We start from the raw sequence: 144,179 nt of genomic DNA on the forward strand, positions 1-144,179 counted from the left end.
AATTGCAGTATATCAATATACTTTTTATCCTAGCCGTCCTAGTTTTTCAGAATTTTTGGAGTTACAAAAGTATTCGAAAGCTCCAGATTGCTACATACTGTTCTGTTTTTGACAGATTGTATTTTTCGCGTATTGTTTGCTTGTTTTGATGAATCTATCAGTAGTATCGGGGTGTATGAACCATAGAGAAGTTGGAATAAAGTAGGTTTAACACCAATATAAATAAAGAATGAGTTCATTACAGTACCTTAAAGTGGTGGTTTATTTTCTTATACTAACGGAGCTCATGAGATTTTATGTTGAAATTTTGTGTTGTGAAGTTTTCATGTTTTTTGGTAAAGATTTGAAGGATTTTGGAATAAGGACTGGCAAGGGCCTAAGCTTGGGGATGCCCACGGCACCCCAAGATAAAATTCAAGGATAACCAAAAGCCTAAGCTTGGGGATGCCCCGGAAGGCATCCCCTCTTTCGGCTTCATCTATCGGTTACTCTACTTGAGGCTATATTTTTATTCACCACATGATATGTGTTTTGCTTGGAGCGTCTTGTATGATTTGAGTATTTTCTTTTTATTTTACCACAATCATACTTGATGTACACACCTTTTGGGAGAGACACGCATGAATCCGAATTTATTAGAATACTCTATGTGCTTCACTTATATCTTTTGAGCTAGATAATTTGCTCTAGTGCTTCACTTATATCTTTTTAGAGCAAGGTGGTGGTTTTATTTTGTAGAAATTATTGATCTCTCATGCTTCACTTATATTATTTTGAGAGTCTTTTAGAACAACATGGTAATTTTCTCTGACTATAAAACTAGTCCTAATATGATGGGCATCCAAGATGGGTATAATAAAAACTTTCATGTAAAGTGCGTTGAATACTATGAGAAGTTTGATGCTTGATGACTGTTTTGAGACATGAGATAGTGATATTAGAATCATGCTAGTTGATTATTTGTGAATTTGAGAAATACTTGTGTTGAGGTTTGCAAGTCCCATAGCATGCACGTATGGTAACCGTTGTGTAACAAATTTGAAGCATGATGTGTTTCTTTGATTGTCTTCCTTATAAGTGGCGGTCGGGGATGAGCGATGGTCTTTTACTACCAATCTATCCCCCTAGGAGTGTGCGCGTAGTGCTTGATTTTGAGGACTTGTAGATTTTTGCAGTAACTATGTGAGTTCTTTATGACTAATGTTGAGTCCATGGATTATACGCACTCTCACCCTTCCACCGTTGCTAGTCTCTCTAGTACCGCGCAACTGTCGCCGGTACCATAAACCCACCATTTACCTTCCTCAAAACAACCACCATACCTACCTATTATCACATTTCCATAGCCATTCGGAGATATATTGCCATGCAACTTTCAACCGTTTCGTTTATTATGACATGCTTCATCATTGTCTGCCTTGCATGATCATGTAGTTGACATTGTATTTGTGGCAAAGCAACCATTCATAATTTTTTTCATACATGTCACTTTTGATTCATTGCACATCCGGTACACCGCCGGAGGCACTCATATAGAGTCATATTTTGTTCTAAGTATTGAGTTGTAAATAAATAAAAGTGTGATGAACAGCATTATTAGAGCATTGTCCCTTGTGAGGACATAAAAAAAGAGAGAGGCCAAAGAAGCCTATGAAAAAAAGGAGGCCAAAGAAGCCAAACAAAAAAAGAGAGAAAAAGAGAGAAGGGACAATGCTACTATCCTTTTTCCACACGTGTGCTTCAAAGTAGCACCATGATCGTCATGATAGAGAGTCTCTTATTTTGTCACTTTCATATACTAGTGGGAATTTTCGTTATAGAACTTGGCTGGTATATTCCAAAACATGGGCTTCCTCAAAATGCCCTAGGTCTTCGTGAGCAAGCAAGTTGGATGCACACCCACTTAGTTTCTTTTGTTGAGTTTTCATACATTTATAGCTCTAGTGCGTCCGTTGCATGGGAATCCCTACTCACTCACATTGTTATCTATTGATGGGCATCTCCATAGCCCATTAATATGCCTAGTTGATGTGAGACCATCTTCCTCCTTTTTGTCTTCTCCACAACCACCATTCTATTCCACCTATAGTGATATGTCCATGGCTCACGCTCATGTATTGCGTGAAAGTTGAAAAAGTTTGAGAATAATAAAGTATGAAACAATTGCTTGGCTTGTCATCGTGGTTGTGCATGATTTGAATATTTTGTGTGACGAAGATGGAGCATATCCAACTATATGATTTTGTAGGAATGAACTTTCTTTGGCCTTGTTATTTTGAGAAGACATGATTACTTTGTTAGTATGCTTGAAGTATTATTATTTTTATGTCAATATTAAACTTTTGTCTTGAATCTTTCATATTTGAACATTCATGCCACAATAAAGAAAATTAAATTGATAATTATTTTAGGTAGCATTCCACATCAAAAATTGTATTTTTATCATTTACCTACCCGAGGACGAGCAGGAATTAAGCTTGGGGATGCTTGATACATGTACAATGTATCTATAATTTTTGATTGTTCCATGTTATTATATTTTCTGTTTTGGATGTTTAATGGGCTTTGGTATTCTCTTTTATATTATTTTTGGGACTAACCTATTAACCGGAGGCCTAGTGCCAGTTTCTGTTTTTTTGCCTATTTTAGAGTTTCGCGGAAAAGGAATACCAAACGGAGTCCAAACGGAATGAAACCTTTGTGATGATCTTTCTTGGACCAAAAGCAATCCAGAAGACATGGAGTCGAAGTTTGGAACTCTGCGAGGCGTCCGCGAGGTACTTCATAGCTCCATCGACGTACTTCTTTCGCCTATATATATTCTTATACCCTAGATCGATCGCAAAGAGCCACACAACAACTTCTCCACCACCGCAACCTTCTGTACCTGTGAGATCCCATCTTGGGGCCTTTTCCAGCGATCTGCTGGAGGGGGAATCGATCATGGAGGGTTTCTACATCAACACCATAGCCTCTCCGATGAAGCGTGAGTAGTTTACCACAGACCTTCGGGTCCATAGTTATTAGCTAGATGGCTTCTTCTCTCTATTTGATTCTCAATACAAAGTTCTCCTCGATGTTCTTGGATATCTATTCGATGTAATACTCTTTTGCAGTGTGTATGCCGAGATCAGATGAATTGTGGGTTTATGAACAAGATTACCTATGGATATTATTTGGTTCTTCTCTGAATTCTTATATGCACGATTTGATATCTTTTCTAGTTTGGACTACTAGATTGATCTTTCTTGCAATGGGAGAAGTGCTTAGCTTTGGGATCAATCTTGCGGTGTCCTTTCCCTGTGACAGTAGGGGCAGCAAGTCACATATTGTATTGTTGCCATCGAGGATAAAGATGGATTTATATCATATTGTTTGAGTTTATGCCTCTACATCATGTCATCTTGCTTAATGTGTTACTCTGTTCTTATGAACTTAATACTCTAGATGCATGCTGGATAGCGGTCGATGTGTGGAGTAATAGTAGTAGATGCAGAATCATTTCGACCTACCTGACATGGACATGATGCCTATATTCATGATCATTGCCTTAGATATCTTCATAACTATGCACTTTTCTATCAACTGCTCGGTAGTAATTTGTTCACCCACCGTAATACATGCTATCTTGAGAGAAGCCACTAGTGAAACCTATGGCCCCCGAGTCTCTTTCTTATTATATTGCATCTCTTTTATTTACATCGCATCTCGTTTACTATTTTGTAATCTTTAATTTCCAATCTATACAACAAAAATACCAAAAATGTTTACCTTACTATCTTTATTAGATCTCACTTTTGCAAGTGACCGTGATGGGATTGCCAACCCCTTTATCATGTTGGTTGCAAGGTTCTTGATTGTTTGTGCAGGTACTAGGTGACTTGCGCATTGTCTCCTACTGCATTGATACCTTGGTTCTCAAAAACTGAGGGAACTACTTACGCTATTTTGCTGCATCACCCTTTCCTATTCAAGGGAAAACCAACCCATGCTCAAGAGGTAGCACCCAGTACGGCCCAGCTTCAGCATCGACAGCTCAAGACCCTCGCGAGGGGCCAAGCCTCGCGAGGCGGACGACACCAAGATCTCCCCGGGGGGCAGCCTCCCCAGGTTGGCTCCCGAGGAGCGGAGATATCAATGCAAGGTGCACCTCACAAGGTTCATGTGACATGAGCCATGAAGACCAAGGTCAGGTGGACGCCAGCGGGCGCAGTGTACCAGTTCGCTCTTTGACGCTGAAGAGGGAAGCGCAGGCACGGAGTCCCGAGGCGTCAAGCAAAGGTTTCCATTTTGGTGCAACAATGCCAAGACCGCCAGGATGGTAGGATGGAGGTCATCGCGGAGCCCACCGCGGTGTCATGACCAGGAGCTTTTGCATGCGAAGACTACTTTTGTTAGGATAACTTGTACTTGTTGTCTCCCTTTGAATTTGGCCATTGTGGGATCCCTTCCTGCTTACATTTGGGAAGAGGACCAAGGCCACTATAAATAGGACAAAGCCACCACCATAGGGGGGACGGATCCATTCCACCATGACCACCACACCACCTCATCGAGCCTAAGAACACCTCACCTCCTGAGGTTGTTCATCCATTGTACTAGTTCATCCTCAGCCCGTCGAGGCGAATCCACTACAAAGCAGGAGTAGGGTTTTACACCACAAGGTGGCCCGAACCTGGGTAAATTGCTATGTCTCTTGTTTGCTGGGTTCGTCGAGCTAGGTCATAGGACCAGTGAGCAGGCAGGTTGTGGAGGACGAGTTCTTCGCACGCGCCCCAGTGTCAGCGGAACCCCGAATCCGACAGCCCCCCGTGACCCGCCTAACCTAATTCTTTCACCTATATATTCCTAAATATCCCCAAACCACCAGAGGCATCCAGGAAAAAACTTTGCCACCGCCTTAACCTTCTGTACCCGTGAGATCCCATCTAGGGACCTTTTCTGGCACCCGGCCGGAGGGGGATTCGATCACGGAGGGCTTCTATAACAACTCTATTGCCCTTCCAATGAAGTGTGAGTAGTTTACCACAGACCTACGGGTTCATAGCTAGTAGCTAGATGGCTTCTTCTGTCTCTTTGATTCTCAATACCATGTTCTCCTTGATGTTCTTGGAGATCTAATCCATGTAATACTTTTTTGCGATGTGTTTGCCGAGATCCGATGAATTGTGGATTTATGATCAACTTATCTATGAATATTATTTGGATCTTCTCTGGATTCTTATATGCATGATATGATATCTTTGTATTTCTCTTCGAACTATCTATTTGGTTTGGCCAACTAGATTGGTTTTTCTTGCAATGGGAGAAGTGCTTAGCTTTGGGTTCAATCTTGCGGTGTCCTTTCCCAGTGACAGTAGGGGCAGCAAGGCACGTATTATATAGTTGCCATCAAGGATAAGAAAGATGGGGTTTTCATCATAATTCTTGAGTTAATTCCTCCACATCATGTCATCTTACTTAATGCGTTACTCTGTTCTTCATGAACTTGATACTCTAGATGCAAGCAGGAGTCGGTCAATGTGTGGAGTAATAGTAGTAGATGCAGAATCGTTTCAGTCTACTTAACACAGATGTGATGCCTATATTCATGATCATTGCCTTAGATATCATCATAACTTTGCGCTTTTCTATCAATTGCTCGGCAGTAATTTGTTCACCCACCATATTATTTGCTATATTTAGAGAAGCCTCTACTGAAACCTATGGCCCCCGAGTCTCTTTCTTATTATATTGCATCTCTTTTATTTACATCGCATCTCGTTTACTATTTTGTAATCTTTAATTTCCAATCTATACAACAAAAATACCAAAAATGTTTACCTTACTATCTTTATTAGATCTCACTTTTGCAAGTGACCGTGATGGGATTGCCAACCCCTTTATCATGTTGGTTGCAAGGTTCTTGATTGTTTGTGCAGGTACTAGGTGACTTGCGCGTTGTCTCCTACTGCATTGATACCTTGGTTCTCAAAAACTGAGGGAACTACTTACGCTATTTTGCTGCATCACCCTTTCCTATTCAAGGGAAAACCAACCCATGCTCAAGAGGTAGCACCCAGTACGGCCCAGCTTCAGCATCGACAGCTCAAGACCCTCGCGAGGGGCCAAGCCTCGCGAGGCGGACGACACCAAGATCTCCCCGGGGGGCAGCCTCCCCAGGTTGGCTCCCGAGGAGCGGAGATATCAATGCAAGGTGCACCTCACAAGGTTCATGTGACGTGAGACATGAAGACCAAGGTCAGGTGGACGCCAGCGGGCGCAGTGTACCAGTTCGCTCTTTGACGCTGAAGAGGGAAGCGCAGGCACGGAGTCCCGAGGCGTCAAGCAAAGGTTTCCATTTTGGTGCAACAATGCCAAGACCGCCAGGATGGTAGGATGGAGGTCATCGCGGAGCCCACCGCGGTGTCATGACCAGGAGCTTTTGCATGCGAAGACTACTTTTGTTAGGATAACTTGTACTTGTTGTCTCCCTTTGAATTTGGCCATTGTGGGATCCCTTCCTGCTTACATTTGGGAAGAGGACCAAGGCCACTATAAATAGGACAAAGCCACCACCATAGGGGGGACGGATCCATTCCACCATGACCACCACACCACCTCATCGAGCCTAAGAACACCTCACCTCCTAAGGTTGTTCATCCATTGTACTAGTTCATCCTCAGCCCGTCGAGGCGAATCCACTACAAAGCAGGAGTAGGGTTTTACACCACAAGGTGGCCCGAACCTGGGTAAATTGCTATGTCTCTTGTTTGCTGGGTTCGTCGAGCTAGGTCATAGGACCAGTGAGCAGGCAGGTTGTGGAGGACGAGTTCTTCGCACACGCCCCAGTGTCAGCGGAACCCCGAATCCGACAGCCCCCCGTGACCCGCCTAACCTAATTCTTTCACCTATATATTCCTAAATATCCCCAAACCACCAGAGGCATCCAGGAAAAAACTTTGCCACCGCCTTAACCTTCTGTACCCGTGAGATCCCATCTAGGGACCTTTTCTGGCACCCGGCCGGAGGGGGATTCGATCACGGAGGGCTTCTATAACAACTCTATTGCCCTTCCAATGAAGTGTGAGTAGTTTACCACAGACCTACGGGTTCATAGCTAGTAGCTAGATGGCTTCTTCTGTCTCTTTGATTCTCAATACCATGTTCTCCTTGATGTTCTTGGAGATCTAATCCATGTAATACTTTTTTGCGATGTGTTTGCCGAGATCCGATGAATTGTGGATTTATGATCAACTTATCTATGAATATTATTTGGATCTTCTCTGGATTCTTATATGCATGATATGATATCTTTGTATTTCTCTTCGAACTATCTATTTGGTTTGGCCAACTAGATTGGTTTTTCTTGCAATGGGAGAAGTGCTTAGCTTTGGGTTCAATCTTGCGGTGTCCTTTCCCAGTGACAGTAGGGGCAGCAAGGCACGTATTGTATAGTTGCCATCAAGGATAAGAAAGATGGGGTTTTCATCATAATTCTTGAGTTAATTCCTCCACATCATGTCATCTTACTTAATGCGTTACTCTGTTCTTCATGAACTTGATACTCTAGATGCAAGCAGGAGTCGGTCAATGTGTGGAGTAATAGTAGTAGATGCAGAATCGTTTCAGTCTACTTGACACGGATGTGATGCCTATATTCATGATCATTGCCTTAGATATCATCATAACTTTGCGCTTTTCTATCAATTGCTCGGCAGTAATTTGTTCACCCACCATATTGTTTGCTATCTTTAGAGAAGCCTCTACTGAAACCTATGACCCCGGGGTCTATTTTCCATCATATCAGTTTCCGATCTACAATATTAGTTTCTGATTTACTATCTTTTCAATCTTTTACTTTACGATCTATAAACCAAAAATATTTACTTCATCATTTATCTATCTCTATAAGATCTCACCTTTGCAAATAACCGTGAAGGGATTGACAACCCCTTTATCGCGTTGGGTGCAAGTTGTTTGATTGTTTGTGTAGTTATTCGGTGATTTGTGCATTGTCTCCTACTAGATTGATACCTTGGTTCTCAAAATGAGAGAAATACTTATCTGTAATTTGCTGCATCAGCCTTTCCTCTTCAAGGGAAAAACCAACGCAAACTCAAGACGTGTCATCATGTCCTCCAGTTATTCGTTGTTGTTGCCTTGTCATTGCTTGCGTGTCATGCATTGCATATCATGTCATCATGTGCATTTCATTTGCATACATGTTCGTCTCATGCATCCGAGCTTTTTCCCCGTTGTCCGTTTTGCATTCCGGCGCTCCTATGCCCTCCGGTGGTCCTTTCTACCTCTTTTCGTGTGTGGGGGTTAAAACTTTCCGGATTAGACTGATACTTGCCATGCGGCCTTGGTTTACTACCGGTAGACCGCCTGTCAAGTTTCGTGCCATTTGGACTTCGTTTGATACTCCAACGGTTAACCGAGGGACCGAAAAGGCCTCGTGTGTGTTGCAACACAACACCCCTCCAAAGTGGCCCAAAACCCACCTAAACCTCCTCCATCATCTCACTCGTTCGATCACGATCGCGTTGCCGAGAACCGCACCTCATTTGGACTCTCCTAGCTCTCTCTACTTATAAACATGTGACCCTCCCGGAATTTTCGCGCAGATGAACCCTAAGTTTTCCCCCGCACGCCCCCGGGCAATTTTCCCCGCCGCCGGACGTGTCCGCTGCCTCCGCCCTGGCGAATCCCGACATGCCACGTCGCCTCGCCGCCCTTCTCTCTCCTCCCCGCCCCACGGCCAGGCCCGCGCGGCCCGCGGCCGGCCCTCCCGGCCCAGGGCGAGCGCCGCCTCCCCGCCTCCTCACGCCAGGCCGCCGCCCCCGCGTCTGGCGCCGCTCACCCGCACCGGCTCGCCGCGCTGCCGCAAGTTTCACGCCGGTCGCAGCTCCCTGTCGCCGCCCGGAGACGAGCTCCTCCGCCGCGACCTCCCCTCACCGTCCGGACGCCTCCTCGCCGCCCCGGTGAGTCCACGGCGTGGTCCGGCGACCTCCTCTGGCCAGCCCCTCCTCTCCTCTGGCAAGACTCTGGCCAGCTATAGGAACGGTGACGATCCTCGATTTCCACGGTTGGTTTTATAGTGGTCTCGTTATGTCTTAAAGAGTCCTTGGCTATGCCGACACGGGGACGCTTCGTATGTCATGTGCACTGCCTTGTACATGATGGTGTTGTACGATCGAGCCCGTGTAGGCCCCACCACGAAAAATTCGGACGAAATCTCTATCATATGTTTATTCCGGCTTATTCTGCAAGCCAATCCTTTGTTTTGTTTTGAGTTGTGGTATTCGAGTTGCTTCGAAGTCAAGTGTTGATTCCATACCATTCATAAGCGGTGTTCTCATATTTCTATGTGAATACTAATCCTTCATGATAATCGAGATTGTCATGTCAATCCTTTTCAACCGGCGTATTTCTCTCCAAGTGGATCCGATCAACATCTGCAAGATCAACTCAAGTTTTCTCAATGTTGTTTGTTTCATCCATCTCCAAGTTTCCTTTGTTTTCCCCTCCCTCCCTCCCTTGTTTTTCTCCGAAGACTCATATATCTCAATCAAGTATCATTTTATTGATGTGGAGTCTCTTCTTTCTTTCCTTTCAATGTTATTACCAAGTGATTCTCATGAAGATTCTAACAGAGTTTCAAGTTCATCACTCTTCACTCATTTCAAATCCCTTCTCATGCCGGTGCACCTCATATTCATTCACTTCTTGCTATTTAATTGTTCCGGAGTGCTCAAGATATCTCGAGGCTGTTATCTCATTCAAGTCTTTTAATTCAACCGGTGCAATCTCTCTCTTTAAATCATTTCAACGGTGTTTCTCTTGAGTGGGCCCTAACCCACAGGTCTTTTCCCAGGATCTTACCTGACTCTTCTTATTTTCCTGAAGCTATCCTCAAATTTTATTTTCTAAGTTTGACGTAAGAATGATTATCATCAGTCTTATGTTTTTCTCCAAGATCTTTCAAATTCTTTTCATCGTTGGCTCAACTTTTCCATTCTTCATTCCGGTGTGCCTCAATAATTCACGGTGGTGTTTCTCGTCATCATTCTCGGATTTTGAAGACCGAAGAAGAGTTTTTCCTCCATATCTTATCCGTTCTCTCAAAGATTCGTCATTCTAGCTTGTTGCTATCCTCTCATAGTTGTTTTTGGATTGTGAGAACTCTTTTCACCTATCCGGAGCAGTTCAAGAGCCTTCTCAGTTTGATTATCCAGAGTCCATCATTTCAGGTTATTCATTCATTCTCAGCTTCCAGTTATCATTCTTCAATCTTACTGGCGCGTCGTTCAAGTGATCTCTAATCAGTTCGTGATCCCTTCTTTCTCAGGTATCTGGATTGTCTCAAGTATCTTCGTTCTTTTTATAATTCGTCCCAATGTTTCTTTATCTTTACTTCATTTATTTAAATTCTTACAGTGATTCGTTGAAGAGTTCTCGTCATTGGTTATCATATCAATTCATTTGTTGTTTCAAATCCTACCGGTGGTTCATTGAAGACCTTCTCAAGTTTATGTTATATCTCTCTTAATCTTCTTTACGAGAATAAGTAATATGTCAAATCCGTTGACTGTCATCAATTAAATTGGTGAAGGATACACATAATGTAATTCTTATTCTTGTTTCATCGAGTGAACTCAATTCCGTATCCCGGAGGCTCATCAAGTTCTCGGTTTTCAATTGTTGTCATCTTTTCTTTTCCGGAGTTCCATGCTTTCCCGCTTTATCTCATCATGAAGTTCCATCTTAAATCATTACAAGGTTTCACCTTGTGTTTTCAACTTCCCTTTCTTTTCATCATCCTTTTGTTTACCGGAGTTCTTCATCAAGGTTCTACATGATGGTTCATAAAGGATTTAAATTCCTTCTCGAAGTGTTCATCGAGATTCTTTTCAGAGGAGCTCAAGCATTCTTCTTCTTGCAATCCGGAGTGCAATTCTTTCTTCCGTATCATTGGAGGTGGTATTATGTCAGTTTGGATAATTTGAGTTCATGTTTCATGACTCACAGGTTGTTAAGAATGGGGTATTTTAAATCCATCAATCTCTTTATTGGAGTATCTTGGGTTATATTTCACCTAAAGATTTCCCTAAGGATTGTTGCTATTTATGGTGCTCTTAAAGGACCCAAATTCTTCTTTCATCCTTCCGACGAAATAAGCTTTCTCGTCTCTTTGTTAATACCAATCCAATTCTTTTCCCATGAGTGGCAAGTTGTCACCTCATAATTTTGAGATGTCTTCTATAAGACCATATCAAGCTTATTCTTTTCGTTGTTGGTTTTCCAACAACTCCGTTCTAGCATTTGTGGTAAGCGTGCTTCCTCAAGATCTTGTTTTCCCTTCATTCATTCCTTTCCATTCGTACTTTTGTTACGGAGGCTTGGTGATGTTGCTCTCTTCAACCCATCTTTTCATTTTGTCGGGATCGTGTTCTTTTCATGCATATACTTTTAACCGGAGTGTTGTACCCTTTTTGCACAAGTTCTTTTCGCCTTATCAAGCCTTGCATCTCTTTTCAGCCGGAGTGCTGCCCAAAGTTGTTCTTCCTTGTTCCTCTTTACTAACGGAGGTTTTCCACTTCGTTCATTTCCGTGGTATTTTTTTTCTCGAAATGACTTACCCTTTTCCAGGTTCTTTGGTTTCACTCGTTTGTCAAAGAAGCAACTTAGTTTTACCTCTTCTCTTTCTCTTCCGTTTTCCCTCCGGTGCCATTCTAGATCTCGGGACGAGATCCTCTCGTAGTGGTGGAGTGTTGTAACGCCCCGAGACCGATGTGCCAGGTGTCCTCCAGTTATTCGCTATTGTTGCCTTGTCATTGCTTGCATGTCATGCATTGCATATCATGTCATCATGTGCATTTCATTTGCATACATGTTGGTCTCATGCATCCGAGCTTTTTCCCCGTTGTCCGTTTTGCATTCCGGCGCTCCTATGGCCTCCGGTGGTCCTTTCTACCTCTTTTCGTGTGTGGGGGCTAAACATTTCCGGATTGGACAGAGACTTGCCATGCGGCATTGGTTTACTACCGGGAGACCGCCTGTCAAGTTTCATGCCATTTGGACTTCGTTTGATACTCCAACGGTTAACCGAGGAACCGAAAAGGCCTCGTGCGTGTTGCAGCTCAACACCCCTCCAAAGTGGCCCAAAACCCACCTAAACCTCCTCCATCATCTCGGTCGTTCGATCACGACCGCGTGGCCGAGAACCGCACCTCATTTGGACTCTCCTAGCTCCCTCTACCTATAAATATGTGTCCCTCCCGGAATTTTCGCGCAGATGAACCCTAAGTTTTCCCCCGCACGCCGCCGGACAATTTTCCCCGCCGCCGGACGAGTCCACCACCTCCGCCCCGGCGAATCCCAGCGTGCCACGTCGCCCCGCCACCCTTCTCTCTCCTTCCCGCCCCGCCGCCAGGCCCGTGCGGCCTACGTCCGGCCCTCCCGGCCCAGGGCGAGCGCCGCCTCCCCGCCTCCTCGCGCTAGGCCCCCGCCCCCGCGTCCGGCGCCGCTCGCCCGCACCGGCTCACCGCGCCGCCGCAAGCTTCGCACCGGCTGCATCTCCCCGTCGCCAGCCAGAGACGAGCTCCTCCGCTGCGACCTCCCCTCGCCGTCCGGACGCCTCCTCGCCGCCCCGGCGAGTCCACGGCGTGCTCCGGCGACCTCCTCCGGCCAGCCCCTCCTCTCCTCCGGGAGGACTCCGGCTAGCTACTTTTGCTATAAAGTGATTCCTGGCAGATTGTTGACATGTTTAGCGATTTTGCCGAGGATGTTGCTATTGATCCGTGCATGCTATGTTGTTGTTCCTGCCATGTCTAGCTTCCATGCCATGTTTTCTTGATGGGTGTATGCTTAGTTTGTCATGCCATGCCTTGTAGTGAGTGCATCGAGCTCGTAAATATGCCTACTGGTTAACTGTTTTGCATGCTCCAGTTTTTCACAAAGTCTGAATCTGTTTATATATTTGCTATGTTCACATGCCTACAATTGTATTCTCTGATCCCTTTTGGCTCATGGTAACTAAGGGACTTTTGTTAAGTGCTTTGAGTAGCTTCATTCCATGCCTTGATTTGCCATGATATGTTCCTGTCGCATGTAGTTATCATGCTCTAAAGATTGCTTCCTGATGATAAATTCCTGACATGTTTATTTCACAAAGTCTGAAACCTGTTATCATTTGCACTTTTGCCATGCTTGTTTGAACCTGTTAATGGGTGAATTAGCCGTAGCTCGGTGTCCATGTTTTGTCAAGCATCTTGAGTGGATCCCTGCCATGTATTTTGTTGTCATGTTTGAGTGTTGTAGCATGTTTATCTTGGTGCATTTAGATGGTTACTTGCTGATTATCGCAGACCGGTGCCATATTTGTTTTGCTTGCCATTTCCAAACCGTGCATCCGATTCCGGTGATCTTTATATAAATTTCAACCAAAATCACCTCACCTTTCCAGTGGCACTCTTGGATTTCCATGTTGAGGCTAGGTTCAATCATTCCTTTCCAAATCATGTGTTGGTTGTTTACTGTGTTGTGTTCTTCTTTCCGGTGTTGCTTCTTCGGGTTGGTTCCGATAACATCGCGTTTGCGAGGAACCGTTCGACTACGTCCATTTGTCTTCTTCATGGACTCGTTCTTCTTCCTTGCGAGATTTCAGGCAAGATGACCATACCGTCGAAATCACTTCTATCTTTGCTTGCTAGTTGCTCGCTCTTTTGCTATGCCTATGTTGCGATACATACCACTTGCTTATCATGCCTCCCATATCGTTGAGCCAAGCCTCTAACCCACCTTGTCCTAGCAAACCATTGTTTGGCTATGTTACCGCTTTGCTCAGCCCCTCTTATAGTGTTGTTAGTTGCAGGTGAAGATTGGAGCTTGTTCCATGTTGGAACATGGATATTTTGTTGGAATATGACAATATCTCTTATTTAATTAATGCATCTATATACATGGTAAAGGTTGGAAGGCTCGGCCTTATGCCTGGTGTTTTGTTCCACTCGACAGCTCCTTACACGGTTGGGTTATAATGGGAACCCCTTCACAGTTCGCCTTGAATAAAACTCCTCCAGCAATGCCCAACATTGTTTTATCATTCGCCACCTAGCCTTTTCTTTCCCTTGGGTTCTGCAAACTCAAGGGACATCTTTATTTAAACCCCCCAGGCCAGTGCTCCTCTGAGTGTTGGTCCAAACAGAGCCACTTGTAGCGCCACCTCGGGGAAACTCGAGGGCTGGTTTTAGTTGTACGTAGTGGTCATCTGAGTGTGCCCTGAGAATGAGATATGTGCAGCTCCTATCGGGATTTGTTGGCACATTCGAGCGGTGTTGCTGGACTTGTTTTACCATTGTCGAGGATGTCTTGTAACCGGGATGCCGAGTCTGATCGGATTGTCTTGGGAGAAGGAATATCCTTCGTTGACCGTGAGAGCTTGTGATGGGCTAAGTTGGGACACCCCTGCAGGGATTTGAACTTTCGAAAGCCGTTCCCGCGGTTATGGGCAGATGGGAATTTGTTAATGTCCGGTTGTAGAAAACCTGAAGTTGATCTTAACTAAAATACATCAACCGCGTGTGTAACCGTGATGGTCTCTTCTCGGCGGAGTCCGAGAAGTGAACACGGTGTTGGAGTAAGCTTGACGTAGGTTGTTCTAGGATCACTTATTGATCATAGTTGTTTGATCGTGCTCTGCCTTCTCTTCTCGCTCTTTTTGCGTATGTTAGCCACCATACATGCTAGTCTCTTGCTGCAGCTCCACATCATACCTTTTTACCCTACCTATAAGCTTAAATAGTCTTGATCGCGAGGGTGTGAGATTGCTGAGTCCCCGTGACTCATAGATACTTCGAAAACCAGTTTGCAGGTGCCGATGGTTACCAAGCAGGTGACGCAACCAAGCCCAAGGAGGAGCTCGATGAAGATCTTGTCCTTTGTGTTGTTTCATTCTAGTTGACCAGTAGTGTATCCTAGTTGGGACGATCGGGGATCTGTGTAGCATTTGGGGTAGTCTTCTTTTATTTTGGGTTCCATAGTCGGACCTTGTTTGTATCTGGTTGATGTAATGCTTTATTCATGTATTGTGTGAAGTGGAGATTGTAAGCCAACTATGTATCTCTTTCCCTTATGTATTACATGGGTTGTGTGAAGATTACCTCACTTGCGACATTGTTTTCAATGTGGTTATGCCTCTAAGTCATGCTTCGACACGTGGGAGATATAGCCTCATCGAGGGCGTTACAAGTTGGTATCAGAGCCTTCCCCGACCTTAGGAGCCCCCTTCTTGATCGAATCACTGGCGTTATTGAGTCTAGAAATGTTTTGAGTCATTTAGGAATTATATATATCGAAGAGTTAGGAATTCTTTTTACTCCTCAGTCCCTTTGTCGCTCTGGTGAGGCATCCTGACGTAGAGTTTTGACTCTTCTTTTCTCAAATTTCACTAATTTTTTTAGGATCACGCGGGTATTTTGGAATCGTTCCGATGGTTTTGTGACGAGAACAATGTTCTTGGTGCCTCCTAACATTTAGGGGTTGTGGCAGTGTCCCGGGGAGTTGAGCTCCGATGTGTTGTCGTCACAATTTTATCGTTGCAGTTCTAGAATACCTGAGTTTAGTTTCGTCGACATCGAAAATCTCTTTTATGCAGTTGTTGGTGAGATAACCTCGATGCCACCCAGTACTGGGGCGGGAGTTCAAGAGTATTGCCATAACTTGTATAACGGATGCTTTTCGAAGGTTGAGGTAAATGATTGCCTTCCAAGCAGCGTCAATCGAAGACCCCGACAACAATGCAGCTTGGTATCCACCTAAGGTCGTCCCCAAGAAGAAGAAGAAGCAGCAACTCCGTGTCGGACCTCAGGAGGGCAGCACCGCGAGTGGCGCCTCATTAGGATCAGCACCCACGCCTGGGGCGTCTCCCTCTATCGCATAGGAAGGCGTGCCCAGCGCCCTCCTCAGGCAAGGCTTGGTGGCTCTCTTCTGGAGGGCCTCAGACCTTGCCAACGTCATGAGGGAGGCGCTCGGGCACCACTTCGAGGCGTGTTTCGTGGCACGTCTCCATTAGGAGGACAGCAGGCAAGGAGCCCTCGGCGCTCAGGAGTTCATCACCAAGGTATCTCAGGAGCTTCATGAAGAAAGAGCAATATGGGCGACCGCCGCCCACCTTGCGATGCTCCCCACTTGGGCGAGGGTGGTGAGCTGCGCGTCTGCATCGACATCCGAGGGCTCAACCGAGCCGCATCTCAGGAGCGCTTCTGGCCTTCGCGTGTTGGGCGCTGCGAAGGTCCACCTCACAACTACGTTTGTATGCCGCTCGGCCTGCCGAGCATGGCTGCTCCCTTCCAGTGCAACCTGCGGAGCATCATGGCGGGCCAGGAGGCCAGGCACCACGCAGTCCTGGCGGAGATGGCGACGGTTGTCGGTGTCAAAACCGGCAGATCTCGGGTAGGGGGTCCCGAACTGTGCGTCTAGGATCGATGGTAACAGGAGATAGGGGACGCGATGTTTACCCAGGTTCGGGCCTTCTCTATGGACGTAATACCCTACTTCCCGCTTGATTGATCTTGATGAACATAAGTATTACAAGAGTTGATCTACCACGAGATCGTAATGACTAAACCCTAGAAATCTAGCCTATGAATATGTGGTGTCCTTTCCAGACTATCCCCTTCGGTTTATATAGACAGCGAGGGGATCTATGGTTTACATGGAGTCGGTTATATAAAAAGGAATCTTCGGTCGCCAAGCTTGCCTTCCACGCCAAGTATAGCCCAATCCGGACACGGTGCAATCTTCGGTCTTCATGTCTTCACGGCCCATCAGTCCGACCCATGGATAACAGGTCAGACACCCGAGGACCGCTTAGTCCAGGACTCCCTCAGTAGCCCCTGGACCAGTCTTCAATAGCGAGGTGCTCGGCACACATATTGTCTTCGGCATTGCAAGGCGGGTTCTTCCTTCGATGACCTACAAGTAATATATTCGACATTTATTCCAATATCACCTCCTTGTCTTCTGTGCATTGAATAATCTTTGTCCTCCACTTGTCGAGTGAATGTGGAAAGTCAGGGCATTTTTGCGAATAACACCCCATCCATGCAAGGAAGAGCGGCTATTTAAAGGGATTGGATCCCGGATCCATTCAGCGCTACGCAGAAGAAATCCCTAGAGACTGCTTAGGAGAAACTATTCAAGCATGGCCAGTGTTCCCAGCTCATCCGCTCGTCCCGGCCTAGAGAAAGGCGAGTGGGAGAGGTGTTCCGTGTCTCATAGTCGATTGATAAAGTTGCAAACACAGGGATTCCTTCCCCATGCAGATCTAGTCCCTGTTTGAACGGGGCTAGCTTTCTTCAATGAGGGGACTTAGGCAGAGGACTTCCCCAATCCATCTGAGGGGGAGCGGGTGTGTTTTGTCCCCTACCTGCTAAGTGGTGTCGGATTTCCAATCCATCTGTTCCTTTGAGGGCTTCTGGAATACTACAGCCTCCAGCTGCACAACTTCACTCCGACCTCTATTCTGCATATTGCGGGTTACGTCGCTTTATGTGAAGTTTTCCGGGGCATCGCGGCTCATTTCGAGTTGTTTAGGAAGTTGTTCTGTCTCGTCCCGCGCAATCACGAAGGGTCAATATTTGAAGTGGGCGGAGCCGAAGTATGGCGCGTAGCCGTTACCGGATACCCATCCAGCACACCAAGGAAGGCACCTGATGAATGGCCCTCCGAATGGTTTTATATAGAGGACGTTGTGATTCCTGACCCAATTCGAAAGGGTCTCCATGAATTTGCGCACGTCCCACTGAAGAAACGCCACAGTTGGCATCCCCGGAGTCTTGAAGAGGAAGACGACGCGGAGGTTCGTTAGCTGATGAGCAGGATAAAAGAGCTCACCCAGTCCGGACTCAGAATAATGGAGGTTATGGGGATTTACATAGCGCGAGGGGTTCAGCCACTCCAATATAGAGGGCTTCCCATGTGGCAATACAATGGGGAGGACGCCGCCCTTCGCTGCGGTGGGAAAGGTCCGGATACCCCTGCCGCTTTGGCTAAGATATTAGTCGAACAGTTCAAAGGGGAGGAAAAGGAATTTTTCCACGTCAAATCTAGAGACGGGTACTCTATGTATAACCCTCCCAGCTGGGTAATGTCCGACCCCTCCATTTGTACTTCTTCCATCTCCGAATCGCCTTTGATAAATTTCTAGCTTGTCTGCATATGACAACACTAGCGAAAGGTCACCGAGGGATTTTATAGTCCCGCCCCACAGCCAGAGGACCACAACCGGGAGCTCGATCCCGGGTTCGAAGAGGATCCGGATATATTTGTGGTGCTTGCGGAGGGGGTGTTTTACCAGACGATCTACGACGGCACAGAAGTGGCCATCATCGCCGACTACCACGGTCTTCTCTCGGCTTCACACGTAAGTGATCCGAACACACATTGTTCAAAAGAGATCCCTCCTTCCTTCTTACCCACCGCATTGTCTTCTGCTGAAAAGGGGAAGGGTTCGGCGCACCGTACTACTCCAGGGGTACCTCTGAAGAGAGCGTCCCCCACTCCGGGCGAGCCTTCCAAGAGGAAAACGAACGAAGATATGGCCATGCCCTCATTAAAGAGGTATGAATTCGTCAACCTGCACCTGAGCTGTCACATCCAACTGTGACCCTCCTGTTATTCATGTGTTAGGAGAAAAACGCGCCGGACCGTATCTGGAGGCTCAAGCGGTTGTACTTCCCGTAGCTAGGATTCAAATCCTGCCATGAGGATGGGGGCCGATACGGAGGCAAAGCCGGACTGTCCTCCGGCCGAGGACTCGGATGATGTATCCGTCACCAACTCGGAAGTGGAAAGTGCGATGAATTATCAGCGCCGTCGGGCCATTTTACAAGACCCTAGCTTTTCAGAAGAGTCTTTTAATGCCTTCAACTCGGCTGATGCGTACATCTGAGCTACTCAAGATGGGATTAACAGGGCCACAAAGCAACATTTAAATGATGTGTAGGTAAATTTATTTTGTCTGACTATGATAACCATATGCCAGTAGCCCCCGAGACTTAAAGGAGTTGAAACAACTGATTTAGGGACCATTGTATGACCAGGTGCTTACGGAGAAGAACAACCAGCTAGCTCAGGAGCTGGAAAAGTCTCAGCGCCGGCTGCTTGCTGCCAATGCTGAACTGGACAAATATAAGGCATCTCCCGGTAATGTTTCCTTCTATCGGAAATTCATAATGATACATCGATACTGCGAATCTGGGTGCCAATATTTGTGTTCGGCCGTTTAGACCAAGTACAAGAGCAGCTGGACGCCGGTCAAAGCGAAGAATGCGGAGCCAAAAAGCTAATATCAGCGGGCGAGCGTGTATTGACAAAAGTCGTTCAGGAGAAAAGAAACTCCAGGACTCGAACTCCAAACTAGGCAAAGAACTGAAAGATGTGCAAGCTTAGCTAGTTGACTCCATGAAGGAGACCAAGAAGCTGTGAGGTGGCATATTCAGTATGTAGGCACTTTTGTTTTTATAACAGTTTTGGAGGTAACGGTAGCTGATATAGTTGTAATTGCAGGTGTTTTGACGAACCGCTCCTAAGAGGAGGTGTCCGGATCATCGAGTGATGTTTTACAAGGTTTTGTCGCAGTTGCACGAGCAAGCTCGGCAGGCGATGCGGTGTGTAGCCAAGGCCTTATGGCCATCCGACCCCCTCCAGGAAGCATGGAGCAGCTGGTAGAGTTGTTCAAGGGAGCGCGGTGGCGTATCCGGCGGTGGAAGATATTGGCATGCCGAGAGGGTGCGCGAGAGGCCTGGGCCATGGTGAAGACGCGCTATACCAAGCTGGATCCTAATCACATGGCTCGAGTCGGACCGGGAGGGTCGAATGGGGAAGAAATTCCCGTTAGTTTACTATATGACCAAGTAGAGGTGGCCGCCAAATATTCCCAACAAGATTGTAAGTTAGACTGCCTATTGGAAGGTGTAGAGGAGGAGGTTTTCGAGTCCAAGTGACTGTGTGCTTTCCTCATCTAGCTGAATTGTATATCATTTGTCATGGCAGACCTTTTCGCTTCAGCCTCCGATCCCGAAGGTGCGGAGTGTTTCCGAATACCATCGTAGCCGAATAGGCTGGGGTGTGCCTGGAAAACTAGGTGTAGGGGTCATAATTGCTTGAACATACAAGTTGTATCTGGCTAGCTATGTTATATTACATTGATATCGTAAGAAACATCTTCCAGAGAGAACATTTCCGTTAAGGGTTCCTTTCCCTGGGTGTGCATGCATTTAATGTGGATGTCCGACTTGTGATGTGAGCACCACGGTTTGTATAACTTCTTGGGGTGCATGATGGAGTGAGCTTGAAAACATCTTTAATTTGCCGACTGAATATGCCCTTAAGAAGCTAGCTTTCGGCTTCACCCAGTCTAAGGTACACATCCATATGACCCGGCGGTAACAATCGCAGAGGTGCTCCCTTTATGCCCTAGCCGAACTAACGCGAACATAGGGCATAAGCACAGGAGCCAGGCAACCTAGCTTGGCCAAAACTTAAGTCATATCAATGCATATAATGGCAAAGAAAAGGTACATACGGAAAAACTCATATGTGAGGAGCTTGATGCTCAAGGAATGACAAGAACTTCTATCCGAGAAGCCCCCATGTACAAGTGGCGTACATGTTTGAAGATGTATGTGCCAATGGTGTGCAGTCTAGCCGCACTAAAGCTTTAAAGAGAGAAAGAAGAAAGTAATCGGAGAAGAGAGAAAACAATTATAGGGGAGGAGGAGGCGAACAAGGGGTTGAGCACTGGGCGTAGAATCTCCGAAGTCTGGTCGCGTTCCAGGGGTTCGGCTCGAGGCGATTGTCTGATGCATTGTGAAGACAGTACGCTCCTCCGGTGAGAACTTCGTCAATTATGAAGGGACCCTCCCATTTGGGCTTGAGTTTGTCCTTTTTCTTCTCCGGGAGCCGTAGAACGAGTTCGCCAACATTGTAAGTCTTGGCCCGTACTTCTCTGCTTTGATATCTTCGAGCCTGCTGTTGGTAAACTGCTGAACAGGCTTTTGCAACATCGCATTCCTCCTCCAGGGCATCTAGGCTATCCTGCCGATCGAGCTCGGCTTCTCTCTCTTCGTACGTATGCACTCTAGGTGAGTCGTGGATAATATTGCAGGGCAATACGGCCTCTACACCATACATGATGAAGAAAGGTGTGTACCTGGTAGTACGGTTGGGCGTGGTCCGCATCCCCCAGAGTACAGAGTCGAGATCCTCAACCCAGTGCTTGTCTGATTCTTTTAAAGACCGCACTAGTCTGGACATGATGCCGCTCATAATAAGACAGTTGGCGCGTTCTACTTGACCGTTGGTTTGTAGGTGGTAGACAGAGGCATAATCAAGTTTAATACCTAGATTAGTACACCAGGTTTTTACCTCATCGGCTGTGAAATTGGAGCCGTTGTCAGTGATGATGCTATGTGGGACACCATAACGGTGCACAACATCGGATATGAAGTCTATCACCGGGCCGGACTCAGCCATTTGACCAGTTTAGCCTCTATCCACTTAGTAAATTTGTCCACCATAACCAACATATATTTTTTTCTTATGGCTTCCCCCTTTAAGGTGTCCGACCATGTCAAGTCCCCAGACCGCAAAAGGCCAAGTGATGGGGATTGTTTGTAGGGCAGTCTGGGGCATATGGCTTTGATTGGCAAAGAGTTGGCATCCGACGCAATGTTGGACAAGGTCCTGTGCATCCGATCGGTCCATAGGCCAATGAAACCCTGTACGGAAAGCCTTGCTAACAAGGGCCCGAGCTGCGGCATGGTGCCCGCCGAGTCCGGCATGAATTTCAGCCAAGAGCTGCCGCCCCTCTTCCTTGGATATACATCCTTGAAGGACTCCGGTGGCGCTTTTCTGTAGAGCTCTCCATCATGAACCTTGTAGGCCTTCGAGTGCCGGACAATGCAGCGGGCCTCATTCTGGTCCTCAAGAAGCTCCTTCCTATTAAGGTAGGCCAGGAAGGGTTCGGTCCATGGGGCAATGACTGCCATGATGAGATGCACCGATGGTGTTATGTCGATGTTTCCGGGATCTGGGGTTATGTTTGGGTCCGGACTAGCGTTGTTGTTTTCCCCTGCCACACCATAGATGGCTTAAAGAGCCTTTCCAGGAAGATATTAGGTGGGACGGGGTCGCGCTTAGCGCCAATACAAGCAAGAACATCCGCCGCTTGATTACTTTCTTGAGCCACATGATGGAACTCGAGCACCTCGAACCGGGCCAACATTTTTATGACTGCGTTACGATACGCTGCCATCTTCGGATCTTCAGCGTTGAAATCTCCGTTTATTTGAGATATTGCAAGGTTTGAGTCCCCGCGCACTTCTAGGCATTATATGCCCATGGAGACAGCCATCCGGAGACCATGCAATAAGGCCTCGTATTCGGCTGCATTATTGGAGTCTGTGTATAGTATTTGGAGAACATGCTGGACGATGTCTCCGGTAGGGGATGTTAAGACGACACCCGCTCCTAACCCTACCAGAATTTTGGAGCCGTTGAAGTGGCGCATGACCCAATTGGAGTATGTGCCATACTCTTTAGGGAGTTCGGCCTCTGTCCATTCGGCGATGAAGTCAGCCAGTACCTGGGATTTGATAGCTCGACGTGGTTTGTATGCAATGTCAAATGGCAGGAGCTCAATGGCCCATTTGGCAATCCAGCCCGTAGCATCGCGGTTATTTATAATGTCGTTGAGTGGTACTTCGGAGGCCACCGTGATTGAACACTCCTGGAAGTAGTGATGGAGCTTCTGGGATGCCATAAAGACTGCGTATGCTATTTTTTGATAATGAAGGTACCTGGATTTGCATGGTGTAAGGACAGTAGATACATAGTATACTGGCTTCTGAAGCGGGAATTTATGTCTGTCCTGTTCTCGTTCAACAACGAGTACGGCGCTCGCCACCTGATGTCTTGCCGATATGTATAATAACATCGGGTCGCTAGGGTTAGGTGCGACCAGGATTGGATTGCTTGCAAGAAGGGTTTTTCTTTCTTCCAATCCGGCTATTGCCGCGTCCGTCCACTCGAGGTGGTCCGTTCGCCGTAGAAGGCGATAGAGAGGCAGTGCCTTTTCTCGTAATCTAGAGATAAAGCTGCTTAGAGCTTCCATGCAACCTGCAAATTTTTGAAGTTGCTTAAGGTTTGTTAGCTTAGCCAATTGTGACAAAGCTCGGATTTTGGCTGGGTTTGCTTCGATTCCCCTATTGGAAAGGATAAAGCCCAGCAGTTTTCCAGCGGGGGCGCCAAAGACACACTTTTCCGGGTTGAGCTTAATGTCATATGCCCTGAGGTTGTAGAATGTAAGACGCAAGTCGTTTATTAGTGTTTCCACATGCCTGGTTTTGATGACGACGTCACCAACGTAAGCTTCTACTGTTTTGCCAATCTGTTTCTCCAGGCATGTTTGAATCATGCATTGATATGTGGCGCCGGTGTTCTTGAGCCCTTTTGCACTTGTTATTTGAAGCGAATGTCTCGAAGACTGTCAATACTCTTGGGTCATCGTCTTCTGGGGGTGTTGTTCTGGGGTGTCCTTGATAAGGATGTCCTCGCCGCTCTTCGCTACCTGTCGTAGTATCCAACATGCTCTAAGGCTGTGGGTTGCTACGATATCTGTTGTTGTATGTATTTTGCATCGGCCGTTGAGCCACCCTTCCAGAACGGTGCCGTGCCTTATAGTGGCTTTGTGTTTTTTGACTGTTGGACTGGGCGTGCCCCGAGGGTACACCCTTTTTTCCTGTAGGGGAAGTTGGGTTGGGGCTGGTGGTTCCCAGTAAGCTGCCCGAGTTTCCCATGCGCTTTCCATCACGCATTATTTTTGTCCGATTGTTGCTAAGTCAGCAAATTTGAGTTTGCGGCGCCGATTGATGGTGTTGAGTATTCCTTCGTCCACACAGTTTTTGCAGAACGCTGATATTGCGTCCTCGTCACGGCAATCTTTTACCTTGTTCTTGAGAAGGTGGAATCTGGCCCAAAAGTGTTGGACCTTCTCCTGAGATTTCTGTTTTATGCTAATGAGAGCCTCTATGTCCGGGTGGGTGGGTGGAAATAAATCCGAACCCCGACCTAACCGGTTGTCCGGGGTCCGATGACCTTCCGGACTAGACAGTCTGGGTTCCGCAACATCTTGTTTGGAGCCGCCATCCAATGCTATGTTTGGAGGGCTGGTTGCATCCTTTCGCGGGTGAGTATCCGGCTCTATATGAACGGCGACCCGAACATATTCTGTTTTGATATAGAAGAAGAATCGCCATCCTGCTATAGGATTGCCGCGATCTGGTGGGTGATAAATGGAGCTTCGGTTTCTCCCTGATCGCTTTTAGGCCCGATTTGATCGTAATTTGTGGCGATTCCTAAAGCGGCGATGTGATCTAGGAGCTCATTTAAGGACGAAAACTCGACCGGATCCATCTGCTTGGAGTGCTCGGAGTTGATGCGAAGGGGATTTTCGATGGCCCGAGAGTTCATCGTCGGCTCCGCAGCCGAATGGGCGACCATAGTAAAATCGCCCAGCCGGAAGGTTTGGCCCGGGGCCAAAACTACCCCCGCGGTAACGTTGTATTTAACGACAAGGCGAGCCATCGGGCCTTTCCTCGACGGCACTGTGGAACTCTCAATGAAAGCACCAATGTCAGTGTTAAAACCGGCGGATCTCGGGTAGGGGGTCCCGAATTGTGCGTCTAGGATCGATGGTAACAGGAGACAGTGGACATGATGTTTATCCAGGTTCGGGCCCTCTCTACGGAGGTAATACCCTACTTTCTGCTTGATTGATCTTGATGAATATGAGTATTACAAAAGTTATCTACCACGAGATCGTAATGGCTAAACCCTAAAAATCTAGCCTATGAATATGGTAATGAGTATATGTGGTGTCCATTCTGGACTATCCCCTTCAGTTTATAGAGACGCCGAGGGGATCTAGGGTTTACATGGACTCGGTTATAGAAAAAGGAATCTTCGGTCGCCAAGTTTGCCTTACACGCCAAGTAGAGTCCAATCCGGACATGGTGCAATCTTTGGTCTTCATGTCTTCACAGCCCATCATTCCAGCCCATGGATAACAGGCCAGACGCCCGAGGACCCCTTAGTCCAGGACTCCTCAACGGTCCTCAAGGAACCGCCTGAACCCCCAGAGCATCCCTAGGCTCAGGGCCCTGGCGGCTCGTGAGGAGCAGCCCCTTCACCGCGTACCTTTAGCTGCCTCAACACCCCTCCATGAATGAAACCAGGTGACATTTCCAAGTTCATTTAGCTGGGAGCGCCCAGGGGGCTGCATTATTCCCAGGCCGCGTGGGTCCGTCCTTGTGGCATGTTTCCCTTCCTTTTTATGTCTTTAGTTTACCTTGCTGGGGGCGCCCCTCGGGCTGTATCATCCCCAAGCCGCTCGAGCCTGACCCAGTGGCACGTATCGTTCACGCATTTACCTGAGCTAGGTTGCTTTTCATGCTTAATCTATCTATGACTATCACTTGCTTTATTGTCGCCCATCATGGGAGCCGCGCACCGGACGTCTCTCTTCGGGACCCTTCACGTGAGAGGGTTAGGCACGGCGTCTGTGCTCGGGCTCGTCCATGCAGCATCGATAAATCCAACGGCCGAGCTTTGTCTGGTGGGCCAGCCCCGTTCACGTCACCTCCTGGGGCCGTTGGTGCTTGGCTTTCTCATGCGATAACCTCAGGAGATTCATTCAGCACAGGTTGTCTAACCACCTTGCAGGACCAAGACAGCAAACAAGAACCAAGAACAGGCGCAACCCGCCTTGAGGTAGGGCCTCGTGAGTCTCGCGCTGGCTCATGAGTGCCCAGACACACCTCGTCTAGCCCTGCCGTGCAAGCCACGTGTCAAGGCGGGGTTGTACATGCCCTGGGGGCTCTCCGCAGTAGGGAGTCCCCTCCCATGTCCCAGTGGAAGCACCATGCTCCGCGCTCACAGTCGATACTGCCGAGGAGCGGCTATGCCCATGCAAGTGCAGAAGCTCCATGGTCCATCCTGGTGATAAACAACTGAGGGCGGCCTCCAGGCTCGATGTCTGGCCTCAACGCAACGCCTCCCGTCGTGAGAACCGCGCGAGGGGGCTGAGAACGGGGCTACGCTTGGGTCACACCCAAGCGTACGCCACCCCGCCAGGTCCCTCAGACCTGGTCGTCGCGCGCCCTCCCAAGTGGAGCTAAGGTATGAAGGTCGTTTGAACGTCAAGGGGGACTCTTGAGCATCATGACTCAGGAGCCTAACTGACCACGTAGCCCCTCACTCCTTAGTCCGTCCTGGTCTCCGGTCGACCCAACAGTGGTAGAGGTAAGCGCAGGGTCGGGCCCTGCCGACGTAGAACACAAGACCAACCATTGCATCTCCTTTCCACAAGCTATTTGTGCGTCAAGGGGGACTCCTGAGCATCGCGACTCAGGAGCCTAACTGGTCGCGTAGCCCCTCACTCCTTTGGTTAGTCCTGGTCTCTGTTCGGTCCAATGGTGGTTGAGGTATGCGCGGGGCCGGGCTCTGCCAACGTAGAACATAAAGCAAATAGGAAGAAAATCGCAAAATATCAAAGCAAATATTACAATACATATTGTTCTCCGAATACCAAACACAAGTTTAAACGCCTCCACGAGGCACGCTACATGCTGCAGGAGTTTCAGCAGGGAAGAAGCCGCAAGCCAGTCATCCATCGACACCGCCGGCACCTACAAGAGGTGCCCCCTCCTGGGTGGCGTCGTCTTCACCTGCACCACAGGTCGAAGGCGCGGGGGTGAAGGCATCGAACTTCTCCAGCAGGGCTTCCACGCGACCCTTCACGGCTACGGCGGCAGCCGCACAACGCTCCTCGTTCACAGGCTCCAGCAACTCGTCAAGAAGCGCAACAGGATTGCAAAAATGGAGTTGGCTGAAGATGCAAGTCAGCGTGGCTAAAGAAAGAATGTGAGCTTCTGCCTCTGCCATGGGGCCGATTCCACGCACGACTTCATCAAGCGCATCGACCAAGTAGGGAAGCAACTGGGCGGGCCCGTCCTCATTGGTTGCCAACAACTTCTCCAAGCCCTTCTCATAGAGTGACTTCAGGGCCTCGTGAAACCTCTTCTCCAGAAGCGCGAAGGCCGCGCGGTCCTTAGCCAGAACCTTTGCCTTGGCGTCAAGATCGACCCCCTTTGCCTCCACCTTCCGCTCCATCTCCTCCAGCCGGCTGCATTCAGTGGCTTGCGCCTTCGCCAACTCCCCCAGCTCGGCATCGCGGTTCTTGATGGTGTCCTCCCGGGCCTTCATCTCCTCCTCCTTTGCCTGATGGCCGCGAGCTTCTTCTGCGTGCTCATCTCGTAAACTCTTTAGCTCGTCCTCCAATGCCCGACAACTTTTGTGGGTGGTTTTGGCGTCCTTCAGCTCGGCGTCCTTGAGGGATTCCTGGATTAGGGGTTCTCCGGACAGCCGGACCATATCCTTTGGCCGGACTGTTGGACTATGAAGATACGAGATTGAAGACTTCGTCTGGTGTCTGGATGGGACTCTACTTGGCATGGAAGGCAAGCTAGGCAATGCAGATATGTATATCTCCTCCTTTGTAACCGACCTTGTGTAACCCTAGCCCCTTCCGGTGTCTATATAAACCGGAGGGTTTTAATCCGTAGGACAAGATACAATCATACCATAGGCCAGCTTCTAGGGTTTAGCCTCTCCGATATCGTGGTAGATCAACTCTTGCAATACCCATATTATCAAGAATAATCAAGCAAGACATAGGGTTTTACCTCCATCAAAAGGGCCCGAACTTGGGTAAAACATCGTGTCCCCTGCCTCCTATTACCATCCGCCTTAGACGCACAGTTCGGGACCCCCTACCCGAGATCCACCGGTTTTGACACCGACGTTGGTGCTTTCATTGAGAGTTCCACTTCGTCGACATCATTAGGCTTGATGGCTCCTTCAATCATCGATAGCGATGCAGTTCAGGGTGAGACTTTTCTCCCCGGACAGATATTTGTGTTCGGCGGCTTCGCACTACGGGCCAACTCGCTTGGCCATCTGGAGCAGATCGAGAGTTACGCCCCTGGCCACCAGGTCAGGTTTGGAAGCTTAAACTTCACGGCCGATATCCGCGGAGACTTGATCTTCGATGGATTCGAGCCCCTGCCTAGTGCGCCTCATGGTCACGATGAACATGATTTAGCTCTGCCATCGGGTAGTGTTCAGGAGATCGCGCAGGTAACCGCTCCGACCCTCAATTGGGAGCCTGTTGCGCCATCCATGGACGGGTGGATAGACCCCGCCACGGAGGCCACACTCTCATCGGCGATCGAGCCGAGCATCGACCTTACCCTTCACGGGAGCCGTGACGCCGAACTACCGGATTCTTCCCTGGCCACGGACTACGAACCACCTGCGCCCGTGCCTATCGAATCCGAATGGGCACCGATCATGGAGTTTACCTCCGCGGATATTTTTCGGCACTCGCCCTTCAGTGACATACTGAACTCATTAAGGTCTCTCTCCTTGTCAGGAGAGTCCTGGCCGAACTATGTCCGGCAGGATTGGGATGCGGATGACGAAGAAATTCTTCGCCCACCCACCACCCACTTAGTAGCCACTGTCGATGATTTGACCGACATGCTCGACTTCGACTCCGAAGACATCGAAGGCATGGACGACGATGCAGAAGGCGAATAAGAACCACTGCCCACAGGGCACTGGACAACCATCTCGTCATATGACATATATATGGTGGACACACCCAAAGAAGGCTATGGAGACGGGACTGCGGAGGATGACCCCTCCAAGAAGCAACCCAAGCGCCGACATCAGCAGCGCCGCTCTAAATCCCGCCAAAGCAAAAGCGGTTACACCGGCATAGGAGATAATAGCACTCCGGACAGTGCCGAAGACGACAACAATCCCCTCCAGCAAGATTTAGGGTAGGAGGATGGAAAAGCCAGCCCTCCCGAGAGAGCGGCAGATGGAGAGGCGGAGGATGATAGCTACATGCCTCCCTCCAAAGACGAGGCAAGCCTTGACGATGAAGAATTCGTCGTGCCTGAGGATCCCGTCGAACAAGAGTGCTTCAAGCGCCGGCTTATAGCCATGGCAAATAGCCTTAAGAAAAAGCAACAGCAGCTTCAAGCTGATCAAGATTTGCTAGCTGACAGATGGACTGAAGTCCTTGCGGCCGAGGAATATAAACTCGAACGCCCCTCCAAGAGTTACCCAAAGCGCAGGTTGCTACCCCGACTGGAGGAGGAAGCACCAAAACCTACATCTCTAGCGTATGACGCGGCTGATCGGCCACCTCGTGGCCGCAACAAAGAGGCATTCCAGCCAAAAGTTCAGCCAGCACCCCGACACCACTCAAATAAAAATGTCAAGACATGGGGAAATACACCAGACCTGCGAGACGTATTGGAGGACAAAGCAAAACACGCAAGATCGATCTACGGATCGCAAGGGAGCGCCACTATGCGAGACGATAACCGTCACACCGGATACAGTAAATGTAAGTCCGGCCGGGCCGAACACAGCGGGCAAGACTCATTTGAGTTGCGTCGCGATATAGCCCGGTACAGAGGCGCCACACACCCCCTATGCTTCAGAGACGAAGTAATGGATCATCAAATCATAGAGGGTTTCAAACCCGTAAATATAGAATCATACGACGGCACAACAAATCCTGCGGTATGGATCGAGGACTTCCTCCTGCACATCCACATGGCCCGTGGTGACGATCTACACGCCATCAAATACCTCCCACTTAAACTCAAAGGACCAGCTCGGCATTGGCTCAACAGCCTGCCATCAAAATCCATTGGCTGTTGGGAAGATCTAGAAGCCGCATTCCTTGACAACTTCCAGGGCACTTATGTGCGACCACCAGATGCCGATGACTCGAGCCACATAATTCAGCAGCCAGAGGAATCAGCCAGGCAATTCTGGACACAGTTCCTAACAAAGAAAAATCAAAATCGTCGACTGTCCGGATGCAGAGGCCCTAGCAGCTTTTAAGCATAACATCCGCGACGAGTGGCTCGCCCGGCACCTTGGCCAGGAAAAGCCAAAATCTATGGCGGCCCTCACAACACTCATGACCCGCTTTTGCGCGGGAGAAGACAACTGGCTGGCTCGCAGCAATAACATATCAAAGAACCACGGTACTTCGGATACCAGGGATGGCAATGGCAGGTCACATCGCAACAAAAACAAGCGCCGCATTAACACCGACAATATCGAGGACACGACAGTCAATGCCGGATTCAAAGGCTCTAAACCAGGTCAGCGAAAAAAGCCATTCAAAAGAAGCACTCCGGGCCCGTCCAGTTTGGACCGTATACTCGACTGCTCGTGTCAAATACACGGCACCCCTGACAAGCCAGTCAACCACACCAACAGGGATTGTTTGGTGTTCAAGCAAGCTGGCAAGTTAAATGCCAAAAACAAAGATAAGGGGTCACATAGCGATGACGAGGAGGAGCCCCGGCAGCCAAACACCGGAGGACAGAAGAGGTCCCCCCACAAGTGCGGACGGTGAACATGATATACACAACCCACATCCCCAAGAGGGAGCGGAAGCGTGCGCTAAGGGACGTATATGCGTTGGAGCTAGTCGCCCCAAAGTTCAACCCATGGTCCTCTTGTACGATCACCTTCGATCACAGGGACCACCCCACTAGTATCCTTCATGGCTGATTCGCCGCACTTGTCCTAGACCCAATCATTGACGGATTTCACCTCACTCGAGTCCTTATGGATGGCGGTAGCAGCCTGAACCTGCTTTATCAGGACACAATGCGCAAAATGGGTATAGACCCCTCAAGGATCAAACCCACAAAAACGACCTTCAAAGGCGTCATACCAGGTGTAGAGGCCCATTGCACAGGCTCAGTCACACTGGAAGTGGTCTTCGGATCCCTGGATAACTTCTGAAGCGAGGAGTTAATCTTCGATATAGTCCCGTTTCGCAGCGGCTATCATGCACTGCTTGCGCGAACCACATTTGCGAGATTCAACGCGGTACCGCATTATGCATACCTCAAGCTCAAGATGCCAGGACCTTGGGGGGTCATCACAGTCAATGGAAACACAGAGCCCTCTCTCCGTATGGAGGAGCACACTGCCGCCCTCGCAGCAGAAGCGCAAAGCAGCCTCTTAAGGCAATCCACTAGTTCGGCGATTCAAGACCCAGACACCTTCAAGCGCCCGGAGTAATCGGCAACAAGACCGCCTGGCATGTTCCGAGCTCGCATAGCAATGCGGCCCCCACCCCAGTACCAGCCAAACGGCGAAATCCATGCCACACGTACATAATTACGCATGAAAAATACCATGGGCACAGGTGGGTAGGGGGGCACGACTACGACACGCCCCAAGACGCGGCTCAACCGCACTAGGGGCTTCCTGCTTTGTTATATTTCTCTCTTTCAGGATTTAATCTCTGGAAACCCCGTCCGGCAGTACGGTTGCCGGACACATGATGCAACAACCAAGGAGGCAGAAAGGTACGTCACACCACGGAACTCCCAGGTGGTCTCTAATAACGAGTGAAATACCTACTTTAAATACCATTCCTTAGCTTGCCCTTGGAGGGGACATGTCAAATAGTCCTACTTTTTGCTTATCGCATTACTTGTATCATTCTGCTTCGACGCACCCTTTTTCAATAAACAATGCATAACACAAGACTATTATTGCATTCTTCTTTTATATATATATATGTTCATTCATGACATTCAGCACCAGTACACTCTGGTACGGCCAATACGCCAGGGGCTTAAGCATACCCCATAATACAGCGTGAGAAGTCCGAACACTTTCGAGAGTGCGGCACCCCAAACTTATAGCATTATATGCATCAGCTCCGAATCATGTCTTGGGTCAATAGTTGGGTTTGCCCGGCTCCCATGTTTTGGTACCTTACATTCCGCTATATCGGCTAACGTAGCACTGGGAGAACTACTGCGATTGTGCCCCGATTCAGCTGGGCTAAGCACCTCAGTAGAGAAAGCTAAAACTGACTGTCATGATAAGGCGAGAGTTGGTCGCTGTTCGAGAGGTTTCGAGTCCCTAAAGACTTATGCCGCTTAGAGCGAGTAGTCGGCTTTGTCCGGCTTAAGGCGTGTATAGCGCCCCGAATTCGGCCTTCCGAATACTAGGGGCTTCGCCAAAATTTAAAATTGTAGAATTCTATGGCTAAGTGAGAGTGATAAAGCATTATAGTCCAGTTTCCTTGTTCGTTGTGCTGAGCACCTCCCTCGAAGGACCCAACAATGGGAAAAAGAGTGCTCAGGTTTATCCCGAACACCCAAAGACTCGTGGCATGGGGGCAGAAGCCGACGACTGGCCATCTCTCAGATTTTATAAACAGCCGCATAGAAGGTAATATTTTAAATTCAAACAAGCGCTGCATAGCGCATATGAACAAGTTTTCATAATATAGGATCACACGAGCAAGTTCATTCAAAAATTACATCTTTTGCACACTCGTCCGCCACAAGACGGGCACCCTTCATGACACCCTCATAATACATTTCGGGGTGGCGATGCTCCTTGCCCTGCGGCGGCCCCTCCTTCACCAGCTTCTCAGCGTCCATCTTGGCCCCGTGCACCTTCGCACGGGCAAAGGCCCGACATGCACCCTCGATGCAGACGGACCGCTTTATGGCCTCCAGCCGTGGGAAGGCATCCATAAGCCGCCTCACCAGGCCAAAGTAGCTATTGGGAAGGGAGTATCCAGGCCACATCCGGACTATAAGGCCCCTCATGGCCTGTTCGGCCGCCTTGTGCAGCTCGACCAGTTGCTTCAGCTGGTCGCTCATAGGCATCGGGTGTTCGGTCCCAACATACTAAGACCAAAATAGCTTCTCTGTCGATCATCCCTCCTCGGCCTGGTAAAATTTCGTGGCATCCGACATGCTGCGGGGCAAATCTGCGAATGCTCCTGGAGAGCTCCGAACTCGGGTAAGTAACAAGTAATTTACTTTCACATGCTTGCTTTGCATATTAAATGCCTTACCCGCCGCTATCTTCCTCATCGCCTCAATCTCCTGGAGGGCCTTTTTGGCTTTAGCCTTTGCATTCTTTGCGCTCTCAAGGGCCGCGGCAAGCTCAGACTCTCGCGTCTTCGAGTCAAGCTCCAAAGCCTCGTGCTTCATCACAAGAGCCTGGAGCTCCTACTACACCTCACCTACCCGTGCCTCTTGCTTTTCCCGCTCGGTGCGCTCCTTGGACGCTTTGTTTTCGGCCTCGGACAGCGCTTGCTTCAGGGTCGCCACTTCGGTCGTGGCCCCTGGCACATTCATGATGATCCTGTCATTTCGCAACCACATTTTTCTTTTATATATAGACAAGGTATTACTTACCTTTGTTCTCCTCGAGCTGCCTCTTGGCAAGGCCGAGCCCTTTCTCAGACCCCTCGAGGTCCTGCTTCAGTGCGGCGACCTCCAAAGTCAGTGCAGCAGAGGTCAGCAGCGAAGCCTGCATACGCATACAGACATACTTATATTAGACTCCTGCATATATTATTTGATCCTCTATTCGGCTTTTCTTTGTGAACACCAAACAGAGCATCAGGGGCTACTGTCTATGCGGTAATATATTTCCTATATTTTAAATACTTACCTCAAAGCCTGTTAGAAGGCTAGCACAGGCTTCAGTCAGTCCGCCAAGGGCGGACTGAACCTTCTTGATCACCGCACTCATAATTGTGTCGTGCTCTTCATTGATGGAAGCGCCGCGAAGCGCTCCCAGCAAGTCGTCTGGTGCCTCTGGATGGACAGAGGTCACCGGCACGGGCGTCTTGCCCCTTTTGGAAGGGGGCCGCCTGCCCGGGTTCGGAACCACTGGAGGTTCCGGCGCGGTGTTCGGCTGAGAGCCGAACTTGGAGCCCCCGGGAGACTTGCTCCCTTTGCTCCTGGAGTCCGGAAGGTCGCCTTGAGGCGCCTCCGGGACTGTCTCCCCTCGGCTCGGTGCCCCCTGAGACAGTACCTCGGCATTGTCCGTAGGGCAAGGAGAGGTGGCGGTTGGAAGTGTATCACTATTTATGTCCGACGAGTCCAAGGAACCGTCCGACAATGATACATCGATACGGGCTTGGGGCGGACTGCATAATCATTTTCGACGTTAGGAAAAGTAGTGCGACAAAGGTATGCTATGAGTTACTCTGGTATCTGAATACTTACGACTTCGCCAGGGGCATGGACCTGAGCAGCCACTCATCTTTGCCGTCAGCGGCGGTGGTTGAACAGTCCGGAAGGAGAGTCCTTCCCTTCTTGGACCCTTCGGCCTCCCCGGTTGGGGCGGCCTTCCTTTTCATGTCTCCCCCTGCTGGAGGGGGAGAGTCTTTGTCTTCCTTCTCCTTGTTTTCGTGGGAGGAGTGCATCTCCGAGTTATCCGATGATGTGTGCGATACCACCTGGTGTCGGGAACTCTTTCGGGTTCCCTTGTCGTTCTTCTTGGTCTTATTCGGCACTTCATAAGGAGCCGGAGTCCGCATCTCCGTCAGGAGAGCGTCCGCAGGGTCTTCGGGCAGAGGGGCCGGATAGTTGTTCTGCTCCGATGTCTCCACCCAGTCCTGTCAAAGGCATGGCAGCTCAGACCCCGCACATGATTAAGCTATGGAAAATAAACACCCTATCAGATGTACAAAACTTACTGGATTCGCAGAACACTTCGTGCTTAGCCTGCGGTCCTCGGTAAGAGAAGGAGGGACCTCGGCGCCCTTGAACAGCACCCTCCAGATGTCTTTATGCATCGTGTCGAAGAGCTCGCTTAGAGTCTGGTGCCGGGCCGGGTCAAACTCCCATAAGTTGAAATCCCGTTGTTGACACGGGAGGATCCGGCGAAAGAGCATGACCTGGACTATGTTGACAAGCTTAAGTTTCTTGCTTATGATGTTCCTGATACACTTCTGGAGTCCGTCCAGCTCCACCGATGAATCCCAGGACATGCCCTTCTCCTTCCAGGAAGTGAGCCGCGCGGGGATTCCGGATCGAAACTCGGGGGCTGTCACCCAGTTGGTGTCACGCGGCTCGGTGATGTAGAACCACACCAATTGCCACCCCATTATGGTCTCCACGAAGGAGCCCTCGAGCCATATAACGTTGGGCATTTTCCCCACCATGGCTCCGCCGCATTCCGCTTGTTGGCCGCCCACCACCTTCGGCTTGATATTGAAGGTCTTCAGCCACAGGACGAAGTGGGGCCGGATGCGGAGGAAAGCCTCGCACACGACGATGAACGCCGAGATGTTGAGGATGGAATTCGGGGCCATATCATGAAAGTTAAGCCCATAATAGAACATGAGGCCGCAGACGAATGGATGGAGGGAAACCCCAGTCCGCAGACAAAGTGCGGGAGGAAAACCACCCTTTTGTGAGGTTCCGGGGTAGGGATGACCTGCCCCGCGGCTAGCAGCCGGTGCGCGATATCCGCGGCTAAGTATCCGGCTCCATGTAACTTTTTGATGTGCCCCTCCGTGACGGAGGAGATCATCCACTTGCCTCCCGCTCCGGACATGTTTGGAGAGAGTTGAGGAGGAGGATGCGGACTTGGGCGCTGGAGCTCGAGTGCGCGAGAATGGATGAGCAAGGAGGAAGAAGGCGTGGGTAGAAAAAGGTGAGATCTTATCCCTTTATATGGTCGGACTAAACTATGCGCCCCCACTTGCCTAGTAAAACTCGCTTATCCCCCAAGCACCATAATTGATGGCGCGGTTGGTTTACCCACGTCCGTATTGATGAGAATCATGTAATAAGGGGAACACGATCTCTGCTTTGACAAGACGTGTCAAGAAACCGCCTCGCGTTATGTGCGGGGGCTGGTTAAAGAAAAACGTTCAAATAATTACCCGACCATGGCGTGATGTCATGCTGCCAAAACGTGTCAGCAGATTAGATTTGTGGTAATATTATTCTCTCTACGGTGGTATGTGGAACTTATTTTGCAGGGTCGGACACTATCCTTGTATTCAAATTCTTCTGTGGTGTATTTGAAGGAGGAAGCCGCCTTGCAATGCCGAAGACAACACTGTGCGCCAGACTCATCATCATTGAAGCCTGGTTCAGGGGCTACTGAGGGAGTCCTGGATTCGGGGGTCTCCGGACAGCCGGACCATATGATTTGGCCGGACTTTTGGACTATGAAGATACGAGATTGAAGACTTCGTCCCGTGTCCGGATGGGACTCTACTTGGCGTGGAAGGCAAGCTAGGCAATATAGATATGTATATCTCCTCCTTTGTAACCGACCTTGTGTAACCCTAGCCCCTTCCTGTGTCTACATAAACCGGAGGGTTTTAGTCCGTAGGACAACATACAATCATACCATAGGCTGGCTTCTATGGTTTAGCCTCTCCGATCTCGTGGTAGATCAACTCTTGTAATACCCATATGATCAAGAATAATCAAGCAGGACATAGGGTTTTACCTCCATCAAGAGGGCCCGAACCTGGGTAAAACATTGTGTCCCCTGCCTCTTGTTACCATCCGCCTTAGACGCACAGTTCGGGACCCCCTACCCGAGATCCGTCGGTTTTGACACCGACAGTCCTCCTTCAGCTCGGTGTCCCACAGCTTGAGCGACAGCCCGCTTCTCCTTCTTAGAGGTCATCACGGCTTGGCTTAGCGCCGCTCGGACTGCGGCGTCAGACTGAAGCCAGCCGAAGGCCAGCTCCATGCGCCCGGCTACTAGACGCGGATCCGCGCATAGGAGATCTTCCTGCAGCTGAGTCATCTCTGAAAGGGCACGCTCCAAGACAGCAGGGGAGGCCGAAGAACCTGGGAGTAATGGTGGAGTAGGAGGAAGAGGCGTCATCGTCACCATCGCCTGGGAGATAGGAAGCTCCTAAGCCCCATAGACCTCAGCACCCGAGCCGGACGCTGGCACCTCCTGAGTCAGCGGTGCTCCGGTGGTTGACTCCTCCCGAGGATGCTCCACCCAGCCTCGCGAGGATGATCGGACTGGAGAAGCGCGAGCACCATCCCCACCTTTGCTCATGGAGAGGGGCGCGGTCGTAGGAGGCGAACCCGACACAGGCAGCACCACTTCGCTCTCCCTTCTCCTCTTCACCGCAGGCGTCAGCCTGGTTGCACAACAAGGGAAGAGAGTCGGAAACAAGCACCAATAGCAAAGACAAGAACGAACGATAAGAGGCCGCATTATAAGCAAGAACAAGATTAAGCTCAAGCACTTACTGGTCCACAACAGCGTATTCCACCCTCCGCTTGATGAGCATAAATCCGGAGAGCTTCGCAACCCGAGGTGCGAGCACGCCAGCCCCAGAAGCAGAAGCAGGAGCCGCAGCTGGGCCAGAAGCGGCTCCAGGCGGCGGTGGAGCAGAAGCAACGTCCCGAGAGATCAACGCAGATCGGCCCCTCGTCAGGACGACGGGCAGCTCTCCCCTCTCCAGGCGGTCGCCGGCCTCGTCATCGTCAGGAAAGGCGCGAAGGATGTCGGCTTTACTCAAGGGGAGGTCTCCCTCGTCCCTTCGGGGGTCTCCTCTGAGTCTTCCTCCTCTTCCTCTTCCTCCCCATGGGACTCACCAGAAGATAGCTCCACTGGCGTCGACGCCATAGGGGCCTCGGTGAGCACCGACGACACCAGTCCACGCCCGTCAAAGGTCGGCCTAGAGGCCACGACCAGCGCCCCGGCCTTGTGGCGGAACAAGGGAGTGAAGACATTCGGCGGATACTCTTGATCGTCCCCAACCAAAAGGCGGAGAGCTGCTGCCAGCTCCTCGTCGGACAAGGCCTTCGGGCTCAAGTGAACCTTGTCATCTTCATCCCCAAGCTCCCACAAGGGGAGCGTGCAGTCTTGAAGCGGGGCCACGCACAGCATCAGGAATTCCCTCAGGAGCATGGCCCCTATAATCTTTGTTGCCTTCGCGTTGCCCGGCTTCAGGTCGGACTTCATCTGCTCCAACACCAATGTCGCTCGCTCGTCGGCGAGCTTCGCACAGGACCACCCCCTGTCGGATTGGGGCATCTCTGTCGGCATCGTCAAGTGTGGGTGGATGCATTTAGCATCCACCATGGCCCACTTGCTCCGGAAGCCGTTGTCTTTCTTCCCCGTCTTCGAGATCGAGTTGGCCTTGCCGGCCGCGATGAAATTGACACGCCCGGAGGCGTGACCCTCCTTGGCGCAGAGGAAGAAGAAGTGGCGCGGAAGGGCCATGGACGGCATCACACCAAGGTACGCCTCGCAGTAGTAGGCAAAGATCGACAAGAGAATGTTAGAGTTGGGATGAAGATGCAGCGCCTGCAGCCCATAGTGATCAAGGACCTCGTAAAAGAAGTCAGAGAAGGGGGGACCAGCACAGGGGCGATGTTGCTCGTAAATATGGGGAAGAAGGTGCTTCCCTCGGGTAAAACATCCCATGGATAACAATACGGTGTTAACAGTCTTTGAGACCTTCGTGTCAAATAATAGGCGCAATCGAACACTCCGCAGCATGGCTGAAATCTGCCACGTAGCAACAATAACTCCATGGAGTGACACGGCTATTACCATCAATGCCAGTGACGAACCTAAATTCCGAACAGCCCGAGCACCAGCCGCACTGGTCCTCGGTCCAATTGTGGACGGCTTTCGACTCACCAAAGTACTCATGGACGGCGGTAGCGGATTAAACCTCATCTATGAGGAAACTCCTCAAAAAATGGAAATAGACTAGAACCACATTGAGCAAGTAGCACAACCTTCAGGGGAATCATACCCAGTCGGAAGGCATGATGCGCTGGGAAAATCACACTAGATGTGGTATTTGGTACGCCAGAGAACTATAGGTCCGATGAAATTACATTTCAAGTGGCCCCGTTCAGCAGTGGATACCACACCCTTTTAGGACATGAGGCGTTCACGATCTTCCAAGTCGTACCCCATTATGGGTACATGAAGCTCAAAATGCACGGACCCAATGGAATCATCACCCTCGCCAGTGATCCAGACACAGCACTCCACGCCAAAAAACAGCCGCACTGGCCCTCGAGGCATTATCGGAAGCCCCCTCGGTCGAGGAATTAACCACGCTACGCTCCACAATGGACAGGGACGACGTGATACTCGATAAGAGATCCAAGTCCACCCAACGGACACTACAAAAACAGCCTCCATCGGGGCATAGTTAAACCCCGTCGTGGATGCCGCACTACGAGAGTTCCTGCGCGAGAATTGGGACATATTCGCCTGGCATCCCTCAGACATGCCAGGAATCCCCCGCGGGCTGGCCGAGCATAGCCTCAATATCCTAAAGGGATTCAAGCCGGTCAAGCAAGCTCTTTTGGCGTTTCTCCGGACCTAACAGACATGCCATGGGAGAGGAACTAGCCAAGTTATTGGAGGCCGGATTCATCAGAGAAATAAAACACCCAGACTGGCTCGCAAACCTGGTGATGGTACCAAAGAAGGATAAATCCTGGCGCCTATGTGTCGATTTCAAGGACCTCAATAAAGCTTGCCCAAAGGACCCCTTCCCCCTTGAAAGTGCAACTATCCCTAGGTGGTTTTGGTAATTCATAACAACATATAGCTCATTGAGCTAATGCTATTCCAAGATGATTATTTCAGGAAAGCTCAATAATTGGCATGGCATGGATGTGAAAGTGGAACCCTCAAAATGCTAAGGACAAAGGATTGGCTCAAGCTCAAAAGCTCAAGACTCTTCATTTTATATTTTAGTGATCCAAGATCACATTGAGTCTTTGGGAAAAGCCAATACTATTGAGGAGGGATGAGGTGTTGCTTAATAAGCCTCTTGCTTCATGTGCTTAGTGATATGCTCCAAAACCCTCAACTACTTTCCCATATCCACATATGACCTAAACCCTAAGCCAAACTCGGTCCTACCGATTCTTCCTATCCGGCACCACCGAGTTTCACTTGTCATTAGCCACTGCCAAACCCTAGCAATTCGGTTCTACCGATAAGGATCTCGGTCTCACCGAGATGGGGTTGCAAACTCTCTGTTTCCCTTTCGTAACTTTTCGGTCTTACCGAAAGAGCGAATCGGTCCCACCGAGATTGCAATGTAAACTCAGTGTTTCCCCTTTGTAACTTTTCGGTCTCACCGAGTTCCACTCGGTCTCACCGAAAGAGCAAATCGGTCCCACCGAGTTTGCCTGACCAACTCTCTGGTTAGCTAATTACCAAATTCGGTCTCACCGAGTTTGTGTAATCGGTCTCACCGAGATTACGTTATGCCCAAACCCTAACCATATCGGTCCTACCGAGTTGCATGTCAGTCCCACCGAAAATCACTAACGGTCACTAGGTTTACATTTTCGGTCCGACCGAGCTTATTGATTCGGTCCCACCGAGATTGGAAAACTGTGTAACGGTTGGATTTTGTGTGGAGGCTATATATACCCCTCCACCTCCTTCTCATTCGATGAGAGAGCCATCAGAACACACACACCATTCCAACTCATATGTTCTGAGAGAGAACCACCTACTCATGTGTTGAGACCAAGACATTCCATTCCTACCATATGAATCTTGATCTCTAGCCTTCCCAAGTTGCTTTCCACTCAAACCTTCTTTCCACCAAATCCAAATCCTATGAGAGAGAGTTGAGTGTTGGGGAGACTATCATTTGAAGCACAAGAGCAAGGAGTTCATTACCTACACACCATTTGTTACTTCTTGGAGAGTGGTGTCTCCTAGATTGGCTAGGTGTCACTTGGGAGCCTCCGACAAGATTGTGGAGTTGAACCAAGGAGTTTGTAAGGGCAAGGAGATCGCCTACTTCGTGAAGATCTACCGCTAGTGAGGCAAGTCCTGTGTGGGCGATGGCCATGGTGGGATAGACAAGGTTGCTTCTTCGTGGACCCTTTGTGGGTGGTTGCTTCTTCGTGGACCCTTCGTGGGTGGAGCCCTGTGTGGACTCGCGCAACCGTTACCCTTGGGTGGAGCCCTGTGTGGACTCGCGCAACCGTTACCCTTCGTGGGTTGAAGTCTCCATCAACGTGGATGTAGGATAGCACCACCTATCCGAACCACGGGAAAAACATCCGTGTCTCCAATTGCGTTTGAATTCTCCAAACCCTTCCCTTTACATTCTTGCAAGTTGCATGCTTTACTTTCCGCTGCCTATATACTCTTTGCATGCTTGCTTAAATTATGTGATGATTGCTTGACTTGTCCTAAAATAGCTAAAATCTGCCAAGAACTAAAATTGGGAAAAGGTTAAGTTTTTATTTGGTCAAGTAGTCTAATCACCCCCCTCTAGACATACTTTCGATCCTACAAGTGGTATCAGAGCTTTGGTCTCCATTTGCTTGATCTCCATAGCTTTTGGTGGTCATAGCCTTGGTTTCACAACCTAGGAGAGTATGGCGTCTAGCGAGGGAAATTATCACCGTAGAGGTCCTTACTTTGATGGTACTAATTTTGCTAGTTGGAAGCATAAAATGAAAATGCATATTCTTGGACATAACCCCGCCGTTTGGGCTATTGTGTGTGTTGGTTTGCAAGGTGACTTCTTTGATGGGAGAGAACCAAACCGTGAAGCTACCGCGGATGAGTTGAAGATGTTGCAATACAATGCTCAAGCTTGTGATATTCTCTTCAACGGATTGTGCCCCGAAGAATTCAACAAAATCAGCCGCCTTGAGAATGCAAAGGAAATTTGGGACACTTTGATTGATATGCACGAAGGTACCGACTCCGTCAAGGAATCCAAGTTGGATGTGCTTCAAAGCCAACTTGACAAGTTCAAGATGAAGGATGGTGAAGGTGTCGCTGAGATGTACTCTAGGCTTGCTCTCATCACAAATGAGATTGCCGGCTTAGGAAGTGAAGAGATGACCGATAGATTCATCATCAAGAAGATTCTAAGAGCCTTGGATGGAAAATATGATACCGTGTGCACATTGATCCAAATGATGCCCAATTACAAAGATCTCAAGCCAACGGAGGTGATTGGAAGAATTGTTGCTCATGAGATGTCACTTAAGGATAAAGAGGAACTTCACAACAAATCAAGTGGTGCCTATAAAGCCTCATGTGAAGCCCCTACATCATCAAGTGAGAAACAAGACTTCAATGAAGAATTGAGCTTAATGGTGAAGAACTTCAACAAGTTCTACAAGAGTAGAAGCAAAGATAGAAGCTCCAAGTCAAGGTCCTACAATGACAAAAGATCTTCTAGTCGAGAGCGAAACTGTTACAATTGTGGAAGACCCGGACACTATTCCAATGAGTGTACGGCTCCCTACAAGAGAAGAGAAGATTCTCCAAAAAGAAGAAGCAAAGGATCACCACCAAGAGAGAGAAGGAGTAGAGATGATCGTTATGAACGAAGATACTCACGGAGAAGCAAGGATTCGGAAAGGAAGGAAAAATCATCAAGGAGCTACACAAGACGAAGACATCAAGCTCATGTTGGTGAATGGGTATCCGGCTCCGACTCCGACAGCCACTCCGAGAGAAGTTATCACTCCGACTCCGAAGATACTCAAGATGAAGGTGTTGCCGGTCTAGCACTTGTGTCAACCAACTCCTACGACATATTTGACTCACCAAATGAAGGAATTGGAAGATGCTTCATGGCCAAAGGTCCTAAGGTAACACACCCCGAGTATGTTGATTTCAATAGTGATGAAGATGACTTGTTAGGTGATGATTTGCTTGTTGACAACTCTAGTGATGAATACTATGATGAAATGTCAATTAAACATGCTAATCAAGATAAAACGAATGACAATGATAAGGAGAAAATTGAGGCCCTAACTAAAGAGCTAAACACTCTTAAGTTAGCTCATGAAACCATCTTCGAAGATCATCAAGAACTTTTAAGAGCTCATGAGAAATTACGCTTTGAAAAGCTCAATCTTGAGCAAGAGCATGAGTTCTTAAAAGCAATCAATGATGATCTCCGCAAGAAAAGTTCTTCTTACATTGCCAAGCGTTTACTCTTATCCACTTACATGCCTCAAGTCAAGTCTAACAAGAAAGATTCTTCCTCTAGTAGTAACAATGATCATGCTAAATCAAATATTGTTACTTCTAGTAGCTCTCTTGATTCCACTAATGATTCTCTTAGCCAAGTTACACTTGAGCAAGAAAATAGTTTATTGAAGGGAATTATAGAGAAAGGAGTGTACAAAAGCCTTGCCGGGAGTAAGCAATTCGAGGAAATTGTGCGCAAGCAAGGAATGCACCGGAAGAATCAAGGTGTTGGTTTTGAGCGAAAGTTCAATGCCAATGGAGTTGAATGGAAAGAAGATCAATACCCCAAGACAAAGTTTGTCCCTCAACAAGAGAAGTATACTTCTTTCAAGGGGACACAAGCTCAAGATGATCTTCCACCACAAGACTACAAGCAAAAAGGCAAGGACAAGCTTCAAGAGGAAATTGATGCATTTGAAGAAGCTCCGAAGACCTTAGTCAAGTGGATTCCCAAGACTACTTCAAGCTCCACTTCATCAAGTACGACTACAACTCCAAGGATTCCCATCAAGATGATGTGGATCCAAAAGAAGAAGAACTAGAGAGTTCTTGAGGGTGACTCCGCCAACATACTTCACTCTTATCATTTTGGCAAGAACAAGTGCAATCAACTTCCACATCTTGCACTAGTTCAAGGAGTCACAAACCCTCTTGTTGGTAAGACAAGGGACAAGGTAACCTAAAAGTTTTCATGGACATCATCTTTTGTGTGCATCACTCTATGTCTATGGATATCCTTGTTTGTTCCTTGTGGGACTAACCCATGTAGGTATTGAAAGTGCAATTCACTCAAATGGATAGCTCCAAGAGATCTACATCAACATTGAGCATCCACATCTTCAATATCTACATGAAGTCATCATCGACAAAACCCAAGGTTAGTTCATCCCTCTTAGGGGGGATATCACATCTAGGGGGAGCTTTACTCTAAGACTTGAGCTAAAGCAACTCTAAAGATGTGAACACAACAATGCTTTATGTAAAAGTGGTAACCCCACTTGAGCTTAAACGATGAGTATGACCTATGATCAAGTGATCTCACTTGACTCCTAAGTCAATATACTAATATATAGATGACCTAGTCATCGCAAATTGCTTGATAGATGCTAGAATTGGTTGTGCATGCCTTGTCACATATTTCATTTGCCATCTTATTGTGTGAGCATGCTGGTTGCATATTTTACTCATTCGAGGACATCCACTTGTTGTTTTGATTGTTTGGCTTTATTTCTTTTTGCCAAGTGGATGGACAAGAATGCCTAAGAACCTCCTCTAGCTATCTATGCTATTCTCGTCTCAAACTCTATTCATGCTGCATCACAAAATTTGATCAAGTCAGATTCGAACCACTCTGTGTGAGGAGCGCTCGGAGTCCCTGATTCGTCGTAGACTTAAACTTCCAAAACCTCTTTATGATTCTCGGTCTGACCAATACTCCACTTTCGGTCCTACCGAGATCATTAAGTTGATCTAGGTTTTCGATCTCGGTGCAACCGATTTGAACCTTTCGGTCACACCGAGTTTCAGTAACTGCACGCAGTTATGAATCTCGGTGCCACCGAGTCGTTCCACTCGGTCACACCGACAGGGTCGGGCTATATATAGTCACGGGCAAAATTTGGAAATTTCTCCGAACCCCTTCGCCCGCGCGATAGCCTGCTCTGCCCTCGTGGTCTCCGGATCGTCTTCTCGCCGCCAGCCGCCTCCAGTCGCTGGTCTCCGTCGCCGTCAACGGGAATTCTGCCCCGCCGTTGCCGCCGTAGCAAGTCCCCGCCGAACTAGGGTATGGACTTGATCTTTGTGCTACTCCTCAATCTGATTCCTAGCACATTGTGATCATATTGATTCTAGCCACGTTTGATAAACTTCTATCCAGTCAAAACGCCCGTAGATTAGGTTTGATTCGAAAATTCTAGGTTTAGGTTTCCGCCGAAACCATCTCGGACCCACCGAGTTGAAAAACTCGGTCCCACCGATTTGGCTTATGCCATTGCACAAGTGAGACTCGGTCTGACCGAGAATTACTTATCGGTGTGACCGATTTTGGAACTCTGTGAAACCCTAGCAGTCTCGGTGCCACCGAACTGTGACTCGGTCCTACCGAGTTCACTAGTTTAGGTTCCAAAACTGCTTCGGTATCACCGAGTTTGAAAATCGGTAGATCCGAGATGATTTCAGTAGGAAACTAAAACTAAGTTTTTGGATCATTCTTTTTGCAAAAATCTCTGCATTTTGTGATGCTCATCCTTTCTACCTCATCTATAATCTATTCACAGGGTCAGCAGTCAGTTTGCAGCATGTCTGACCAGAGTGATAGCCAGAATATGTCAGAGCAGCAAGTGGTGATGAGTGAGGGCACTAGTCCCTCCAGTTCATCTGATGAAGGCATTAGGAGCACTCCTAGCAATTTGCCAAAGGCTGCCACGAGACAAAGGAAGAAGAGGACTTCAGATTCCGAAAATGAGGACTATGTGGCAGAGGAAGAGGCCACTTCCAAGAGAGTTGAGCCAGCTCAAGGCACTAAGCCAGGCCTGAAAATCAAAAGGCCAGCAGGCAGGCAGCCCATGTCAAAGGCCAGAATGTCAACTGAGAAGCCAATAGAGCCAGTTGCAGCTGAGAGCAAGAAAAGAAAGGAAAGGGTGAAGAAGATTGTGGCTAGAGTGCTTGGCAAAGCTTCCATCATGGAAGAGGAAGAAGAAGAAGAAGTAGCTGCACCAGCACCCAAGGCACCCAAGCTAATGGGAGATGCCATAAAGTCAGGGGGAGCTGCTTCCAAGGCCAAGCCAGCTCCAAAGCCAAAGCCAAAGAGGAACACAAGAAGCATTCCTGCAGCTGAAAAGAACAAGGCCCCAGTGCCTGAGACTGTTGCTGAAGAAGAGGAAGAAAATGTCCTAAGGAAGCTAAAGCCCAAGATCCCAGACCACAACGATGCTCATCCTGTGGCTGAGGACATGAAGCTCAGGAGAGATTCAGGGCTGAGAAAGTGGAGAGAAGCAGACCCGTATGCTTCAAGGAGAAGGACTGCCGTGGACTACAGGTTTCACACCAAGGAGCAGCAGGATTTTTATGAGACAGTGCTGCTAGATAAGAAGCCCATTGTCTGTGATATGCGATGGGTTGATTGGACATACATCAAGGACAATGAGGAGCACTATCCTGGAGTGCAAGACAGCTTCATAGCTTGTGGAGTAGCTGACTTTGTTGGGCAGAAGCTCACAAAGTGGAACGAGGAACTCATCATGCAGTTCTACTCCACAGCTCACTTTTATCCAGATGGGAGGATCACATGGATGTCTGAGGGTACAAGGTACCAATCCACAGTTGCTGAGTGGGCACAGATCATTAATGCCCCAGAGGAGCAAGATGATGACTTGGATATCTATGCCAAGAAGAAGATGGACCACAACTCAATGTCAAATATGTACAAGGAGATCCCAAATGAAGCACTTGATACCTTCAAGTTTGGCTCAGTACATTACCTTCTGTCAGGGCTCCCGACGATCAATTGGATACTAAGGCACACCTTACTTGCCCAAGTCTGGAGATCACAAGATGATCAGAGGCCATGCTATCAACTTGCTACATGTGTTTGATGTGCCTCAGAAGTTCAAGGTGATGAGCCTCATAGTGGAAACAATCAAGAGGACTGCAGCAGACCAGAAGAGGAGCTGCGGATATGCCCCTCAGATTCAGGAGCTCATCAACTCCAAGATGGGCACGGGCATATATTATTGGACAAGGAACATTTGCCCATCCGTCCAGATTTTGAGAACAATGAAGTTGTGATGACTGAGAACGAGCCATCGTCTGCACAAGCATATGCAAAGAAGGAGAAGGCGAGGAAGGAGAAAGCTGCCAAGATGCCTACTCAAGAGGAGGCATCTGAATACTTCTTGAAGACCAAACAAGAGCAGCTTGGTTACTTGATTGCATCCACGCTGAGGATTGAGCAAAGTCTGGCCACCCTCACTCAGAATCAGCAGAGCCTAGAGAGAATCATGGAACAGAAGTTCTATGACTTGGATGTCAAAGTAACGGAAGTTCAGTCTGCAGTGGAGCAGCTCCAGGAGGACATGCAGGAGAGGAGAGGCAGGACTACTACTCATGCCTTTGCCAGAGTGCCAAGAGGCCCGAGGTCATCTGTCGTGCTAGTTGCTGACACAAGAGCCACCACCTCAGCACCAGCCACAGCCTCAATTCCACCAGCTCCAGCATCTACTTCAGCTCCAACTCCAGCGTCTACTTCAGCATCTACCGAAGCCTTCGTCCTTGGAGTGATCCGGACTCCACCACCACTTGAAGATCAAGCCTGAGCGTCGATCTAGTGCTATGCATTTTCTAGGAACTTTTTGGTAACTTGTTGCCAAAGGGGGAGAAGATGTATAGATCATAGGCTTCGAGAGAGAGAGTGTTGCTTTTCTCTCTTGCTTTATTTGGTGGTTTTTTTCGAACTTGTTTGCTTTTGAGTGCTTGAGATACTACGTCATTATTTGTGAGACATTGATGATCATGTGTTTGATCATAAGCTACACTTAATGCTTGCTTAATGCTATTATCTTATCTATCTTATGTGATCATTCATTATTCTTGGTGATGAGTGCATGTATTTCATTCTTATCATTTTAAGCGCTCCACCAAGATGTATGTGACATGGAAGAGTAACCCATGACTCTAACTCTTTGTGCATTTGCAGTCCAAAGCAAATTTTAAATATGCACAAATTTAGGGGGAGCTCTTACTTATCACATACTTCTCAAAGCGACGATATATTTCATGCTTATTATCATTTGTCGAAGCTTTGATCTATATGTTGTCATCAATTACCAAAAAGGGGGAGATTGAAAGTGCAACTATCCCTAGGTGGTTTTGGTAATTCATAACAACATATAGCTCATTGAGCTAATGCTATTCCAAGATGATTATTTCAGGAAAGCTCAATGATTGGCATGGCATGGATGTGAAAGTGGAACCCTCAAAATGCTAAGGACAAAGGATTGGCTCAAGCTCAAAAGCTCAAGACTCTTCATTTTATATTTTAGTGATCCAAGATCACATTGAGTCTTTAGGAAAAGCCAATACTATTAAGGAGGGATGAGGTGTTGCTTAATGAGCCTCTTGCTTCATGTGCTTAGTGATATGCTCCAAAACCCTCAACTACTTTCCCATATCCACATATGACCTAAACCCTAAGCCAAACTCGGTCCTACCGATTCTTCCTATCCGGCGCCACCGAGTTTCACTTGTCATTAGCCACTGCCAAACCCTAGCAATTCGGTTCTACCGATAAGGATCTCGGTCTCACCGAGATGGGGTTGCAAACTCTCTGTTTCCCTTTCGTAACTTTTCGGTCTTACCGAAAGAGCGAATCGGTCCCACCGAGATTGCAATGTAAACTCAGTGTTTCCCCTTTGTAACTTTTCGGTCTCACCGAGTTCCACTCGGTCTCACCGAAAGAGCAAATCGGTCCCACCGAGTTTGCCTGACCAACTCTCTGGTTAGCTAATTACCAAATTCGGTCTCACCGAGTTTGTGTAATCGGTCTCACCGAGATTACGTTATGCCCAAACCCTAACCATATCGGTCCTACCGAGTTGCATGTCAGTCCCACCGAAAATCACTAACGGTCACTAGGTTTACATTTTCGGTCCGACCGAGCTTATTGATTCGGTCCCACCGAGATTGGAAAACTGTGTAACGGTTGGATTTTGTGTGGAGGCTATATATACCCCTCCACCTCCTTCTCATTCGAAGTGAGAGCCATCAGAACACACACACCATTCCAACTCATATGTTCTGAGAGAGAACCACCTACTCATGTGTTGAGACCAAGACATTCCATTCCTATCATATGAATCTTGATCTCTAGCCTTCCCAAGTTGCTTTCCACTCAAACCTTCTTTCCACCAAATCCAAATCCTGTGAGAGAGAGTTGAGTGTTGGGGAGACTATCATTTGAAGCACAAGAGCAAGGAGTTCATTACCTACACACCATTTGTTACTTCTTGGAGAGTGGTGTCTCCTAGATTGGCTAGGTGTCACTTGGGAGCCTCCGACAAGATTGTGGAGTTGAACCAAGGAGTTTGTAAGGGCAAGGAGATCGCCTACTTCGTGAAGATCTACCGCTAGTGAGGCAAGTCCTGTGTGGGCGATGGCCATTGTGGGATAGACAAGGTTGCTTCTTCGTGGACCCTTTGTGGGTGGTTGCTTCTTCGTGGACCCTTCGTGGGTGGAGCCCTGTGTGAACTTGCGCAACCGTTACCCTTGGGTGGAGCCCTGTGTGGACTCGCGCAACCGTTACCCTTCGTGGGTTGAAGTCTCCATCAACGTGGATGTAGGATAGAACCACCTATCCGAACCACGGGAAAAACATCCGTGTCTCCAATTGCGTTTGAATTCTCCAAACCCTTCCTTTTACATTCTTGCAAGTTGCATGCTTTACTTTCCGCTGCCTATATACTCTTTGCATGCTTGCTTAAATTATGTGATGATTGCTTGACTTGTCCTAAAATAGCTAAAATCCGCCAAGAACTAAAATTAGGAAAAGGTTAAGTTTTTATTTGGTCAAGTAGTCTAATCACCCCCCCTCTAGACATACTTTCGATCCTACACCCCTCCCCCGCATCGATCAAATTATTGATGCTACCGCAGGACACGAGTCATTGTGTTTCCTCGAAGCATACTCCGGTTACCACCAAATCAAGATGGCGGAATCCTACCAAGCCGCAACGGCATTCATCACACCATACGGTCCCTTCTGTTTCAACACAATGCCTTTTGGGCTCAAAAATGCTGGCGCAACATATCAGCGCATGATTCAGACATGTCTAGAGAAACAAATCGGCAAAATAGTAGAGGCATATGTAGATGATGTGGTCGTCAAAACCAAACACGTCGACTCTCTAATAGACGACTTGAGGCTCACATTCGACAACCTCTAAACATACGACATCAAGCTCAATCCAGAAAAATGCGTCTTCGGCATACCAGCCGGAAAGCTCCTGGGTTTCATTGTCTCCAATAGAGGTATTGAAGCTAATCCGGCAAAAATCCGAGCTTTGTCACAGTTGGCTACCGCAACAGACCTCAAACAAATCCAGAAGATAACAGGATGTGTGGCGGCTCTAAGCCACTTTATCTCCCGCTTAGGAGAAAAGGCTTTACCCCTTTATCGCCTACTTCAGCGCACCAAACACTTTGAGTGGACGGATGCTGCCACAGCCGGATTGGAGGAAATAAAGGCCATTTTGGCAACCAACCCAATCCTGGCCGTGCCAAACATCAGCGAACCAATGTTGTTGTACATTGCGGCAACTCATCAAGTTGTAAGCGCAGTGCTTGTAGTCGAACAAGAAGCTGGCGGACATAAATTTCCTCTTCAAAAGCCGGTATACTATGTATCCACTGTCCTCACTCCATGCAAATCACGGTACCCACATTATCAAAAGATAGCCTATGCGGTATTCATGGCATCCCGGAAGCTGTGACACTAGTTTCAAGAGTGTTCGATTACAGTAGCCTCGGAAGTGCCACTTAATGATATTATAAACAACCGCGACGCCACGGGCCGGATTGCCAAATGGGCCATTGAGCTCCTCCCGTTCGACATAACATACAAACCTCGGCGAGCCATTAAGTTGCAAGTATTGGCTGACTTTGTCGCCGAATGGACGGAGGCCGAACTCCCTAAAGAGTATGGCATATACTCCAATTGGATCATGCACTTCGACGGTTCTAAAATGCTGGCTGGTCTAGGGGCTGGCATCGTCCTGACGTCCCCAACCGGAGATAGCGTTCAGTACGTACTACAAATATTGTATACAGACTCCAACAACGCAGTCGAATACGAAGCTCTGTTGCATGGTCTTCGGATGGCAGTCTCCATGGGCATTCAACGCCTGGAATTGCGTGGGGATTCAAACCTCGTAATATCCCAAATAAATGGAGACTTTGACGCCAAGGATCCGCAAATGGCGTCCTATCGAAAGGCCATCCTAAAAATGTCATCTCGGTTCGAGGGGCTTGAATTTCACCATGTGGCTCGGGAAAACAATCAGGCGGCGGATATGCTCGCCCGCATCGACGCAAAACGCGATGCGGTCCCCCCAACATATTTTTGGAGAGGCTATTCAAGCCATCCGTAGAATGGGAAGGGGACACCAGTAACAATAGTCTGGACCCGGCCAAAATACTCGATACCGAACACTCTGACACAATCGGAGGCTCCGCCACCAAAATAACACCTTCAGCCCACGTAATAATGGCCATCATTGCCCTATGGACAGAACCATTCCTAGCCTACCTAACTAGACAGGAACTTCTGGAGGACCAAAATGAGGCACGCTGCATACTGCGGCGATCCAAGGCCTACAGGGTCCATGAGGGAGAATTATACAAAAAAGCACTACCTGAGTCCTTCAAAGATGGATCTCTGAAGAGGAAGGGCGGAACCTTTTGGCAGAAATTCACGCCGGACTCGGCGGTCACCACGCCGCAGCCCGGGCTCTTGTAAGCAAGGCCTTCCGTACAGGATTCTATTGGCCAACGACCCGGGCAGATGCACAGGACTTGGTCCAACGTTGCGCCGGTTGCCAGCTCTTTGCAAATCAAAGCCACATGCCACCCACCGCCCTCCAAACAATCCCCATTATGTGGACCTTCGCGGTCTGGGGGCTTGATATGGTTGGACCCCTTAAAGGGGGAACCCACAAGAAAAAATAATTACTGGTCGTGGTGGATAAATTCACCAAATGGATACAGGCCAAACCTGTTAAAACAGCCAAATCCGGACCGGTGATAGACTTCATATCCAGGGTCGTACACCATTATGGCGCGCCCACAGCATCATCACTGACAACGGCACGAACTTCACGGCCGATGAGGTAAAATTCTGGTCCAGCAAAATGGGCATCAAGCTCGATTACGCTTCAGTCTATCACCCACAAACGAACGGCCAAGTTGAGCGAGCAAATGGTCTTATAATGAGCGGCATTAATCCCAGATTAGTGTGTTCCTTAACAGAGTCTAATACGCACTAGGTAGAGGAGCTCGACTCCGTACTCTGGGGGCTGTGGACCACGGCGAATCGTAGTATCGGATATACACCCTTCTTTATTGTGTACGGCTGCCGGACTCTATGTTCGTCCCCTTCCTCTGTCCATTTTTTGCATATATATTACATGTCTTGTTTTTCTTTCTTTCTTTCTTTCTTTTATTTTTTCTCTAGGCCTTCAAGGGCCAACTTGTGCCTCGCTTGCACATTATAGATGCGCTAGCCGCGCTCATCATACCTGGGGGCTTCTTTCACAGAAGCTTAATTATTTATCTGGGCCGCATGCCCCACACATGTGTTATACTTCCGCATGTACCTTTTTTCGCCATAATATGCATCGATATGACTTAAGTTTTGGCCAATCTGGGTTGCCTGGCTCTTGTATTTATGCCCTACGTTCCCGTTAATTCGGCTAGGGCATAAGGGGAGCACCTCTGTGATTGTTACTGCCGGGTCAGCCGGATGTGTACCTCAGACTGGGTGAAGCCGAAAGCTAGCGTTCTTAAGGAAATATTCGGTTGGTGAACAGAAGATGATTTTTACTTATTTTCCATATATGCCCCCAGATGTTTTTTCCTGCATTTCTTATCGCAGTCCTGACATGCACCTTAGGGCATGCATACCCAGGGAAAGGAACCCTTAACGAAACTATTCTCCCTGGAAGATGTTTTCTTACTACCCATGTAATATAATATAACTAGTTGGGAACTTGTCCGTACAAGCACTAATGACCCCTACACCTGGTATCCATGCATACCCCGGTTCTTATATAGCTGGGCGGGTATTCGGATACACTCCGGACTATCGGGTCCCGAGGTTGAAGCGAAGAGGTCCGCCAAGACAAATGATCTACAATCCGGCTAGAAGGCATTATACATGTCACTTTAATTACATAGTCATGCAGACTGACTAAATTCCTCTTCTATACCATCCAACAGGCGGTCTAGCCTACAATCCTGTTGGGAATACTTTGCGGCTAATTCTACTTGCCCATAAACTAAGCTAACGGGGATCTCTTTTCCATCGGGCCCGACAGGTCGGACCTCTGCCATGTGATTTGGGTCAGCCTTGGTATACCACGTCTTCACCATGGCCCAGGCTTCTCTGGCACCTTGACGGCAGGCCGATATCTTCCATAATCGGAAGCGCCGCCATCCTCCCTTGAGCTTCTCCGTAAGCTCTGCAACGCCTTCTGGCAGGGAGACAGATGGCCACAACGCCTGGGCAACACCTTGCATCACTTGCCGAACTTGTTCGCGCAGATGTGAGAGCTCGGATAGAAGATCACCCGCAGAACCTGGCATTTCCTCCGCGGGACGACCCGTCAGCATACCTACAGACATAACGCTGTTAGTCGGCTTCTTCGCCGAACTCCTTCAAAATGATTCGTTCAAGCACTTACTGAAAATGCCGCACCGGAGCCGCTTATTCTCCTTCTCGGAGTCTGCAAGCTGGGCTCGAACGTCTTTTAGTTCCACACTCAGCTTGATATTGGTGTCTTGGAGATTGTTTTTCTCCCGCCTAACCTCAGTCAGCACGCATTTGCCAGCCTATAGCTGTCGCACGACATGCTGGTCCTCCGGATTTTCTCTGGATTCATCTGTAACATCTATTGTTAGATCTGTAGCCACGCCGCACACTATATGGAAACCATCATTCTTTAAAGTAAATGTTACCAGCGGGAGACTTTTTTGGTTCCTTCAATGCGGCAATAGCGGATTGCAGTTTCGTCTTGCATTCCTCCAGCTCCTGTGACAGCCTAGTATTCTTCTCTGTCAGAACCTGCACAATAAAGATGATCCTTAAATCAGTTCTTCTAACTGTTTCAAGTCTCAGGGGCTACTGATAGATATAAATCGTTAGATTTACTTATCCGTACATCCTTTACATACTGATTCGTGGCTCTGGCTAGACCATCTTGAGCATCACGGAGGTACGCCTCTCCAGAATTGAAGGCATCAAATGCCTCTGGTGAGAAACAAGCGTCACAGAGTACGGCCCGGCGGCGCCTATGATTCATGGCACTTTCCACTTCTGAGTTTGTAGAGGATAATCTATCCGCATCCTCTGTAGGGGGATTATCCGGCGCCCGCCCAATATCGGCTTCCGCCTCTATGTCCGGTCCTGGCGCCCGACTGGTGGAAGCGTGATTAGTAACATTGCCGGACATATTCCGGCGAGCGTTTTTTCTGTTAAAGAAACACGGGTGTCGTTACATTTCGAGGAAGAAGACAACCACGGAGCGGGTTTCTATTATACCTTTGCGCCGGCGTCTCCGTCCTGACCGCCTTCCTTTTTGGCCTGCCCGGCCTCGGTGCCTCTTGTTGGCAAGTTGCTGCGGGTTCGGCAGGGCGTCCCAAATGCCTTCCCTGTAAAAACGCCATATGTATATGGTAGGGGAAGTGTCTAACCGGGGATCCTAGTTTTTGGAGCTGGGATTTTTTGGTTTTCTTACGTGCGATGCAGGAAGCAGTCCGGGATAGTCGGGGGCTACTGAGGGAGTCCCGGATTAGGGGGTATCCAGACAGTCGGATTATATCCTTTGGTCGGACTGTTGGACTATGAATATACAAGATTGAAGACTTTGTCTCGTGTACGGATAGGACTCTACTTGGCGTGGAAGGCAAGCTAGGCAATACGGATATGGATATCTCCTCCTTTGTAACCGACCTTCTGTAACCCTAGCCCCCTCCGGTGTCTATATAAACCGGAGGGTTTTAGTCCGTAGGACAACAGACAATCATACCATAGGCTAGCTTCTAGGGTTTAGTCTCTCCGATCTCGTGGTAGATCAACTCTTGTAATACTCATATCATCAAGAATAAATCAAGCAGGACGTAGGGTTTTACCTCCATCAAGAGGGCCCGAACCTGGGTAAAACATCGTGTTCCCTGCCTCCTGTTACCATCCGCCTTAGACGCACAGTTCGGGACCCCCTACCCGAGATCCGCCGGTTTTGACACTGACGGACACGCTTTTGCAAGGTGGATATCATTACATCGTAGCATTACATAATATTTGGGATACATACAAAACGCATACAATGACACAAGAATACATCAATACATCATATATAGAACAACATCTGACTATAGATGAAACACAAACAGAAGCTCAAACGACATCTACCCTGCTAGCCCAGGCTGCCGACTAGGAACCTATCCCCTGAACGAAGAAGAAGCAAAAGAACTCCAACACAAGCAAACGTCGCACTCATGTCATGATAAAAAACAACCGAAACACACGACAACAATAGAAATAAATAAAGGCAACTGGAGCATCGGTCTTGGGGCATTACATGACTAAACATCTTTTTCTGCTTCTTGGCCTCCGGGCTCTCATTGTAAAATACCTTCCACATGGCGCCATCTCCAGCGCCGTGCACACGTCCATATTGCGGCCGATGTCAGTGTCAAAATCGGCCGATCTCGGGTAGGGGGTCCTAAACCGCGTGTATGAGGATCGAAGGTAACAGGAGACAAAGGGGACATGATGTTTACCCAGATTCGGGCCCTCTTAATGGAGGTAATACCCTACTTCCTACTTGATTGATCTTGATGATTATAGGGGTTACAAGAGTTTATCTACCTCGAGATCGTAATGGCTAAACCCTAGATGTCTAGCTTGTATGAATTCTGGTTGCCTCTACGGACTAAACCCTTCGGTTTATATAGACACCGGAGGGGACTAGGGTTGTACAATGTCGGTTTACAGATAAAGGAAGCCACATGGCCGGATGTCAGACTTGCTATCCATGAAAAGGAGAGTCCCATCTGGACACGAGGGAAGGCCTTCTGCCTTATATCTTTACGGCCCATCAATCCGGCCCATCTCACACAGCTCGGACACCCGATGACCCCATAATCCAGGATTCCCTCAATAGCCCCTGAATTGGCCTTCAATGACGATGTAATATCCAGATTATGTCTTTGGCTTTGCAAGGTGGGTTCTTCTTTATTCCTTAGAGCAATGGTAGTCCGGCCATGACCTCTCACGCTCCCTCCCTGTTGTCTCTTCGATTTTTGTGTGCCGAGTGAATACGAATGGTCCATGCTTTTTTGCAAACAGGCCCCTCACCATGCCCAGGAGATGTAGATCCCCTAATAATATTCCATATCGTGCAAAAACAGGAAACTGCCTAGTACCCCAAGCTTCCGTCATCGATGAAGTAGGGCTTTCAGTTGCAAGCAAGTATTGCTTCTCCTGCAGAAGGAACGTGAACCGTTTATGAATGTGTAGTCGACATGATAAGAAGCTAAATGTAAGGTGGTAAAAGAATAATTGCCATTATTCTTATCAATTTCCTCGTGATCTAGACCGTGTAAAAAACCTTCTTTTCCTTGTCCCACTTTTAGTGGGCCCTGATGAAGTCACGATCCAAGGGGTTGGTGAACTTCATGAAGGGGTCTGGGAGATCCGCAGCTTCACGTTCCGCGTCCTCCTTATCTTGTATGGGCCTTTTGCGAAGGTAGCCACGGCTTCCGAGGCGATGCTTCCCCATGTTCCTTTGCTAATGGCTCTTGAATTTCGCCGCCTTAGCCTTGGCTGCCTCGGTAGCGGAAGTTCCCTTGAACTTTTGGAACTCCTCTTTCGTAAGTGTCAGATTTTCCTCCAGAATCTTGGACAGAGGTTCCTCAGCCTCAATATCTCGTTTCACCCTCCCTTTCCAGGAGGCCAAATCATTACTGAGCATGCCCTTGGCGTGATTGTTAATATTTTTCATCTTCGGATCATCCCATGGTTGTTCTATGCTATCATCCCGGTCTGGGAACTTGAATCTCTTGTGCAACTTCGATAGGAGCAATTGCCTGAAATGTTCTTTACTTCTTAAGTCATCGTCATTGATGCTCACGCATTCCCGTAGGATGCATCCTACTTGGTTCCCATAGCACTTGTGAGGTTCTTCCAGCTCTAGTGGCTCAAACTTGCTAGGGGCCATCTTTGTGATCACTAGTCGTCTGATGCCGAGTTTGTTAGGTTTTTGTATCCTCTACTTCTTCTGCTTCTTCTTTACGGTACCGTCTTCGGCGCCGCTACCATCCTCGCCGGTCTCGGCGCCGCCATCGGTGGCGGCGCCGTCGGTGTCGATGTCAGCATCAATACAATCATTGAGGCCTCCATGCAAACCTTGACTATGCTTAGCAGACAAAAGGTCGAGCTATTGTTGTTCATCATCATAATCCATCTCGTCTGCATCTTGGTCAGAAGGCCTAATTTCTTTGTTGTTCTACATGTTTCCTATGATTAAGTCTCCTCGTTTAATTCTAAAACTATAATAGAATGAGAAATGACATAGAAAAAAGGTCTACGGTCTGCGAACAAATCTCGGCACTCGATAGGCCTACTTTCTAGCACAAGTCATACCAAAATTCACGGGAAATTTCGGCATGACCTTTGCTAAAAAAGTGGACATATCAAGCATCTGAAATTCACCAGAACGGAAATGAACTAACATTCCGACGAAACATAGGCCACTCGAATCATTTACCCCGCACATAATCATCATTTTCCAAATATGACATGTCCAAATCACATGTCCACATATCACATGTCCACTTCAAATTTGCATATAAAAGGAAGGAAAATATAGAACTTGAAGAAAAATGCAAGAAGTCATTTTTCTTCACAATATTTGAAACTAAATTTAGCCTACCTAAATTTAAAACTAAAAAAATTTAAATAGCAACAATTGCTTAAACTAACAAATGCAAGAAACCAATACAATCAATTCTGTTTTTTCTTTTAACTACACCTAAAACACCTAACCCTAAATTTCTATCCTAATTTGAAACCTATATAAATTTCTATCCGGATTTCAAAACCTAGCTTAATTTATGTCCTAATTTGAAACGTAGGGTTCATACTAACTAGGGTTCATCCTAACTAGGGTTCATACTAACTAGGGTTCAAATTGCACCTAGGGGTTCATAATATAGCCAAATTAACCTATGAGTTGGATACCTAGCTAAGTTCATCACCGCAAAAAAATAACGACCTACTGCCCTAACTAAATAGATAACCTAATTAACCTACTGCCCTAACTAAATCTATAACCTAATTAACCTTTTGCCCTAAGTAAAACCTAAGTAAATTAACCAAAGAACCCTAGCTAGAACTCTCATGGTAAAGAGAGAAGGAGCGGTGTGGGGCTTATAGAGGTTGGGAGGGGACGAAGCCGAGGAGGGAGGTGTTGCGTGTCGGGGTCAGGGCCGTTCCAAGGCCGGGCAACGGCGATGAAGGGGTGATGCTTCATGGTCGGGGTCGGGGCTGAGGGAGGAGCCGCTCGCCGTCGTGGTCGGGGCCAGGACCGGGGCCGAGGGAGGATGCGCGCAGCATTGGGGTTGGCGCTCGGGCTCCGGCGAGGGTGAGGGCGGCATGTGACGTCGGGGTCGGCGAGGGCAGAAGAGAGTGGGGGAATTGGGGGAGGAAGGAGAGGAGGGAAGCCTGCACGGGGGGTTATGTGAAAATAGCAGCAGCGCTTTTCTAGAAAAATACACTATAGCTAAGTTAGCTATAGCATGTTTCCAAGAAAACCGCTACTCCTATTTGAATTAGCTATAGCGCATTTGTGGGACAGTGGTACTAGTAGATAATGTAGCTATAGGGCTTTTACTAAACCAGCGCTCCTGCTATTGTTTTCATTTTTTCCTTTTCTTTTCCCGTTTGTTTCTTCTATTTTCCTTTTCTTTTCTTTTCCTTTAACTTCTTTTTCTTCCTTTTCTTTTCCTTTTCTTTTCATCTTTTCCTTTTATTATCTTTTCCCTTTTTTCCCGAGAGCAGGAACGAGGGGAAGGTGATATAATGTATATAACTAAGGTGATATATATTGCATCATTTGACCCACAACGGTTATGTGTGCTATACAATATACAAAAATATATTACATATCATTTGACCCATAATGGTTAAGTGTGCATACAAAATAGTAACATATATAGTCCATAATTTGACCGATAACGGTTTCTCAGCATCGAGGTTTTCATTTTTTAGTGAGCTCCTTTCCCTTCTTGTTCGTTGACGAATAATTTAGCCCCTCATTGAGACTTTTCCTTTTCCATGGAGTACGATCTTTCTTAGGTAATTTGGTTTTATTCTTATTTTGACATATACTTCATCATCATTGTCAACTTCCCTCATCGGGTTTCCGTACTCGTCGTAGCTTTCCTTGCTGGTGACTCCATCCATTCCAATGATGTCCCTTTTGCCTCTCCCCACGACAACACATCTGGGATTGCTCGGGTCAGTTATATAGAAGCATTGTGTCACGTGCTTAGCATGTACCCTTGGATTGTATTTTGCGATGGCGTTCACGGTAGCGCTCTTGGCGTCGAGTATAGTCATAGTAGTGAAATACCAGTTTTCTCTTTCGACATTCTTAGTCCATATGAGTAGTCAAGCTCCCAGATCTCCTCGACCCTTTCGTAAAATATATCAATTGCGACGTTGTTGCTACTGGTCATGCATTCCATCGTCACCCTGATGTCTACTATGCAACTTTATTCTTATAGATAAGTGTTGGGCATCCAAGTGTAGAGTTTTGTAGGAAGTAGCAATTTTCCCTCAAGTAGATGACCTAAGGTTTATCAATACGTGAGAGGTGTAGGATGAAGATGGTCTCTCTCAAATGGCCCTGCAACCAAATACAAGAAATCTATTGTGTCCCCAACACACCCAATACAATGGCAAATTGTGTAGGTGCACTAGTTCGGAGAAGAGATGGTGATAGAAGTGTAATACATATGGTAGAAATGTATTTTTATAATCTGAATAAATAAATACAGCAAGGTAGAAAATAGTAAACAGGCACAAAAACGGTATCGCAATGCTTGAAAATGAGGCCTAGGGTCCATACTTTCGTTAGTGGAATCTCTCAACTGTGCTAATATAATTGGATCATATAACCACCCCTCAAAGTGCGATGAAGAAACACTCCAAAGTTCCTATCTAGCGGACAACATAAGAAGATTGTTTGTAGGTTACGAAACCACCTCGATGCTATTTTTTCCGATTGATCTATCCTAGAGTTCATAGTAAAATAACACGAAGCTATTCTTTCCGATCGATCTAACCAAGAGTTCGTACTAAAATAACTCCAAAGAAAATTCAGATACATAATATTCAATCCAACACAAAGAACTTCAAAGAGTGCCCCAAGATTTCTATCGGAAAAACAAAGACAAGCACGTGCATCAACCCCTATGCATAGATTACCCCAATGTCACCCATGGAATCCATGAGTTGAGTGCCAAAAAATATATCAAGTGAATCAAAATAATACCCCATTGTCACCATGAGTATTCATTTGCAAGACATATATCAAGTTCTCTCAAATCTAAAAAAGTATTCAATCCGATAAAATAAAATCTCACAGGGAAAACTCAATTCATCACAAGATAGAGAGGGGAAAACACCATATGATCACACTATATTAACAAAGCCCATGATACATCAAGATCATGACATCTCAAGAACATGAGAGAGAGAGAGATTAAACACATAGCTATTGGTACAAACCCTCAGCCCCGCCCCTCCTCATCGTGGTGGCCGCCAGGATGATGGAGATGGCCACTGGTGATGATTCCCCCCTCTGGCAGGGTGCCGGAACTAGGTGTAGATTGGATTTCGGTGGCTACAAAGCCTTGCGGTGGCAGAACTTCTGATCTAGGTTAACCCCGTGGATTTTCAGAATATTTGAAAATTTATAGGGTGAAGAGGGGGTGTGGGAGGCCACCGAGGTGGGCACAACCCACCTGGGCGCGCCTGGGCCTCCACACACTCCCTAGTGGGTTGTGCCACATCGGGGTACCCCCAGGTGCTTCTCTAGCCCATCCTGGGTGTTCTGGTCCATATAAAATCTCCAAAAAGTTTCGCGGTGTTTGGACTTCGTTTGATATTGATTTCCTGCGATGTAAAAAACATGCAAAAAAACAGCAACTTACACTTGGCACTATGTTAATAGGTTAGTCCCAAACATGATATAAAATGACTATAAAACATCCAAGAATTATAATATAACAGCATGGAACAATAAAAATTATAGATACGTTGGAGACGTATCAGCATCCCCAAGCTTAATTCCTGGTCGTCCTCGAGTAGGTAAATGATAAAAATAGAATTTTTTATGTGGAATGCTTCCTAACATGTCATCTCATATTCTTTTCTTTATAGCATGGACATTTGTACTTTTATATGGTTCAAAGCAATAGTCTAGTTTTGACATGAGACTACAATATTCAAGAATATCAACAAGCAACCATTTCTTTCAAAATGTCAATGCTAAAATAAGTTATCCCTAGCCCATCATGCTCAATCATTGATCCATTCATGAAACACACTCGCATATTAGCTACACCCAATGCTCAAGTATGATCATAGTGCCCCTTAGTTGGTGCTTTATAAGAGAAGATGGAGACTCAAATAAAAATAAAAATTGTATAAAGTAAATAGATAGGCCCTTCGCAGAGGGAAGTAGGGATTTGTAGAGGTGCGAGAGCTCAAAGCGGAAAAGAGAGATAAAAACATTTTGGGTGGCATACTTTTCCCAAGAACCAAAATGACTTAGAGCTCCAAACACTTTCCATGCTAGAACATCATTGGTGCTTCCCAAATAGAAAATAAAGTTTATTCCTTTTTTCCACCATTCTTTCACTTTCCATGGCTAACCGTATACACAGGTGCCCTCCATACCAACACTTTCCAAGGAATTTATTATTTGACAACATAAAGTAAATTCATTTTTCATTTCGAGACTGGGCATCCCTAATACCTTTGCCTTACTCTCGTGTAATGACAAGTGTATGAACACTCATCGTGAGAATAACACATCTAGCATGGAAAATATCGAACACCTCTCACCGCCTCCCGTGTGGTACAAGCACACAAAAGAGAAATTTATTTTGAAAATTAGAGATGGCACATACTAATTTGCTTAGAACGGCAAAACAATACCACATATAGGTAGGTATGGTGGACTCATGTGGCAAAACTAGTTTAAAGGATTTTGGATGCACTTGTGATCATACTTAGTGCAAAATAAAGGCTAGCAAAATATTGAGAAGCGATCAACCAAGAAATGAATCATCTCATAAGCAAGCACTGAGCATAATTAACACCGACTAATGCACCACTAGTAGGATGTAATTTCATTGCACAACTATTGACTTTCGTGCTTGCATAGCGAATCACAAACCTTAACACCAATATTCTTACTGAAGCGTAATTACTCACCAACATGACTCACATATCACTATCATCATATCTCAAAACTATTACAACGAATCAAGTTTATTTTGTCCAATGATCTTCATGAAAGTTTTTATTATATCCTTCTTGGATATTTATCACTTTGGAACTAATTTTCATGTGTTGCTTTTGATAAGCTCAACCAAATATAAGTGAAGATCATGAGCATAATATTTCCATCTCTCAAATTAATTTAAGTGAAGCAAGAGATAATTTCTTCAAAAATAATAATGCACACCATGCTCAAAAAGATATAAGTGAAGCACTAGAGCAATTCAATAGAAAAGAGCTTCGTTTGCGGGATGTGTGTGCCGCTTACCTAGCCTACTTGGCAACTATTTGAGGACTCTATTTTATTTAACAACATTAATATCTAAGTACTTCATTAAAACAACAAAGAAAAAATAAAACAAAAAGCAATTCCAAGAATAGCACACATCATGTGAAGAAGCAAAAACTTAGTCTCAAGTTATACTAACCGATAATTGTTGAAGAAAAGAGGTGGTTTGCCTACCGGGGCATCCCCAAGATTAGATGCCTGAGACTTCTTGAAATACTGTCTTGGGATACCTTGGGCATCCCCAAGCTTGAGCTTTTGTTTCTCCTTAATTCTTCTCATATCACGTTTTTTCTAAATCTCAAAAGCTTCATCCACACAAAACTCAACAAGGACTCATGAGATAAGTTAGTATAAACCAATGCAAAAACCTTATCATTATCTACTGTAGAAAATCACTAAAAATATTATTAAACATTGCACACTAAATGCTAGTGCATATTTAATACTCCTATCCTCAAATAGGAACATTAAATAAGGAAACATAAGAAAACAATGCAAACATAACAGCAATATGCCAAAACAGTATAGTCTGTAGGGAATGCAAGAGTATGAATACTTCCCTAACTCCAAAAGTTACGAAAATTTGCCACACTGTAGAAAATTTATCAGAGCTTATTTTGCAAAAAGATTCAACATTTTATCATATTCTGAATTTTCTAGGTAATTTTTGCAACATTGATAAACTTTCTGTTTTGAAACAGCAACAAGTAGACTTGCAAAACAAGCATGGCAAAGGCTAAACTTGATATTTTTTATTGGAAAGAAAGATGCAAATTATTATTATAAATAATAGAATGCAAAGCTAACAAAAGAAAATGATGCTCCAAGAAAAATACATATCATGTGACGAATGAAAACATAGCTCCAAGTGAGGTTACTGATAATGTTGAAGACGAAAGAGGGGATGCCTTCCGGGGCATCCCCAAGCTTAGTTCCCTGGATCTTCCTACTTGGGGTGCCTTCAAAATCCCCAAGCTTAGGCTCTTGTCACTCCTTATTCTCCTCATATCGATATCTCGCCCAAAACTTGAAAACTTCAATCATAGAAAACTTAACGGAACTTCGTGAGATAGGTTAGTATGATAAAGAGCAAAACCACTGACTTTTGGTACTGCCAAAGACTAGATTCATAATTGTTCTCACACAATGCCTACTATATCATATAATTTCCACAATTTATACTAAGCAATAGAAGCCATAGAAACTAGAAAACAAGAAAACTATGCATTGAAAATAGAATCTGTCAAAAACAGAACAGTCTGTAGTAATCTATACTCCAACCATACTTTTATAATCTGGATAAATAAAAACAGCAAGGTAGAAAAAAGTAAATGGGCACAAAAACAGTATTGCAATTCTTGAAAATGAGGCCTAGGGTCCTTGATTCCACTAGTGCAATCTCCCAATAGTGCTAATATAATTGGATCATATAACCACCCCTCAAAGTGCGATGAAGAAACACTCCAAAGTTCCTATCTAGCGGAGAACATAAGAAGAAATCGTTTGTAGGGTACGAAACCACCTCGAATCTATTCTTTCCGATCGATCTATCCTAGAGTTCGTACTAAAATAACACGAAGCTATTCTTTCTGATCGATCTAACCAAGAGTTCGTACTAAAATAACTCCAAAGCAAATTCAGATTCATAATATTCAATCCAACACAAAGAACTTCAAAGAGTGCCCCAAGATTTCTACCGAAGAAACAAAGACAAGAATGTGCATCAACCCCAATGTCACCTCGGGAATCCGCAAGTTGAGTGCCAAAACATATATCAAGTGAATCAAAACAGGACCCCATTGTCACCACGAGTATTCATTTGCAAGACATATATCAAGTGCTCTAAAATCCATAAAAGTATTCAATCCGATAATAGAAAATCTCAAAGGGAAAACTCAATTCATCACAAGATAGAGAGGGGAAAACACCGTATGGTCCGACTATATTAGCAAAGCCTGTGATACATCAAGATTGTGACATCTCAAGAAGACGAGAGAGACAGAGAGAGAGAGAGAGAGAGAGAGAGACTAAACACATAGCTACTGGTACAAACCCTCAGCCCCGAGGGTGGACTACTCCCTCCTCATCATGGTGGCCGCCGAGATGATGAAGATGGCCACCGGTGATGATTCCCCCCTCGGGCAGGCTGCCGGAACAGGGTCTAGATTGGTTTATGGTGGCTACAGAGCCTTGCAGCGGCAGAACTTCTGATCTAGGTTAACCACGAGGGTTTATAGGGTAAAGAGGGGGTGCAGCAGGCCACCGAGGTGGGCACAACCCACCTACGCCCAGGTGGGTTGTGCCCCCCTTGGGCCACCCCCAGGTGCTTCTCTGGCCTATCCTAGATGTTCTGGTCCATAGAAAATCTCCAAAAAGTGTCGCAGTGTTTGGACTCCGTTTGATATTGATTTCCTGCAATGTAAAAAACATGAAAAAACAACAAGTGGCACTTGGCACTATGTTAATAGATTAGTCCCAAAAAATGATATAAAATGACTATAAAATTATTATAAAACATCCAAGAATGATAATATAACAACATGGAACAATAAAATTTATAGATACATTGGAGACGTATCAGCATCCCCAAGCATAATTCCTGCTCGTCCTCGATTATGTAAATGATAAAAATAGAATTTTTGATGTGGAATGCTGCCTAGCATGTCATCTCATATTATTTTCTTTATAGCATGGACATTTGGACTTCTATATTGCTCAAAGCAATAGTCTAGTTTTGACATGAGACTTAAATACTCAAGCATATCAACAAGCAACCATGTCTATCAAAATATCAACGCTAAAATAAGTTATATCTAGCCCATCATGCTCAATCATTGCTCCATTCATGAAACACACTCACATATTAGCTACAACCAATGCTCAAGTACGATCATAGTGCCCCTTAGTTGGTGCTTTACAAGAGAAGATGGAGACTCAAATAAAAAAATTGCATAAAGTAAATAGATAGGCCCTTCACGGAGGGAAGTAGGGATTTGTAGAGGAGTCAGAGCTCAAAGCGGAGGCCGTTGCTGCGGGGAGAAAACACCTCAAATTATTCTCCATATGAGCTAGAAGGAATGATTGAGATGTACGAAAGGGTTGTTCGGACTGACTTACGTAGACTTGTGCTCCCTAGCAGATTTATGCTCAAAGTCGCCGAGACTCAAGAAGGACTTGTGCATGTAGTATGGATCCACCACAAAGATTTGCGAGACCTTTTCTCTCTTCATGACAGAGCTTATATGTTGCGCAAAAAGGTGGACGATTGTACAATCAAGCCGCCTTTTTAGAAACATCTTGAAGATTTTCTCAAACCACAGGAAGAACAAGTTCGCGGACCGTATGTCCACGTAGCACTTCCCCTCAGGCACACGAGTCACGTATGTGAGATATCTTGGATCCTTCATGGCTAGTAGGCTTTTATCGGTCGACAACACATGGTCGTCCAGTCTCCTGAGATCCCTTGATATTTCCTCTAGCGGTTTCAGCGGTAGCATCGGCTCGCCCGTGACATGGAACATGGCTGCACCTTTGAGAGGTACATGCTCTTCAAAATCTGTCATCTTGCTGCTATGTGCTCTGGCTTGTTTGTAGGCAGCAGAGCCTCTCTTCCTTGGTTTCTTCCTTTCCTTTTTCTTGGGCTGACCCAGACCCTTCCTTAACCCCTGCCCCAGTGTTGTCGGGCAAAGAACTGTACGACCCCGGCTAGTTGAGCCTATGTTGAGGCGGCATCTTCAGGCGTGTCCTGTGGGGATTGCATGAAGAGAGGCTTCTTGCAATCCTTGCTAGGACATTCCTGCCCGGGCAGATCATCCATGTCCTCATCAGCATGCTGATAGCCCGAGTCGTCATATGGTTGACTCGTCATATCTAAGTCACCGTCATAGGTGACTGTATTGAGGAACCGAGGAGGGTCCTCCTCCATCTCATCATGCATACTTTGTTGTATGGGGGCGATTACATCAGCCACTATTGGACCCCCTTCATCACGCCGTCAACCGCTCTCACCCGGCATTACATGTGCTAGTAATTGCATAGGCAGGGTGGTGGTGTTTGTACCTGCTTGTTGATGTGCTCTAGGCCGGCTCCAGATGAAGAAGATTCTACGGCCATAGCAGCACCCAACCCATGCAGTTTCCAATTCACTGCGGGGTCTCATCGTCCTCTCCCCCTACCCGTACTGGAGGTGGCAAATCCTCATGGCCCAATTTCACACTCGATAATGTAACCCTAAAGTTCCCACAGGGCATCGGCTGGCCGTGGAACGTGAGTTCCAAGGGCTTCGTTATCACCGCCTTTCCCATGTCCACCTTATGGTCTTTGATCAAGTACAATACGGTGCACGGGGTTTCGTCGGCCTACAAACACATGTCTGCAGCGTAAAACATCCGAAAGGCAACGAAAATGGAATATTCTAGATATATGTTGGTGCGACCTATAATTACCGTGAGGGTGTTGAGCTCAGCCAAAGACAAAGGCCTGCCTAGCATGCCAGAGACTTAGGACGGGCTACTATGAGCGGGTGTGGGTGCGGGAGCAGGCGCGGTTGCGTGAGTAGGTGATGGTGTGTTGCTGTTGTTCACTAAGTTGCTCCTGACGAAACTGGGCATGGGAAAATCATCTACCGTCTTGGCTGGATTTTCCTTCATCCAGTTGATGATAGCCGGGATCAAGTTAGTAGTGAAATCATTTCTGCAGGCATGTACAACTGCATCAACTGCCTGCTGTAGCAACTCATTTTTCTCCTTGGCTGCTTTTTCGCGTCCTCAGCTGCTTTTTTCTCGAATGCAAGCTTCACCTTCTCTTCGATGTCCACCTAACTTGTCACGCCCAATATGGGACACTATCCAAAAGGAACTCGAAGGTCCCACCAAGGATAGAACCACATATTGACACACTTTTGCAAGGTGGATATCATTACATCGGACCATTACGTAATATTTGGGATACATACAAAAGGCATACAATGACACAAGAATACATCAATACATCATACATAGAACAACATCCGACTATAGATGAAACACAAACAGAAGCTCAAACGACATCAACCCTGCTAGCCCAGGCTTCCGACTAGGAACCTATCCCCTGAATGAAGAAGAAGCAAAAGAACTCCAACACAAGCAAACATCGCACTCGTGTCATGATAAAAAACAACTGAAACACACGACAACAATAAAAATAAATGAAGGCAACTGGAGCATCGGTCTCAGGGCGTTACATGACTAAACATCTTTTTCTGCTTCTTAGCCTCCGGGCTCTCATTGTAAAATACCTTCCACATGGCGCCATCTCCGGCGCCATGCACACGTCCATATTGCGGCCGATGTCGGTGTCAAAATCGGCTGATCTCGGGTAGGGGGTCCTAAACCGCGTGTCTGAGGATCGAAGGTAACAGGACATAAAGGGGACACAATGTTTACCCAGGTTCGGGCCCTCTTAATGGAGGTAATACTCTACTTCCTACTTGATTGATCTTGATGATTATAGGGGTTACAAGAGTTTATCTACCTCGAGATCGTAATGGCTAAACCCTAGATGTCTAGCCTGTATGAATTCTTATTGCCTCTACGGACTAAACCCTCCGGTTTATATAGACACCGGAGGGGACTAGGGTTGTACAATGTCGGTTTACAGAGAAAGGAAGCCACATGTCCGGATGTCAGACATGCTATCCACGGAAAGTAGAGTCCCATCCAGACACGGGGGAAGGCGTTTCGCCTTATATCTTTACGGCCCATCAATCCGGCCCATCTCACATAGCTCGGACACCCGAGGACCCCATAATCTAGGACTCCCTCAATAGCCCCTGAATTGGCCTTCAATGACGATGTAATATCCAGATTATGTCTTTGGATTTGCAAGGTGGGTTCTTCTTTATTCCTCAGAGCAATGGTAGTCCGGCCATGACCTCTCTCGCTGCCTCCCTGTTGTCTCTTCGATTTTCGTGTACTGAGTGAATACGAATGGTCCATGCTTTTTTGCAAACAGGCCCCTCACCACGCCCGGATGGTGTCTATATAAGGACATGTAGATCCCCTAATGATATTCCACATCATGCAAAAAAGGGAAACTGCCTAGTTTAGCCACGAACAAAGTATTCTGTCATGGCCAGTACCTCAAGCTTCCCTCATCGATGAAGTAGGGCTTTCGGTTGCAAGCTAGTATTGCTTCTCCTGTAGAAGGAACGTGAACCATTCACGAATGTGTAGTCGACGTAATCAGAAGTTAAATGTAAGGTGGTAAAAGAATAATTGCCAGTATTCTTACCAATTTCCTCGTGATCTGGACCGTGTAAAAAACCTTCTTTTCCTTGTCCCACTTTTAGTGGGCCCTGATGAAGTCACGCTCCAAGGGGTTGGTGAACTTCGTGAAGGGGTCTCGGAGATCCGCAGCTTCACGTTCCGCGTCCTCCTTATCCCGTATGGGCCATTTGTGAAGGTAGCCACGGCTTCCATGGCGATGCTTCCCCATGTTCCTTTGTTAAAGGCTCTTGAATTTCGCCGCCTTAGCCTTGGCTGCCTTGGTAGTGGAAGTTTCCTTGAACTTTTGGAACTCCTGTTTGGAAAGTGTTAGATTTTCCTCTAGAATATTGGACAGGGGTTCCTCGGCCTCAATAGCTCGTTCCACCCTCCCTTTCCAGGAGGCCAAATCATTGCTGAGCATTCCCATGGCGTGATTGTTAATCTTTTTCATCTTTGGATCATCCCATGGTTGTTCTATGCTATCATCCCGGTCGGGGAACTTGAATCTCTTGTGCAACTTCGATAGGAGCAACTGCCTGAAATGTTCTTTACTTCTTAAGTCATCGTCGTTGACGCTCGCACATTCCCGTAGGATGCATCCTACTTTGTTCCCATAGCACTTGCGAGGTTCTTCCAACTCTAATGGCTCAAACTTGCTAGGGGCCATCTTTGTGATCACCAGTCGTCTGATGCTGAGTTTGTTAGGTTTTTGTACCCTCTGCTTCTTCTCCTGCTTCTTTTCGGTACCGTCTTCGGCGCCGGTACCATCCCCGCCGTCGGTGTCGATGTCAGCGTCAGTACAATCATCGAGGCCTCCCTACAAACCTTGATTGTGCTTAGCAGACAAAAGGTCGAGCTATTGTTGTTCACCATCATAATCCATCTCATCTGCTTCTTGGTCAGAAGGCCCAATTTCTTCGTTGTTCGACATGTTTCCTATGATTAAGTCTCCTCATTTAATTCTAAAACGATAATAGAATGACAAAGACATAGAAAAAAGGTCTATGGTTTGTGAACAAATCCCGGCACTCGATATGCCTACTTTCTAGCACAAGTCATGCCAAAATTCACGGGAAATTTCGGCATGACCTTTGCTAAAAAAGTGGACATATCAAGCATCTGAAATTCACCAGAACAGAAATGAATTAACATTCCGTCGGAACATAGGCCACTCGAATCATTTACCCCGCACATAATCATCATTTTCCAAATATGACATGTCCAAATCACATGTCCACATATCACATGTCCACTTCAAATTTGCATATAAAAGGAAGGAAAATATAGAACTTGAAGAAAAATGCAAGAAGTCATTTTTCTTCATAATATTTGAAACTAAATTCAGCCTACCAAAATTTGAAACTAAAAAAATTTAATTAGCAACAATTTCTTAAATTGACAAATGCAAGAAACCAGTACAATCAATTCTGTTTTTTCTTCTAACTACACCTAACACACCTAACCCTAAATTTCTATCCTAATTTGAAACCTATATAAATTTATGTCCGGATTTCAAAACCTAGCTTAATTTATGTCCTATTTTGAAACGTAGGGTTCATACTAACTAGGGTTCATCCTAACTAGGGTTCATACTAACTAGGGTTCAAATTGCACCTAGGGGTTCATAATATAGCCAAATGAACCTATGAGTTGGATACCTAGCTAAATTCATCACCACAAAAAATAACGACCTACTACCCTAACTAAATAGATAACCTAATTAACCTACTGCCCTAACTAAATCTATAACCTAGTTAACCTTCTGCCCTAAGTAAAACCTAAGTAAATTAACCAAAGAACCCTAGCTAGAACTCTCATGGTAGAGAGAGGAGGAACGGTGTGGGGCTTACCGAGGTTGGGAGGGAAGGAAGCCGAGGAGGGAGGCATGGTGTGTCGGGGTCGGGGCCGTGCCAGGGCCGGGCAACGGCGACGAAGAGGTGCCGCATCATGGTCGGGGCCGGGGCCGAGGGAGGTGCCGCTTGGCGTCGTGGTCGGAGCCAGGACCGGGGCCGAGGGAGGAGGCACGCGGTGTTGGGGTCAGCGCTCGGGCTCAGGCCAGGGCGAGGTAGGCATGCGACGTCAGAGTCGGCGCTCGGGCTCCGGCGAGGGCGAGGGCAGGGGCGGCGAGGGGAGAAGAGAGTGGGGGAATTGGGGGAGGAAGGAGAGGAGGGAAGCCCGCGCGGGGGGTTATGTGAAAATAGTAGCAGAGCTTTTCTAGAAAATGCGCTATAGCTAAGTTAGCTATAGCGTGTTTTCAAGAAAACCGCTACTCCTATTTGAATTAGCTATAGCGCATTTCTGGGACAGCGGTACTAGTAGATAACGTAGCTATAGGGCTTTTACTAAACCAGCGCTCCTGCTATTGTTTTCATTTTTTTCCTGTTCTTTTCCCGTTTGTTTCTTTTATTTTCCTTTTCTTTTCTTTTGCGTTATCTTCTTTTTCTTCCTTTTTCTTTTCCTTTTCTTTTCATCTTTTCCTTTTATTATCTTTTCCCTTTTTTCCCGAGACCTGGAACAAAGGGAAGGTGATATAATGTATATAACTAAGGCGATATATATTGCATCATTTGACCCACAACGGTTACGTGTGCTATACAAAATACGAAAATATATTAAATATCATTTGACCCATAATGGTTAAGTGTGCATACAAAATAGGAACATATATATTCCATCATTTGACTGATAACGGTTTCTCAGCATCGAGGTTTTTGTTATTTAGTGAGCTTCTTTCCCTTCTTGTTCGTTGACGAATAATTGAGCCCCTCATTGAGACTTTTCCTTTTCCATGGAGTACGATCTTTCTTAGGTAATTTGGTTTTATTCTTCTTTTGGCATATACTTCATCATCATTGTCATCTTCCCTCATCGGGTTTCCGTACTCGTCATAGCCTTCCTTGTTGGCGACTCCATCCATTCCAATGTTGTTCCTTTTGCCTCTCCCCACGACAACACATCTGGGATTACTCTGGTCAGTTATATAGAAGCATTGTGTCACGTGCTTAGCATGTACCTCTGGCTCGTTTTTTGTGATGGCGTTCACGATAGTGCTCTTGGCGTCGAGTATAGTCATGGTAGTGAAATACCGGTTTTCTCTTTCAACATTCGTAGTCCATATGAGTAGTCAAGCTCCCAGATATCCTCGACCCTTCCGTAAAATATATCAATTGTGCCGTTGTCGCTACTGGTCATGCATTCCATCATCACCCTGATGTCTACTATGCAACTTTATTCTTATAGATAAGTGTTGGGCATCCAAGCGCAGTGTTTTGTAGGAAGTAGCAATTTTCCCTCAAGTGGATGACCTAAGATTTATCAATACATGAGAGGTGTAGGATGAATATGGTCTCTCTCAAATGACCTTGCAACCAAATACAAGAAATCTATTGTGTCCCCAACACATCCAATACAATTGCAAATTGTGTAGGTGCACTAGTTCGGCGAAGAGATGGTGATAAAAGTGTAATACGGATGGTAGAAATGTATATTTATAATCTGAATAAATAAAAACAGCAAGGTAGAAAATAGTAAACGAGCACAAAAACGGTATCGCAATGCTAGAAAATGAGGCCTAGGGTCCATACTTTCGCTAGTGCAATCTCTCAACAGTGCTAATATGATTGGATCATATAACCACCCCTCAAAGTGCGATGAAGAAACACTCCAAAGTTCCTATCTAGCGGACAACTTAAGAAGATCGTTTGTAGGTTACGAAACCACCTCGATGCTATTCTTTCCGATTGATCTATCCTAGAGTTCGTACTAAAATAACTCCAAAGCAAATTCAGATACATAATATTCAATCCAACACAAAGAACTTGAAAGAGTGCCCCAAGATTTCTATCGGAGAAACAAAGACAAGAACGTGCATCAACCCCTATGCATAGATTACCCCAATGTCAGCCGGGGAATCCGTGAGTTGAGTGCCAAAACTTATATCAAGTGAATCAAAATAATACCCCATTGTCACCATGAGTATTCATTTGCAAGACATATATCAAGTGCTCTCAAATCCAAAAAAGTATTCAATCCGATAAAATGAAATCTCAAAGGGAAAGCTCAATTCATCACAAGATAGATAGGGAAAACAACATATGATCTGACTATGTTAACAAAGACCATTATACATCAAGATCGTGACATCTCAAGAACATGAGAGAGAGAGAGAGAGATTAAACACATATCTACTGGTACAAACCCTCAGCCCCGAGGGTGGACTACTCCCTCCTCATCATGGTGGCCGCTAGGATGATGGAGATGGCCACCGGTGATGATTCCCCCCTCCGGCAGGGTGCCAGAACGGGGTCTAGATTGGATTTCGGTGGCTACAGAGCCTTGCGGCGGCATAACTTTTGATCTAGGTTAACCCCGAGTATTTTCAAAATATTTGAGAATTTATAGGGTGAAGAGGGGGTGCGGGAGGCCACCGAGGTGGGCACAACCCACCTGGGTGCGCCTAGGCCTCCAGGCACTCCCTAGTCGGTTGTGCCCCATCGGGGTACCCCCAGGTGCTTCTCTAGCCCATCTTGGGTGTTCTGGTCCATAAAAAATCTCCAAAAAGTTTCACGGTGTTTGGACTCGGTTTGATATTGATTTCCTGCGATGTAAAAAACATGCAAAAAAACAACAACTGACACTTGGCACTATGTTAATAGGTTAGTCCCAAAAAATGATATAAAATGACTATAAAACATCCAAGAATTGTAATATAATAGCATGGAACAATAAGAAATTATAGATACGTTGCAGACGTATCAGCATCCCCAAGCTTAATTCCTGCTCGTCCTCGAGTAGGTAAATGATAAAAATAGAATTTTTTATGTGGAATGCTTCCTAACATGTCATCTCATATTCTTTTCTTTATAGCATGGACATTTGTACTTTTATATGGTTCAAAGCAATAGTCTAGTTTTGACATGAGACTTAAATATTCAAGCATATCAACAAGCAACCATGCCTTTCAAAATGTCAACGCTAAAATAAGCTATCCCTAGCCCATCATGCTCAATCATTGATCCATTCATGAAACACACTCGCATATTAGCTACACCCAATGCTCAATTATGATCATAGTGCCCCTTAGTTGGTGCTTTATAAGAGAAGATGGAGACTCAAATAAAAATAAAAATTGCATAAAGTAAATAGATAGGCCCTTCACAGAGGGAAGTAGGGATTTGTAGAGGTGCGAGAGCTCAAAGCGGAAAAGAGAGATAAAAACATTTTGGGTGGCATACTTTTCCCACCAACGAAAACGACTTTGAGCTCCAAACACTTTCCATGCTAGAAACATCATAGGCGGTTCCCAAACAGAAAATAAAGTTTATTCCTTTTTCCACCATTCTTTCACTTTCCATGGCTAACCGTATACACAGGTGCCCTCCATACCAACACTTTCCAAGGAATTTATTATTTGACAACATAAAGTAAATTCATTTTTCATTTCGAGACTAGGCATCCCTAATACCTTTGCCTTACTCTCGGGTAATAACAAGTGAATGAACACTCATCATGAGAATAACACATCTAGCATGGAAAATATTGGCCACCCCTCACCGCCTCGCGAGCGGTACAAGCACACAAAAGAGAAATTTATTTTGAAAATTAGAGATGGCACATACAAATTTGCTTAGAACGGCAAAAGAATACCGCATATAGGTAGGTATGGTGAACTCATGGGGCAAAACTGGTTTAAAGGATTTTGGATGCACTTGTGATCATACTTAGTGCAAAATAAAGGCTAGCAAAATATTGAGAAGCGATCAACCAAGAAACGAATCATCTCATAAGCAAGCACTGAGCATTATTAACACCGACTAATGCACCACAAGTAGGATGTAATTTCATTGCACAACTATTGACTTTCGTGCTTGCATGGGGAATCACAAACCTTAACACCAATATTCTTACTAAAGCATAATTACTTACCAACATGACTCACATATCACTATCATCATATCTCAAAACTATTACAAAGAATCAAGTTATTTTGTCCAATGATCTTCATGAAAGTTTTTATTATATCCTTCTTGGATATTTTCCACTTTGGAACTAATTTTCATGTGTTGCTTTTGATAAGCTCAACCAAATATAAGTGAAGATCATGAGCATAATATTTATTTCTCTCAAATTAATTTAATTAAAGCAAGAGATAATAATGCACACCATGCTCAAAAAGATATAAGTGAAGCACTAGAGCAATTCCATAGAAAAGAACTTCGTTGACGGGATGTGCGTGCCGCTTACCTAGCTTCCTTGGCAAGTATTTGAGAACTCTATTTTATTAAAAAACATTCATATCTAAATACTTCATTAAAACAACAAAGAAAAAATAAAACAAAAAGCAATTCCAAGAATAGCACACATCATGTGAAGAAGCAAAAACTTAGGCTCAAGTTATACTAACCGATAATTGTTGAAGAAAAGAGGTGGGATGCCTACCGGGGCATCCCCAAGATTAGATGCCTAAGACTTCTTGAAGTACTATCTTGGGATACCTTAGGCATCCCCAAGCTTGAGCTTTTGTGTCTCCTTAAATCTTCTCATATCACGTTTTTTCTAAATCTAAAAAGCTTCATCCACACAAAACTCAATAAGGACTCATGAGATAAGTTAGTATAAACCAATGCAAAAACCTTATTATTATCTACTGTAGAAAATCACTAAAATTATTATTAAACATTTCACACTAAATGCCAGTGCATATTTAATACTCCTATCCTCAAATAGGAACATTAAACAAGCAAACATAAGATAACAATGCAAACATAACAGCAATCTGCCAAAACAGTACAGTCTGTAGGGAATGCAAGAGTATGAATACTTCCCTAACTCCAAAAGTTACGAAAATTTGCCACACTGTAGAAAATTTATCATATCTGATTTTGCAAAAAGTTTCAACATTTTATCACATTCTGAATTTTCTAGGTAATTTTTGCAACATCGATAAACTTTCTGTTTTGAAACAGAAACAAGTAGACTTGCAAAATAAGCATGGCAAAGGCTAAACTTGATATTTTTATTGGAAAGAAAGATGCAAAACATTATTCTAAATAACAGAATGCAAAGCTAAGAAAAGAAAATGATGCTCCAAGAAAAACACATATCATGTGACGAATGAAAACTTAGCTCCAAGTGAGGTTACCGATAATGTTGAAGACGAAAGAGGGGATGCCTTCCGGGGCATCCCCAAGCTTAGTTCCTTGGATATTCCTACTTAGGGTGCCTTCTAAATCCACAAGATTAGGCTCTTGTCACTCCTTATTCTCCTCATATCGATATCTCTCCCACAACATGAAAACTTCAATCACACAAAACTTAACGGAACTTCGTGAGATAGGTTAGTATGATAAAGAGCAAAACCACTCACTTTTGGTACTGTCGAAGACAAGATTCATAATTGTTCTCAGACAATTCCTACTATAGCATATCATTTCCACAATTTATATTGAGCAATAGAAGCCATAGAAACTAGAAAACAAGCAAACTATGCATTGAAAATAGAATCTGTGAAAAACAGAACAGTTCGTAGTAATATGTACTCGAACCATACTTTTTATAATCTGGATAAATAAAAACTGCAAGGTAGCAAATAGTAAACGGGCACAAAAACAGTATTGCAATGCTTGAAAATGAGGCCTAGGGTCGTTAATTCCACTAGTGCAATCTCTCAACAGTGCCAATATAATTGGATCATATAACCACCCCTCAAAGTGCGATGAAGAAACACTCCAAAGTTCCTATCTAGCGGAGAACATAAGAAGAAATCGTTTGTAAGGTACGAAACCACCTCGAAGCTATTCTTTCCGACCGATCTATCCTAGCGTTTGTACTAAAATAACATGAAGCTATTCTTTCCGATCGATCTAACCAAGAGTGCATACTAAAATAACTCCAAAGCAAATTCAGATTCATAATATTCAATCTAACACAAAGAACTTCAAAGAGTGCCCCAAGATTTCTACCAAAGAAACAAAGACAAGAATGTGCATCAACCCCTATGCATAGATTACCCCAATGTCACCTCGGGAATCTATGAGTTAAGTGCCAAAACATATATCAAGTGAATCAAAATAATACCCCACTGTCACCACGAGTATTCATTTGCAAGACATATATCAAGTGCTCTCAAATCCATAAAAGTATTCAATCCGATAATACAATATCTCAAGGGGAAAACTGAATTCATCACAATATAGTGAGGGGAAAACACTGTATGATCCGACTATATTAACAAAGCCCGTGATACATCAAGATTGTGACATCTCAAGAAGACGAGAGAGAGAGAGAGAGAGAGAGAGATTAAACACATAGCTACTGGTACAAACTCTCAGCCCCGAGGGTGGACTACTCCCTCCTCATCATGGTGGCCGCCGAGACGATGAAGATGGCCACCGGTGATGATTCCCCCCTCTGGCAGGCTGCTGGAAGAGGGTCTAGAATGGTTTACGGTGGCTACAGAGCCTTGTGGCGGCAGAACTTCTGATCTAGGTTAACCACGAGGGTTTTTAGAATATTTGAGAATTTATAGGGTAAAGAGGGGGTGCAGGAGGCCACCGAGGTGGGCACAACCCACCTAGGCGCGCCCTGGTGGGTTGTGCCCCCCGTGGGCCACCCCCAGGTGCTTCTCTGGCCTATCCCGGGTGTTCTGGTCCATAGAAAATCTCCAAAAAGTGTCACTATGTTTGGACTCCGTTTGATATTGATTTCCTACAATGTAAAAACATGAAAAAAACAACAAGTGGCACTTGGCACTATGTTAATAGGTTAGTCCCAAAAACTGATATAAAATGACTACAAAATAATTATAAAACAACCAAGAATGATAATATAACAACATGGAACAATAAAAAAATTATAGATACATTGGAGACGTATCATCATCCCCAAGCATAATTCCTGCTCGTCCTCGAGTATGTAAATGATAAAAATAGAATTTTTGATGTGGAATGATGCCTAGCATGTCATCACATATTCTTTTCTTTATAGCATGGACATTTGGACTTTTATATTGCTCAAAGCTATAGTCTAGTTTTGACATGAGACTTAAATACTCAAGCATATCAACAAGCAACCTTGTCTATCAAAATATCAACGCTAAAATAAAGTATACCTAGCCCATCATGCTCAATCATTGCTCCATTCGTGAAACACACTCGCATATTAGCTACAGCCAATGCTCAAGTACGATCATAGTGCCCCATAGTTGGTGCTTTACAAGAGAAGATGGAGACTCAAACAAAAATAAAAATTGCATAAAGTAAATAGATAGGCCCTTCGCAGAGGGAAGTAGGGATTTGTAGAGGAGTCAGAGCTCAAAGTGGAGGCCATTGCTGTGGGGAAAAAACACCTCAAATTATTCTCCATATGAGCTAGAAGGAATTATTGAGATGTACGAAAGGGTTGTCCGGATTGACTTACGTAGACTTGTGCTCCCTAGTAGATTTACACTCAAAGTCGCCGAGACTCAAGAAGGACTTGTGCATGTTGTATGGATCCACAACACAGATTTGCGAGACTTTTTCTCTCTTCATGACGGATCTCATATGTTGCGCAAAAAGGAGGATGATTGTACAATCGAGCCGCCTTTTTAGAAACATCTCGAAGATTTGCTCAAACTGTAGGAAGAACAAGTTCGCAGGCCGTGTGTCGACGTAGCACTTCCCCTCACGCACACAAGTCGCGTATGTGAGATATCCTGGATCCTTCATGGCTAGGTGGATTTTATCAGTCGACAACACATGGTCGTGCAGTCTCCTGAGATCCCTTGATATTTCCTCCAGCGGTTTCAGTCGTAGCATCGGCTCACCCGTGACATCGAACACGGCTGCACCTTTGAGAGGTACACGCTCTTCAAAATCTGTCATCTTGCTGCTATGTGCTCTGGCTTGTTTGTAGGAAGCAGAGCCTCTCTTCCACGATTTCTTCCTTTCCTTTTTCCTGGGCTGACCTTCCAGACCCTTCCTTAACCCCTGCCCTAGTGTTGTCGGGCAAAGCACTGTACGACCCCCGGCTAGTTGAGCCTATGTTGAGGCGGCATCTTTAGGCATGTCCTGTGAGGATTGCATGAAGAGAGACTTCTTGCAATCCTTGCTAGGACGTTCCTGCCCGGGCAGATCATCCATATCCTCATCAACATGCTAATAGCCCGAGTCGTCATATGGCTGACTCGTCATATCTAAGTCACCGTCATAGGTGCCTGTATTGAGGAACCGAAGAGGGTCCTCCTCCATCTCCTCATGCATACTTTGCTGTATGGGTGCGATTACATCAGCCACTATTGGACCCCCTTCATCACACCGTCTACCCCTCTCACCCAGCACTACATGCGCGAGTAATTGCATAGGCAGGGTGGTGGTGTTTGTACCTGCTTGTTGATGTGCTCTAGGCCGGCTCCAGATGAAGAAGATTCTACGGCCATAGAAGCACCCAACCCATGCAGTTCCCAATTTGCTGCGGGTCTCTTCGTCCTCTCCCCCTACCCATATTGGAGGTGGCAAATCCTCGTGGCCCGATTTCACACTCGACAATGTAACCCTAAAATGCCCACAGGGTATCGGCTGGCCGTGGAACGTGAGTTCCAAGGGCTTCGTTATCACCACCTTTCCCACGCCCACCTTATGGCCTTTGATCAAGTACAATACAGTGCACGGGGTTTCATCGGCCTACAAACACATGTCTGCAGCGTAAAACATCCGAAAGGCAACAAAAATGGAATATTCTGGATATATGTTGGTGCGACCTGTAATTACTGTGTGGGTGTTGAGCTTACCCAAAGACGAAGTCCCACCTAGCGCGCCGGAGACTGAGGACGGGCTACTATGAGCGGGTGCGGGTGCGGGAGGAGGCGCGGTTGCGTGAGTAGGTGATGGGGTGGTGCTGTTGTTCACTCAGTTGCTCCTGACGAAACTGGGCATGGGGAAATCATCTACCGTCTTGGATGGATTTTCCTTCATCCAGTTGATGATAGCCGGGATTAAGTTAGTAGTGAAATCATTTCTGCAGGCATGTACAACTGCATTGACTACGTGCTGTAGCAACTCATTTTTCTCCTTGGCTGCTTTTTTGCGTCCTCAGCTGCTTTTTTCTCAAACGCAAGCTTCACCTTCTTGTTGATGTCCACCTGACTTGTCATGCCCAATATGCAACACTATCCTAAAGGAACTTGAAGGTCCCACCAAGGATAGAACCGCATATTGACACGCTTTTGCAAGGTGGATATCATTACATCATACCATTACATAATATTTGGGATACATACAAAAGGCATACTGTCGGTGTCAAAACCGGCGGATCTCGGGTAGGGGGTCCCGAACTGTGCGTCTAAGGCGGATGGTAACAGGAAGTAGGGGACACAATGTTTTACCCATGATCGGGCCCTCTTGATGGAGGTAAAACCCTACGTCCTGCTTGATTTATTCTTGATGATATGAGTATTACAAGAGTTGATCTACCATGAAATCGGAGAGGCTAAACCCTAGAACTAGCCTATGGTATGATTGTATGTTGTCCTACGGACTAAAACCCTCCGGTTTATATAGACACCGGAAAGGGCTAGGGTTACACGAGGTCGGTTACAAAGGAAGAGATATACATATCTGTATTGCCTAGTTTGCCTTCCACGCCCAAGTAGAGTCCCATCCGGACACGAGACAAAGTCTTCAATATTGTATCTTCATAGTCCAACAGTCCCGCCAGAGGATATAATCCGGCTGTCCGAATACCCCCTAATCCAGGGGTCCCTCAGTAGCCCCTGAACCAGGCTTCAATGACGATGAGTCCGGCGTGCAGTGTTGTCTTCGGCATTGCAAGGCGGGTTCTTCTCCATCTTCCGAACGTTTGCAAAGCAGTGTCTAGTCCCATAAATGTTTGGACCTCTTAGCTTCTGTGCCCAATAAGGGCTATCTCCCATGCATTGAATGAATACGAGGCGCCAGGGCATTTTTACATTCACCCCCCAGCCAGATAAATAAATTGTCTATTAAAGGGAGGGGGATCCTTAGATCCAATCCATCCATTCCTCCACGGGCTCCTGCAGTTCTACGGCCTCCAATTACACAATTTCAACCCTGCCTCCATCCTACATATCGCCTGCTATGTTGCTCTCTACGAGTTGTTCCTGGGCTGCGAGGCTCACTTCGAGTTCTGGAAAAGGCTATTTTGCCTCGTCCCTCGCACATAGAGGGGGTCACTTTATCAAGTGGGCGGAGCTGAAATATGGCGCATTGCCGATACCGGATACCTGTCCGGTACCCCGAAGAAGTCGTCCAAAGACTGGCCTTCAGAATGGTTTTATTTGGAGGACGTTCCCCTTCCGGACCCTGTTCGGCGGGGTCATCCTGAGTTCAACAATGCTCCTATGAACAAATGCCGAAGTTGGCGCCCACGGAGCCCCCAGGCGGAAGAAAATGGAGAAGTCCTCTATCTGATGAACCGGATTAAAGCATTGGCTCGATCAGGATTGACATTAATAGAAGTTATGTCGATTTGCATAATGCGGGGAGTGCAACCACTTCAATATCGTGGGCACCCCTTGTGTTGTTTTAACGGGGCGGATGACGCCACCCGCTGCGGGCGTAAGGGTCCGGACAATGTTGCCGCTTTAGCGAAAATTCTATCAGAATTGTTCAAGGGTGAGGAAGAGGAGTTCACCCGCACCAAGCCACGGGATGGATTCTCCATGTACAATCCTCCAAGCTAGGTAAGTTATATCTCCCTACTCCCATTTTTCCCACATTCTTTGTCGTAAGTATTCACCTTGCCACTTTGCGGCAGGAATTGCGAAAAGCCATAAAGGAGGCCAGCAGCCCTTCTCCACAACCAGAGGACCCTGACCGGGCCCTCGACTCCGGATTTGAAGAAGATTCGGTTATATTTGTGGAGCTAATAGACCGGCAGTTCTATCAGTTAAGCTGCGATGATGCCATGGTGGCCATTACGGCCGACTATCCTGGACTGCTCCCTGCATCGCACGTAAGAAAAACCAAAAATCCCAACTCCAAAAACTAGGATCCCTTTTTAGACACTTCACCCACCATATACACATGGCATTTTTACTGGGAAGGCATTCGGGACGCCCTGCCGAACCCGCAGCAACGCGCCAACAAGAAGCACCAAGGCCAGGTAGGCCAAAAAGGAAGGTGGTCAGGACAGAGACGCCGGCGCAAAGGTATGAAAATAACCCCGCTCTGTGGTTGTCGTCTTTCTCGAAATACAATGATGCCCGTGTTTCTTTAACAGAAAAAACGCTCGCCGGAATATGTCCGGCGATGTTACTAATCATGCTTCCACCAGTCGAGCGCCAGGACCGGGCATAGAGGCGGAAGCCGATATGGGGCGGGCGTCGGATAATCCCCCTATAGAGGATGCAGATAGATTATCCGCTACAAACTCAGAAGTTGAAATCACCATGAATCATAGGCGCCGCCAGGCCGTACTCCATGACGCTTGTTTCTCACCAGTGGCATTTGATGCCTTCAATTCTGGAGAGGCGTATCTCCGAGCTGCTCAAGATGGTCTAGCCAGAGCCACGGATCAGTATGTAAAGGATGTACGGGTAAGTAAATCTGACGATTTATATGTATCAGTAGCCCCTGAGAATTGAAATAGTTAGCAGAACTGATTTAAGGATCATCTTTATTGTGCAGGTTCTTAAAGAGAAGAATACTAGGCTATCACAGGAGCTAGAGGAATGCAAGACCCAACTGCGGGCCGCTGTTGCCGCATTGCAGGAACCAAAAAAGTCACCCGCTGGTAACATTTACTTTAAAGAATGATGGTTACCATATAGTGTGCGGCGTGGCTGCAGATCTAACAATAGATGTTGCAAATGAGTCCGAAGAAAATCCAGAGGACCAGCATGTTATGCGACAGCTAGAGGCTGGCAAACGCATGCTGACTGAGGTTAGGCCGGAGAAAAACAATCTCCAAGACGCCAATATCAAGCTGAGCGTGGAACTAAAAGACGTTCGAGCCCAGCTTGCAGACTCCGAGAAGGAGAATAAGCGGCTTTGGCGCGACATTCTCAGTAAGTGCTTGAACAAATCCTTTTAAAGGAGTTCGGCGAAGAAGCCGACTAATAGCCTTATGACGACCGCGGAGGAAATGCCCGGGTCTGCTGGTGATCTTCTATCCGAGCTCTCACATCTGCACGAACAAGTTCGGCAGGTGATGCAAGGTGTTGCCCAGGCCTTTTGGCCGTCTGTCTCCCTGCCAGAGGGTGTTGCAGAGCTTGCGGAGAAGCTCAAGGGAGCACGGCGGTGCTTCCGATTATGGAAGATATCAGCCTGCCGACAGGGTGCCAGAGAAGCCTGGGCCATGGTGAAGACGCGGTACACCAAGGCAGACCCAAATCACATGGCCGAGGTCGGACCTGTGGGGCCCGACGCAAAAGAGATCCCCATTAGCTTAGTTTATGGGCAAGTAGTATTAGCCGCAAGGTATTCCCAACAGGATTGCAAGCTAGACCGCCTGTTGGATGGTATAGAAGAGGAATTTAGTCAGTCTGCATGACTATGTAATGAAAGTGACATGTATAATGCCTTCTAGCCGGATTGTAGATCATTTGTATTGGCGGACCTTTTAGCTTCAACCTCGGGACCCGATAGTCCGGAGTATGTCCGAATACCCACTCAGTTATATAAGAACCGTGGTATGCGTGGAGACCAGGCATAGGGGTCATTAGTGCTTGAACAGACAAGTGCCCAACTAGTTATGTTATATTACATGGGTAGTAAGAAACATCTTCCAGGGAGAATAGTTCCTTTAAGGGTTCCTTTCCCTGGGTAAGCATGCCCTAAAGTGCATGCCCGGACTGCGATATGAAACGCAGGAAAAATATCTGGGGACAGATACGGACAATAAATAAAAATCATCTTTTGTTCACCGACCGAATATTCCGTTAAGAACGCTAGCTTTCGGCTTCACCCAGTCTGAGGTACACATCCGGCTAACCGGGCAGTAACAATCATAGAGGTGCTCCCCTTATGACCTAGCCAAATTAACGGGAATGTAGGGCATAAATAGAAGAGCCAGGCAACCTAGCTTGGCCAAAACTTAAGTCATATCGATGCATATAATGGCAAAAAAAAGGTACATGCAGAAGCATGACACATGTGCAGGGCCTAAGGCCCAGATAAATAATTAAGCTTCTGTGAAAGAAGCCCCCAGGTATGATGAGCACGGCTAGCGCGTCTATAATGTGCAAGCAAGGCACAAGTTGGCCCTTGAAGGCATAGAGAAAGAATAAAAGAAAGGAAGAAAGAAAAACAAGACAGATAATGTATATGTAAAAAATGGACAAAGGGATGGGATGAACATAGAGTCCGGCTCTAGGCGTAGAATCTTCGGAGCCTGGCCGCATTCCATGGGTTCGGCTCGAGTCGACTAGTTGATGTATCCTGCAGTCGGTACGCTCCACCGATCAGAACTTGGTCAATAATGAAGGGACCTTCCCATTTGGGCTCGAGCTTGTTCTTTTTCTTATCATAGAACTAGTTCGCCAATGTTATATGTTTTGGCCCGTACTTCTCTGCTTTGGTATCTGCGAGCCTGTTGCGGATAAAATGCGGAAATGGCTTTGGCTACGTCGCGTTCCTCCTCCAGGGTGTCCAGACTATCCTGCCGATCGAGCTCGGCTTCTCTTTCTTCGTACATGCGCACTCGAGGTGAGTCATGAATTATGTCACAGGGCAAGACTGCCTCTGCGCCGTATACCATAAAGAACGGTGTATATCCGGTACTACGATTCGGCGTGGTCCGCAGCCCCCAGAGTACGGAGTCGAGCTCCTCTACCCAGTGCGTGTTAGACTCCGTTAAGGAACGCACTAATCTGGGTTTAATGCCGCTCATTATAAGACCGTTTGCTTGCTCGACTTGGCCGTTGGTTTGTGGGTGATAGACTGAAGCATAATCGAGCTTGATGCCCATTTTGCTGCACCAGAGTTTGACCTCATCGGCTGTGAAGTTTGTGCCGTTGTCAGTGATGATGCTATGGGGGACGCCATAACGGTGTACGACCCCAGATATGAAGTCTATCACTGGTCCGGATTCGGCTGTTTTAACAGGTTTGGCCTCTATCCATTTGGTGAATTTATCCACCATGACCAGTAAGTATTTTTTCTTGTGGGTTCCCCCTTTAAGGGGTCCAACCATGTCAAGCCCCCAGACCGGAAGGGCCACGTAATGGGAATTGTTTGGAGGGCGGCGGGTGGCATGTGGCTTTGATTTGCAAAGAGCTGGCAACCGGCGCAACATTGGACCAAGTCCTGTGCATCTGCCGGGCCGTTGGCCAATAGAATCCTGTACGGAAGGCCTTGCTTACAAGAGCCTGGGCTGCGGCGTGGTGACCGCCGAGTCCGGCCTGGATTTCTGCGAAAAGGTTCTGCCGTTCCTCTTCGGAGATGCACCTTTGAAGGACTCCGGTAGTGCTTTTTTATACAATTCTCTCTCGTGGAACCTGTAGGCCTTAGATCGCCGCACTATGCAGCGTGCCTCATTTTGGTCCTCCGGAAGTTCCTGCCTAGTTAGGTAGGCCAGGAATGGTTCTCTCCATGGGCCTATAATGGCCATTATTACGTGGGCTGAAGGTGTTATTTCGGTGGCGGAGCCTCCGATTGTGTCAGAGAGTTCGGTATCGGGCATTTTGGCCGGGTCTGGACTATTGTAACCTGTGTCCCCTTCCCATACTACGGATGGCTTGAACATCCTTTCCAGAAACATGTCGGGGGGGACCGCATCGCGTTTTGCGCTGATGCGGGCGAGGATATCCGCCACCTGATTGTTTTCCCGAGCCACATGGTGAAATTCGAGCCCCTCAAACCAAGCTGACATTTTTAAGACGGCGTTTCGGTAGGCCGCCATTTTCGGATCCTTGGCGTCAAAGTCTCCATTTATTTGGGATATTGCAAGGTTTGAATCCCCACGCACCTCCAGGCATTGAATGCCCATGGAGACTGCCATCCGAAAACCATGCAATAGAGCTTCGTATTCGGTTGCGTTGTTGGTGTCTGTGTACAATATTTGCAGTACGTACAAAACGGTATCTCCGGTTGGGGACGTCAGGACGACGCCAACCCCTAGACCAGGCAGCATTTTAGAACCGTCGAAGTGCATGATCCAATTGGAGTATGCGCCGTACTCTTTAGGGAGTTCGGCCTCCGTCCATTCGGCGACAAAGTCGGCCAATACTTGAGACTTAATGGCTCATCGAGCTTTGTATGTTTTGTCGAATGGGAGGAGCTCAATAGCCCATTTGGCAATCCGGCCCGTAGCGTCGCGGTTGTTTATAATATCATAAAGTGGCACTTCCGAGGCTACTGTAATCGAACACTCTTGAAAGTAGTGTCACAGCTTCCGGGATGCCATGAATACCGCATAGGCTATCTTTTGATAATGTGGGTACCATGATTTGCATGGAGGGAGGACAGTGGATACATAGTATACCGGCTTTTGAAGAGGGAATTTATGTCCGTCAGCTTCTCGTTCGACGACGAGCACTGCGCTTACAACTTGATGAGTTGCCGCAATGTACAACAGCATTGGTTCGCCGATGTTTGGCGCGGCCAGGATTGGGTTGGTTGCCAAAATGGCCTTTATTTCTTCCAATCCGGCTGTGGCAGCGTCCGTCCACTCAAAGTGTTCGGTGCGCCGAAGGAGGCGATAAAGGGGTAAAGCCTTTTCTCCTAAGCGGGAGATAAAGCGGCTTAGAGCCGCCACGCATCCAGTTAACTTCTGGATTTGTTTGAGGTCTGTTGGGGTAGCCAACTGTGACAAAGCTCGGATTTTGGCCGGATTAGCTTCAATACCTCTACTGGAGACAATGAAACCCAGGAGCTTTCCGGCTGGTACGCCGAAAACGCATTTTTCCGGATTGAGCTTGATGTCGTATGTTCGGAGGTTGTCGAATGTGAGCCTCAAGTCGTCTATCAAAGAGTCGACGTGTTTGGTTTTGACGACCACATCGTCTACGTATGCCTCTACTGTTTTGCCGATTTGTTTCTCCAGACATGTCTGAATCATGCGCTGATATGTTGCGCCGGCGTTTTTGAGCCCAAAAGGCATTGTGTTGAAACAGAAGGGACCGTATGGTGTGATGAATGCCGTTGCGGCTTGGTCGGACTCCGCCATCTTGATTTGGTGGTAACCGGAGTATGCGTCGAGGAAACACAATGACTCGTGTCCTGCGGTAGCATCGATAATTTGATCGATGCGGGGGAGGGGGAAGGGATCCTTTGGGCAAGCTTTATTGAGGTCCTTGAAATCGACACAAAGGCGCCAGGATTTATCCTTCTTTGGTACCATCACCAGGTTTGCTAGCCAGTCCGGGTGTTTTATTTCTCTGATGAATCCGGCCTCCAATAACTTGGCTAGTTCCTCTCCCATGGCCTGTCTCTTAGGTTCGGAGAAACGCCGAAGAGCTTGCTTGACCGGCTTGAATCCCTTTAGGATATTGAGGGTATGCTTGGCCAGCCTGCGTGGGATTCCTGGCATGTCTGAGGGGTGCCAGGCGAATATGTCCTAATTCTTGCGCAGGAACTCTCGTAGTGCGGTGTCCACGGCGGGGTTTAACTGTGCCCCGATGGAGGCTGTTTTTGTAGGGTCCGTTGGGTCGACTTGGAATTTGACTATTTCATCCGCCGGTTTAAAAGAGGTGGACTTGGATCTCTTATCGAGTATCACGTCGTCCCTGTCCACTGTGGAGCGTAGCGTGGCTAATTCCTCGGCCGAGAGTGCTTCGGATAATGCCTCGAGGGCCAGTGCAGCTGTTTTGTTTTTGGCGCGAAGTGTTGTGTCCGGATCACTGGCGAGGGTGATGATTCTGTTGGGCCCGAGCATTTTGAGCTTCATGTACCCATAATGGGGTACGGCTTGGAAGATCATGAACGCCTCACGTCCTAAAAGGGCGTGGTATCCACTGCTGAACGGGGCCACTTGAAATGTAATTTCTTCGGACCTATAATTCTCTGGCGTACCGAATACCACATCTAGTGTGATTTTCCCAGCGCATCGTGCCTCCCGACTGGGTATGATTCCCCTGAAGGTTGTGCTACTTTGCTCAATGCGGTTCCAGTCTATTTCCATTTTTTGAAGAGTTTCCTCATAGATGAGGTTTAATCCGCTGCCGCCGTCCATGAGTACTTTGGTGAGTCGAAAGCCGTCCATAATTGGACTGAGGACCAGTGCGGCTGGTGCTCAGGCTGTTCGGGATTTAGGTTCATCACTGGCATTGAAGGTAATAGCCGTATCACTCCATGGATTTATTGCTTCTACGTGGCAGATTTCGACCATGCTGCGGAGTGTTCGCTTGCGCCTATTATTTGACACAAAGGTCTCGAAGACTGTTAACACTGTATTGTTATCCACGGGATGGTGCTCTGTGGCATTTGGGATAAGAAGATCCTCACCACTTTTGGCCACCTGCCGGACTATCCAACATGCTCTAAGGCTGTGCGTTGGTACTGCATCCTCTGTACTATGAATTTCGCAGGGTCCGTTAAGCCATCCCTCCAGTACGGTTTCATGCCCTGTAGAGGGTTTTTGTTTCTTTGCAACTAGCTCGGGTGTCTTATGATAGTGCACCCTTTTACTTCAGACTAGGTGCGTATTCGGACCCAGATTATCCCAAAATTTTGTTTCGGTTTTCCAGGCGTTTTCCATCGCACAGTACTTTCGTACTATGGATGCCAAGTCAGCGAAGCATGGTATGTCACAGCGACTTAAGGCGTTAAGGATTCCCTTGTCCGTGCAATTATTGCAGAAAAGTGTTACTGCATCTTCCTCGCGATAGTCCTTAACCTTGTTCATCACAAGGAGGAATCTGGCCCAATAATGATGTACTGTTTCATGGGGCTCTTGCCTGATGTGGGAAAGTTCGTTTATGTCTCGGTGGGTGGGTGGATTTGAGTCCGAACCCCTACCCGATCAGAGACCCAGGGGCCGAGGAGTTTCCAATCTTGGAAGTTTGGGTTTCCGAGTATTACCCGATAAGTCTGGCCCGCTGCCTGATTCTAGGTTCAGGGCTTGGGTGATTTCCTCCTGTAAGCAGGTATCCGGCTCGGAGAGATCGGGAATCCGGACATAGTTAGTCCTCAAAATAGAGGAAGAGTTGCCGCATTGTTCCTCCACCATCGCAACGTGATGGGTGACCGATGGAGAGTTAATCTCCCTTTGATCGGGTTTAAGCCCAATCTGATCATAGTCCATAGCGACTCCCAAGGCGGCAATGCGATCCAAGAGTTCGTTTAGGGAAGAGAGCTCCATTGGATCCATCTACTCGGTGACTTCTGAGCCGACGTGGAGGCTGTTTTTGATTACCCGAGAAGTCATCGTCGGTGCAGCGGCCGAACAGGTAGTCATGACGAAACTGCCTAGCTGGAGAGTTTGGCCGACAGCCAGAGCTCCCCCGGCGGTAATGTCTCTTTTAACAACGAGACGAGGCATCCTTCCTTACGGCGACGTCATAGAGGAACTCTCAATGAAAGCACCAATGTTGGTGTCAAAACCGGCGGATCTCAGGTAGGGGGTCGCGAACTATGCGTCTAAGGCGGATGGTAACAGGAAGTAGGGTACACGATGTTTTACCTAGGTTCGGGCCCTCTTGATGGAGGTAAAACCCTACGTCCTGCTTGATTTATTCTTGATGATATGCGTATTACAAGAGTTGATCTACCACGAGATTGGAGAGGCTAAACCCTAGAAGCTAGCCTATGGTATGATTGTATGTTGTCCTACGGACTAAAACCCTCCGGTTTATGTAGACACCGGAAAGGGCTAGGATTGCACAAGGTCGGTTACAAAGGAGGAGATATACATATTCATATTGCCTAGCTTGCCTTCCACGCCAAGTAGAGTCCCATCCGGACACGAGACGAAGTCTTCAATCTTGTATCTTCATAGTCCAATAGTCCGGCAAAAGGATATAATCCCGCTGTCCGGATACCCCCTAATACATCATACATCATACATACAATGACACAAGAATACATCAATACATCATACATAGAACAACATCCGACTATAGATGAAACACAAATAGAAGCTCAAACAACATCCACCCTGCTAGCCCAGGGTGCCGACTAGGAAATTACCCCCTGAATGAAGAAGAAGCAGAAGAACTCCAACACAAGCAAACATCGCACTCGCGTCATGATAAAAAACAACCGAAACACACGACAACAATAAAAGAATGAAGGCAACTGGAGCATCGGTCTTGGGGCGTTACATGACTAAACATCTTTTTCTGCTTCTTGGCCTCCAGGCTCTCATTGTAAAATACCTTCCACATGGCGCCATCTCCTGCTCCGTGCACACGTCCATATTGTGGCCGATGTCGGTGTCAAAATCGGCCGATGTCTAGTAGGGGGTCCTAAAGTGTGTGTGAGGATCGAAGGTAACAGGAGACAAAGGGGACACGATGTTTACTCAGGTTCGGGCCCTCTTAATGGAGGTAATACCCTACTTCCTGCTTGATTGATCTTGATGCTTCTAGGGGTTACAAGAGTTTATCTACCTCGAGATCGTAATGGCTAAATCCTAGATGTCTAGCCTGTATGAATTCTTATTGCCTCTACGGACTAAACCCTCCGGTTTATATAGACACCGGAGGCCACTAGGGTTGTACAATGTCGGTTTACAAAGAAAGGAAGCCACATGTTTGGATGTCAGACATGCTATCCACGGAAAGTAGAGTCCCATCCGAACACGGGGAAGGCCTTCTGTCTTATATGTTTACGACCCATCAATCCGGCCCATCTCACATAGCTCGGACACCCGAGGACCCCATAATCCAGGACTCCCTCAATAGCCACTCAATTGGCCTTCAATGACGATGTAGTATCCAAATTAGGTCTTCGGCTTTGCAAGGTGGGTTCTTCTTTATTCCTCAGGGCAATGATAGTCCGGCCATGAGCTCTCACGCTCACTCCATGTAGTCTCTTCGATTTTCGTGTGCTGAGTGAATACGAATGGTCCCTGCTTTTTTGCAAACAGGCCCCTCACCATGCCCGAACGGTGTCTATATAAGGAGATGTAGATCCCCTAATGATATTCCACATCGCGCAAAAAAGGGAAACTGCCTAGTTTAGCCATGAACAAAGTCTTCCGTCATGGCCAGTACCGCAAGCTTCCGTCATCGATGAAGTAGGGCTTTTGTTTGCAAGCTAGTATTGCTTCTCCTGCAGACGGAACGTGAACCGTTTACGAATGTGTAGTCGACATGATCAGAAGCTAAATGTAAGGTGGTAAAAGAATAATTGCCAGTATTCTTATCAATTTCCTCGTGATCTGGACCATGTAAAAACCTTCTTTTCCTTGTCCCGCTTTTAGTGGGCCCTGATGAAGTCATGCTCCAAGGGGTTGTTGAACTTCGTGAAGGGGTCTGGGAGATCCGCAGCTTCACGTTCTGTGTCCTCCTTATCCCGTATGGGCCTTTTGCGAAGGTAGCCATGGCTTCCGAGGCAATGCTTCCCCGTGTTCCTTTACTAAAGCCTCTTGAATTTCGCCGCCTTAGCCTTGGCTGCCTCGGTAGCAGAAGTTTCCTTGAACTTTTGGAACTCCTCTTTCGAAAGTGTCAGATTTTCCTCCACAATATTGGTCAGGGGTTCCTCAGCCTCAATAGCTCATTTCACCCTCCCTTTCCAGGAGGCCAAATCATTGCTGAGCATGCCCATGGCGTGATTGTTAATCTTTCTCATCTTTGGATCATACCATGGTTGTTCTATGCTATCATCCCAGTCGGGGAACTTGAATCTCTTGTGCAACTTCGATAGGAGCAACTGCCTGAAATGTTCTTTACTTCTTAAGTCATCGTCGTTGATGCTCGCGCATTCTCGTTGGATGCATCCAACTTGGTTCCCATAGCGCTTGCAAGGTTCTTCCGGCTCTAATGGCTCAAACTTGCTAGGGGCCATCACTGTGATCATCAGTCGTCTGATGCCGAGTTTGTTAGGTTTTTGTATCCTATGCTTCTTCTGCTTCTTCTTTTCGGTACCGTCTTCGGCGCCGGAACCATCCCCGCCGGTCTCGGTGCTACCATCGGTGGTGGCGCTGTCGGTGTCGATGTCAGCGTCAGTACAATCATCGAGGCCTCCATGCAAACCTTGACTGTGCTTAGCAGACAAAAGGTTGAGCTATTGTTGTTCACCATCATAATCCATCTTGTCTGCTTCTTGGTCAGAAGGCCCAATTTATTCGTTGTTCGACATGTTTCCTATGATTAAGTCTCCCCATTTAATTCTAAAACTATAATAGAATGAGAAATGACATAGAAAACGGTCTATGGTTTGCGAACAAGTCCTGGCACTCGATATGCCCACTTTCTAGCACAAGTCATGCCAAAATTCACGGGAATTTTTAGCATGACCTTTGCTAAAGAAGTGGACATATCAAGCATCTGAAATTCACCAGAATGGAAATGAATTAACATTCCGGTGAAACATAGGCCACTCGAATCATTTACCCCGCACATAATCATCATTTTCCAAATATGACATGTCCAAATCACATGTCCACATATCACATGTCCACTTCATATTTGCATATAAAAGGAAGGAAAATATAGAACTTGAAGAAAAATGCAAGAAGTCATTTTTCTTCACAATATTTGAAACTAAATTCAGCCTACCTAAATTTGAAACTAAAAAAATTTAAATAGAAATAATTGCTTAAACTAACAAATGCAAGAAACCAATACAATCAATTCTGTTTTTTCTTTTAACTACACCTAAAACACCTAACCATAAGTTTCTATCCTAACTTGAAACCTATATAAATTTCTGTCCGGATTTCAAAACCTAGCTTAATTTATGTCCTAGTTTGAAACGTAGGGTTCATAATAACTAGGGTTCATCCTAACTAGGGTTCATAGTAACTAGGGTTCAAATTGCACCTAGGGGTTCATAATATAGCAAAATTAACCTATGAGTTGGATACCTAGCTAAATTCATCACCGCAAAAAAATAACGACCTACTGCCCTAACTAAATAGATAACCTAATTAACCTACTGCCCTAACTAAATCTATAACCTAATTAACCTTCTGCCCTAAGTAAAACCTAAGTAGATTAACCAAAGAACCCTAACTAGAACTCTCATGTTAGAGAGAGGAGGAGCACTTTGGGGCGTACAAAGGTTGGGAGGGGAGGAAGCTGAGGAGGGAGGCGTGGCGTGTCGGGGTCAGAGCAGGGCAACGGCGATGAAGGGGTGCAGCGTCATGGTCGGGGCCGGGGCCAAGGGAGGAGCCGCTCAGCGTCGTGGTCGGGGCCAGGACCAGGGCCGAGGGAGGAGGTGCGCGGTGTTGGGGTCGGCGCTCGGGCTCCGGCCAGGGCGAGGGAGGCATGTGACGTCGGGGTCGGTGCTCGGGCTCCGGCGAGGGCGAGGGCAGGGGCGGCGAGGGGAGAAGAGAGTGGGGGAATTGGGGGAGGAAGGAGAGGAGGGAAACCAGTGGGGGGGGGGGTTATGTGAAAATAGCAGCTGAGCTGCTAAGTTAGCTATAGCGTGTTTTCAAGAAAACCGCTACTCCTATTTGAATTAGCTATAGCGCATTTCTGGGACAGCGGTACTAGTAGATAACCTAGCTATAGGGCTTTTACTAAACCAGCGCTCCTGCTATTGTTTTCTTTTTTTTCCTTTTCTTTTCCTGTTTGTTTCTTCTATTTTCCTTTTCTTTTCTTTTCCTTTATCTTCTTTTTCTTCCTTTTCTTTTCCTTTTCTTTTCATCTTTTCCTTTTATTATCTTTTCCCTTTTTTCCCGAGAGCTGGAATGAAGGGAAGGTGATATAATGTATATAACTAAGGCGATATATATTGCATCATTTGACCCACAACGGTTACGTGTGCTACACAAAATACGAAAATATATTACATATCATTTGACCCATAATGGTTAAGTGTGCATACAAAATAGGAACATGTATATTCCATCATTTGACCGATAATAGTTTAATAACATCGAGGTTTTCATTTTTTAGTGAGCTTCTTTCCCTTCTTGTTCGTTGACAAATAATTGAGCCCCTCATTGAGACTTTTCCTTTTCCATGGAGTACGATCTTTCTTAGGTAATTTGGTTTTATTCTTCTTTCGACATATACTTCATCGTCATTGTCACCTTCCCTCATCGGGTTTCCGTACTCGTCGTAGCCTTCCTTGTTGGCGACTCCATCCATTCCAATGATGTTCCTTTTGCCTCTCCCCATGACAAACACCTAGGATTGCTCGGGACAGTTATATAGAAGCATTGTATCACATGCTTAGCATGTACCCATGGCTCGTTTTTTGCGATGGCGTTCACGGTAGTGCTCTTGGCGTCGAGTATAGTCATGGTAGTGAAATACCAGTTTTCTCTTTCGACATTCTTAGTCCATATGAGTAGTCAAGCTCCCAGATCTCCTTGACCCTTCCGTAAAATATATCAATTGCGCCGTTGTCACTACTGGTCATGCATACCATCGTCACCCTGATGTCTACTACGCAACTTTACTGTTATTGATAAGTGTTGGGCATCCAAGCGCAGTGTTTTGTAGGAAGTAGCAATTTTCCCTCAAGTGGATGACCTAAGGTTTATCAATACGTGAGAGGTGTAGGATGAAGATGGTCTCTCTCAAATGACCCTGCAACCAAATACAAGAAATCTATTGTGTCCCCAACACACCCAATACAATGGAAAATTGTGTAGGTGCACTAGTTCGGCGAAGAGATGGTGATAAAAGTGTAATACGGATGGTAGAAATGTATTTTTATAATCTGAATAAATAAAAACAGCAAGGTATAAAATAGTAAACGGGCACAAAAACAGTATCGCAATGCTTGAACATGAGGCCTAGGGTCCATACGTTCGCTAGTGCAATCTCTCAACAGTGCTAATATAATTGGATCATATAACCACCCCTCAAAGTGCGATGAAGAAACACTCCAAAGTTCCTATCTAGCAGACAACATAAGAAGATCGTTTGTTGGTTATGAAACCACCTCGATGCTATTCTTTCTGATCGATCTATCCTAGAGTTCATAGTAAAATAACACGAAGCTATTCTTTCCGATCGATATAACCAAGAGTTCGTACTAAAATAACTCCAAAGCATATTCAGATACATAATATTCAATCCAACACAAAGAACATCAAAGAGTGCCCCAAGATTTCTATCGGAGAAACAAAGACAAGAACGTGCATCAACCCCTATGCATAGATTACCCCAATGTCACCCCGGGAATCCATGAGTTGAGTGCCAAAACATATATCAAGTGAATCAAAATAATACCCCATTCTCACAATGAGTATTCATTTGCAAGACATATATCAGGTGCTTCAAATCCAAAAAAGTATTTAATCTGATAAAACGAAATCTCAAAGGGAAAACTCAATTCGTCACAAGATAGAGAGGGGAAAACACCATATGATCTGACTATATTAACAAAGCCCATGATACATCAAGATCGTGACATCTCAAGAACATGAGAGAGAGAGAGAGATTAAACACATAGCTACTAGTACAAACCCTCAGCCCCAAGGGTGGACTACTCCCTCCTCATCGTGGTGGCCGCCAGGATGATGGAGATGGCCACTTCTGATGATTCCCCCCTCTGGCAGGGTGCCGAAACGGGGTCTAGATTGGACTTCGGTGGCTACAGAGCCTTGCGGCGGCAGAACTTCTGATCTAGGTTAACCCCGAGGATTTTCAGTATATTTGAGAATTTATAGGGTGAAGAGGGGGTGCGGGAGGCCACCGAGGTGGCCACAACCCACCTGGGCGCGCCTGGAGGGGGGGGGGGGGTGAATAGGCGATTTTTATGAAAGTCTTCAAAACATGGAAGTTTCGAAGTCAAACGATAGAAATAAACCTATTACCATCCAGCGGAAGGTAGACTACACTAGGCAAACCATGGTCAAGTATTCAATGAAGTGAAAGCACAATGACTAATAGCAGCTAGGCTGTAAAGACCAGGTAGGAAGATATTGTGAAGCCAATCAGAACAAGCAGTCACTCAGTGAAGACAAATGATAAAGCAATCATACAATGACTTCACAAGGACCAACAGTAAGAAAAGGGAAGGGAAGGATGAAACCAGTGACTCGTTGAAGACAATGATTTGTTGGACCAGTTCCAGTTGCTGTGACAACTGTACGTCTGGTTAGGGAGGCTGAGATTCAACTCAGAAGAACTCGTCTTCACCTTATTCCCCTTGAGCTAAGGACACCCAGTCCTCGCCCAATCACTCTGGTAAGTCTTCAAGGTAGACTTCCAAACCTTCACAGACTTTGTTCACCGGCGATCCACAATGACTGTTGGATGCTCAGAACGCGATGCCTAACCGGCTGGAGGATTCACAGTCCTCAAGTGTAATAAGTCTTCAGATCACAGAAACAAGAAGACTTAAGTGATGCCTAACACTCTTTGGCTCTGGGTGTTTAGGGCTTTATCCTCGCAAGGAATTCTCTCTCAAAGGCTTCGAGGTGGGTTGCTCTCAAACGGCAAAAGCCGTACTCTAACTCTAAGCATCCCACCGTTTATGGTTGTAGGGGGTGGGCTATTTATAGCCACTAGGCAACCCGACCTGATTTGTCCGAAATGACCCTGGGTCACTAAGGAACTGACACGTGTTCCAACGGTCAGATTTCAAACACACACGACAACTTTCCTTTGGCTACAAGCAAAGCTGACTTATCCAACTCTGGACAAGATTTGCTCTCATAGTCTTCACTCGAAGACATAGGATTTTGGTTAAGCATCACTTCAGTCATTCTGACTGGTTCTCTTGGACCCCACTTAACAGTACGGTGGTTCCTATGACTCAACAAAGAAGAAAAAGAACGACGAAAGAACTAAGTCTTCGCGCTCCATAGTCTTCATGCGATGTCTTCTCTTGTCATAGTCTTCAATGTGAATGTCTTCACATACCACCTTTGTCTTCAATGTCTTCTTACATTTTTAGGGGTCATCTCTGGTAGGAAAACTGAATCAATGAGGGACTTCTACCTGTGTTATCCTACAATTCTCACAAACACATTAGTCCCTCAACTAGGTTTGTCGTCAATACTCCAAAACCAACTAGGGGTGGCACTAGATGCACTTACAATCTCGCCCTTTTTGGTGATTGATAACAAACTAGTTGAAGTTTTCAACGGGGAATATAATATGTGAAATTGTAAAGGATAGGGGATTGTCTTCATAAGTTGCAAGGGCTCCCCTTGAAGATGTGCATATAAGTAATTTGCTTTTGGAATGCAAATGCACATGGCAGGTTGTACTTGTGGAGATCCTCTTCAACTTATGATGACAATTCATCATGCATGAAAAGTATGTGAAGATAATGACATGCATAATGAAAAATGGACGTCTACAAAATGATCTAAGTGCGGAATTTATCGTCGCACCACAGAATAGCAAATAAGTAGCAGACGACCATCGAGTTTAAGTGTTACAACTCAAAGAACCAAATGTATCAAAACAAGAGTTGTAAACACTAGGCAAAATATAAAGCAACCACCCATATGGACCCGCTTGAAGACTATCAAACTCATATGCTTCTCCCCCTTTTGTCAGTAAGGACCAAAAAGGTTTGAAGACATAGAGGATCTACTCGTTCCCATGAGGAGTAGGTGAAGCAGCAAGGTCGTCGGTGTTGTTAGGCGGTGCAGACGAACTCGGGGCAGTGTCGAGGCGTGCAGAAGTAGGGGGCGGTGAAGTAGCATCGTCTTCGTCATCGATCGCTCTGGCATTCACAGTTGCCGCGGAGGAAGAGAACTCAGAGTCTTCAAGAGACGGAGTTCGTCTCAACACAGTCCTTCTTGGAGGTGTTGAGTCAAACTTGAAGCGTTCAGAGAAGCCATCCTCTTGACGATCATCCTCAGAGCACATAAGCGTCAGCCCTTTCCATGTACGCCGACAGGTTTCATGGGCAACAAAGGCATTCTTGGTGGCAAGATTGTGAATCCTGTTTACGTCCACCAAGAGGCTTTGCATTTGGCGCTTCAGCCAGTCATGATGCCTACCCTGTTTTTGATGAAGGGCAACCAAAAGCTCTCGGTCATTGAGAACATGGGATCGCTTCTTGGGCCGTTGAGCAATGGTGCTGCCAGTGGCTTCAGTGAGGGCACGGTGAGGTGCACGTGTAGTGCCAGCCAGAGGATAAACAAGAGAGACTGCTTGAACTCCTTCAATGTTTTGAGAGAAGCTTTGATTCTCAGCATTCTGAGGACTAACAGGCTCCTTGTCAGGCTCTGGATAGATGGCTTCAACAGACATATCGACGTCAGGCAGAAAGATCCGATGATTGCGAGCAGAGGGCTGATAGGTGACAGCTGAGTGTAGTTTGATCAGCCGCGTTATCCATGGAGCGTAAAACTTCAAGCCAAAAATGTCAGACCCTGATGCAGCAAGCTGGCGAATAAAGATGTCTTATGCATTGAAGCTTTTGCCATGAAGAATATGAAAGACCAACGTCTTCATTGCACCTTCTAGCTTGGCATGTGGAGAATTTCCTTTGATGGGCCAGAGAGTTCGCCTTATGATGTGATAGATGGTACGTGGCAGATACTCAAGGTCTTTAGCATAGAACTCCTTAGGATATTCAACATCTGGAGACAAAGGCTTCATCATGCTAAGCATCTGACTCATATTGGGCTCAGGCTTGTGGAAGATGGTTTCCATAGCAGCACTGTGAAGCTGACAACCAGGTTCATACAGATCTCCTGGAGTGGGCAGGCCAGTAAGCTCAATGATATCAAAGGCTTTGGCTTCATGATGAACATTGCCTGTCATCCACTCAAGGACCCAAGTCTTCGGATCCCTGTTGTAGCCACGGATATGAAGAGTGGCATAGAATTGGAGCAGCAATTCTTCATTCCAGTGCTCCTTATCAGTGACGAACTGCAGCAAGCCAGACTCTCTGAAGCAATCCAGAGCTTCTTCCAAATAGGGCAGTCCAGTTATGGCTTCAGTGTCAAGACGCATATGTGGGAAATGCGACCTTGATTGTACAGAATGCATGAGTAATAACTGCGCTGCTGATAGCTCCAGAACCGATCAGAAGATATTCTTGCCTTGGTGTAGGGGTTCTTGGCGCTATCAAAGAAGGTGTTGTGTGCCTTGAAGCCATTGATATTGAACGATCCGGGTGCAGATGTAGTGCATGGAAACCTGGGCAACCTTGGTATTGGCTTCTGAACCTGAGGCCTGTGCTCAACGTGATAGTCAAACTGAGGACCAGCAGTAGGCGGAGGAGTCAGAAAAGGCCATTTGACAGTGAGAAGTTGGCCATAGTTGAATGCTTGCTCGATAGTGTGTGGCCTTGGTGGCGGAACAGGACCAGTGGTATCAACAGAGGCGTCAGGCTGCACATCTGTTGCAGGTGCATCATTAGCTTCATTGGCCACTAGCACATTGGTTGGTGCAGGCTCCACATTTGCTTCAGCCATGACTGCGTCATTGGCTTCATTTGTGTTGGTGGTGGCAGCCTCAAGATTCTCAACCTCCACTTGATGAGCTGGAGGGTCGAGCACAGACACGTTCACTTCAGGAACATCTTCTTCAGAGATTGGGGATGTAGGGACACGATCCTCTTCTTGTTTGTCAGCGGCTGATGCAGCCGGATTGTCTTCAACACCTTTGGCTTCAGACACAGAGACATTCATAGTGCAACAGTTTGGGGCACTTCTCCTTCTAGAACGCTCGAAAGGGGGACTTGAGGCCTTGGTCCTTTGCGAAGCCTGCGTAGCGCTGGCGACGCCTGTGGAGATGGAGTTGGCTGGGCCTCAAAGTCGTCTTCTTCGTCTGGCACAGGTGGTGTGACTTGTTGTTGTTGGGGAGTACTCGGGGTGTCTTGTTGTTGTGGGTGATCAGCCCACGATGCATCCTGAGCAATTGGCGTCAGAGGACGACCAATGCTGGTGAGTTCGCTGTGCGTGAGCACAGGCGATGATACCAGTTGGTGCTCGATCTGAGGAAGGACTTCATCATCTTCAACATTGTCATGGTGACCAATGTCTTCAGCAGCGGTGGGATCAACTGCTGGAATGTCTTCAGCGTCATGAGCCTCTGTGGAAGCAGGCTCATGAACAACCAGTTGGCGCTCGTGGTGTTCAGATGCAGGGGGAACCATTGAGATGGGTTCAACAACTAAGGGCTCTATGGGAGCAGCCCGATCCTTCTTGGTTTTGCGCTTCTTCTTAGAGGGAGTGACATCAGAAGCTTCATGCTTTTTCCTTTTTCTGGCTTCAGCCTCAGCAGTCCTTGTCTTCTTCAGTTCTGAAGCAGTTGACCTGACCTTTGGCTTTGAGCCAGTCATGCTGCTTGGGAAGACTATGCGAGGTTCTTCCTGCCTCGAAGGTGCAAATTGGTCGGTTGAGGGCTTGTTCTTCTTTGCAGCCATTCTTGGGTCGATGCCAGGACGACCAAGAGCCTTGCGCTTCTCAGCCTCGTTGTAGGCTTGCACACACTTGTCAGCCAGGCTCTTCATGCGCTCACGAGAACCTTGAGCTTCTTCACGCTTCTTGAGAAAGGCTGTTTTGAGCTCGTGCAGCATGATCTTGAAGTTTTTGACATCTTACACGCTGAGCTTAGCCATGTGCTTCTTGAACTGAGCTTTCTCATAGTCGATCTTTTGCTTCAGTTCAATGATGCACTGAGCTAGAGCTAGCTCAGAAGCAATGGCGCCAGTGAAGGCGACACTGCGGCCAATTGGAAGTTGCCCTCCATACCAACACTTTCCATACACAGGTGCCCTCCATACCAACACTTTCCAAGGAATTTATTATTTCACAACATAAAGTAAAATCATTTTTCATTTCGAGACTGGGCATCCCTAATACCTTTGCCTTACTCTCGTGTAGTGACAAGTGAATGAACACTCATCGTGAGAATAACACATCTAGCATGGAAAATATTGGACACCCCTCACCGCCTTGCAAGCGGTGCAAGCACACAAAAGAGAAATTTATTTTGAAAATTAGAGATGGCACATACAAATTTGCTTAGAATGGCAAAATAATACCGCATATAGGTAGGTATGGTGGACTCATGTGGCAAAACTGGATTAAAGGATTTTGGATGCACTTGTGATCATACTTAGTGCCAAATAAAGGCTAGCAAAATATTGAGAAGCGATCAACCAAGAGACGAATCATCTCATAAGCAAGCACTGAGCATAATTAACACCGACTAATGCACCACAAGTAGGATGTAATTTCATTGCACAACTATTGACTTTCGTGCTTGCATAGGGAATCACAATCCTTAACATCAATATTCTTACTAAAGCATAATTACTCACCACCATGACTCACATATCACTATCATCATATCTCAAAACTATTACAAAGAATCAAGTTATTTTGTCCAATGATCTTCATGAAAGTTTTTATTATATCCTTCTTAGATATTTATCACTTTGGAACTAATTTTCATGTGTTGCTTTTGATAAGCTCAACCAAATATAAGTGAAAATCAGGAGCATAATATTTCTTTCTCTCAAATTAATTTAAGTGAAGCAAGAGATAATTTCTTCAAAAATAATAGTGCACACCATGCTCAAAAAGATATAAGTTAAGCAGTAGAGCAATTCCATAGAAATGAACTTCGTTGACGGGATGTGCGTGCCGCTTACCTAGCCTCCTTGGCAACTATTTGAGGACTCTATTTTATTTAAAAACATTCATATCTAAGTACTTCATTAAAACAACAAAGAAAAAATAAAACAAAAAGCAATTCCAAGAATAGCACACATCATGTGAAGAAGCAAAAACTTAGGCTCAAGATATACTAACCGATAATTGTTGAAGAGAAGAGGTGGATGCCTACCGGGGTATGCCCAAGATTAGATGCCTGAGACTTCTTGAAATACTATCTTGGGATACCTTGGACATCCCCAAGCTTGAGATTCTGTGTCTCCTTAATTCTTCTCATATCACGTTTTTTCTAAATCTCAAAAGCTTCATCCACACAAAAATCAACAAGGACTCATGAGATAAGTTAGTATAAACCAATGCAAAAACCATATCATTATCTACTACAGCAATTCACTAAAATTATTATTAAACATTGCACACTAAATGCCAGAGGATATTTAATACTCCTATCCTGAAATAGGAACATTAAACAAGCAAACATAAGAAAACAATGCAAACATAACAACAATCTGCCAAAACAGTACAGTCTGTAGGGAATGCAAGAGTATGAATACTTTCCTAACTCCAAAAGTTACGAAAATTTGCCACACTGTAGAAAATTTATCAGAGATGATTTTGAAAAAAAGTTTCAACATTTTATCACATTCTTAATTTTCTAGGTATTTTTTGCAACATTGATAAACTTTCTGTTTTGAAACAGCAACAAGTAGACTTGCAAAATAAGCATTGCAAAGGCTAAACTTGATATTTTTATTGGAAAGAAAGATGCAAAATATTATTATAAATAACAGAATGTAAAGCTAACAAAAGAAAATGATGCTCCAACAAAAACACAAATCATGTGACGAATGAAAACATAGCTCCAAGTGAGGTTACCGATAATGTTGAAGACGAAAGAGGGGATGCCTTCCGGGGCATCCCCTAGCTTAGTTACTTGGATCTCCCTACTTGGGGTGCCTTTGAAATACCCTAGCTTAGGCTCTTGTCACTCCTTATTCTCCTCATATTGATATCTCGCCCAAAACTTGAAAACTTGAATCACATGAATCTTAACGGAACTTCGTGAGATAGGTCAGTATGATAAAGAGCAAAACCACTCACTTTTGGTACTGCCAAAGACAAGATTCATAATTGTTCTCACACAATGCCTACTATAGCATATCATTTCCACAATTTATATTGAGCAATAGAAGCCATAGAAACTAGAAAACAAGCAAATTATGCATTGAAAATAGAATCTGTCAAAAACAGAACAGTCTGTAGTAATCTGTACTCCATCCATACTTTTATAATCTGGATAAATAAAAACAGCAAGATAGAAAATAGTAAACGGGCACAAAAACAATATTGCAATGCTTGAAAATGAGGCCTAGGGTCCTTGATTCCGCTAATACAATCTCTCAACAGTGCCAATATAATTGGATCGTATAACCACCCCTCAAAGTGCGATGAAGAAACACTCCAAAGTTCCTATCTAGCGGAGAACATAAGAAGAAATTGTTTGTAGGGTACGAAACCACCTCAAAGCTATTCTTTCCGATCGATCTATCCTAGAGTTCGTACTAAAATAACACGAAGATCTTCTTTCTGATCAATCTAACCAAGAGTTCGTACTAAAATAACTCCAAAGCAAATTCAGATTCATAGTATTCAATCCAACACAAAGAACTTCAAAGAGTGCCCCAAGATTTCTACCGGAGAAACAAAGACAAGAATGTGCATCAACCCTTATGCATAGATTACCCCAATGTCACCTCGGGAATCCGCGAGTTGAGTGCCAAAACATATATCAAGTGCAAAAAAATAATACCCCATTGTCACCACGAGTATTCATTCGCAAGACATATATCAAGTGCCCTCAAATCCATAAAAGTATTTAATCCTATATTACAAAATCTCAAAGGGAAAACTCAATTCATCACAAGATAGAGAGGGGAAAACACCGTATGATCCGACTATATTAGCAAAGCCCATGATACATCAAGATTGTGACATCTCAAGAAGACGAGAGAAAGAGAGAGAGAGAGAGATTAAACACATAGCTACTGGTACAAACCCTCAGCCCCGAGGGTGGACTACTCCCTCCTCATCGTGGTGGCCGCCGAGATGATGAAGATGGCCACCGGTGATGATTCCCCCTCCGGCAGGCTGCCAGAACAGGGTCTAGATTGGTTTACGGTGGCTACAGAGCCTTGCGGCGGCAGAACTTCTAATCTATGTTAACCACGAGCGTTTTCAGAGTATTTGAGAATTTATAGGGTAAAGAGGCGGTGTGGGAGGCCACCGAGGTGGGCATAACCCACCTAGGCGCGCCCTGGTGGCTTGTGCCCCCCTTGGGCCACCCCCAGGTGCTTCTTTGGCCTATCCTGGGTGTTCTGGTCCATCAAAAATTTTCAAAAAGTGTCGTGGTGTTTGGACTCCGTTTGATATTGATTTCCTGCAATGTAAAAAACATGAAAAAAACAACAAGTGTCACTTGGCACTATGTTGGTTAGTCCCAAAAAATGATATAAAATGACTATAAAATGATTATAAAACATCCAAGAATGATAATATAACAACATGGAACAAAAAAATTATAGATACATTGGAGACATATCAGCATCCCCTAGCATAATTCCTGCTTGTCCTCGAGTATGTAAGTGATAAAAATAGAATTTTTGATGTGGAATGCTGCCTAGCATGTCATCTCATATTCTTTTCTTTATAGCATGGACATTTGGACTTTTATATTGCTCAAAGCAATAGTCTTGTTTTGACATGAGACTTAAATACTCAAGCATATCAACAAGCAACCATGTCTATCAAAATATCAACGCTAAAATGAGTTATACCTAGCCCATCATGTTCAATCATTACTCCATTCATGAAACACACTCGCATATTAGCTACAGCCAATGCTCAAGTACGATCATAGTGCCCCTTAGTTGGTGCTTTACAAGAGAAGATGGAGACTCAAATAAAAATAAAAATTGCATAAAGTAAATAGATAGGCCCTTCATGGAGGGAAGTAGGGATTTGTAGAGGAGTCAGAGCTCAAAGCGAAAAAGAGAGATAAAAATATTTTGGTGGCATACTTTTCCCACCAACAAAAATGACTTAGAGCTCCCAACACTTTCCATGATAGATATATCATAGGCAGTTCCCAAACAGAAAATAAACTTTATTCCTTTTTCCACCATTCTTTCACTTTCTATGGCTAACAGTATCCACGAGTGCCCTCCGTACCAACACTTTCCAAGTAATTTATTATTTGACAACATAAAGTAAATTCATTTTTCATTTCAGCACTGGGCATCCCTAATACCTTTGCCTTACTCTCATGCAATGACAAGTTAATAAACGCTCATCGTGAGAATAACACATCTAGCATGGAAAATATTGGCCACCCCTCACCGCATCACAAGCGGTACGAGCACACAAAAGATAAGTTTATTTTGAAAATTAGAGATGGCACATACAAATTTGCTTAGAACGGCAAAATAATACGGCATATAGGTAGGTATGGTGGACTCATGTGACAAAACTGGATAAAAGGATTTTGGATGCACAAGTAGTGATCATACTTTGTGCAAAATGAAGGCTAGAAAAAAGATTGAGAAGCGACCAATGAAGAAACGAATAATCTCATAAGCGAGCATTGAGCATAATTAACACTGTATAATGCACCACAAGTAGGATGTAATTTCATTACACAACTATTGAATTTCGTGCTTGCATAGTGAATCACAAACCTTAACACCAATATTCTTACTAAAGCATAATTATTCACCAACATGACTCACATATCACTATCATCATATCTCAAAACTATTACAAAGAATTAAGTTTATTTTGTCCAATGATCTTCATTAAAGTTTTTATTATATCCTTCTTGGATATCTATCACTCTCGAACTAATTTTCATGTGTTGCTTTTGATAAGTTCAAACAAATGTAAGTGAAGATCATGAGCATAATATTTATTTCTCTCAAGTTAATTTAAGTGAAGCAAGAGAGAATTTGTTCAAAAATAAGAATGCACACCATGCTCAAAAAGATATAAGTGAAGCACTAGAGCAATTCCATAGAAAAGAGCTTCGTTGACGGGATGTGCGTGCCGCTTACCTAGCCTCCTTGGCAACTATTTGAGGACTATTTTATTTAAAAACTTTCAGATCTCTGTACTTTATTAAAACAGCAAGCCAAAATAAAACAAATTGCAGTTCCAAGAATAGCACACGTCATGTGTGTCGGCGTTCTAGGAATGGGGGTCCCCAGACTTGCGTGCCTGTGGCCCACGGCGTGGCTTTGCTAGTAGGCCTCTACGGCCCATCTTCATCAACAAGGCAATCAAGACCCTCTTGAGGGGCCAAGCCACGCGAGGCGGACGAAGCAAGACCTCCTCCGGAGCGGCCTTGCCAGGCAGGCTCACGAGAGGCGGAGAGTTCATGGCCAGGCAAACCACATGAGGTTCTCATGACGTGAGCCATGAGGATCGATACCAGGCGGGCGCCAGCGCGCGCAGCGTCCTTGTTTCCTCTTTGGTGCTAAGGGGGCAAGCGCAGGCGTGGAGTACCAAGGCATCAGGCAATGGTTTCCATATCGGTGCAACGAGACTAAGACCGGAAGGACGGCACGACGGAGGTTACCATGGAGCCTAAGGCGGCGTCACCACCAGAGCCTTTTGCAGGCAAAGACCACTTTTGTCAGGATAAGTTGTACTAGCTGTCCCCTTTCAAATTGGTCGTTGTTGTCTTCCTTCCAGCTCAATATTTGGGGAGAGGACCAGGGCCTCTATAAATAGGACTAGCAACCAGCCTAGAGTGGGATCTTATCTTGGACCGGATCCACCCCACCAATACCCTCACACACACAAGTTCGCCAAGCACAAGAACATCTCAACCTCAGGTGGCTATTCTTCCCCTTGTACTATTCATCATCAGCCCCAGAGGCAATCCACCACCACCACACTAGAGTAGGGTATTACACCACAACGGTGGCCCGAACCATTATAAATCTTGTGTCCTCTATGTTGCAAGTACGTCGAGTTAGTTCGTAAGATCTCACCTGAGTTAGGACGTGGATCGATAGGGGGGAAATCTTCGCGCGCACCCTAGTGTTCGAACCTTAAGGGTTTTGCCGGAACCCGTGATCCGACATTTGGTGCGCTAGGTAGGGGTGCACCAGAGCCTCTTCCAATCGATCAGCCGACGCTCCGCGATTCCAATATTTGGCGACCCGAGGGCTGACGACGACCGTTGGGCAGCCTGGCCCGCCCTGGCGCCGCCGCCTGCCCAGGAAGACCTCAACCCCGCATCCCAGGCGGGATGCGCACCGCCAAACACCGCAGGGCGTGGGCGGCGCGGTCACTCAGCCTATACTCTTACTCCCCGACATACGCAAGCTGCTGCAAGGGCCGCAAGCCACGTAGCGGCAACGGCGCCGCACACCAGGAGGGAGCAGGCGAACATGCGGGCTATGCTCACGGTGGCACGGGAGCTGCTGCGGTGCCGACTAATGGAGAGTGGCCGAGATGCACTGCTGGAACGCATCGCCGAGCTACTGGATGCGTCGGCCATGGGAGCACCGCCCTTCTGCTACCAGCTCACGCCTCGGGGAGCGGCAGGATCCCACGTTCGGCCTCGCCGCACCCGCATACTCCCAAGTGCGACCGGGGGCTTCGTCGACATCAGCACGATCCATGGCGGAGGGTGACCCCTCGCACCTGCGCCACCTCAGATGGATGCGGGCACGAGCGTCATCGGACACGGCCCTAGTGAGGCGCCGCCCCGCCATCCTCAGGATAGCGTGATAGGCCGAGCGACATGGAGCGTGGGGCACTTCGGCGAGGTCTTTGGGGCAGCGGCCTCGGAGGCCTATGTGCCCCGCATGATGGACCAGGAGTACACGCCGGAGGATGACCCCAGCTCATTCCTCGGGCCAGGATGGGAGGAGGAGGCATTAGGAGCTGAAGCCTTCTAGGGGCGGCTAGAGAGCCCCACCAGCCATGCCGTCGACAACAGATACAGGGTACCACTAATCCCTCAGGGACAAGCTTATGCTAACCATGACCCACAAATGAACCAGGTCACGGCGCCGGGCGATGGTTCTGGCACGGCGATGCCCGCCCTATCAAGAGAGACTCACTTGGGGCTGCGTAGGAGGGGCCAGGAGCAAGGCCCCTCCCCGCGTCGCACGATGCAAGGCAACGCCCGGAGGTAGGCCCTCTGTCGGGGTTACGTTGGCGTCCTTTCCCCCGGGAGAGGACCCGTGGTCACCAAGGGCGCTGCTGGCGTCCCCTCTGCCCTCGTTGGGCCGTCCTGGTTTTTGGTCATCCCGGCGGTGGTAGGGGGTGGCGCAAGGTGGGGCCCTCGTCAGGCGATATGAAGTAAGGCTCGCGCTTGTGAAGATCGCCGCCCGTGACACTCTCACTTAATAATGAGTGGGGCTGTACACGCCTCGGAGCCTCAGGAGAGCCGCCATCGGGCCTCTGGGGCTCCCTCCCACGCCCAGTGGTAACACTTAGCTCCGCGCTGGTGAGAAGACGTCGAAGACTAGACTAGGCGCCGGACGCGGCCATTTGCTTTGGATCTCTTTTTTGTCACCCTGCCTTCTGGATTTGGATTTAAGTTGAAGTTGAATTTTTTCGTTTGATGCGCGCGGGAGGGATGTCTTTTCTCCTTCGAGCTATCTCTTGCAGTCTGGTTCTTGCCTTATTTCGGAGTTCGCGCCTGTCGCTCCCACTCGCGAGCGGGGCTGGGCACAAAGCACACGAGCCACGCACGTGCCGCACCATGGCTAGCGCTCGCTTATCATGCGGCCCCCTCAGGCGTGTCGGCGAATTCCTCAGGAGCTTCCCAGAAACCCACAACCTCTTGAGCCAGTTTTGGGCTCGTCCAGGCTAAGGTAAAACCGCAAAAGCACCCTTGCCCCAGCATATGTGAGCTCGTGAAGACGCGTACCCAATTGACACAGAAGGGTAAAAAGCTGTGATTTGCTTACATGAGGGGATCCCCCCTCTCAAAATGCTCTTACAATCTTCCGGGGTCACGCCGAAGTTTTTACAGGGGAAACAACAGGGAAACGTGGGATCAGCCGGATATGTCGCTCACTGCGTCCCCCATGTCATCTCTAGACGCACCGCTGGCGTCGCTGTTGCCGTCGTTGGCGTCGCCTCAACCTTCACCGGCGCCGGCATCGCCGTTGTCAACCACGTTGCCTTCATCTGCAACGACCACGACCGCATCATCTTCAGAAGCGAACGCCCTGACCAGCACATCACGTTGTCTTCAACCCATCATGCCAGGTCGCCCGGGATGGCTTCAGGTACAGGAGCAATGGCGGCGTCAAAATCTAAGTTGGGATCAGCGTTCTGGAGATGTCTGAAGACGCGGGAGAACGCGCACCCGAGCAGGCTGCGACTCCTCTCTTCAACAAGCTGGTGATCCCTCTTGGCACAGTTCTGCAGGCGCGTCACCACGTCGGCGAAGAAGTGGAGGTGGTTGGCATAGTCGTTCGCATGGGGATGAGGAGCATTATCATCGCAGATATGGCCCAGGGCGGTGTTGGCCCTATTCCTGAGGTCCTCGAGCATGGGGGCGTGCACACGCTCCAACGTCCGCCGCTCAAGCACTTCGTCCTTGTTTTGTCGCATGATGGACTCAGCGTCGGCGACCCGCTGCCGAAGAGAGAGCGGCTCGGCATGGGCGGAAGCCAGCTCAGCCTGCGCCGAGGCCAAGGCATTTGCGGCGGCCTCCTCGCGCGGCCCCACCTCGATCAACCTGGACTTGAGGGCACTAGTCCTACCATCAGCCCCGGCTTCCTCAAGCTTCAGCTTCAGGTCGTGCCTGCTCTCAAGATCCACGCGAGCCTCGGCCACCCGGTGGCCGACCTCCTCCTAGGCCCTGGCCTCGCACGCGCCGACATCGTCCTCTGCCTGAGCAACCTAGCGCTCCCTCATCTCCTGCCATTCGAGTTCAAGGCTATGCTCCACAGCTTCCAGTGCCAGCACCTCCTCGCGCTTCCGGATCTCTTCCTCCTTGGCGGGCATCCCCCTCAATGACGCAAGGTCAGCCCTGTGCGCCTCCACCTACTGATCCAAGATGGTGCTCCAGGCATGGAGCTCCCACGCCAGCTTCTCCGCGGTCTCGCGACGGCAGTGAACTTCCCGAGCCTCTTCCAGAGCTCGGGAGCAGGCCTCACGGGAGGCTGCGAGGGAAGCCTCTACCTTCGCATTATCGAGCTCGTCGTGGTGGCGCCCGAGGTTGATGGCCACCTTCAGCTTGTGCCACTCCCCCGCCAACCGAAGACCCTCGGCCTCAAGGCGCCCATCGCCTCCTGGAAGACCTCATGACGAACAACGCTCCGCCCGTACTCGAACTCAAGCGCACAACCCATCTCGTCCTCCACCACGGGGCTATATGCAACGCCTGAAGCGGTGCGCCCCCTCTCAGCAGGGGGCTAGGGGCTGCCGTTGCCCCAGGCACCTGCTGGGCCTCGCGAGGGGCCCAAACGAAGCGGGGCCCGCTGCTTGAAGAAGAACCCAGGATCGAAGCCAACCAGCCACCATCCGCAACCATGGGAGGAGCCCTTGGCACGCTTGCTGTGCTCCGAGCAAGGCCACGAAGAAAAGACTGCGAAGGCGCAAGCTCAAGACACCATGATGACGAGCCAACCCCCACGGTTGACCCTAGGCCGTGGGCAATGCACGAGCCTGCGGCGCTCGAGTTTGGCGGAGGAAACGGGGCGACAGGGAGCTGCTAACCAAGAGGTTTCGTGGCCTTGGTAGAAGAGGTCCTGAGGAGACAATCGTTAGGAAGGAAAGCAACACTTAGAAGATCACCAAGATGAGGTACTTACTCGTCCACGGCAATACACTTCCTCCATTTTAACGACCCAAAGGTACCGCTGCCGCAGCTCAGGGACCCCTTCCTCTTGTGGAGTTCTTCGAAGTACACACAAAGTCGGCCGAAGCGCTGGACATGGCGGCCGACATGAGGCGCGGCTGGAGAAGTGCTTGGAGGGGCAACCTCAGAAGCGCCAAGCTCAGGGGAGCTAGCCGGCTCTGCCTTGAAGTGACTTGCCGAGGCCTCAGGAGCCCCGGCCACGGGAGACGCGGGCTGCGTCACCCCTCAACCGCCGCCCTAGGACAAGAGTCACGAGTCCCCGAGGTCGACGCCTCGGGAGCCCTGGGCGGCATCAGCATCTGGGGACCTTCACTATCGGCCGCTAGCGGTGCTCGCCCCCTGCACCAACACTTGGGCGAGCTCGACGCCAGCGTCAAGAAGAAGGACCATGACGATGGGGTTCTCATAGGGCCCCACGAGGCCAACTGGGTGCAGCCCCCACTCGTCGAAGGAGGGCATCCGCTCCACGAATGTCATCTTGTTCGAGCAGCGGTACAAAGAGGCAACTCCTCCTCGGCAAGTCATCTGGCAACGGGAAGCCCGTCAGGACCTCAAGCACCGTTCGCCGCGCCTCAGGAGAGAGCCCAGACTCCTGAAGTCTCATGTGGTCCTGGCTGCTGAGCAAAGCCCACATCAGTCGAGAGTGGCGCTGAAGCGGAGCGATTCAACGTCGGACGAACTCCCTCACCACCATAGGCGCAATCACACCAAGGTCTTTGAGCCACCTCAACCTAAGCCAGACGGGGGCAAGGCGCAGATTGGCAAGCCTCCCGTGGCACCAATCGAAGTTAGGAATGGCGGGCTCTGACGGAGAGGAGAGCAGGGGCCTAAGCACTCTGGCATCAACAAACACCCACCGTGTCCGAAACTCACTCATGGATGGTGGAAGTTTGAAGTCGATCCCGTCGCCAGCCGTCGCAGCCACGACCTGAAAGCTCAAGCATCCGAAGCTCTGACGAGGATCAATCAGGTGCAACGAGAAGAAGTGGCGGAGAAGAGCCACAGAAGGAGCAATGCCTACCATGGCCTCACAAACAAAGGCGAAGACGGCAAGAAGGGTCACAGATTGGGGATCAAGGTGCAGCATGTGTATCTGATATTGGGAAAGCACTGCGTTGAGGAAGGCGGAGAAAGGACGGACCAAGCTGGCCCAAAGGGCGTCGATGAAGAAGGGGATCTCAATGGCCGCCCGGTTAATGCGAGCGCGAGATGCAGGCCAAGCCACCATCTTTCCCCACTCATTGAAGCTGAAGGCGAGCATGGGACGCACCTTGCCCATGGCCTCATCGTTGAGCACCAGCGATCGGCCAACTGCGGGCTCGGTGGCCGGGGGCGCACTAGCCGAAGATAGAGGCTTCTTCCCCTTATTCGCTTGCGTCAGCGCCATGGCGATGGGGCGAGCAGAGCTAAGGTCAGATTGGAAAGAGCAGCAAAGTCCGGGAGGGAGCAAAGGAATTGGAGGACAATGGCGTAAGCGATGGAAGAATAACCATGTAGACCGTAGTGGCCGTCTAGCCAGGCGTGTATCAAGGCAGCGTGGGGAAACAGAGATGCCCACGACCAATCAACTGACATGCGTCGACCAAGGCCGCCGCAGGCTATTGGGGCAAGCGGCGCTCCGCACTTGACCTTTGGCTTCGCCTAAACCAAGCCCGAGCGCGCCTTGGTCCTGGGGACTACTGCCGGGGTCCCCAGACTTGCCTGCCTGCGGCCCACAGCGTGGCTTTGATAGCAGGCCTGTACAGCCCATCTTCATCAACAAGGCAATCAAGACCCTCGTGACGGGCCAAGCCTCACAAGGCGGACAACGCAAGACCTCCTCAGGAGCAGCTTCACCAGGCAGGCTCGCGAGGGCCGGAGAGTTCAAGGCCAGGCAAACCTCGCGAGGTTCTTGTGACGTGAGCCATGATGATTGAGACCAGGCGGGCGCCGGGAGGGCGCCAGCATGCACAACATCCTTGTTTCCTCTTTGGTGCTAAGGGGGCAAGCGCAGGCACGGAGTACCGAGGCATCAAGCAAAGGTTTCCATATCGGTGCAACGAAACCAAGACCGGCAAGACGGCAAGATGGAGGTCACCATGGAGCCCGAGGCGGCGTCACCACCAGAGCCTTTTGCAGACGAAGACCACTTTTGTCAGGATAAGTTGTACTAGTTGTCCCCTTTCAAATTGGCCGTTGTTGGCTCCCTTCCAGCTCAATATATGGGGAGAGGACCAGGGCTTCTATAAATAGGACTAGCCACCACCGTAGAGAGGGATCTCATCTTGGACCGGATCCACCCCACCAAGACCCTCACACACACAAGTTCGCCAAGCACAAGAACACCTCAACCTCAGGAGGCTGTTCTTCCCTTTGTACTGTTCATCATCAGCCCCAGAGGCAATCCACCACCACCACACAGGAGTAGGGTATTAGACCACAATGGTGGCCCGAACCAGTATAAATCTTGTGTCCTCTGTGTTGCAAGTTCGCCGAGTTAGTTCATAAGATCTTAGCCGATTTAGGACGTGGATCGGTAGGGGGGGAATCTTCACGCGCACCCTAGTGCTCGAACCTTAAGGTTTGTGCCGGAACCCATGATCCGACAATGTGAAGAAGCAAAAACTTATGCTCAACCGATACTAACCGATAATTGTTGAAGAAAATAGGTGGGATGCCTACCTGGGCATCCCCAAGCTTACATGCTTGAGACTTCTTGAAATATTATCTCGGGATGCCTTGGGCATCCCCAAGCTTGAGCTTTTGTGTCTCCTTAATCATTCTCATATCACGGTTTTCCTAAATCTCAAAAGCTTTATCCACAAAAAACTCAACAAGGACTCGTGAGATAAGTTAGTATAAACAAATGCAAAAACCTTATCATTCTCTACTATAGCAAATAACTAAAATTGTTATTCAACATTGCACACTGAATGCCTCTGCATATTTAATACTCCTATCCTCAAATAGGATCACTAAACAAGCAAACATATGCAAACAATGCAAACATAATAGCAATCAACCAAAACGGTACAGTCTGTAAGGAATGCAAGAGTATCAATACTTCCCTAACTCCAAAAGTTAGGAAAAATTTGCCACACTATAGAAAATTTATCAGAGCTCATGTTGCGAAAAGTTCAACATTTTATCACATTCTGACTTTTGTAGGGAATTTTTGCAACATCGATAAACTTCCTGTTTTGAATCAGCAAAAAATAGACTTGCAAAATAAGCATGGCAAAGGCTAAACTTGATATTTTTATTGAAAAGAAAGATGCAAAATAATATTCTAAATAACAGCAAGCAAATCCTAACAAAATAAAATAATGCTCCAAGCAAAACACATATCATGTGACGAATGAAAACACAGCTCCAAGTGAGGTTACCGATAATGTTGAAGACAAAAGAGGGGATGCCTTCCGGGGCATCCCCAAGCTTAGTTCCTTGGATCTTCCTTGAATATTAACTTGGGGTTCCTTGGACATCCCCAAGCTTAGGCTCTTGTGACTGCTTATTCTCCTCATATCAGTATCTCACCGAAAACTTGAAAACATCAATCACATGAAACTTAACGGAACTTCGTGAGATAGGTTATTATGATAAAGAGCAAAACCACTCACTTTTGGTATTGCCAAAGACAAGATTCATAATTGTTCTCAGACAATTCCTACTATAGCATATCATTTTGTCACATCCCTGTTCCTGTTATGCACTAGGCTAGGCCTCATGTGAGCATCATGTTTTAATTCAAATGAAATTTGAATTGAGGGATTTTCAAAGCCTCAGAAACCTTCTAAAAATGATCAACATTAAAATCTTCTCAAAGAAGTCCAAGAAAATGTTCCTCTTAGTCTCTGAAAATATTGCAAAGAGGTAAAACTCAAAACAATATTTTTGGTATCTTAGAGTTAATTATTTTGGGCCATTTGAATTAATCCAATAACTATTTGCTTTGGATTTATATTTAATATATATTAAATATGACTCCAATTAATTCTGGAAGTTTGTGAGTGGCTTTGTATATATTTTAGCAAGCCACATAAAAACCTACAGAATTTATTAAAATGATTTAGTGTCTAAAACTAAATCAAAACAAACTACAGAAAATAGAAAACAGAATTAAATAGAAATAAAAGAAAGGGAGAGAAGGCCACCAGGCCACCTACCTAACTTACCTGGCGCCCACTTACCTGGCCCAGCACGGCCCAGCCCATCTCCACTCCCCCCTGTCGTCTTCCTCCTCGCCAGAAGGACCGAGGCGTGGCGCGCGCCCGAGAGGCCTCGGCCACCTCCTGCTTCCCCTGGCCCCTCCTGCTTCCTCCTCGACGCCCCGGTGACGCCACGCGCCTCCCCGACCCCCTCTCACCTCTCCCTCACTCGCTGCACCCTCTCTCCCTCCCCTGACTCCCTTCCCCGAGCTCACCCGAGAGTCGCCGTCGCCGCCGTTCGCCATAGCCGCAGCCACCAGCCCTCCCTCGCCCTTCCGCCAGTTCCAGAAGCTCCGCCGCTGACCTCTACACCGTCCCCGCCAAGCCACACGAGCGGACGCGCCCTGCAGCGGCTTCCCCGACCTCTTCTTCAAGCTTCGGCCGCCGAGATCGCCGGCGACCGTGTGCCCTCCCTGACGCCTCCCCGAGCTCCCCGAGGCCACCGTCGCAACCCCTGTGAGCCTCCGGTCGATTCCCCTCTTCTCCCCGCGTCGATTTCGCGCCCTAGCCACAGATGCACATAGCCGAGTTGTGCTCGCCGCCGGCGAAGTCGTCACCATGGCTTGAGCAAGCCCAGCTTGCCCCTGAGCATGTCATCGCGCTCGCGCTGCTCCCAGGAGCCGATCTAGCCCACCCGTTCGTCTCACCGTGCACCACAACGCCGATTCCAAGCACACCCGAACTCCGGCCGCCGCCTTGGAGCTCGCCGTCGTCGGCTCCGGCCACCATAGGTCCGGCCACCACCACCGTTCGACGCGTGCCACTGCGTGCGTTTGAATGCAACTAACCGCGCTCGAAATGATGCCCTGAGGGCGATTTCCGAAGCCCGCCGCCGCATCTGGCCTCGCCGGCGTCATGTCGCCGGTGGGGTTGACCCACTTGACCACGGCGGAACCCCCCTGGGTCGATGACAGGTGGGGCCAGCCCCTGTTAATTAGTTTAGGTGTTAGATTAGTTAACGCTAATTAATTTAGTTAATTATTTAAGCCACTGACATGTGGGCCCAGCCCTGCTGACATTTTCGTTAGTATTAGTTTAACCCTAATCAACCCGGTTAACCAACTGAGTCACTGACACGCGGGACCCACTGTCAGGTTTGACCTGGACCCGCCTAGTTGACCTGCTGACATCAGCATGACCTAGTGCTGACGCAATAAATCATTTTCTGGTTTTAAAATAATTCAGGAAATTCCAGAAAATTGTATAAACTTCTAAAAATCATAGAAATTCAACCGTAACTCCAAATTAAATACTTTATATATGAAAAATTATCAGAAAAATTCAAGGAATCCATCTGTACCATTTTCATGCATGTTAGAACAACTTATAGCTGCTGTATAGCACAAATCAATTAAATGGCATTTGAATAATCACATATGGAGTTTGAATTTGAATCTTGTATTCAAACCAACTTCATTTAATCTGTTGCTAGTTGCATTAGCCCAAAACACATTCATTTTGCCATGTCATGATCATGCATCATATTGTGCATTGCATTGATTGTGTTCCCTTCTGTGTTGCCGGTATTTGTCCCCTCTCGATAGACGTGATACCGATGATGTGATCGTTGACACTGATGAAGACTCAATGTTATCTTCAGAAGTGCCAGGCAAGCAAAACCCCCTTGTTCATTCCGATAAAATCCCACTCTCTCGCTCCTGCTCTCTTTTACTGCATTAGGACAACACCGATTCCTCTGTTACTTGCTGCGGTAGCTGAACCCCTTTATCCTTTGCATGACCTGTCATTGCCACAGTAAATAGATGAAACCCACTAGCATGAGTAGGAGTTGTTTGAGCCCTGTTGTGCCTACTCATTCATGTTTGTTTGTCATGCCTGCTACTGCTTAGAGTTGAGTCGGGTCTGATTCATCGGGGATGAATCAGAGGTGTGTGAACATGTCCTACTGTTGAGAGCTAAGTGTGTGAACACGATTTGGTAAAGGTAGCGGTGAGAGGCCATGTAGGAGTACATGGTGGGTTGTCTCATTGCAGCCGTCCTCAGGAACTGAGTTCTGTGTTTGTGATCCATGATTCAGCTACTACCACGCATTGGGCCCGAAACCAATGGACCCTCTCGGCTTCTTAATCACCCTTGTCCTCTGTCCAGGAGTTGCAAGTAGTTTCTGGTGTTTGTAGTATGCTGGAGGCCGTGCGCAGCGCTGACCGTAGGGGTGGGCTGTGATGCGGTAGGCACGTGGCCGGGTAAACCGGGCGCCCGTTTGGTGTCACGGAACCCTGTTCACATCGTTTGGGGCTGTGAGCGAAACTCCGGCCGGATCTCCTCATGGATGGAACCCGAATAGGCGATAAACCTGGACTAGAGACTCGAGTGTTTGGGCAGGCTGTGGCCGACACCCACGTTGGGCTTCCGCTTGAAGGTTGCCGAGTACATGTCGTGTAAACGGCGGTAAGTGGTGAGAGCGTGTGTGAAGAAGTACACCCCTGCAGGGTTAACATCATCTATTCGAATAGCCGTGTCCGCGGAAAAGGACTTCTGGGTTGCTTATATCAGTTCATAGACAAGTGAAAGTGGATACTCTAAAATACGCAAGATAAGCGTGAGTGCTATGGATGGCGTTCTCGTAGGGAGACGGGAGCGGATCCATAGTGGTGTATTGATATGGTGAATATGTGGACTCGTGTGCGCCACCTCAAAAGAGTTACTTGCAGTCGTAGTTCAGGATAGCCACCGAGTCAAAGCTAGCTTGCTGCAGTTAAACCCCACCATCCCCTTGTTGATAATGATGCATATGTAGTTAGTTCTGATGTAAGTCTTGCTGGGTACATTTGTACTCACGTTTGCCTATTTTATGTTTTTGCAGAGAGACTTCGGTCTCGCTAGTAGCTCCACATGGACTTCGACGTTTAGCTTGTTACCTCAGCTACGATCTTGTGCCCTCGGCAGGATTTGGTAGATAGTCAGGCTTCTCAGCCTTTTTCATTTATAGATGTCTGTACTCAGACATGATAGCTTCCGCTTGTGCTTTGATTTGTATGCTCTGAATGTTGGGTCGTGAGACCCCCTGTTTGTAATATCTCGCTCCTCGGAGCCTATTGATTAAATACTTGTGTCGTAGAGTCATGTTGTGATGCCATGTTGTACTTGCACATATCGAGCATATTGTGTGTATGTTATTGAAATGCTTGGTATGTGTGGGATCTGACTATCTAGTTGTTTATCCTTAGTAGCCCCTCTTACCGGGAAATGTCTCCTAGTGTTTCCACCGAGCCAGGGTAGCTTGCTACTGCTCCGGAACACTTAGGCTGGCCGGCAAGTGTCCTTCTTCGTTCCTGTGTCTGTCCCTTCGGGGAAATGTCACGCGATGAATACCGGAGTCCTGTTAGCCCGCTACAGCCCGGTTCACCGGAGTCCTGCTAGCCCAGTGCTACAGCCTGGATTCACTCGCTGATGACCGACACGTTCGATGTTGGGTCATGGATGCCTGTCCCTGTAAGTTTGTGCCACTTTGGGTTTACGACTAGCCATGTCAGCCCGGGCTCCTTATCATATGGATGCTAGCGACACTATCATATACGTGTGCCAAAAGACGCAAACGATCCTGGGCAAAGGTAAGGAGACACCCGTGGGAATACCGTGCGTGAGGCCGCAAAGTGATATGAGGTGTTACATGCTAGATCGATGTGGCATTGAGTCGGGGTCCTGACAGCGTTGGTATCAGAGCTTGACTGCCTGTAGGATTACCAAGCCAAACTGGTCGAAGTTGAGTCTAGAAATTCTTTAGTTATATAAGGGAATTGATTGTGGGTTGGAACGTAAGGCTCTTTTTACTCCTTATACCTCATGGCCTTCTGATCTGAGTCATCATCTTCTCTTCTACGGGGATTAAGAACTAGGCTATCTCTTCTTTCTATTAGGATCACGTGTTACTAATCAGTAGACTTATAAGATTGTTGGATTTAAGTCTCAGTTCAGTTCCTACTACTTCCGTATGTTAATTGTTGATCTCGGAACCTTGATATTGTGCTTCTGAGTGGTTATGCCACCATTTTGTAGTATGTCTCAAATCTTTTCTGAGCATTTACAGCCGTTATGCTGTCCGAGTCATCCCAGGTTTCTAAATAGTCTGATGCATTTGCAAAATCCTTTCCCTCTGGTTTCGATGTTCCTTTATGCCAGCTCAATCACACTAATTGTTGAGTTGAGGTATTCTATTGCCTTGACATTTATGTTGGAATTATTATTATGACCCTAGGTGTCTCAGGGGATCATCTAGTGGTCTAGCCATGATTTGTGTCCTAGTGTGATGATTCTGGCCTTTATTCTCGAAAGCATTCCGTGATGCTACTTAGTAGTAGGTATTCTACTCCTGGGTTTTGAACCCGAGATTCACTCTACTTACCTCATGTTGATAGTGTTTGCTAGTTCCTTTAGGATATTAGTAACCTTTGCGATAGTTCTCGAGGTTCGTGGTACATTCTTCTTCCAATTACCATGAACCATTCTTGGCAGGAGTTCTTCTGAACCAAAAGATGACAACAAGAGTGCTCTCGATGAGTTCTCCATGCTATGTTGTGACTCTGTCAGTTCTACCTTTCTGCATGGGTTATCCGGAAGAAATATGTTGAACTTCGTTCGACATGCTAAACCATGCATCCACAACTCAGAAAATCGTATGTTCCTTTGAGTTGTCCCTCTTTAGTTGTCTGCTGACCTTCTCTATCAATTGATAGTCAAGAGTATGTATGCATTCATTCATCGATGCCTATTATTCTTGTGGTCCGTCAAGCCATTCTATCCGGAATGACTAGGAGAAACAAACTCCAGTACCTCTTCCATATCCAGGATTGGGTCAAAGAAGTTGTGCTCCGCAGAACAAATTGCTAATCCAGCTTTTGCTCTGTTATACCTTGGAGTATTACCATCTTTTATATCGGGATTGTTATAGGAATTGCACACCATCCTATGAACTCTGGGTACAGTGATACTTCTCGCCATCATTACTCATTCCTCGGTTCCGTGTGGTTATAACCGGAATGTCGACAAGTGAATCGTGATGTGTGAAATCAATACTCCTAGCAACCTTGTTGCTTGGTAGTTAAATGGACAATAACCTCATTCTTAACGTGTTGGTTCTTGAATCATCATTCTAAGATTGATCGTGCTATCTTGTTCATCTTCCTGGTGCACATTTCGATTGATGAGTTAGGATTTTGTCAAGTCCTCGCTCATTTGATTATATCGTCTTGCCCTGAAAAGCAAGATTGTTCTCGAGCTTAGTAACATATCGGTGGTTCGTGATTTTCCGAATATCTTCTCGAAAGTATCACCAGGTTGTCGCCTGACTGTTATGTTGAGCTCGTGATCAAGTTGGTTTATTCTGTAAACCATCCTTTCTCCAAGAATCTGTGTTGGATACCCCTGAGCTAGTTTGTTAAGCCAAGCAACAACTTGGAGAGTTGGAAGATAAAAGCTTACCTGACTTAGTTCATTTCAAAGGGATACCCTTTGTATGTGTGTGTTGAAGAAAATTGATATTTCATCGACTGACCCTCGTGATCAGTTAATAGACCTATCATCTTGTCCAACCTTTGATTTGGGTGTGGGCTATCCTCAAATCAAGTCAGAACCAACGATGTTCGTAATGTTGTCTTACTCGTGGGTTTTCCTCGAGCATACACCATTATATTCTTTGGTCTGACCAATGCTATCACCGTGTTCACTTAACTATGGAATTCCTTTTAAAAGGAAACCCGGATGAATTGTTGTTGAGCCCATTGACAACATCCTTATCTCCTCCATGATTTGTTGAACATTAAGCTAGTGTTGGAAACTTTTGAAAGCATTTCTTCATGCTAGTTCATGAAGCATATGTTCGGATGTAAGAAGTGACTTCCTCCAGTTCATGTGCATTTGATGCAAGTTGCCGCCGTGGATTCGAGAAAGTCAATGTTGTTTCCTTTGGAATCATCCCAAATCAGTCATGCATACGTGCGAAGTATTCTGTGGTTCGGAGACTTGCAACCTCCATTCTATATGTGTCCCTAGCACACCAAGCCACTGATTGATTTGTTCAAGGTTAATAAGTTCTAAGTGCTAGTCCCGAAGGTACCAGACGGATTTGTACAAAACTTCGATATCCTCGCTGATGGTTCCCCCTCCTGAACTCGGTAGTGTTTTATTATAAGACTACTTTGTGGTCATGCTTGTCTGGGACAACGTGTTCACATGTTTGTAGCAGAACCAGCTCATGTTTTGGAGCTTACTATCGTAGTTCATTTCCCGAGAATCTCGCAACGTCATCTCGTCGATTTGTGTTGCAAACTTTCGTTTTTCTTCCTAGACTCGATGAGTCTGGAATATCCTGACACCAACCAGATCTGAATCTCAGGCAGATGTGATGGTTGGAACATTTCCCAAGAACTATAATATTGGTCTCTCGATAACCGGTAAGGTGGATGTCGTGGCCAACACACCCATCCGGTAGACCTATTATTATAGTATCTTGTTTGAGGAAGTTGGCCACCTTCCCATAAGAACTTCGTAGGATTTACTTCCTAGTTGTGCCTTATGATTTTTGAGATCCCAAAGTCCGACCTTTTTACTTGATGTTCTAGATATCAAACCATATCTATGGGTGGATTACGCTAGCACATCAAGGAGAACATTAGAAGCGGAGTGCTAAATGTCTCTCGGTCGATCATCTAGATTTCGTTCCCTTGGCTTCGCTAAGGTGAAATCCGAGAAAGTGTTATCCTCCTTTGCATCTGCATCGTCCATCGCTATTCATCATGGTAGTATGTTGTGTGGTCAGCACCTTTGACATGGATGTTGGTGAAACCTTGATGATTATGGAAATGCTCAAGTTCTTGAGAGCACGCACAAGCGCTACGTGTTATCATCGGTACTAACTGGGATTGCCCCAGATTTCCTCGGTTATGCTATAACCATTCCAATAGTGGAATAACTCTCTATTGTTGAGCCTCTCCCCAGTTACTAGAATCATTCCCAGCATTTGCATTTTGTCCCCAGCTTGCACCGCCAATGGGCCATTCTACCATGGGTCTCTTCCATTTCCGGTGATAAGCAAATTCATCCATTACGTTGTCTTCAACAAGGTAATCCATATCATTCAAGTCCGAGTATGCCATTCTACCGACCCCCGCCAATCGATTGCTGTGATTTGCCTTAGGCTGATATAGAGAGTCTCAATGATCTCTATATCAAAGGTAATTCTTTTTGCCACTTAAGGGGATATTTCTACGAGTCACCATCCCTAAGGTGCCTCGTTGTGGTATCATGGCAACTCAACTCCTCGCTACGTTGACAATCGTTTACCACCTTCTTAGGTGTGGAATCGTTGTCTACCTAGTGAACCTTCGTCATCTGTTCCACTCCATTCCTCTAGAGGTGTGCTTCGTCTCTCAGCTCGAGAGATGTTGCTATGTCCCATTCCGTGAGTTAATCCTGAGTTGTTCGATCCTTGAGAAGATTAATTCTTCTAGAGTTTTCCTTCCCTCTTCTTGTCATGTTAGTTGGAGTTCTCAGAGAAAGACTTCGAGACAATGATGGTGATCGAATCAACGCTCTTATGAAGTGCACCCTGGATCGTGAAGATTATACTAGTTTGCGTTTCCCCTTCACCTTACCCTACGCTTGAATCTCGGGACGAGATTTTTGTTTAGTGGGGGTGAGTTGTCACATCCCTGTTCCTGTTATGCACTAGGCTAGGCCTCATGTGAGCATCATGTTTTAATTCAAATGAAATTTGAATTGAGGGATTTTCAAAGCCTCAGAAACCTTCTAAAAATGATCAACATTAAAATCTTCTCAAAGAAGTCCAAGAAAATGTTCCTCTTAGTCTCTGAAAATATTGCAAAGAGGTAAAACTCAAAACAATATTTTTGGTATCTCAGAGTTAATTATTTTGGGCCATTTGAATTAATCCAATAACTATTTGCTTTGGATTTATATTTAATATATATTAAATATGACTCCAATTAATTCTGGAAGTTTGTGAGTGGCTTTGTATATATTTTAGCAAGCCACATAAAAACCTACAGAATTTATTAAAATGATTTAGTGTCTAAAACTAAATCAAAACAAACTACAGAAAATAGAAAACAGAATTAAATAGAAATAAAAGAAAGGGAGAGAAGGCCACCAGGCCACCTACCTAACTTACCTGGCGCCCACTTACCTGGCCCAGCACGGCCCAGCCCATCTCCACTCCCCCTGTCGTCTTCCTCCTCGCCAGAAGGACCGAGGCGTGGCGCGCGCCCGAGAGGCCTCGGCCACCTCCTGCTTCCCCTGGCCACCTCCTGCTTCCTCCTCGACGCCCCGGTGACGCCACGCGCCTCCCCGACCCCCTCTCACCTCTCCCTCACTCGCTGCACCCTCTCTCCCTCCCCTGACTCCCTTCCCCGAGCTCACCCGAGAGTCGCCGTCGCCGCCGTTCGCCATAGCCGCAGCCACCAGCCCTCCCTCGCCCTTCCGCCAGTTCCAGAAGCTCCGCCGCTGACCTCTACACCGTCCCCGCCAAGCCACACGAGCGGACGCGCCCTGCAGCGGCTTCCCCGACCTCTTCTTCAAGCTTCGGCCGCCGAGATCGCCGGCGACCGTGTGCCCTCCCTGACGCCTCCCCGAGCTCCCCGAGGCCACCGTCGCAACCCCTGTGAGCCTCCGGTCGATTCCCCTCTTCTCCCCGCGTCGATTTCGCGCCCTAGCCACAGATGCACATAGCCGAGTTGTGCTCGCCGCCGGCGAAGTCGTCACCATGGCTTGAGCAAGCCCAGCTTGCCCCTGAGCATGTCATCGCGCTCGCGCTGCTCCCAGGAGCCGATCTAGCCCACCCGTTCGTCTCACCGTGCACCACAACGCCGATTCCAAGCACACCCGAACTCCGGCCGCCGCCTTGGAGCTCGCCGTCGTCGGCTCCGGCCACCATAGGTCCGGCCACCACCACCGTTCGACGCGTGCCACTGCGTGCGTTTGAATGCAACTAACCGCGCTCGAAATGATGCCCTGAGGGCGATTTCCGAAGCCCGCCGCCGCATCTGGCCTCGCCGGCGTCATGTCGCCGGTGGGGTTGACCCACTTGACCACGGCGGAACCCCCCCTGGGTCGATGACAGGTGGGGCCAGCCCCTGTTAATTAGTTTAGGTGTTAGATTAGTTAACGCTAATTAATTTAGTTAATTATTTAAGCCACTGACATGTGGGCCCAGCCCTGCTGACATTTTCGTTAGTATTAGTTTAACCCTAATCAACCCGGTTAACCAACTGAGTCACTGACACGCGGGACCCACTGTCAGGTTTGACCTGGACCCGCCTAGTTGACCTGCTGACATCAGCATGACCTAGTGCTGACGCAATAAATCATTTTCTGGTTTTAAAATAATTCAGGAAATTCCAGAAAATTGTATAAACTTCTAAAAATCATAGAAATTCAACCGTAACTCCAAATTAAATACTTTATATATGAAAAATTATCAGAAAAATTCAAGGAATCCATCTGTACCATTTTCATGCATGTTAGAACAACTTATAGCTGCTGTATAGCACAAATCAATTAAATGGCATTTGAATAATCACATATGGAGTTTGAATTTGAATCTTGTATTCAAACCAACTTCATTTAATCTGTTGCTAGTTGCATTAGCCCAAAACACATTCATTTTGCCATGTCATGATCATGCATCATATTGTGCATTGCATTGATTGTGTTCCCTTCTGTGTTGCCGGTATTTGTCCCCTCTCGATAGACGTGATACCGATGATGTGATCGTTGACACTGATGAAGACTCAATGTTATCTTCAGAAGTGCCAGGCAAGCAAAACCCCCTTGTTCATTCCGATAAAATCCCACTCTCTCGCTCCTGCTCTCTTTTACTGCATTAGGACAACACCGATTCCTCTGTTACTTGCTGCGGTAGCTGAACCCCTTTATCCTTTGCATGACCTGTCATTGCCACAGTAAATAGATGAAACCCACTAGCATGAGTAGGAGTTGTTTGAGCCCTGTTGTGCCTACTCATTCATGTTGTTTGTCATGCCTGCTACTGCTTAGAGTTGAGTCGGGTCTGATTCATCGGGGATGAATCAGAGGTGTGTGAACATGTCCTACTGTTGAGAGCTAAGTGTGTGAACACGATTTGGTAAAGGTAGCGGTGAGAGGCCATGTAGGAGTACATGGTGGGTTGTCTCATTGCAGCCGTCCTCAGGAACTGAGTTCTGTGTTTGTGATCCATGATTCAGCTACTACCACGCATTGGGCCCGAAACCAATGGACCCTCTCGGCTTCTTAATCACCCTTGTCCTCTGTCCAGGAGTTGCAAGTAGTTTCTGGTGTTTGTAGTATGCTGGAGGCCGTGCGCAGCGCTGACCGTAGGGGTGGGCTGTGATGCGGTAGGCACGTGGCCGGGTAAACCGGGCGCCCGTTTGGTGTCACGGAACCCTGTTCACATCGTTTGGGGCTGTGAGCGAAACTCCGGCCGGATCTCCTCATGGATGGAACCCGAATAGGCGATAAACCTGGACTAGAGACTCGAGTGTTTGGGCAGGCTGTGGCCGACACCCACGTTGGGCTTCCGCTTGAAGGTTGCCGAGTACATGTCGTGTAAACGGCGGTAAGTGGTGAGAGCGTGTGTGAAGAAGTACACCCCTGCAGGGTTAACATCATCTATTCGAATAGCCGTGTCCGCGGAAAAGGACTTCTGGGTTGCTTATATCAGTTCATAGACAAGTGAAAGTGGATACTCTAAAATACGCAAGATAAGCGTGAGTGCTATGGATGGCGTTCTCGTAGGGAGACGGGAGCGGATCCATAGTGGTGTATTGATATGGTGAATATGTGGACTCGTGTGCGCCACCTCAAAAGAGTTACTTGCAGTCGTAGTTCAGGATAGCCACCGAGTCAAAGCTAGCTTGCTGCAGTTAAACCCCACCATCCCCTTGTTGATAATGATGCATATGTAGTTAGTTCTGATGTAAGTCTTGCTGGGTACATTTGTACTCACGTTTGCCTATTTTATGTTTTTGCAGAGAGACTTCGGTCTCGCTAGTAGCTCCACATGGACTTCGACGTTTAGCTTGTTACCTCAGCTACGATCTTGTGCCCTCGGCAGGATTTGGTAGATAGTCAGGCTTCTCAGCCTTTTTCATTTATAGATGTCTGTACTCAGACATGATAGCTTCCGCTTGTGCTTTGATTTGTATGCTCTGAATGTTGGGTCGTGAGACCCCCTGTTTGTAATATCTCGCTCCTCGGAGCCTATTGATTAAATACTTGTGTCGTAGAGTCATGTTGTGATGCCATGTTGTACTTGCACATATCGAGCATATTGTGTGTATGTTATTGAAATGCTTGGTATGTGTGGGATCTGACTATCTAGTTGTTTATCCTTAGTAGCCCCTCTTACCGGGAAATGTCTCCTAGTGTTTCCACCGAGCCAGGGTAGCTTGCTACTGCTCCGGAACACTTAGGCTGGCCGGCATGTGTCCTTCTTCGTTCCTGTGTCTGTCCCTTCGGGGAAATGTCACGCGATGAATACCGGAGTCCTGTTAGCCCGCTACAGCCCGGTTCACCAGAGTCCTGCTAGCCCAGTGCTACAGCCTGGATTCACTCGCTGATGACTGACACGTTCGATGTTGGGTCATGGATGCCTGTCCCTGTAAGTTTGTGCCACTTTGGGTTTACGACTAGCCATGTCAGCCCGGGCTCCTTATCATATGGATGCTAGCGACACTATCATATACGTGTGCCAAAAGACGCAAACGTTCCCGGGCAAAGGTAAGGCGACACCCGTGGGAATACCGTGCGTGAGGCCGCAAAGTGATATGAGGTGTTACATGCTAGATCGATGTGGCATTGAGTCGGGGTCCTGACACATTTCCACAATTTATATTGAGAAATATAAGCCATAGAAACTAGAAAATAAGTAAACTATGTATTGAAAACAGAATCAGTCAAAAACAGAACAATCTGTATTAATCTGTAATCCAACCATACTTCTGCTACTCGAAAAAATCTAAAAAATAGGAAAAATGGGTAATTTTTCTATTAATCTTCTGCAAAAAGTGTGTAGTAATATGTACTCCAACCATACTTCAGTATTTTATGACGCTTCTGTTAAAAATGAGAATTTTTTTCGTGAGCGCAAAAGTTTCTGTTTTTCAGCAAGATCAAATCAACTATCACCGTAAGCCATCCCAAAGGTCTTACTTGGCACTTTATTGAAACAAAAGAAGGAAAACATGATTACTACAGTAGCTTAATAATGTGAACACATAAAAAGAGTAGGTAAAAGTGTTGGGTTGCCTCCGAACGAGCGCTTTTCTGTAATGCCTTTTAGCTAGGCAGGATGATTTCAATGATGCTCACATAAAAGATAAGACTTAAGACACAAAGAGAGCATCATGACGCATATGACTAGCACATTCATGTCTAAACCACTTCCTATGCATAGGGATTTTGTGAGTAAACAACTTATGGGAATAAGAATCAACTAGCATAGGAAGGCAAAACAAGTGCAACTTCAAAACATTCAACATAAAGAGAGGAAACTTGATATTATTGCAATTCCTACATGCATAACTTCCTCCCTCATAATAACTTTCAGTAGCATAATGAAGAAATTCGACAATATAACCATCACATAAAGCATTCTTTTCATGATCCACAAGCATTGAAATTTCATTACTCTCCACATAAGCAAATTTATTCTCATGAATAGTAGTGGGAGCAAACTCAACAGAATAACTATCATGAGAGTGAAAGTTAAAATCATGTTGACAAGTTTCATGGTTATCATTATTCTTTATAGCATAGATGTCATCACCATAATCATCATAGATAGCAACTTTGTTCTCATCATCAATTGGAACCTCTTCCGAAATAGTGGATTCATAACTGAATAAAGTCATGGCCTCTCCAAATCCACCTTCATAATTATCACAATAAGATTCAACACCCTCCAAAATAGTGCGATCATTACTCCCTAAAGTTGACACTCTTCCAAACCCACTTTCATCAATATAATCATCATAAATACGAGGCATGCTTTCATCATAATAAATTTGCACATCAAAACTTGGGGGACAAAAAATATCATCTTCATCAAACATAGCATCTCCAAGATTGTAACTTTGCATATCATTAGCATCATGGATATTCTAAGAATTCATACTAACAACATTGCAATCATGCTCATCATTCAAATATTTTGTGCCAAACATTTTATTGACTTCTTCTTCTAACAATTGAGCACAATTTTCCAATCCATCATTTTCAAGGAAGATATTATAAAGATGATCTATTATATGATGCAACCTAAATTCCTTATTTTTTTGTAATTTTCTTTTGATGAACCTAACTAGTGATAAGAACGAAACTAAAAGATTCGATTGCAAGATGTAAATATATACCTTCATGCACTCACCTCCCCGGCAACGGTGCCAGAAAAGATCTTGATCTCTACTACGCAACTTTATTCTTGTAGACTCGTGTTGGGCCTCCAAGCGTAGAGTTTTGTAGGAAAGTAGGAATTTTCCCTCAAGTGGATGACCTAATGAAAGTGCAACTATCCCAGGGAGGTTTTGGTAATTACTAACAACATATAGCTCATTGAACTAATACTATTTCAAGATCATTATTTCAGAAAGTTCAATGATTGGCATGTCTTGGATTAGGAATGTGGACCCCTCAAAATGCTAAGGACAAAGATTGGCTTAAGCTCAAGACTCTACATTTTCATTTTAGTGATCCAAGATCACATTGAGTCCATAGGAAAATCCATTACTATTAAAAGGGGATGAGGTGTTGCTTAATGGCTTACTTGCTCAAAATGCTTAGTGATATGATCCAAAAACCCTCAACCACTTTCTCATATACAGATATGTTCCAAACCAAAAGTCAAACTCATCCCCACCGAAATGTTCTATCTGGCGCCACCGAGTTCACTTGACATAGCCACTGCCAGAAACCCTAGTCATTTCGGTCTCACCAATAGGGATCTCAGTCTCACCTAGATGGGATTGCAAACTCTTTGTTTCCCTTCATAACGTTTCGGTCCAACTGAGATGAGCAATAGGTCCCACTGAGTTCGCAATGCAAACTCTCTATTTATCTTTCATAACGTTTCGGTCCCACCGAAATGAGTGAATCGGTCCCACCGAATTTGCCTGACCAACTCTCTGGTTAGCTTATTACCAAAGTGAGTCCTACCGAGTTTGTGTAATTGGTCTCACCGAGATTACGTTATGCCCTAACCCTAACAGATTCGGTCCCACTGAGTTGACATGTCAGTCCCACCGAAAAGCCTAATGTTCACATTTTGAACTGAATCGGTCTGACCGAGTTTTCTAATTCAGTCCCACCGAGGTTCGTAAATTGTGTGTAACGGTTAGATTTTCTTTGGAGGCTATATATACCCGTCCACCCTTCCTTCATAAGTGAAAGAAAGCCATCAGAACGTGCCTACACTTCTAGCATACATTTTCTGAGAGAGAACCACCTACTCATGTGTTGAGACCAAGATATTCTATTCCAACCATATGAATATTGATCTGTAGCCTTCCCCAAGTTGCTTTCCACTCAAATCATCTTTCCACCAAGTCCAAATCTATGAGAGAGAGTTTAGTGTTGGGGAGATAATCATTTTAAGCACAAGAGCAAGGAGTTCATCATCAACACACCAACTATTACCTTTTGGAGAGTGGTGTCTCCTAGAGTGGTTAGGTGTCACTTGGGAGCCTCCGTCAAGATTATGGGGTTGAAGCAAGGAGTTTGTACGGGCATGGAGATCGCCTACTTCGTGAAGATCTACCCTAGTGAGGCAAGTCCTTTGTGGGTGATGGCCATGGTGGGATAGACAAGGCTGCTTCTTCGTGGACCCTTCGTGTGTGTAGCCTTCCTTGGACTCGCGCAACCGTTACCCTTCATGGGTTGCAGTCTCCATTAATGTGGATGTACGATAGCACCACCTATCGGAACCACGCCAAAAATCTCTGTGTATACATTGCGTTTGCTCCCTCCAAACTCCTCCCTTTAGCTTCATATGCAAATGTTTTACATTCCGCTGCTATCCTCTTAGACTTGCATGTGTAGGTTGGTTGCTTGACTTGTCCTAAGTTGCTAAAATCTGCCAATACTTAAATTTGGGAAAAGGCTAGATTTTTATTTGGTCAAGTAGTCTAATCACCCCCTCTAGACATACTTTCGATCCTACACCTAAGGTTTATCAATCCGTGAGAGGTGTAGGATGAAGATGGTCTCTCTCAAACAACCCTGCAACCAAATACAACAAATCTCTTGTGTCCCCAACGCACCCAATACAATGTCAAATTGTATTGGTGCACTAATTGGGCGAAGAGATGGTGATAAAAGTGTAATACAAATGGTAGAAATATATTTTTATAATCTGAATAAATAAAAACAGCAAGGTAGAAAATAGTAAACGAGCACAAAGACGGTTTTGCAATGCTTGAAAATGAGGCCTAGGGTCCGTACTTTCGCTAGTACAATCTCTCAACAGTGCCAATATAATTGGATCATATAACCACCCCTCAAAGTGCGATGAAGAAACACTCCAAAGTTCCTATCTAGCGGAGAACATAAGAAGACATCGTTTGTAGGGTACGAAACCACCTCGAAGCTCTTCTTTCCGATTGATCTATCCTAGAGTTCATACTAAAATAACACAAAGCTGTTCTTTCCGCTCGATCTAACCAAGAGTTCGTACTAAAATAACACCAAAGCAAATTCAGATTCATAATATTCAATCCAACACAATGAACTTCAAAGAGTGCCCCAAGATTTCTACTGGAGAAACAAAGACAAGAACGTGCATCAACCCCTATGCATAGATTACCCCAATGTCACCTTGGGAATCCACGAGTTGAGTGCCAAAATGTATATCAAGTGAATCAAAATAATACCCCATTGTCACCACGAGTATTCATTTGCAAGACATATATCATGTGCTCTCAAATCCATAAAAGTATTCAATCTGATAAAACGAAATCTCAAAGGGAAAACTCAATTCATCACAAGATAGAGAGGGGAAAACACCATATGATTAAAAAGCCCGTGAAACATCAAGATCGTGACATCGCAAGAACATGAGAGAGATAGAGAGATTAAACACATACCTACTGCTACAAACCCTCAGCCCCGAGGGTAGACTACTCCCTCCTCATTGTGGTGGCCGTCGGGATGATAAAGGTGGCCACCGGTGATGATTCCCCCCTCCGACAGGGTGCCGAAACAGGGTCTAGATTGGTTTTCGGTGGCTACAGAACCTTGCAGTGGCAGAACTTCTAATCTAGGTTAACCCCGAGGTTTTTTGGAATATTTGAGAATTTATAGGGTAAAGAGGGGGTGCGGGAGGCCAACAAGGTGGGCACAAGCCACCTGGGCGTGCCTGGGCCCCCAGGTGTGCCCTGGTGGGTTGTGCCCCCTCGGGGCACCCCCAGGTGCTTCTCTGGCCCATCCTATGTGTTCTGGTCCATAAAAAATCTCCGAAAAGTTTCGCGGTGTTTGGACTCCGTTTGATCTTGATTTCCTGCGATGTAAAAACATGCAAAAAATAGCAACTGGCACTTGGCACTATATCAATAGGTTAGTCCCAAATAATGATATAAAATGACTATAAAATGATTATAAAACATCCAACAATGATAATATAACAGCCAAGAACAATCAAAAATTATAGATACGTTGGGGATGTATCACACCTCTGAGTTCTGATCATCACTTTCTGTATCTTTGGCCTCCGCGTAGAATGTGTATCCGTTGATATTGTATGCCTAGTAGGTGACGAGGTTGGGCGAGGGGCGATGTGCTAAGGCATATATGGCTAATCCGTCCTTAGAGCCCTCGCTAGGGGATTAGCAAGAATATGCTCTTTGAACCAATGCAGGAAAGTGGAGTTGTGCTCTCTAGTAACTTTGGCGTCCGTCCTGCATACCCCTCGGTCACGATACTTCTTTGCGATAGTTTCTTTGTGCAATGCCGCGAAAGGATCTACCTGGTCTAGGTGTTGTAGCACTACCAAGTTTGCTCTGTCGAAGTCGTTGCATCGATCTGAGTAGGGCACATGCAGTTCCCTGTGACCGTTGGAGTGACCTTCTCCTTGGAGCCTCCCAATTTTCTTATTAACAGGCAAACCAACACCAGGCGGCCGGTCTGCGCCATATAAAAAATTCTCACAGAAAGAGATGCACTCTCGTGTCATATAGCCCTGGACGATGCTTCCATCGGGATGAGACATGTTACGAACGAATCCTTTGACGATCCCATTCACCCTCTCAAACGACATCATTTTGTGCAGGAATGACGACCCCATGTCTGTTATGTCGTCCATAATAGGGACACACAGATTCACCATGATGTCAAAGAAAGCGGGCGGGAAGTACATCTGAAGCTCATTTATTATCACAACGATCTCTTTGGTAGCCTTCGGAGCTGCTTCACACTGATCGACTTTCAAGAGATGATGTCGAAAAAGTTGAAGAGACCAATAAGCTTGTCACGGACATGCTTGTCCCTTATGCCTCTAAGAGCAACAGGTAGTATCTGCGTCATCATCACATGGCAGTGTGTGACTCCAACCCGCTGAACCTTTTGTTCTTCGTGTCTAGAAATCTTCTTATCTTCCCATAGTAACCGGAACTAACATAGATTTCAGTAAGGCACTTGAAGAATTGATCGATCTCAGCCGGACATAAGGTGAAGCAAGTAGGGGGAAATAATCCTCTTCCTTTACTTTTTTGCCCTTCTTCTCCCGCGCATCTGTCTCCGTCTATGTATCCTCTTAGTTTTTTCGGGGCGGCATGTGCATGTCTTCCCTGATTTTCAAATCTTGCAAGTATTTTCTTGCCTTCGGCCCATCCTTGGTCCTATCCGGCATGTTCATCAATGTGGCAAGCAAGATCTCAACGACATTCTTACAAATATGCATTTGATCAAGGCAATGAGGCATGTCTAGTTTGTGCCAGTACCCCAAGTCCTAGAAAACAGACCTCGTCTTCCATACCTTCAGCAGCAGCTCCAGCACCTTTTTCATCGTCTTTCCCAGCGTGCGGCACTGTTCCCAGTTTTCAGCAGCTCATCGATTTCGGCGCTGGTTCGCTTACGTGGAGGTCCTCGATGCTCAGCCTCACCATTCAATAGATCTCCATGATTTCTCCAGGGGTCGTCCTTCTCGAGCCATCTTTGATGCCCCATGTACACAATTTTCCCAGACCTGCAATCTTTCCTTGACGTTAGTTATTGAGACGTCCTATCATCCATGCACTGTGTGCATCCGCAATATCCATGGCACACCTGGCCTACGACATATCCGTAACCGAGATAGTCGTGGACCATCGTGATCAGCGTGGCACTCATATAGAAATACTTGCCTTTGCTGGCGTACCATGTCTTGGCCGGTGTTTTCCATAATGTGTCTAACTCCTCTTGAAGTAACCCCAGATACAGATTAATATTATTCCCCAGTTGTTTTGGCCCTTGAATCAACATGCTCATGTGTATGTACTTCGAATTCATGCACAACCATGGGGGAGGTTATACATCCATACAAACACGAGCCATCTACTATGGTTGGTGTGCTGGTTGCCAAACGGATTCATGCCATCGGTACATGCGCCGAGCACGATGTTCCTTGCCATTGGTACATGCAAAATACTAATATTCGCCCTTGAACGCTCTCCAATGCCTTCCATCCACGAGGTGTCTCAGCTTTGGATCATCTCCATCGTCGGGCTTTGTCCTCTCCGCGTGCCAATGCATGAGTTTTGCTTCCTTGGGATCTACAAAATAACATTGTAGACAGGGAGTGATCAGTAAGTACCATACAACTTTCTGGGGAAATTTCTTCTCGGCTTTCTTGTATCGAGAATCATTGCACACCGGACAGCTGGTTTTTTCCGCATGCTCCTTCCGATAAATTATGCAATCGTTGATGCATCCATGGTATCTAAGGTGCGGTAGATCAAGAGGGCACACGATCTTCTTAGCCTCATCCACACTAGTAGGACCTAGATTCCCCGCGAGAAGAACATCCTTGATGTGGAATGCTACTTACCATGTTCATGTAATCTCTCTCTTTGTGGCATGAATAATAAGATCCAAATGGTTCAAGACAATAGTCTATAGTTTGACACAAAAACAATACTAATAAGGCATACCAACAAACAATCATGTCTTTCAAAATAACAATGCTAAAGAACGTTATCCCTACAAAATCATAGAGCCTTATCATGCTCCATATTCTTAGCTCAAAGTATTTATCATGCACAACCCCGATGATAAGCCGAGCAATTAGTTCATACTTTTTAACGCACTTCAGCTTTTTGAACTCTCATGCAATACATGAGCGCAAGCCATGGATATAGCACTATGGGTGGAATAGTGTATGCTGGTGGACATAATTTGGAGAAGACAAACAGGAGAAAGTCTCATATTGAAAGCACAAGTGCTCCCTGGGTGGTTTTGGTAATTAATGCCAACATATCTCTTGTTGGACTAATGTTTTCATCTAATAAATTTTAAAGAAGTTCCACAGATGGAGTGGCGTGGACAAGAGGATATGGAACCCTTTCAAGATGCTAAGGACAAAGGATTGAATCAAGCTCAAAAAGCTCAAGACTCTACATTTTTTACTTTTAATGATCCAAGTTCACATTGTGTCCATAGGAAAGCGAATACTATTAAAAGGTGATGAGGTGTTGCTTAATGGCTTGCTTGCTCAAAACGCTTAGTGATATGCTCCAAAACCCTCAACCACTTTCCCATATCCACATATGTCCCAAACCAAAAGTCAAACTCCGCCCCACCGAAATTTTCGATCCGGCGCCACCGAGTTCACTTGACATAGCTACTGCCACAAACCCTAATCAATTCGGTCTCGCCGATGGGATCTTGGTCTCACCAAGATGGGCTTGCAAACTCTCTGTTACCAATTGCAACAATTTCAGTCCCACCAAGATATGCAATCAGTCGCAATAAGTTTGCTTGACCAACTCTCTGTTTTGCTTATTACCAAAATCGGTCTCACCGAGTTTGCATAATCGGTTAAACGAGACGAGGTATTACCCTAACCCTAGCACATCAGTCCGGCCGAGTTGATCATATCGGTCCCACCGAAATTTCTAACGGTCACATTATGAACTAAATCGGTCTGACCGAGTTGTCTGATTCGGTCCCACCGAGTTTGGTAATTTGTGTGTAATGGTTAGATTTTTTGTGGAGGCTATATATACCCCTCTACCCACTCTTCATTCGTGGAGAGATCCATCAGAACATGCCTACACTTCCAACTTATATTTTCCGAGAAAGAACCACCTACACTTGTGTTGAGGTCAAGATTTTCCATTCCAGCCACATAAATCTTGATCTCTAGCCTTCCCCAAGTTGCTTTCCACTCAAACCCTATTTCCACCAAATCCAATCCTATGAGAGAGAGCTGAGTGTTGGGGAGACTATCATTTGAAGCACAAGAGCAAGGACTTCATCATCAACACACCATCTATTACCTTTTGGAGAGTGGTGTCTCCTAGATTGGCTAGGTGTCAATTGGGAGAGTTTAACCAAGGAGTTTTTACGGGCAAGGAGATCGCCTACTTCATGAAGATCTACCCTAGTGAGGCAAGTCCTTTGTGGGCGATGGCCATGGTGGGATAGACTAGGTTGCTTCTTGGTGGACCCATCGTGGGTGGAGCCCTTCATGGACCCTTCGTGGGTGGAGCCCTCCGTGGACTCACACAACCGTTACCCTTCGTGGGTTGAAGTCTCCATCAACATGGATGTACGATAGCACCACCTATCGGAACCACGCCAAAAATCTCCGTGTCTCCAATTGCGTTTGCACTCTCAAATCCCATCCCTTTACATTCTTGCAACTTGCATGATTTACTTTCCGCTGCTCATATACTCTGGCCATGCTTGCTTGATATGTATTTTGAATGTTTAAACTTGTGCTAAAACTCCACTTCAACTTAAATAATTTAAAAACTGCAACTTTTCTTACTAAGAGTCTATTCACCCCCCTCTAGACACCTCTTCTCGATCCTTTCACATATTGACGAGGCTAATCAACGGGCTATGGAGATGCCCATCAATTGATGTCAATGCAAGGAGTAGGGACAACCATGCAATGAGTGCACTAAGAGCTATAAGTGTATGAAAGCTCAAAAAGAAAACTAAGTGGATGTGAATCCAACTTGCTTGCTCATGACGACCTCAGGCATTTGAGGAAGCCCATCATTGGAATATACAATCCAGGTTCTATAACGAAAAATTCCCACTAGCTATATAAAAATGAAAGCATAGGCGACTCTCTATATTAAAAACATGGTGCTACTTTGAAGCACATGTGTGGAAAGGATAGTAACATTGCCCCTTCTCTATTTTTTGCTCATTTTCTTTTTCTTTTTTTATTCTTTCCCTTTTTTGTTGGGCTCTTTCTGGACTCTTATTTATTTATTTTTATTTTTTGTTTGGAGTCTCATCCCGACTTGTGGGGGAACCATAGTCTCCATCATCCTTCCCTCACTTGGGACAATGCTCCAACAATAAACATGCTGATCATGACACTTCTATTTACTTACAACTCAAGAACTACAACTGAATACTAGAACAAAATATGACTATATGAATGCCTTTAGCGGTGTACCAAGATCTGCAATGATCTAGCGTAACATGTATAAAAAATAATGAACAGTGGTAGAGCCACAAATACTATGCCAGTTATATGATCATGCAAAGAAATATGACAATGATGATGTGTGTCAAAACAATGGAACGATGGAAGTTGCATGGTAATATATCTCAGAATGGATATGGAAATGCCATAATAGGTAGGTATGGTGGCTGTTTTGAAGAAGATATAAGGAGTATTATGTGTGATAGAGCGTATTCTATCACATGGTTTGGATGCACCTATGAAGTTTGCACCACATCTCAAGGTGAGAAAGAGCAATGCATCGTACCGAAGAGGCTAGGAAATTGTGGAAAGGTGAGAGTGTGTATAATCCATGGACTCACATTAGTCATAAAGAACTCACATACTTATTGCAAAAGTTTACTAGCCCTCGAAACAAAGTACTACTATGCATTCCCCTAGGGGGATAGATTGGTAAGAAAAGACCATCGCTCGTCCTTGACCGCTATTCATAAGGAAGACAATAAATAATAAATTGTGCTCTAACTTCATGGCATAACAAGAGACTACATGTGCATGCTTCAGGAATCAAAAACCTTAATACCAATATACTTACTAAACAACAATTTCTCACTAGCACAACCCACATATTACCAGCTTTATATCACAAAATTTTGCAAGGAATCGAACATATCATATTCAGTTATCTACATGAAAGTTTTTATTATATCCCTCTTGAATAACTATCATATTGGGACCAAATTCATAACTCATACTTGTTGCCATTACTATTATCAACTCTGAAAAAGATATATGTGAAACATGAAAGCACGAGTATTCTTTCAAATAAAGTCACCATCGTGCTCTAAAAAATATAAGCGACGTACTAGAGCAACTGCCTAGCTCAAAAGATTTAAGTGAAGCTCATAGAGTATTCTAACTAATCACGAATAATGAGTGTTCCTTTGAAGATGGTATGTCCAGAAAAGATTATTGGGACAAACTAAAAATCAAACAAAGAAAATACTCATATAATAAATGAAGCTCCAAGGAAAACTCATATCATGTGAAGAATAAAAATATAGCTCCAAGTAAAATTACCGATAGTTGGTAGAAAAAAGAGTGGATGCCCCTCGGGGCATCCCCAAGCTTAGATGGTTGGGAGTCCTTGAATATTACCTTGGGGTGCCTCAGGCATCCCCAAGCTTAGCCTCTTGCCACTCATTTTCCTTCATCCATCATGATCTCACTCAAAACTTGACAACTTCAAGACACAAACTCAAGAAAAACCTTCATGAGATCCGTTAGTATAACAAAGCAAATCACTACTTTAGGTACTGCTGTAAACCCATTCATATTTTATTATTTCATTATACCTAATCTATTCTAACTTCACCAAGTCTTATACCCCCCCCCCCACCGATATAATCCATAGATTCATCAAAACAAGCAAACAACACAACAAAAACTGAATTAGTCAAAAATAGAAGAGTCTGTAATAATTCCAACAATGACCATACTTCTCTAACTCAAAAACTTTTAAACAATTGTAACACCCCGGATGTAACTTTCCATATTTGTAACTCCAACTCTTCCCATTTCCAGCTATGTGATATGATATTCCCTCGGTGGTTGGGTTTTTGTCTTCGTTTTGCATTTTGTTCATATCATGTATTTCATCCCATATCATCATGTGCATCTCATTTGCATCCGTGTTCGTCTCATGCATCCGGTCATTTTACCCATTGTTCATTTTGCAATCCGACACTCCCGCATGCACGTGTTTCACCCCTCTAACCTCATTTCGTGAGCGGGAGAAAAACGTTCTCGGAATGGGTCAAGATTTGTCGAGTGGCCTTGGTACAACACCAGTTGGCCTCCTGTCAAATTTCGTTCCATTTGGAGGTCCTTTGATGCCCCAACGGTTAACCGGGTAACCGTAAAAGCTCCTCTCTTGTTGCAGCCCAACACCCCTCCAAAACAGACCACTAACCCATCTAAACCCCCTCCATGCTCTCCACTGTTGGATCATGATTGTGTGGGTGAAAACCGCACCTCATTTGGACTCTTCTAGCTCCACCTACCTATAAATATGCATCTCCCCGTCCAAATCCTGGTCCAAAACCCTTGTCTAGCTCCCTCCGCGCCACCGGACACATCGGGCCTCACCGGACATAGCCTCCACCGCCGCTCCGTGCCAATCCAAGCCCGCCATGTGGCTCCCTGCTGCCGCCCCGCGAGCCTGCAGTGGGCCCGCGCAGCCCGAACCGGCTCCGCCGCCGCCCACCTCCTCCCGCACGCGCCGCCTAAGGCTCTCTCCGCCGCCAACCGTCCTCCGACGCGCGCCCCATGCCGCCCCGCCGCCTTCGCCTGTCACCCGCACCGACGGGCACCGCCTCCGCTGCCGAAACCCTAGCTCCGACCCCATCAAGCTCCGGATCCGGCCTCCCCCGCTCTGGCCGACCCTCTCCGGTGAACCCCTGTACTCCGGTAGCCTCTCCCTCCATCCCCGACGACTTTTCCGGCGATCCTCGTGCAACACAACGAAACCCTAGATGCGGATCTGAGGTTGACCCTCCCCCTCTTTTCTCCAAGTCTGTAACTTTTCAGTGCTCTGTTCATCATGTCATATCTCCCTGCTCGCTGCCCCGAATCATGCATATGAAATATCAAAATGTTCTCCTCGTGATGCTCTTCTTGTTAGTGTCATTTGCATGCATGTTACTGTCCATATTGATGCCCTAACATTAGTTGTAAAAGTGCTATGTGGTGTTTTCTGCTGGGATTTGAGAGAACTTGATGATTTGTCATTTTCGTTCCTTTTTGTTTGTGCATCCTATGAGCATGATGTCTAATATTTTATGAGCTCCATCATGCCATCTTTACAATGGTGCAAGTCTATTTTTGTGACCTATGTGCTGACTAGTAAAAGCATGCAAAGTAGGCTTCATAATGTTGCTATTTTCAGACACTTATAGTATTTTGCTAAGTCATTTCCTGTTACATTTTGATACCATGTAAACTTGTTGCTACCATGAGATCCATGCAAATTTTGAGGTAGTTCAATTAGTGTGTTTTGTATATGTGGTATTGCTCTATCCATTCATGCCTCTGGTTGAAATTATGGAGTAATCTAGATTATCATTTCCATGCTATGATTTTGCTAAATATTATTTCTGGCAGATTGTTAACATGAGATTCAACATTGCCATGGGTGTTGCTAGTGATACATGTACCCTATGAACTTGTTCTCGTCATGCTTAGCTTCTTGAACATGTCTAATTACTGTTGGTTACCTTTTTATGCCATGAAATTCCTTGTGGTGAGTGGCATGAACTTGTAAAGTTGCTATCATGAATCGTTTTCTGCCATGTCATGTTTTTCTTTCAAGTCTGAAACTGTTCATATAACTTGCCATGTTTGCATGGGTGCCACATCATTTTCCATACATCTTTGGCCAAAGTTTAGTAAGGGAGTTTTGTTCTACGTTTATTGTAATAGCATGTTGTTCCTTTTTTTCCATGATATGTACTTGTAGCATGTTGTTTGCTAGCTCCAAATGTTGCTATATGATGTTGTTTTGTCATGCTTAGTATTTTCTCTAAGTCTGTGAATCAGTTATCATTTGCATTCTTTGCCATACTATTTTGAGCTTGTATTAATTAGTTCTAGCAGGAGCTCAGTGTTCATGATTTGTAGAGATTAAGCTTTTCTTTATGTTTAGGTTCTTTGTTGCTATGTTGGAGTGTTGTAACATAGTTTCTTGTTGCATTCTAAGTGGTATGATGTTGTTAATCGCAGGTTTGCATCATCCTTGTTTTGCTTGTCATTTGCAAACCGTGCATCCGTTTCCGGTCATCCTTATATCAATTTCGACCGAAATCACCCCATCTTTCTAGAGGCATACTTGGTTTGCCAAGTTGATGCCTTGATCATCCTTTCCCTTCCGGAGTACTCATATGCATTGCACGTCATATCTTGCATTCCATGCCATGTCTTGCATCATGTTGCTTGTGCATTGCACCATGATTGATTGTTGTTCCGTTACTTGTGTTCTTGCTTTGGGTCGAGCCTGGAGACAAGGTCATGAACGAGGAACGTATTGAGTACACTAACGAGGAGCAACCTTTGAACAACTCTGAGAACTTTGCAGGCAAGATGACCATTACCCTCGATATCACTTCTATCTTTGCTTCCTAGTTGTTCGTTCTATCGCTATGTCGCGCTATCTACCACTTGTTTATCATTCCTCCCATATTTCCATGTCAAGCCTCTAAACAACCTTCCTAGAAAACCATTGTTTGGCTAAGTTACAGCTTTTGCTCAACCCCTCTTATAGCGTTGCTAGTTGCAGGTGCCTTGCCGGTTGTTCCATGTTGGAACATGGATATGTTGGGATATCACTATATCTCTTATTTAATTAATGCATCTATATACTTGTCAAAGGGTGGAAGGCTTGGCAGTTTTTCTCGGTGTTTTGTTCCACTCTTGCCGCCTTAGTTTCCATCATACCGGTGTTATGTTCCTTGATATTGTGTTCCTTACGCGGTTGGGGTTATGGGACCCCCTTGACAGTTCGCTTTGAATAAAACTCCTCCGGCAAGGCCCAACCTTGGTTTTACATTTTCCTAACAACATATAACTTTCCCTTAGGGTTGTAAACCCGAGGGTCATCTTTATTTTAACCCCCTCGGGCCAGTGCTCCTCTGAGTGTTGGTCCGAAACGGGCAGCCTGCGGGGCCACCTCGAGGAAACTTGAGGGATGGTTTTACTCGTACCTTGTCCCATCCGGTGTGCCCTGAGAACGAGATATGTGCGACTCCTATCAGAATTTGTCGGCACATCGGGCGGTCTTGCTGGTCTTGTTTTACCATTGTCGAAATGTCTTGTAACCGGGATTCCAAGACTTATCGGGTGTTCCCGGGAGAAGGAATATCCTTCGTTGATCATGAGAGCTTGTGATGGGCCAAGTTGGGACACCCCTACAGGGTATAAACTTTCGACAACCGTTCCCACGGTTATCTGGAAGATGGGAATGTGTTAATATCGGGTTGTAGAGAACTTGACACTTGACTTAATTAAAATGAATCACCGCATGTGTGGCCATGATGGTCTCTTTTCGGCGGAGTCCCGGAATTGAAAACAGTTTGAGTTATGTTTGCACGTAAGTAATTTCAGGATCACTTCTAGCTTCACGACCGTTGCGTAGTTTCTCATCTTACTCTTACTTGTGTATGTTAGCCACCATATTTTCTTAGCACTTGCTGCAACTCCACCTCATTACCATATCCTACCCATAAGCTTAAATAGTCTTGATCTCGCTAGTTTTGTGATGCCCCAAGACTGGAGCTTCAGATGCCTTCCAGGGTTTCCGGGTTTCGTTGTGTGATTTGTTTCGTCTGTTGCTTTCTTCTTTGCGTCGTGTGCATTGCATCATGTCATTTCTTTTCTTAACTCAACTAAATAAATTGCATGGATCTTCGGTCCATTCAAATCGAGGGAATTCACATGGTGATTCTCTTTATAACATATCCTCCCGTTATTAGGGAGCTATATTAAATATTCCATTTTCAGAATCACCCACGAACACATTTGCAAATAATCTCATGCCTTTTCTCGCTTCAAGTTTGGTCCCCAAACTTTGCTTTTTATCCTTTCTCCATTTTCCGGAGCTCCACCAAAAATCCGAACATTTTTGGACCTTCCTAACCCTCACTTTATTTTAAATCAAATGAGTTTGAATTTAAAACTTTCAAAAATGCCCACTCCATTTTTTCTTGGAGCATGCGCATTTTTGCGAGTCAGTGCAAATTATCCCCATGCCCAGATTCCATCCCTAACTTCTCTTTCTTTTCTTTCTCTTTTTCTGTTTTGTTTTTAAATGGAAAAAGAGATTTTAGAGAAAGAGAGAGAGGGAGAGTAAACCAGCAGGCCCGCATCCTTCTAAGGCCCAGCCGGCGCCCTCCCCACTGGGCCGACCTCCAGGCCCATCTAATCCTAACCCTAATGCCAGGTGAGGCCTCCCACTCGATCCCCTGGCCCGATCTCTCACGAATCCCTCTCCCTCCGCCGCCAGACCCATCTCCTCGATCCCCATCTTCCATCTCTCCCTCCGCTCGCTCTCCTCGCATCGCACTAGAGGAGGAGACCCGCAGCCCGATCCCCATCCCTTGACCTCACCACTCGGTGGCGACCAAAGCCAGGGCGCCACCCACCTCCCTCCACCGTCAAGCTCCAGCACCACGTCGACGCTCCGCCCCCTGCCGACTGGCCCCGGGCACCAGTGCGCCACGGCAAGCCCCGCCGCCATGTCCGGTCGCTGACGGCGACCACGACCAGCGCCTGCGCCTCCCTGCTGCCGAAGCCTCGCTGCCGTTCCCCTTCGCCTCGAGCTCCCGAAGAGCACTGTCGCGCCTACTCCACGGCCTCCACCTCGTCCAGGAGAGCCGACGCCCTGTTCGGCAGCCATGGCGCCGCCGCGGGTCTCTCTCTCGATGTCATGCCATGCTACATCCCACGAACCTGCCTGCCTCCTTGACCTCCAGGCCACCCAGTCACGCCCTCCTTCTCTTGGGCTGAGGCCGCCGCCGGCGCCCGAAGCGCCCAGCACCCGCTTTTGCCATGGACTTTCTCCTCCCGTGCCTATAGCCACTCCATCCTACTGCTGCTCTTCCCGTGATGCACCACGCCATCGTCGACCTCCTGTTTTTCGCGGGACCACCGCCTCGCTGCCTCGTGCGCCTCTGCCTCTGTTGCCTCCGTTTGGGGCTGTTTTGTTTTGGGCTTCATGGAAACGTCCTCTTCGACAAGTGTACAAGTATACAGTGTCGCATCCAGTACCTTTGCCAGCGTCTCCGGAACCGCCAAGGCTTGCAAGTCCAGCAAGACCTCGACCTCAGTACATGTACGACTACAACGTGAACAAGTACCACGATGACCCTCGAAGAGCTCGGATCCGTTAAGTTCGACTACAACATGTGTACAACTATGCGGACTCGCCAAATACCACTTGGAACGTCAAGTACCGTCGAACCGCGAAGACTCCGTGGTCGTCAAGATCCTCGCCGTGACCTCGAACACCTACGGAATGTGCACAACTAGAAAAATGGGTTCCACTACCAGTGCCGAAGACCCGTGTAACGGTATCGCCAAGTCCGACTACCGTCGCGTGAACAACTACTTCCACTACCGCCGTTGCGAGAACGCCTACCTCCCTCTACGAACTTGATCCCTTCCGGTAAGGCACGCTTCTAAAGGTATAACCATCGACACGACCTTCCGTGGAACGAATGCATGTTATGTGATACGAGATGAACCCCGTGTTTGCAGCGTGTCTGTTTGTTACGTGCACGACCCTCGGTTGCCATGCCGCCGACACATGGGACACCCGGTATCCGGGAGCGCCCCACCTTCTTTTGCTCGCTCCCGCCACTTCCTTTTGCACCAGTATCTCCATGAGCTACCGGAACCGACATGTTGTCGTGGCATCACTTTCGGTTTCGTTGTCGTGGCACCCCTTCCGTTCCCGCCACGATGAAAAATGCTTCATATAATGCTCTTATCAACATTTTCATAAAACTTGCATAAAACTTGTTCAATGCATCCGCATCATGATAACAACAATTAAAATGTTTAAATTGTTATTGCAATATATTACTAATGCATATGGGGATTTACCGGATTCGTTATTTGTTATACCCGGCCCCATTTAAATTGTTTAGATGGTGTAGCTTTGTTATGTATCATCTCTTGACATGCTTAACAACATTTAATATTGTTGAGTACCTAAACGACACAGAACTAAATAATTGATGAGGTGTTTTGTCAATATGCAACTCATTGCATATTGTGCTCCACTTAATTTGTAGAATTGTTTGTGCATTTTGCCATGCCATGCTTCATTAAACCGGACATGCATCATACTTGATTGTGCATCATGCCATGTTCATGTCATGGTTGTTTACTATGTTGTTTGCTTCTTTCCGGTGTTGCTTCTTCGGGTTGGTTCCGGTAACATCGTGCTTGTGA

This window comes from Triticum aestivum, chromosome 4A (genome assembly GCF_018294505.1).
Source record: "Triticum aestivum cultivar Chinese Spring chromosome 4A, IWGSC CS RefSeq v2.1, whole genome shotgun sequence".
Classification (NCBI taxonomy): Eukaryota; Viridiplantae; Streptophyta; class Magnoliopsida; order Poales; family Poaceae; genus Triticum; species Triticum aestivum.